Here is a 144,179-nt window from a genome sequence, read left to right as displayed (position 1 = left end):
GTACTTTCTGTGCTGACTGGTGTCCCCCCCGGTGCCCTACAAAACCCCCCTGGTCTGCCCTCCGAAGACGCGGGTACTTACCTGCTGGCAGACTGGAACCGGGGCACCCCCTTCTCCATTGAAGCCTATGCGTTTTGGGCACCACTTTGACCTCTGCACCTGACCGGCCCTGAGCTGCTGGTGTGGTAACTTTGTGGATTCTCTGAACCGCCAACGGTGGGCTACCTTGGACCCAAACTTGAACCCCGTAGGTGGTTTACTTACCTGCAAAAACTAACAAACACTTACCACCCCCAGGAACTGTTGAAAATTGCAATGTGTCTAGTTTTAAAATAGCTATATGTCATTTATGTGAAAACTGTATATGCTATTTTGCTAATTTAAAGTTCCTAAAGTTCCTACATGAAATACCTTTCATTTGAAGTATTACTTGTAAATCTTGAACCTGTGGTTCTTAAAATAAACTAAGAAAATATATTTTTCTATACAAAAACCTATTGGCCTGGAATTGTCTCTGAGTGTGTGTTCCTCATTTATTGCCTGTGTGTGTACAACAAATGCTTAACACTACTTCTCTGATAAGCCTACTGCTCGACCACACTACCACAAAATAGAGCATTAGAATTATCTCTTTTTGCCACTATCTTACCTCTAAGGGGAACCCTTGGACTTTGTGCATACTATTCCTTACTTTGAAATAGTGCATACAGAGCCAACTTCCTACACCCCCCCGGACGCATATGACCCCACCAGCCCTACATCAAGTGCATATGCGCATTGGTCTTCCCCCTCCTCAACATACCCTGACAGCAGTACAGGCGGTAGCGGTTCACAAAATCTGAATTTTGGAACTCCATCTAGTGAGGATCAGACCTCTGAAGCACCAGGGAGTTCACATTGGGGCATTGTTTTTTTACCCGTCCTGACCCTCCCATTCAGAAAGGGCTTATTGAGGTTAACAGGGATCCTGCCACATGGTTGCCCCTGGTTAATATGCACCAAACATCTAATAACTCACGCAAAGGCCCAAAGTATGGTGCAATGGCCCCCAACAGGGTTTTGGAAACATAGCTGAAAGAAATACAGCAGGCGGTCAGCAAACTAAAATCACGCCTGAACCTCAAGACCTCAAAACTGGGAAAGGTGGGGTGCGATACCGGATCCTCCAGGCACTCCCAGAGAGGGTTAATCCTGAGGCTGCCAAGGTGTAGAAGTGAGGTGGTCCAAGCTTGTGAAACTGCCTCTGTAGACAAAGACAATATACCTACATGACTAGGCCTCCGTGTCCCCCTAAAGATTTTGAGATCCGCCTTTTGTAATAAGGGTGTCCAGGGGTCTAAATATAAAAACAAAACCCTGGACATACTCACTAAGGCTCTATGGTTCTTACACGCACTCAAAAGCAAAAGGCCGTGGAAACCCTCCAACAAACCCTTAAAAGCCCCAAAATCCAATACCTTGACATATAAAACGATCCCTGCTAGGCCTCAAAACATAAAGTCATGAGGGAACATCACAAACATCGGGTGTTTTAGGACCTCAAGGAGTAGTGTTCAGAGGCTGGTAGCCCCCCAACACCCTAAAGGGTCCTTAGCCGTGGCTGTAGTAGGTAAATTGCAAGCACACAGCCCGTAAATACAACACCTGCAGTTCAAGTGGGATGTGGACAGTTGCCTAAAAACAGGTGGGTTTGTAAGAAACAGAAGTGGGGTAGTAGTGCTACACAATGAAGGTGTCTAATAAGGAAATTAAAGACAGCCACACTATGGCCCTCATTATGACCCTGGCGGTTGGCGGAGAAGTGGCGATATTACCACCAACAGGCTGGCGGTAAAATAAATGGAATTATGACCATGGCGGTTACCGCCATGGTCATCTGCCACTTCTCCATTCCAACCGCTGGGCTGGATACTTGGGTCTCCAGCCCGGTGGCCGTCACAAGACCGCCGGCGGTATCACAACCCGGCTGACCACCATGGATTTCATGGGGTTGGGAACCGCCATGCAATCCATGTCGGTAAGTACTATCAGTGCCAGGGAATTCCTTCCCTGGCACTGATGGGGGTCTCCCCCACCGCCGCCCCCACCCAGAGTCCTCCCCCAAACCCCCCACCCCCCTGCTACCCCCAAAATGTGGCAGGACCCCCCTCCCCACCCCCAACATTACTACACACACGTCCATACATGCATACACCACCAACACACATACCCGCACACATACCAACAAACATGCCAACAGACACACACACAGTCATACATGCACACCCACATACAGACATACACGCACACATCCATACAGACATACATACAGACACGCACACATTTCAGAACACACTACACCCCTGCATGCATACCCGCACTCACACACCCCCTCTCCATACTCACACGCACACCTCCATGCACGCACACAACACACAACATCTCCCCACGCCCCTCCCCTAACGGACGATCAACTTACCTGGTCCGTTGATCCTCCGGGAGGGGACGGGATCCATGGGGGCTGCTCTTCCGCCAGCACCCCGTCACCAGAACACCGCCACGCCGAATCACGGAACGTGATTCGGTGGGCGGTGTTCTGATGATGGGGCGGTGGAGGTGGAGCAACCTCCACTTCCCCGCCAACCGCCAGTATGGCTGCTGGTGGCTCTCCGTCCGAAAAAGGACGGAGAGCTACCAGCAATCATAATTCGCTGAGCGGAAAACCGCCTGCACTGGCGGTATTCAGCACAGCGGTCCCTCGGCGGTCTTTCAAAAAGACCGCTGAGGTTGTAATGACCACCTGTGTGTTACAAGGAGGCTTAAAACACACCAACACAGAGCCTTAGTCCGCCAGCCCCGAAAGACACTGAAGGGAGCCCACAAGACAGCAGTGATCCTCAAGGTGAGGATTCAGAGCCTGTGTTTTTAGAAAGTGTTAGAAGGTACAGTCATCCTATAGAACGGTTTAGTGCTACAGAACACTACGAGGACTACAGGTTTGTTAACCTAGACCGTATAAATTCCTCTGATCACGGTGTTTTAGCCATCCACCAGCTGTACAAACACTCATAGAAAGTTTGTTACATAATGTGGGTCCTAATGATTACTTCCAACTGGGGTCCCAGGGGCAGGGTATTGACAGTCTGTTGTTCACATGTAGAACACCCCAGGATGTGTTTGATGCTGTGGAATTTCTAGAGTATCTCTGTAACCTGTTGCAGAGTAAGGCACAGGGTACTGTAGCCGGGTGTCAGACACTGCGCCTACAGGTTCCTCCGACTGGCGCCGTTCGCGCGCGTCGGAGGAAGGCGTCTCCCGTTCCCATGGCGACATGGGGGCGGCACCAGATGCCCTGAGCTCGGATTTCCGGGTCCCGGTCAACATAAAGAGAAACGACGGACTCAGAGGGAGGGCGGAGGAGTCTTCAGATACAACGGACGCGAGAGGTGAATCAAAGGAGCCGGAGGACGCGGTTCCTGGATATCGAGGAGACGAAACTGGGAAGCCGGAGCTTCCCAGAGCGAGAACGGGACCCGAGGAGAGGTCCAGCCAGCAGGAGACGAGCGCTTTCCGCCACCAGGAGGGACGTGGCTAAACAAGGTACGGTCCTTGTTTCAAGGACAAACTAAACCCTTAAAAACAGCGAACAGGGGTGAGGAGAGTGGGGAGGGAGGGGGAAGTGGTAGAGAGGGGATCAGGGGAGAGGGGTTAGAAGGGAAAACCCCTGCTATTACTTAGAGGCACAACAAAGACTAAAACTCTAAACTGGTTTACCAGCAAGAATCTACAGGGGAGCACTAAGGGTGTCTGAGTGCAGCACAAGTGTTTTTTTTGCCCTCGCACACACACAAGCGGGTCTCTCTCTCTCTCTCTCTCTCTCTCTCTCTCTCTCTCTCTCTCTCTCTCTCTCTCTCTCTCTTCCCCCCCCCCCCCACTGTCTCTTCCAATCTTACTTTTGTGATGGAGATATCTCTGCGCCCGACTTACCTTCCTTTTCGTTCCTTGGTTTTCCGGTACACCTGGGAGTCCACACCAAGTCAGCACCGGTCAAGAGGGGAACCTACAAAGAACAACAAGAGGAACATTAAAGGAGAAAGCACACCAAAACAACAAACCCAAATTTTTGGCACAAATCCTTAAATAAATATCACCTGCACCTAAAATAAGTCTCAGAGTCCTTCGTACCACCCACCCACCCCGTAACAGGTACCTTTAGAGTTATAGTCCTCATTGTCCAGGGCCATGAGGGTGGTGTTTACAGACCATGAACGTGTATCTTGTTTGGTAAGGTTGCTGGGAAGAAACAATGATGGTTGCTCAATTTTAACACATGAGGAACCAACAAATGTCTTGTGCCAGCATAGTGGGGTTACTGATGGATCGCACGACGCCCGATGTTCATGTTATGTCAAGAGCAGCTGAAGCCCAAAGGGATCTTGAAAATACCACACGACAGAATGATCAGTTTCGGGGACCCAGGACTTTTTGAGAACTATTTTGGCATTACGGTAAAAGTTCTTTACCACAATGGTCCCTGGAAGTACTTCACAACCGGGGAGCGTACGGAAAACAAGACCATTTATGTTCTCCATCATGAAAATCACTTTTATGGTATTTTGAACCTGAAGGTATTTTTAGGAGCAAAGTACATATGCCCCCACTGTGACCATATCAACACCACACAGACAACTCATCACTGTGAAATGCACTGTAAAATGTGTCAGAGGGATGGTTGTATTGAGGCCGATGAGCAGAAGGTCCAGTGTTGCACGTGTAATCTGTTTTGTCGCTCGCAAAACTGCTTGAGCATACACAACAGACTTGTTTGCTGCTTCCCTAAATTAGACTGTAGGTCTTGTGGGCATTACGTCCTCTAGCAGCATAAATGTAAAGGCATGAAAAGTCCGAGGTGTGAGATGTATTTTCAGGCTGGGACAGAGCACAAGTGTTACATAGTTAAAGGGCGACCTCAGACCAAAACTGAAGACTACATTGTGTTTGATATAGAGTGAACACAGGAGACAGGTGCACACCAGCCTAATTATAATTGTGCTCATCATCTAACTTCTAATGACAACTGATAGTATGAAGGGCGCACGCACATGAATGACTTCCTCACCACTTTCATGAAACCTAAATTCAAATGGTATACTATGATGGCTTATAACTCTAAAGCGTACAACTCCTTCTTTATGTTGCAGACCATGATTGCTGAAAAGGTGACTGTAGAACTCATAACCTAGGGCTCCAAATTGATGCTGTTAACGGCGGTGCCTTTTCAAATAAGGTCCATCAATACCCTCCATTTTCTACCTATGAAATTGAGTAAATTACCCAAAGCCTTTGGTTTCCCAGGCTGCAAAGGTTACTTCCCCCACTTTTTCAACACATGGGCCAACCAGAATTATGAGGGTCCCATGCCTCCACCCTCCAGCTAGCTTGTCGAGTATATGATGCCTGCTGACAAAAAGCTTTCTACAAAGGTATGGTGAAAACAGTGAAAATACCTTTCATTTTCAAACCGAATTGAAAGCGTTCTGTCAGGTCGATGTAATGATCTTGTAAAAAGCCTGCAACCTTTTTAGCGATGTAGTGGTGGAAATCACTAAACAGGTGAAGGTTTTGAAGCCCAACATGCCCATCGATGACAAGACTGTAGAATACATAGACCCTTTCCAGAATATCACGCTGGCTTACATGTGTATGTCTATCTACAAACACATGTTTTTGAAACCATACATTATCTCCCTAGTACTGCCAGACCTGTATAATGGTAATCAGAAGTGTTATTCAAACCCTTCAATCCAATGGTTCATGTATATCTTGGACAAGGAAAACATAGGCATTCCACACACATTACAGGGTGGTGAATACCGCTTGGGGCCTTATTATCTTGACAATTATGCCATAATTAATGGTGTCCCAACTGCCTTTGAATACAACAGGTGTTTTTACCATGATTGTCCTTGTCACAAACCCCATGAGTTTAACAGGCTGTTGGGCACCAAGTTTGAGCACTTACACCGTTGTGTTCTGATGAAGGTGCAATATGTTATGAATGGATGAATGGTTAGATATGTTAACAACAAATGCTGAGCTCATGTCTTTCATTAGGAGTCGGCAGTTACCAGAGCCTATGGAGCCCAGCGACACCTTATTTGGGGGACGTACAAATGCTATACAGTTGTACAGGGCTGTGGGCGATGGTGAGAAAAGGCACTATTATGATTTCACAAGTCTGTATCTGTTTATGAACAAGTAAAAGTTACACCCTGTATATCACCCAACCATCATATACAGGGACTTTAAGCCCATTGGCAAATACTTTGGGCTCATTAAGTGCCAAATCTACCCACCCTGCTGTCTTTACTTCCTTGTACTACCGGACACAGCCATTGGTAAGCTAATGTTCCCACTGTGTCATTCATGCGCTGAAAGTAAAGAGACTAGCGTGTGTAGACACAGTGAAGAGCAAAGGATGCTGACCAGTACATGGTGTAGCATTGAGGTACAAAAGGCCCTAGAGAAAGGATACCGGCTAGGTACAAAAGTGGAAATATGGCACTTTGAAAGGACGACAACACTACACTTTTCTAACTATATCAACCTGTTTCTAAGAGACAAACAGGAGGCTTTGGGGTTTCCAGAGTGGTGTGTTGATGAGGCCTCTAAGCAAAAGTACATAGATGACTACTACACTCACAAGGATATAGGCTTGAGACCCAAATTCATTGAGGTCAACCCTGCCCACCAGCAGTTAGCCAAACTCTGCTTAAACTCCTCTTGGGGGAAATTCACAAAGCGTCCAAACTTTTCAAACATCACTGTAAAAACAGATCCTGACGAGTTTTTAGGTACCTTTTCGCCCCTTGTTATGAGGTGTCCAGTTGTGAGTTCATCAATGATGAAACGGCAGCTCTGTGTTGGAAGAACACTAAAGAGTACCTCACAACGTGTAACAATATCAATGTCTTCATAGCATATTTCACAACTGCTCACGCCCGTTTAAAGCGTTACAGAGTGCTAGATAAACTGCAGGACAGGTGTCTGTATCATGATACAGACTCTGTTATTTTTGTGAGTAAAGTAGGTTTCAAAGACCCGCCATTAGGTGATTATCTAGGTGATTTGACCAGAGAACTACAAAAGGGCGAATACATAGTGGATTTCACCTCATCTGGTCCTAAAACCTATTTGTAGAAAACCTCAAACAATACAGTGTGCATGAAAGTCAAAGGTATCATGTTAAGGTCCTCATTATGAACACATCGGTGAAAACCGCTGTGTTCATGCTGGTGGTCTACTCCATGACCACCAGCGCCGGAACCCTGCCGGCTGTATTATGAACATTCCTCTGGGCTGGCGAGCTGGGACATTGACGGCAGTGCCAATGCCTCTGTGCGGCGGGTGCAGCTGCACCCGTCGCGCAGATCACTGGGCAATGACCTGCGCGATGGGGCACTGCACAGGGGCCCCTGCACTGCCCATGCCAAGTGCATGGGCAGTGCAGGGGACCCCAGGGGTGCCCCGGTGCACCCCTTCCGCCAGCATTTCCCAGGCGGGGAAACCTGCCAGGGAAAGGCTGGAGGCTGAGGGATTATTATCCGAGGGGCAGCATTGCTGCCCTGTCGGATATTGATGCCGACTGCCGCCAGGCTGCCTGACGGAGGCACTCCATGAGTTCATTATGTGGCGGTGTGGGCCGCCATGCTGGCTGGTGGATTTTCCCGCCACTGCCACAATGGCGGCCCACACCGCCGAGTTCATAATGACCACCTAAATGTCAACAATACAGTCAAAATCAATTTTGACAGTCTTAAGGATCTGGTTAACGAATGTGCTATGTCCAACCCCGTAAAAATAATAAAACAATTGTTGTACATCAGCCTAACATAGTGCACTCCAAAAAGCGGTGAGGAATCACAACCCAACATTCACATAAAACTTTACGTGTAGTGTTTGATAAAAGGGTCCTGACTGAGGACTACAAAACCCTACCATGTGGTTATTAAAGGGCATTAGACTCTCGAATCCCAACGACTATGGACACCCGATTGCAACATCCGTTCTCCTGCATTCTAGCAGGCCCCTCAAATTGCGGTAAAAGTTATTTTTATAAAGAAGTTGTTAGAAAATGCTCCCAGTGTTCTATTCCAAAACCCCAACAATACTCTATGTCTTTATTCATGCTGGCAAGATCTTTATATGGAACTATCCCTAAGGTTCCCAAACATCAAACTTATAGAAGGCATACCTAGTATTCTCAACGACGATGCACTGTTACCTACACACCTCGTAAACATGGTGATTTTAGATGATCTTATGCGTGAGGGTGGGGATCATCCAGAGTTAGAAAAAGCTTTTACCCAATATTCACACCATTGTAACCTAAGCATTTGCTACATTGTGCAGAACTTATTTTACAAGGGTAAGAGCAGTCGGTCTATAAATCTGAACACCTCATTCCTTGTTTTATTTAAAAACCCCAGGGACAAACAACAAATATCTATCATCGCTAAGCAGATGTACCCTGGAAACACTAAGGGGGTCATTACAACCCTGGCGGTCAAAAACCGCCAGAGCTGTTCTGGAGGAAGCACCACCAACAGGCTGGCGGTGCTTCACAGGAAATTACGACCGAGGCAGAAGCGCCGCGATCACACCGCCGGGACCGGCGGTTTCCTGCCACAGTGGTCCCGGCAGATTTAATCCGCCAGGGCAGGGCTGCTTGAAGCGCTGCCCAGGGGATTAAGAGTCCCCCTACCGCCAGCCTTTTCATGGTGGTTTGAACCGCCATGAAAAGGCTGGCGGTAAGGGGAGTCGCGGGGCCCATGGGGGCCCAAGCATTGCCCATGCCATTGGCTTGGGCAGTGCAGGCACCCCCTGCCACGGCCCGTGCAGCTTTTCACTGTCTGAAAACTGCACCTGTCGCACAGCCGCAACACCGCCGGCTCCATTTGAAGACGGCTCCTGTGTTGCGGCTGTGATCCCTACTGGGCTGTCGGGGATCTCATAATGGCCGCGGCGGGAGTGCGGCCGCATTGGCAGCCACCCGGCAGTCCAACCTTGGCCCGCCCGCCAAGGTTGTAATGAGGGCCTAAGTTTTTCTTAGAAGCCTTTAATGACGCCACCGCCAAACCTCACTGGTACCTGCTGACTTAAAACCCAAGACTCTAGAAGACTACAGACTATGGCAGTCATTCTGACCGCGGCGGGCGGTTACCGCCGAATGACTGCTCCGCGGTCAGGAGTCCGCGGTGGCCATTCTGGCTTTCCCGCTGGGCCGGCCGGCGACCGCCAAAAGGCCGCCCGCCGGCCCAGCAGGAAAGCCCCTGCAAGGAGGATGCCGGCTCCAAATGGAGCCGGCGGAGTTGCAGGGGTGCGACGGGTGCAGTGGCACCCGTCGCGATTTTCACTGTCTGCCAAGCAGACAGTGAAAATCTGTATGGGGCCCTGTTAGGGGGCCCCTGCACTGCCCATGCCAGTGGCATGGGCAGTGCAGGGGCCCCCAGGGGCCCCACGACACCCGTTCCCACCATCCTGGTTCTGGCGGTGGAAACCGCCAGAAACAGGCTGGCGGGAAGGGGGTCGGAATCCCCATGGCGGCGCTGCAAGCAGCGGCGCCATGGAGGATTCCCTGGGCCAGGGGAAAACCGGCGGGAAACCGCCGGTTCCCCTTTTCTGACCGCGGCTTTACCGCTGCGGTCAGAATAGCCCTGGAAGCACCGCCAGCCTGTTGGCGGTGCTTCCGCGGTCGACAGCCAGGGTCGGAATGACCCCCTATGTGCTGATATTTTCCCACCAGATCTCCCTGTAGTTACACACCTAAAACCAGACCCGAGCCTATAAAAAGAATCGCTATAAAGACTTTTGTATCATTTACTTTCTAAACCTTATTATATAAGGTGTTGACCATGTCTGCATGTGTACGTCGTAATTTAGCTCTTCTTAAAATGCTAGTAATCACTAGCCCCCAACAAAGAAAGGCCATCATGTGGCAGCTTCGGACAACTTAGTGGCAGCCCTTTCAGAAATCGCCCTAAACACCCTAAAAGGCAACAGCCCTATATCTGAGAGCCAGTTCTGCATGCTGAAGAAGAGGCGTGACCTTACCAAAAAGCTTAGTAATAAAAGGCCACCCCTCATTACTAGGAAGAAACTTGTAAAACAGTTGGGCGGCTTTATAGGAGCGCGCCTGGGCATAACGCTACTTTTAATTTTAAATACAAACTTCCTAACCGGGAACTGATGGATTATGCCAAAAAGATGTACTTGGTACCGCACCAACAGCTGGAACAGTTGGGGCCGTCTACAGGCGACACCTGGGATGTACAAAAAAATGAAACACTGCGCCTAAATGACGAGATTAAAAACATTTTGAACCGCACTTATTTAAAACCTTACGACAAAGCAGATCTTTACTCCAACACTAAAAGCAATGGACTTCTGAAAAGAAAACATTGACTCTATATTCCCCAGACTCTGAACCGCCACCACCAGCCCATGCAGCACCTCATGATCAACAGCCTCCACAGCCGTCAGTCCCAACATCACTGCCCTCAGACGTCTTTGTTGAAGAACTTTTAAAACATATAAGTCAGAGGTACAGAGGTGCAGTGCAAATGTTAGTGAGTACAATGGCTGTATCTAAAGATCTAACCTCTTGGAATGAACGTGGTGAATCCCACTTCAAAGGGCAACCAGGGGTTGATTCTCATATGTACGACCTCATCAAAGGTTTCACACACCCCAAAGACCTACCACTCTAGAGAGTGCTTAGAGGTTGGGACCAGTTTCTACAGGCCACTGCAGAACTCAGCGTTCCTTCTACAATTGTTGGTAATGCCAAATTCCGGCAGCTGCTTGAAAGTTTGAAAGAACCTACTTACAGCCAGCCAAATACACCATCAGTGGTTGTTTTGAAACCCACCCCAATGGTGTCAATGACCTCATCTATCCTCCATCTATCCCCCCTCTTGGAACACACCAGCTTTACCTTCGGAGGCTAAAAAGACGTTGTCAAAAAGGAAAATGTGGTTAAATGTGTGCTACTTGTGATCCTATGTATTTTGTTATGTTTGTGTGTATAGTTTTACAACGGTTAATGTATTGAGTTCTTTCTTTCATCATTTCTTTTCTTTAGTATGTTTTTTTATGCTTACTGCTTGTACTAAAATTGTGGGAAATAAACACTTCTTAACCATTTCATTACTCATGTCATATTTTAACATTTAATAAAATGTAATGTAATATGTGTCTTGGCGGGAGAATGAAAATGTATAGTCTGATTTTGAACTTAATTTTTTTTACTGTAGACATTTAACGTTAGGTGTACAGATGCATTACAAGGCTTTAAGCATTTGACAAATGGTGTATTCTGTTTGAACAGAGCTTGACGTAGACCTGGCATTTTCTTTTACGTATTTAACAACAATACTATCATTTTTCACTAGATCGTTTGAATACAGATTTAGAACATTTCTAAACGTCATACCCTCAGACATTTTACTAATAAAAATATATTCAGTGCTCCCCACGTGACGGCTAGAGGATCCTGCACCTGCATCTTGCTATACTCAACCCTAACACACGCTTTCTTTAGATACCTGAATACCGGTTTTGTATAGATGATGTGCTCTGGGAAAGCTGCTGAGCTGTCAAAAGCTGTAACCTTGTCAATATCCCAAAACATTCCCACCCAGTGTGTCCCACCCATGTAATGCAGATCTGTGTTAAAGACTAGTGATCGTGGTCTTTCTACACCCCTTTCCGTGGGTAGCCGGTTGCTTGGCAACACATCTGGAAAGGTTTTCTTTGCATATTTATGTTGGCTTAACTCACATAACAGTACAGTGTCCATTGTACAATGTTTTAAAGATAGTCAAACATAATCTGTCGGGTGTGGTGGACCTGAATGACGCAGTTGAACACAACAAATACAACCATGTTCACATTGGTAGCCAGGGGTTGACTAAAATGTATTTCACTTTTCAGATTTCAATTATCCCCCGTCTTCCATTTCGGGCATCAAATCGAAAGTGAAAAGGGTGTAACTAGCCCCATATCCTTCTCTTGATACAATGACTCCCGAGTCCCCCAGATGTTTTCCTGTTATCGACACCAGTAAAATTAGATGTTCCAAAACGTGGCGTGTACTGCTTTGCAGGAATCACAGCACCCTCATGTACCAGAGCTGCGTAGTTGATGTCGTAGTGTTTGAAATTGAAAGGGTTTGAGGTATACAGCCCGCTAAAAGCAGTATTTTCCACAAATCCTATGATAATAAGTTTTGGTAGTTGGCCCAGAAATAAATGTTGCTGTTGGGTTAATCTGGTACCAGTTGGTATGCTGAATACCTTCAGAGACACTCTTTCCACTGCATACTTGGGGTTTGATAGCTGTAGGACCTCTGTGTGAGCCAGTCTGATGCGTGGTGAAACTCTCACTCTCTTTCCAAACAAACTGGCAGACAGTATAACAAGTTTATACTGTTCGGCATCCCCAGTGATGAGACAGAATGAGTCCTTGATGTGGGTTAGTTTGATCTTTAGATTAATACCATTGACAAGTAGTTTATCTTGGTAGAAAAGGTCTGAACGTATGCATCCTAGGAGGTCAAACTGTCTACTGCCGGCGACTAAGTTTTTTTTTTTTTACAAAACCCTGATTGTGACCATCCAGCGCTGTAGCTTCAAAATGGCCATAAGTATCTTTGTAGAAGAGTCCTGCTGAAAGCTGGGTGTCCAGGGCATCATGGCTATAATTCAGAATACTCTCAATGTATGCCCTATACGCTTACATGTTATCACTCTGCGTGATAAGTCAATCCCCGAGGGTGATGTCCACCTGATTAAACATGGTTGCTATGGGGTAAGCGATCGTCACCACTTTAGCTCTTTCTCTACGTTGGAACCATCCGCTTTTAAAATTTTATGGATGAGGTGCTGCAGCGTATTGTTGAGATCCAGATACATATCTGTGGACCCTGACACATAAAACTCTATCGGCGCCAAAAGCGTTAAAGCGGCTAGCGGCGATACCTCCATGAAAAAACTGTTTTCGATGCTAGTCTGCATGGGTTTTACAGAAAACAGGTCTAACTCCGATTTAGTGCATTCACCCAATACGCAGTGTACGAAGGCCATGTTTGCAGGGTGTTCAGCTTTTTAAAAAAATATTTACATTAGCGCCCCTTCTCTTTCTCTTCTTCGTGGCTCTCTTCCGACTTCTGGATCTCCGTTTGTGAGTGCTTTTTGAAGATTGGCGTCTTTTTTTTATAGGGTGCAGGCGGGCCCCTGCACTCTGAAGCACCGCGCTTCCTTTTAACACAAGATTTGTACACCAGCCCTGCTCCTTCTTGATGCTGTTTATTTATACTTTCAACAACCGCAGACATCACAGAACCCACCACGTCTTGCGCAATGTTTATAGCAGCCGCTTTAACCTGCGTTTTTGCAATTTTGTAGCCTCTTCTCAAGAATGCCATGGCTCTTCTAAACAAACTATGGAAGAAACCCCCCAAACCAGCTGCGTCCATAACAGTGGCCCCTTGAAAGTATGGCAGTGGGCTCCATATCCAGCCTGGTTTCTGTAATAATCCCTATACATAGAGGGGTCACCATATGCATTCATAATCACCATGATGACTGTTAACTAGTCGTTGCCACGTCATGGTCTTAAATGAAGCTTAGCAAAAACTTTCCCCTATTTAAAGGACACTGGCTAAGCCTGATCATCATAGATCATGACTGTAACGGTGTCAAAATGTTTTTTAGAAATGGACACGTAGTCTGGTTTGTTGTAGTGTATATTAACCATTGTGTTATTTTCACCGTTCACCTGGACTCATCGTAGCAATGGTGAATAACTATCCCCTATCCTCTGCGACTCTACAATGTCACTATACACGTAGAGTGTATAGAAACCTCCGTTAATATTGCGGCACGAGTGGTCCGGTTCTATTTGACTTCTGATATGCTGTACTGTCCCTAAAACCCTTCTTAATTTACCTGAATCGTTAATATGGTATTGTGATTTGGATTTTTAAGAAACGCATTCTGTCTAACGTTATCTACCACTAAAAGAATATTTGTATACCTTTCAATGTTGAGATTTGTTCATGGCGTCGAACACTGAGGCGACGGTTGGGTAATAGCCTTGAGAAAATCCTGCTTGTATGCCCAAAGATTCCTGCTCATGCTTTATATTAAATGTGGCCTGGAGCATTGAAAAAGTATTCCATGTTCTGGGGTATTGGATTTCTATTAGGGCTACCGCCCGATCCCCCTTCAGCTCTACGGGTTTAGCCAATTTCTCTGTATAATTAGAAATTTGATTGTCAGGGAACATGTCCTTTGAGGTGTTGTACGGCAGCGTAATATAAAACTGTGCTGTCCCCATCTCGGAATCTACAACACACCATCATACTCACACAACCTGCACAGAACTGGCCAGCACCCAACTGTTAAATCTCTCGGACCACCCTCGCCATTTGACAAAAACCTGTTGGTTAGCGCCGCTACCTTTCCTTTTCAGAATCTTTTCAACCCTATACACCCTGTGTGGATAATTAGGTAGCTTTTGTAACGCCTCCTTCTCAAAGACGCCCAACACCTTTTCCCCATCATCATCCTTTAGCCTGTAAATGTATACATCCTCTTTAAGCTCCACACTTTCCACTATAAGTATCTCATCACTAAAAGTCTGTTGGTAACCCTTGGTAAAAGGCCCTTTTAATTTTGAAACCCTAACATGGTTGCCTTCTTTTGAAAGAGGCTTCTTTACACCAGCGGCGATCTGGTTCCCGCACACAGTTCTCCACAATTTTAACAAATTATCTGTTGTTACATTTATGGGTGACATTTTGATGGTTCTGTGGTAAGTAGCGTTATAAACATCCGTAAAAGCCTGTAGAACATCAACATATCGGTAAGTGTTATAGGCCGTGAAATATCTCTACATCTTAGACTTTAAGGTTCTGTTAAAATGCTCAATAAGGGTCGCTTTTACCTCAGTGTTCATTACAAAATGTTTAACATTGTGCTGTTTTAGTAATTTCTGAAACGTTCTGTTAAAAACTCATTTCTAGCATCTGCTTGTCATTTTTGAGGCATTCGTCCTTTCCTGAAGATGGCTTTAAAGGCGGTGGTCACACTGTTTCCACTTTTATCCAATAAGGCTTCTGCGTATGCATACTTAGATAAGACATCTACGACCGCTAATATATGTCGAGCACTGTTTTTATTTTTTGCTAAATCTTGAAGACTGATTATGTCTGCCTGCCAGTGATACTCTAATTGAGCGTTAATGATTGTAGGTCTTCTCTTAAACTGCTTTTGGACGGGCTTATGGAGCGAATACGCCTTTTCCTCAGATAACCATGTCTTCACCTGGACTCTGTTTACTGGCTCCTTTTCAACTAGAGTCCTTCTAAACAGTGCTTCAGCACCCCCAAAGCTTCTGAAACCACTTGTATCGTAATAATAAATCTTCCTTAACCCACCTCCACCGGACATGTTATCAGCTGTTGCAATCCATGAAATGAAAGATAAATGTTTTGTGTGAAGCCATTTTATTAAAAATAAAGAATATTAGCACAACATAAACATGACATACTTTACAGTTTCTAGCTATTGGTTTTATGGGTGGCATTGCCATACAATATCTTGACTTTTCACTACGCATACGTAGTGTGACACATGCTACATACATTACTAGGACCCCCACCACTACTCAGTCTCACCAGTTTTGCTATTTTTATATATATATACACTCAATAGCTCTAGACACGACTTCCCTCTCACCCCTCCAATAACTTTGCACACTCAGGATACTGACAGCATTCATAAGCTCGTACAGCTCCTAGCCTGACAATAAAAAAACCTTATTTGTGACTTAATCATTGGTCAGAAGCTCCAAAGCTGTGCGCAATGCGGTATTCGGCAAAAGTGATAACTCCTGCATACATCCTTTGTACACGCTCCAGTACTTATCCATTGCAGGCATCCACACATTGATACACCATCTGGTTATACATTCAGGAAAGTCGCACAGCCCCATAGCTGAGAGCTCAGAAATGTTCAGCTACTGTAGAGTTACAGGGTGTAGCACATATACCATTCTGGCAATGCATATGTATCCAGGGTGTAACTCATAGATATCTTGCACCATGACATTCTGATTCTCGTCCTAAAAGTGAGTAAGTACGTAACTCTAAATAACACAGTTATGGCCTGCTACCCGCGACCTCTGTATTTTTTTAAAACAACTTTCTGGGGCTAAAGACCCAATTCTTCTATTTTTATAATAAATATCACACATTTGTCTTTCTATGACCCTTTCTATCTATCTTCTGTCGAAATAGGTACACATCCCTTGCATATGTTCGTGTTTTGAGCAGGGCTCGCCCGCGTATCGGATCTTATTGACCACTGCTGCCAAGACCTTAATCATATCAGCGTGGACATATTTCTTCTCTGCCGACAACCCGTACACCACCCTTAAAAACGTATATACCTTGTGCTGGCCTAACTTACTACATATGTGGCGAATTGTGGTTGCTGTGTACAACCCGTATAGACACTCGCGAGCTTCCGGTTGTGGGTCGTTTTTTAAGCCCATAACATAGGTTATAATAGTCACGTTTAACACATGTGCTCACAACAGTCACCGCAAAACCTTTAACAGACCATATGACTTCATAGGGTATGCTCGGAGTTTCCTTTTCAAAATCTGTGCTATTGTAGGTACAAACACATTTCTTATGTGGCTCTTTGTTCTGGCTTGTAATACTTTCAGACTGTTTGGAACAGCATAAGCAGTAAAAATGTACTTTGTTAACTTTTGGCGCCAACCCCTCTAGTACATTTCATTTTGCGGTTGTTTTCTATGGTTCAAACAGAAAGAAAAGGCAAACTATTAGTTAAAAGTATGATATCAGCGTATACACGATAAGTGCCTATAGAGGTTTTTTTTTACTAACCTCATAATTTTTGCTACACTCAGCGGCTGCTCTGAAATCTTGCGAGTCGCATAGGTTAATTGGTGCATAAACAGTGTCAGAGTTTACACTCCCCAGCTGTACGGCGACTGTCTCAGGATCAGGGTCCTCCTGAAACCCCATATCTTCATAGACAGGCGAATTTGGTGGTGCTATACCTTCTTCATCATCTTCAGTGTCAATAAAGTTGATTCCAACATTTAATTCGCCTTTCTAGGCTTCGCTACTGCTGCTGGCAGCCTTAATAAGGAATATTAGTTGTGGCTAATCCTTGAAGCTGAGCTTTTCAAGGCGATGGCGGAGTTCCTCTTGAAAGTTGGTAACATGGGATCCCCCATTTTTAGTGGCAGCCGGCTGTACATTCTTATCCATCGCCAAAGGTGTTAGGGTACGATAATATCTATTAATAGTATTCAGGGTACCTGAGGAGGCAGCTTTTTTAATGAGAAGGTTGCATCTCTTCATAATGCCCTGACAATCTACTTCAGATGTGGCTCACGGTTAGGCGTGCGGCTCTAGCAGACTTCTTATATGTATTCTACGTTTCAAAAGGGCGTACTCCTCTACAACACATAGTGGTCACATGCTCTCCTTGATGGCTCTGATACATTGAGGGGTTACACGTAAAGCTAACCATGTGTCATGACCTTTGCAACATTTGTCCAGCCCCCTTTTTTTGGATTAGCCAGTAGTGTGGAGGTTTGGCCTTTCATTTCCACTGCTCCTCCCTGTGAGGAGACACCCAACAGCCACATGATCCTTACTGTCTGACATGTCCAGAATTGTCCTCTTAGGCACAGAAACAGGGTGCACACCAACAGGGCTCCCATTTTACACAGCTCAAAGCCCTAGACACTGGAGCTAGGACCCTGGCACATGACTAACACATGATCGCATGATGTCACAACCCCCGTGACCCACCTACACCTACGTCAGTTCAGGAGCAGGCTCGCAGGGGCAGCGGAAGTCCCAGTAGCGTAAGTGACATCATTTCTGGGGGACGGGATAGCTCTCACTTTCCAGTTTAATGAGGAAAGGTATCCTGGTATTCTACTGATATGCATATCATTCTGGATAACTTTGGTGATATATCTTTGCAAAATGCCAATATTATTAGGATATAATCAATTTATCAGCCACAATATATGTAATTTGGGGTATAGGTAAAAAAAATGTCATTCTTTACCCGATGTTTCACTGCTTCACTCCTGAAAATACTGACACACAAAGTGGTGAATTTTGCACCTATCACAGCCCCTTGTACCTGCACATATTGTTCTTGGTGAAATATATAGATATTATTGAAAAGACAGAATTCCAACATTTCAAGTTGTTTTATTCAGTTATTGAGCAGATATGGTTGTGAAATTTTCTTTTTTGGTTGCCGAAATTAATCTTTATTTCTGATTGAGGTATATAGACTGATGACACCTATAGCTGTAAGATGGAAGTCATGTTGCAATTAAATGTCTTCACGTTTATTAAGTACCTATTCTGTGTTTCTTATACATTAGGGCATTTCTTTCTTAAAAGGCTGGAGATTAGAGTCGAAATACCTGCCTACTTTTGAACAAATTGAATCAATCCCTGATATAATAGGGCATCTTGGTATTGGAAAACTACCTTTGTTTATCTTTGAGAGTAATTAAAATGTGGCCATTTTATGGTGCTCCATGAATAGGAATTGTTTCTCGTCCAAGGCTGTAAGAGCCTTCTTGTGCCATATGTTAGGTTTAGTGGTTCTGATAGAATGCTGGTGGTTGCAGTTCAATCGACTGTGCAGTAACACATAGGGCCTCATTACGCATAGTCAGGACCACTGCTGCCGTGGCAGTCTGACTGACACATTAAGACCCTGGCGGTTAGACCTCTAGTGTACTGCCAACACCACTGGGATCCCGATGGCTTGGCTGTTGCTGAGATCACAATCAGCAGCACTACCCTGCTGATTACGACCTTGTTCTTCACCAGCCTTTTCATGATGTTTTACCACCATGAAAAGGTTGACATAGAATAGGTGGAGAGGGCCACGGGGGGCCCTGCACTGCCCATGCACTTGGTATGGGCAATGTAGGGGTCCCCCTTCCCAGCACCATTGTGGTGCACTCTGCGGCAGCAGCATTGACGCCCGTTTGATTATGAGCCAGAGACAATGCTGCCGCCTGTTTCCCGTTAAGCTGACAGGCAGAAACCGAGGTAAACACCTAATAGGTCCAGCGGGGTGGTCGCTACTATGGTGGCAGCAACTCTGTTAGGAGCTTGGCGGATGGGCTATCCTGTCCGCCAAACTCTTAATTAGGCCCATAGTGTCAGATAGTTGCCTCTGTGCTTCTCTGATGTAGTCATCAGCATGTAATATGACCACATGTCCCATCTTAGCTGTGTCGTTAATTCTAATATCAGGATTACTTGAAAGTCATTGAACCACTTTTCTTTGTTTCATGTTGCTACTAGATGGTAGGCAATTTCTCTTTTTGCTGTATTGTTCAAAAATATGTTCCAGGTTGTGTAAGGTTGCTACACGAAATAGTTCAGAGGTGTTAGCAGATAGGAGGATGGATGTAAAGTCAGATTTCGGCTTAAAGTATCTTTCCATTATTGGTATGATGTGCCAATGCTTAGGTCTTTTGTAGTAGATTCCATTTCCAAGGGTTCCATTTCTTCCATGTTGTACAGAGTTGAGATGGAGGAAAAGGGTTCAACACTGTATCCAGATGTCAATGTACTGATAGTCTACAGTCAAGGGTGAGAAGGAAATGTAGACGTGAGTACTAAGGGCCGAATTTGGAGTTCGGTGGATGGGTTACTCCAACACAAAAGTGACAGATCTTCCATCCGCCGTATTACAAGTACCAATGGCACTTGTAATGTAGTGGAGGGGAGAAGATTCACTAGTTTTAAATACCTGTGTTCCTGTTACCGTATGTCTGTTCAATCCATGCAACAGAAGATGGCTGTAGGAACATGTATCAGAGGGAATCAAACATGTGATGGCACTAGTGTCTGGAAAGGCCTTATACATGATCTAAGTTCCATTTCAGCATGCGGCAAAGACACACTATTATATAAAACACACTATTATATAAACTACTAACACCTGGATATTAGCTAGAGGGATGAGAAGATATTTTTTTTTAAAGAGGCTTCCTGGAACTGTATACTTTATTCCATGACTCACCGATCAGACAGGCTATCATGATGAATGCTAAGTTAGTGACACTCCATTGCCTCTCTTTCTCAGTACATTGGGATATTTCCAAGCACTGAAGATGCAATTAGGTGCCTGGCATTATTGCTGTGCTGTGACTTCCTAACACCATTAACCGATTCAGTGGCTAAGAGCAGCATAAACAGTATGCACTTTAAAAGAGTCGTTAATTAATTCTGGCCTACTTGAGAAGAAGTTGCGCATATAAAAATATATGCATTATTTTTTAATCTGTTAATTAGTTTTGTCAGGTTGTAATTAATATCAACTTAATGCTTTTTTGCCAGTACATTTTAGCATATTTGAGTTCACTTTGACTTGTTTTCTCCTTTTCCAGAGTTATCAGGATTACCAGTTTCCTTTTTCACTCTAATTGAAAATAAAGATTAACATTTTAATGACGTTCTCGACTGGGTTGGATCCCCAGTTTAGCTATCCATCATTGTAAGCATGGTCACATCCATTGGTCTAGGTTCATTTTTCCACCAGTGTGCTATTCAAGTGCTCCCTTCGGATATTCAATTGAGCTTGATCCGTTGCAGATTGTTGTACGGGCTATTGGGTCAGCCCTGCTACGTCGCACCCTGGAAAAATTCTGAGGCTTTTCAAACATAGCGAGTACTTAATCTTCATCCCACAGATTTGCTTAGATTTGCACATTTCCACTGTAATTTAATCATGTAAAACTATGCTCTCAGCTCTGGTTCATTTCACCATTTCCCCTTTTGAACTGCTATGTAGGGGCCTTCGGGAAACTCCAATGAATTGCTACGGCCCTTTCGACCATTAGCGAGGTGAGAGAAATCTATTGCTTGCCTTCTTACTTTTGGGACGGGTGAAAAGGGCCTGCAAGCACCCACCCCGTCTGTTGAAATTGGCCCTGTTCGGGTTCTTTGATTGTAAATTACAACAGCCTCCCATAAATGGATAATAATCGGAGAGCAAATCACAACCATGTGGATGAAGTCAGCATCTGCTTGCCCACATCTAGAACACTTTTTATTTTCCGTTCCTGCAATTTGTTTAGTAGGTATTGCGAAGAAAGTTGAAATTATGTGCATTTGAATCTAGTGTATCTAGAGATTTTGTGGGGCTATTCCAGTATATTTTACAATTATTTGGGCGATACTTACTAACATTTCATGCAACGCAGGGCAACAAGTTGCTGTGCTGCGTATTGTGAGAAAGGGAGACATCGGTGTATTATATACTAAGATATGGCACATTTCTGCTGCATACTAGTGCTGGAGCACTGTGTGCAGCCGAGCACCAAGGCAGGCACCCTAGCACCATGATGCAAGGATCTCTGTGTTACAGGCAGGACACCTTCCTGCACAAAAACAATCCTTAGAAGCTTATCCTTAGAGGATATTTCTCCATGTTGCACCTGCTCCTGGGAGACGTAGCTTCCCAGGTTTACTCACCTACCTAAATCTTGGATTGGGTCAAAAGCCATGGGTAGATTGCATGGGAAAGCCCAAGCTCTACCCATGGAACACCTCCCTGATGCAAAGTAATGCAAGGCAGCACTATGCGCTAATATATTTACTAATTCATGCAAAGTCATGCAAAGTTGCTTCTCGTGACTTAGTAAATACTAAAAAGAGTTTGGAGCTGAGGCTGTGCCATGAAAGTGATGCAACCCCAATGCAAAACCTTAGTAAATCTGGGCCTTGGTCTGTCAGTTCCCTTCTACATTGTCTATATTGTCTTCCCAAGCTATTCTTAGACTAGTCAAGCTGCCCATAGCTGCACATAGCCATTGACAATAAACCCTTGTGCAGCCAAGAAATCAGCATTCACTCTCAAGTGTACGGAGGACTTGTAACAAATTGGGTGTCTGATGCTCTGATGGGCCTGTTGCCCAAGTCTGTCATAAGTACAGCATCAAAGCTCCATGCTTTAAGAACTTAGGCTCTGGTAGCCCTTCTTCCTCAATCAGTGAAGCTCTGCTCTTAATTTCCCCCATCTCATAACAATCACCCACAATTAGTATCACCATTTCCTTCTAGTCTCTCAGTCTAGGGGCTATAAAGAGCTCTCGCTTGATGGTTGAGAGTGGTAAGGCTGGAGAATATAATGAAATTTGTGGTGTTTTCATGACTAATCTCCTTCAATCTTGTAGATCCATTCTGAGATGTTACGTCTCCTTAAGGAGTTCTTTGTGGGGCTAATCATCATTGCTACCAATGCACACTTATGCTCTGTCTCACCTATGGTCCTGATTTTCTGTTTCCCATCAAGCTACCTGTGCGTCCACTGCAACAGTACAGCCAGTGTAGCCCATGCTTCCTACCCTACTTGGGCATCTCTGTTTGCCACCATTCAAAATTAACCCCCTGGCTAACAAATTCAGGGTCTGATTTCTGGGTCTGTGATATTACAATTTTGACTCTTCGAGTCATTATTAGTAGTTTGCATGCATGCCAGAATTCCACATTTTCCCTCAATGACTTCAGGGCATTGCCCAGGTTCCCACAGACATATCCTTCTCACTATGGTAAACATCGACTCCCAAGTATTGGAACATGTGGGGCTTTCAGTATATACCCCAGTAAGTCACGATGGCCAAATGCACACCGGGACTACAGAGTTTGTGGCCCAACTTTCTTTAAAGCCTGACCTCCTCCTGAATTCTTTTAGGGTCCTTATAATCAGATCCATCTCCGAGTTAGAGTCCAATGAATGCAAACGCATGTCATCAGCATACAGTGAGATAACCTGCACCCCATCACTAAGGAGAATGCTTCTCTCACTCCCCTCCACCTGCATAATATCAGCAAAATGTTCCATGACAAGTGCAAAAGCATAGGTAAGAAAGGGCATGTCTGCCCAGTGCCTCCAAAAATTCTGTACATGCTAGAGATACATTGACCAGTCCAATCCTGCCCTGAAGAATCGGCATATAGAAGTATGATCCATTTGTTCCACCCCTCTCAACTATTCATATAATCATTTCATGTCTGATAGAGCGCATGTCTACTGTCAGGCTTCCCTGTGCAGTGTGTCAGAACGAGCATCTGCCAGTCTACAGTGAGTTCAACTAGTTGGGATGGAGCCAGGTTTTAAGACTTTTCCTGAATTTGACTTCATTCGGCTCTGTTCTCAACAGGTTTGGTAGTGTGTTCTACAGTTTGGGAGCCGAATAAGAAATGGATCTTCCACCCCTTTGGCCTTCTGAATGTGAGGGACTGATAGGAGGCTCCTGTTGGAGGATATTAATGTTCTACTCAGATTATATACTGTCAAATGGGCTCTAATCATGTGGGTGTTTTTCCCAGTTATTGCCCTGTGAGTTATACAAAGCACTTTATATTTGATTCTGTGTTCCACTGGAATCCAGTGTAGTGAAATCAGAGCCTTCTTGACTGAGGACCCTTTAGGTAACTTATAAATGGTCCTAGCCGGAGCCTTCTGCAGTTCCTGTAGCATTGTATAGACTGCTTTAGGGGAGTCCAGATATAGAGAATTGCCATAATCCAGGCAAGAAGAGCACAATGCCTGGACTACCACTCTTCTGCAAGAAAACAGTAACAGATGGAATATTGCTCAGCAGAAACAAACAAAATCTGGTGAGTTTATTTACTTGGACATCCATTGCCAAAGAACTATCTAGGCTCATTCACTGACCCTTTATAGGTGAGGTCAATATGGGTGGTGTTCCATGACAGTTGAGCTATCCTAGAAAGTTACTGGGGTAGGGTTGTTTTCTAAAACTAGCAGTTTGGCTTTGTCCCTATTCAAGAGAACAGCTTGCCATCCAATGGGCCACTTTTTCCAAGCATGGGCCCAACTTAGAGTGGGACCCTTCATCTGGGGCAAGAGAGACGATAAGCTGAGTGTCATCAGCATATGACACAATGGGCAGTCCAAATTCCTTAACAATTGAGGCTAGTGGTCGAACATAAATGTTAAAGATAATGGGGCTGAGTGTGGAACACTGCAGGACCCCACTCTTCAAAGGAACTATCTCAGAGTAGTAGTTCACCAACCTGAAATGATCTATCTGTTACAAATGACAGAAGCCAGTCAAGAGCCATGTCTCCTATGCCAATCTCCTTCAGCCTGAGCTCCAGGATCTGATGGTCAACCGTGTCAAAGGCTGCTCTCAGGTTGTGGAGAATAATGGCAGCTACTCCTCTCCTATCCAAGATTTCTTTAACCTCCTCTGTAGTCACCAGTAAAGCAGACTCTATGCTGTGCTTCGGTTTAAAACCACTTTGACAGTCATCTAGCAGCATATTGTCCTCTAAGTACTTAGAGAGATGATAGTTGATATGTTTGTCTAAGATTTTCCCCAATTTCAGCAGCAGAGAGATAGGTCTAATGTTCCCTGGGTAGGTTGGGTCAATTTTTATTTTTTTTAAATAAAGGTTTAACCACCACATCTTTCCATTTCTGCGGAACCATACCTGTGGAGATTGAGAAGTTCAATAATTCTCTTATTATAGGTAGAATTTAATGATTTCCTTGAAAAAGAATGTGAGGAGGAGCCATGTCTAGTGGGTCGCCTGATTTCACCTTCCCAACCAACTCAAGGAGTGCTTCTTGCATGACTAAAGGAAAGTTATCCAAACAGTCTGTCCCTCCCATCAGTGAGACGGCTTCAGGGCCAGTGCAGGAGACCACTATACTTTTTTATAGTTTACTATAGATGTTTGCCACATTATTTTGAAAATAGGTGGCTTTCATTACAATGACTCTCTGAGGGATTAGGGGATGAGTTTCCATTTTTAAAATCAGTAGGAGAATTTACTATCCAAAATAGCTCTTTAGTGGAATTGGCTGCTTTACCTAACAGATCTTCATAAAAGGACACTTGTGCCTTTTTTATCTCTTGATGATAGTGGTGAGTGGCATCTCAGTATTCAGATTCAGGTCATAGTTCCTTCTCCACTGTCTCCAATTCTTTACATTCCCATTTTAGGGAGACTATTCATTCAATCTTGTGGAATATTACAGCTCATAGGTAGACCCGATGGAACATGGCAAACCCTTGCTATAGATCTAGCAAGATCACATGGCTTGCATGAAACTAATCCCTTAGAGTTCCCTCCAGCTTCCTGAATAGTCTCCTAATGTTGAGAAATTTGTTGCGTTTTGGGATGAAGCCATTTTGGTCCCTATGGACCAAATTCAGGAGATAAGGGTATATAGGCAATCCGCCTGGACTTAGAACTTTATGTACCAAATTTAACATGAATAGTGACCTACATGGCACCACATCCAGCATATACCTGCAAGCCTTCGGGATGTGCACTATCAAGGCATCTCTATTGGCTGGCAGAGTACCCCACTCATGTGCAACTGCATAGATCTCCCATGAAGTGGCTTGTGAGCAGGGAAGCATAGGTCTCATAAAATTCAGCCAGTACGCCATCTGTTCCTGGTATTTTAACCCACAATAAATCTTTAAGGACTGCATTTATTTCCTCTTCTGTTATAGGCCTTCGCAATGACTCTCATGTTTCCTCCAGCAAACTGTTTGAGACCTGCCTCTCAAGATGAAACTCAATGTCACAGTGAGGTGCCTGCACTTGGCAGCTATTTAACTTTGTATAATGTTTTAAGAATGCATCTTTAATTTCTTCGTACACTGAAATCTCCAATACATTCTGAACCTGTATTATGGAGGGCTACTATGGGCAACCAGGCCAGTAATCTGACCACCCGGACCTCTACTCTTTAATTCTAGTCATATATTCCTTATAATTGGGCAGCATGATCTCTCTGGATGGTGGCCTATTTTCTTTCTCCTCCAGCAGTCGAGCCTCATTAATATGTTTAAAAATACTTCCCAGCTCCTGATTAGTACTAACCATTTTTGTTTACACCCCGGAGCTTTTCCCAAACCCACTTGCTGACTCATGAAGTGTCTTCTTACTGCAATATTAAAGGACAACTATTCAATTAGCAGACAGAAGGTGTTCCTTTTATGGCACTGACATTTTTTTCAATTGTGTCTGCCAGGAAGAACCTAAATGCGGTACCTTCTAAGAATATCAATGGCGTATTCTAATGGGAATGGTAGGTAACATGAAGCATTATCATAAAGGGGTTATGATTATATAATGTATGGGCAAGGTACTCAGGTCCATAGTTACTAAGGCCCTCATTACAACCCTGGCGGATGGTGTTAAAGCGGCGGTAAGACTGCCAACAGGCCGGCTGTAAAAAAAATTGAATCACCACCATGGTGGAAATTGCCAACACAGACAGCCACTTTAACACTCGAACCGCCACGGCGGTAAAAACAAACACTGTGGCGGTAACTGCCAACAGACAGGCGGAGGACAATGTACCGCCCACTGTATCACAAGGCACCAATCCGCCAGCTTTTCCGGGGCGGTACTAACGCAATCAAACCCACAGCAGAAACAGTCTTTGGAACGGAAACCACTCACCTCTCGACACCCAACGAGGAACCAGGACGCCATGGAGCCCGAACTGCAGGTGCTACCAATGTTGGCTTACCTCCTCTTCTACCAGGAACAGCAAAGACAGCGGCGACGACCACCGTGAGTACTGCACCTAGCACACAAGGGAGGGGGGGAGGAAAGAGAGAGTGACACACACACGCAACACCCCACCCCCACCCTCACCCACAACAACATACACACAAATACATGCATAAACATTACATTTACACCCCGTCACCACCTGGAAGAACACAAGATCAAAATGAAATGATTGTAACGAGTGTAATCATCGAAAATTCGGTTATGAAAACAGCTCTGTAACAGATCATTATATGCAAATATGTGCAACTACACAAGTCCGGATAGTGTTCCATTCATTGTCCGTGGACCAGTGGTCCTAAGATGCATGGTCGAAGCCCACACATGATACCTGACTCCAAACGGAGAAAACACCGCTGGTGCATCAGCTCGAAAATAAACAGGCACCTCAGGGGGAAGGGGCACCTCAGCAGGACGAAGGGACGACACCACTGTTCCACAACGGGGCTCCATGCCAACAGACAGGCGGAGGACAATGTACCGCCCACTGTATCACAAGGCACCAATCCGCCAGCTTTTCCGGGGCGGTACTAACGCAATCCAACGCACAGCAGAAACAGTCTTTGGAACGGAAACCACTCACCTCTCGACACCCAACGAGGAACCAGGACGCCATGGAGCCCGAACTGCAGGTGCTACCAATGTTGGCTTACCTCCTCTTCTACCAGGAGCAGCAAAGACAGTGGCGACGACCACTGTGAGTACTGCACCTAGCACACAAGGGAGGGGGGAGGAAAGAGAGAGTGACACACACATGCAACACCCCACCCCCACCCTCACCCACAACACTAAGGGAACAGGTAGCATGACACTCCATGGAGTCAGAGACACACTCCACCCTGCTACGACTTTGCCTGCCACCTGCTGGTACTAACAGTGCTGGTTGTGGTGCCTCATGTACGCTGTGCAGGGTCCAGGATGTCTCCTGCAGCCTCGGACGGCTGTCCACTGGGAATGTTGTCCATGTCAGCTGTGGTGGCACTGTCTGTGCACGTCGCGGGGCAGGTGGCAGTGGTGGAGATGCTGCCGGTGGTGCATGTGTCAGCACCTGTGGAGGGAGACAGCAGGATGTCTCCTGCAGCTTCGGACGGCTGCCCACTGGGGATGATGCTGGGGACTGTTGTTGAGGCAGCAGACGTGCAAGAGGCGGTGCATGGGGCGGTGCAGGTGGTGGTGTCCACTGCCATACAGGCTGCTGTTTGCCAGAAGGGGTGATACCAGTCCTTCAGCTAGAGGCTCATTGCCCTGTGCTGACTTTCCCTTAGCCTTGTGTCCCTTCCCCACCTTGGATGTCGCTGCTGGGCCCTTGGCACTGTCCCCTTTTGGCTTGGAGGAGGCCTTGCTGGGTGGTTGGTGTGGCATTTCCTTACGGCATGTGGGCCCCTTCTTCACCTTGGCAGGTGGCGGAATGGGCTGATCCTTGGCCTCGCTAGGTGGCACACTGGCAGCCTTGATGGGTGCTGCCCGCGATGTTACAGGACTTGCAGGGACCACAGTGCTGGAGGATTTGGTGGCTGAGGTGCTGGGCTGGGATCTGGACATCCAGGCCCTAGGGGAAAGATGGGGGGGAGGTGTAGGGAAGAGGTCAATGTTAGCCAGGAAAAGTTTTTTAGACACTCTGGGATGGGAAGATGGAGGGGGTTTGGGAGTGGAGGAAGAGGTAGTGGTTGTAGGAGGTGTACGTCTGCTAAATTTGGGTGAGGGTGCATGGTCTGGAGGCTCTTGTGAGGTGGATGGCTGTTGAGTGGGTGTGTGCCTGCGTTTGTGTAGTTTGGGAGGAGGGCTCACAGACACACTGGAAGAGTACACAGGGGATGTGTGCATGGTAGTGGGGGTAGTGATTGCACATGAGAGGTGTGTGGTGATGGGCGTGCTGGTGATGGAGGTAGTGGCTGAGGATGTAGTGCATGCAGGTGTGAATGGAGATGAGACTGGGAGGGAGGAGGAGGACCTGGAGGAGGGAGGCACAGTGGAGGCAGTGGATGTTGGTGTGTCTACATGGGAATGGTGCTTGTGTGAGTGCCTGTGGGATGTGTGGGGCTTATGTTTGCCATGTCCACTCTTGTGTGTTGATGAGTGTGCATGCTGGTCTCATGGTGTGCTTGGGATAGGCTGAGCTACAGGGGATTGGGTCTGGATAGTGGAAGTTGGAGGGGGGAGGCTGGACACAGGGACAATGGCTGCCATAAGTGGTGAGGCCAGAGCCTGAAATGCTGTCTGTTGGGCTGCCACGCCAGAATGAATGCCCTCCATGTATGCATTTGTTTGCTGCAAATGCCTCTCAACACCCTGGATGGAATTCAAAATGGTTGATTGCCCAACAGTGAGGGTTCTCAGGAGGTCAATAGCCTCCTCACTGAGGACAGCAGGACTGACTGGGGCAGGGCCTGAGGTGCTTGGGGCGACGGAGATGCCCACCCTCCTGGGTGAGCGGGCACGGGAAATATGCTGAGGGGCTGCCGGGAGGGCGGTGCTGGTAGGGGGGGGATGGAGGCAGTACCTGTTGATGCGGTGGGCACAGAGGTGCTCGCCACCGCAAGGGAGCTCCCATCAGAGGAGGAGTCGCTGTCGCTGGTGTCTCCTCCTGTCCCCGTCGTGGAGCTCCCCTCTCCCTCCGTCCCACAGGTGCCTTCAGACTCCATAAATTCACCCTCCAGGGCCATGTGGGTTGCAGCTCCCTCCTGCTCCGGTGCCAATGCTCCTCCACCAGATGATGCTAATGCACACAAGGACAGGGTGACAAAACAAAAAGGGGGGGAAAGACAGAAGAGACACATGGTCAATGCCTGCAACACCACTACCGTTGGCGGACACAACACACAGGGAGCAGCCCTATGCACTAGCTCAGGCACTAACAGTTCAGGGGAAAAGCACATGCCCATGGGGGACTCTGCCTAGGCCCATTTGATGCACAGCTGGAACCCACAGGAGCCTGACTAGGTGTAGAGGGCCACTACCACTTTTGGGGTTGGAGTGGCACTGAGCCTGCAAAACAATGGATCTACCTTGGTGCGTCTGCCCTGGCCTAGGGGAACCCACAGCCTACTTCCCCCACCCAGAAACCTCATAAAGCATGCAAAGTCAGCTGAATGAGACTGTACTCACCCCCTTGTGGTGCCCTCAAGCGCCCATCCAACTCTGGATATGCCACCGCCAGGATCCAGTAAATCAGGGAAGTCATGGTGCGACGGGCACCCCTTCCACGTTGGGAGGCCATCCCCAGCTGAGCCTCCGCCTTCTTCTTGGTCCAGCGGCGCAAGTCCTCCCATCTTTTGCGCCAGTGGGTGCTCTGTCTATGGTAGACCCCCAGGGTCCGCACTTCCTTGGCGAAGGCACGCCAAATCCCTTTCTTCTGGTGGGCGCTGACCTAGAGGAATAGTGAAGTAAGAATGGATGTTATTCCCCCGTCCGGTTCTTCTTACTCATTGGCCACAAACCTCCCACCCTGGCCAGAAAAACATACACTCACCATCCTCACATGCTGCCCTCTGCCTCCCGTCTCTTCCATCCACGACACTCCATACATTCATGTGCCATCCACCATGCACACAGTTTACTCACCTGTTTGTCTGGAGGACCGTAGAGTAGCGTGTACTGGGGGAGGACCCCATCTACCAGTTTCTCCAACTCCTCCACAGTGAAGGCAGGGGCCCTTTCCCCAGACACTGTAGCCATTGTCGCTTCCAGGTCACAGCAGCACTTGCAGTGTAGGTCCTCTCCTGTTGAAGGTCAGGTATCAAGTGAGTGAACAGATAGAAAATGGCGGTCACGTCCGCGGCGGTGCGTACTGTCATTACCGGCGTGCATGGTCATTGGCTCCTGGAACCCATAGGGGCCAATGATACCCAATGCTGAATTGCGCTGCGGTCTTCGACCGCCTAATGCGACGCTGCACAAAGCCAGCGCAGTTACCTCATTTCCCCTTGTCCCTCCTTACAGGTCAGGCAGCCTCCATTTCAGAGGGGCACATGGCAGGGCAACTAACTGCATCACAGCACTTTTGCCCAGGAATACGGACAGACAGCACCACAAACCGATTACATCACGATTGTGCTAAACAGCCTTGTGAAACCTATGTGGTGTATGACCCTCTGCTCACCTTTCTCCTCCATAGGGCAAGTCCGCTGGGGCAGGTGATGAGATGGCATCATCCTCCGGTATACAGACCACTGGTGGACCTGTCGACAATGGAAGACAGACACATCATTATCACCTACAGACTTGATTGTGCCACAATCCAGGAACTGTGTGCCCAGTTGGAGCCAGACCTGATGTCAGCTATCCGCCATCCCACAGGAATCCCCCCTCTAGTGCAGGTCCTGCCAGTACTCTATTTCCTGGCCAGTGGGTCCTTTCAAACAACAGTGGCCATGGCATCAGGGATGTCACAGCCAATGTTCTCTAAATTGTTGTCCAGTGTGTTGTCTGCCCTGCTCAAACACATGCGCATCTACATTGTTTTCCCTCAGTTGGAGGATTTGCCCACAGTGAAAGGTGACTTCTATGCCCTGGGACATATCCCCAACATCATTGGTGCCATTGATGGGACACATGTGGCATTTGTCCCCCCCCCGCAGGAATGAACAGGTGTTCAGAAACCGCAAAAGCTACCATTCTATGAATGTGCAGATTGTGTGTTTGGCAGACCAGTACATCTCCCAAGTGAATGCCAAGTATCCTGGCTCAGTGCATGACGCTTACATTTTGAGGAATAGCAGCAACCCTTATGTGATGGGGCATCTTCAGAGGCACCGTGTGTGGCTAATAGGTGAGCCCAAGGTCCCAACACAATTGACATGGGTGTCTGGGTATGGGAGAGTCTCTAAGGGTTGGAGGATGTCTAACAGTTGTGACTCTGGTTACCCCAACCTGTCATGGCTACTGACCCCAGTGCGGAATCCCAGGACAAGGGCAGAGGAACGCTACAATGAGGCACATGAGTGAACTAGGAGGATAATAGAGCGCACCTTCGGCCTCCTGAAGGCCAGATTCTGGTGCCTCCATCTGACAGGTGGCTCCCTATACTACTCACGAAGAAGGTGTGCCAGATAATCGTGGCATGCTGTATGTTGAACAACCTGGCTTTGCGACACCAGGTGCCTTTTCTGCAGGAGCATGGGCCTGATGTTGGTCTTGTGGCAGCTGTGGAGCCTGTGGACAGTGAAGAAAAGGAGGCAGAAGGAGAAGATATAGACAACCGAAACAACATCATCATGCAATACTTCTAGTGAGACACAGATAAGAGGATGGCACTGCTTCTCACATATCATACTACTGTAGGACATTGCATAAATCTGCCTTTTTACCTCTGTGTATGGACCCTGACATGTCACTTTGGCTTTCCATTTCACAGATCTGGTTCCCACTTTGTGCCTTCTGCTATGGTTACTGCTGGCCAACAACTGTGTAACATTGGTATGTGAACATGAACATTGACATTGCTATATTTCTGAGAGGTTGCAATTACACATTTGTGAAAGTACAGACTAACTCCAGATTGATTTGTGATTCAAGGGTGTTTATCATGGCGCAAATAAGTGGAGGGGGGTGTGAAATGGGCTGGGGTGATGATGGAGGAATGTCCATGGTAGAGTCCAGTCTCTTGGTCTCATAGGTGCATTGTCCAAGGGGGCATAGGAAGTGGAGTAATGGCAGTTCAAGGTTGTCAGGGTGACAAAGTGGGACAAAAGGGTGACAATCAGGAGAGTGTTATTTCCTGGCTGGGGTCTTGGCAGGGACCGTTTGCGGGGTGGTTCTCCTTCTGCAGGGGGTGGGGTGCTGGTGGCCTGTTGGTCCTGTGACGGGACCTCCTATCCACTAGCGCCGGCGGAAGAGGAGGGCTGTTCATCATTCAGGCTAGTGTCAGGGGCCCGTTTGTGTGCCACTGTGTCCCTCATGGTGTTGGCCAGGTCTGCCAGCACCCCTGCAATGGTGACCAGGGTGGTATTGATGGACTTCAAAGTCCTCTCTGATCCCCGGGTAGTGTTCCTCCTGCAGCAACTGGGTCTCCTGAAACTTGGCCAGTACCGTGCCCATGGTCTCCTGGGAATGATGGTATGCTCCATGATGTTGGAGAGTGCCTCCTGGAGAGTGGGTACCCTGGGCCTATCCTCCCCTGTCGCACAGCAGTCCTCCCAGTTTCCCTGTTATCCTGTGCCTCTATCCCCTGGACCGTGTGCCCACTGCCACTGACCCCAGATCCCTGATTGTCTTGGGTTAGTGGGTTTGCCTGGGGTCCCTGTAGTGGTGGACACACTGCTGATTGACGTGTCCTGGGGACAGAGGGATGGGCTGGCTGGGTGGGTGCTGTGCTTGTGTTTCCTGAGGGGGGATGGTCTGTGGTGGTTTGTGACAGTGGCAGGGGAACCAACTGTCCAGAGGTCCCTGATGGGCCGGGCTCGTCATCTTGATCCAGGCGTGCAGAGCTGCTGTCGTCACTGTGGGCCTCTTCTTTGGGGGGACTGGATATGTCTGGCACCTCTTGTCCAGTGACATTGAGTATGGGTCCTGTTGGGGTGTAAATGCATAGTTATTGTATCTGTGTGTGCCATCCTGTGCAATGGCTGAGTTACCCTCTACTTCTGTGCTTGCATTATTGTGTTTGCCCTTGTGTGATTAGTGATTTTGGGTCTGTGTGGGTATCTGTACTGGACATGCTTTGGTGATGGGTGTCTTTGCAGAGGTGTTGCACACAGGGCTTGGTATTGGGATGGGAGGGTTGTGATGGTGGGGCATATGTGAGGTGTTGGAGTGGTGGGGGTATGTGATGGCATGCAGGTGGGGTGGGGGGATATAGTAGTAAAGATATGACTTACCAGAGTCCAGTCCTCCTGCTACTCCAGCGAGGCCCTCAGGATGCAGAATTGCCAAGACTTGCTCCTCCCATGTTGTTAGTTGTGGGGGAGGAGGTGGGGGTCCACCGCCAGTCCTCTGTACTGCTACCTGGTGTCTGGATACCACTGAATGCACCTTCCCCTGTAGGTCGTTCCACCCCTTCCTGATGTCATCCCGTGTTCTGGGGTGCTGTCCCACTGCGTTGACCCTGTCGACGATTCTCCGCCATAGCTCCATCTTCCTAGCAATGGAGGTGTGCTGCACCTGTGATCCGAAAAGCTGTGGCTCTACCCAGATGATTTCCTCCACCATGACCCTGAGCTCCTCCTCAGAAAACCTGAGGTGTTTTTGAGGTGCCATGATGTGGTGTGGGTAATGTTTGAGGTGATGTTTTTTGCACTGTGTGATGTGTTGTGTTGGGATGTGTTGTTTGAGGTGCGTGGATGTTGTGTGAGTGAAGGTGTTGTGTGCTTGTGGATGCTGGTGTTGTGTTTGGTATTCTCTTTCTCTGCTTCTTCACAAAAATGTCATTGTAAGGGGTTGTGGGTAATGTGGGTGGGTGTTTTTTAGTGGTGTGTGTGTGTGGGTGTGGTGTGTATCAGCTGTGTGTATATTTCCAATTGTCCAATGTGGTTGTGTTTTGTAAGTGTGTGTGTATTTTGAGCGCTGCGGTGTGTACCGCCAATGGATTACCCCAGTTGAAAGACCCCCGTGTTGATTTGTGGGTCGTGATAGTGTTGGCATATTCTTGTTGGTGTGAAGGTGTGGGTTTTGATATCGCCAGTTTAGCACTGACTTTTGGTGTGGCAGACTTGTGTGGGTGTCTGTATTGTGGCGGATTACGAGATGTGGGTCGTAATACCTGTAGCGGATTTCCACCGCGGTCACGGTATGTTGGCGGCCTTCAGCACGGCGGTAAGCGGGATTTACCGCCAGGGTTGTAATGAGGGCCTAAGTCTTTGTATTGTCCTTGCACATGCAAGGTGATGCAAGGACAACCTGAAGCCTTATCAGAATTACGAAGTCACGGAAGGGCCAATTTGCACTCCTTGGCTGGAATTGTAAAGAAATGCAACACAATGCTTTGGCTAGTGCTACATTATTTTCTTACCATTTTCTTGCACATTGTACTTTTTCATGTACCAACATTTAACACAGTACACAAAAAATAAGCATTCTGAGCAAATTCCAAACACTGTGTAGGGTATTTTTAAGAGAGGACCAGGTCAAGTGGTACATAGGCAAATTTGCCCTAGTCAGATGTGCGAAGATTTAGGCCAAGCATAGAATTCCACTAGCAATAATGAGAGAAAACCTTTCATAAGTGTAAATGTGATAGCTAGCCTGCAACCTGCACCGTATACTACGATTAAAGATATGACTTGAGTACATGAACATAAGTGGCTGTAGAGACCAAGAGAATGAACCCTATTACTCATCGTGTACTATGCCTCACAAATACAGCTAATAGGTGAGTGGGGGCATTGGCTGTGGTATGTTAATGGGGATGATTCCACAGGCCAGCTCGCAGTTCCACCAGGAGAGTGTCACAGCTGGCGGAAATAGGGTATTTGTGCAGATCCCTTGTGTCCTACTCGTGCAAGGCAGAGCTCTCAGCCTGCAACCAGGTGACCATCAGGAGTGCCCAGGTGGAGAGCCCATGAGGATTAGGCAACTTCTATCTGCAGATGATCAAGTGTTTGGCGAGGAGAAGAGTTTGATATATGAACCATGCCACTGTTTGTTTTTCTTGGTCCGGAGCAGCATTCCTAAAAGGCACACCTCCCATGTGTGCAATGTGGAATGTCCAGTGCAACACACTAAATGGTTTGTGACTCCTAGCCAGTACTGGGAGAGTGATGGGCAGGTCCAAATCATATGAAGTCAATGTCAGGTGTGAGGAAGTGGGGGTAGACCGCCTCTGTTTGTTGAAACTAACAATGACACTGTGGCAGGGTATGCTAGGATGTTCTGCCACTCTTCATCTGTGTAAGTGCAGCCCAATTTGCTATCCCAGTGTTTCTGACTGTAGTAGGTGGAGTTGTGGAATACATGTGCAGCTATTTGGCTAACCATCGTGTCAGATGACAACTTGTCCGCATTACATGTAAGTATTGGACTGATAGATGCATGGCTTGTTCCTGCTGCATGGCACCCCAGTGTGTTCTCAACAACTGGATGAGGGCATAGTACAGCAAAAATTGGCCCGGTAAGAGGCCCGGTCCTTCAATTAGGTCCTCCATTGATAGAAGAGCTCTGTTACGGTACATGTCCCCCATACTATGGCGCTCGACGTTGTGCAAAGGACCTAGTTCCATCAGCGAAGTTGCTGCATTGCCCTGTGGTGTGCCAAGCAACAGCAGCGCCGGGGCATATGGAGTTACCAATCGGGTGAGGAAGAGGCATCTTTGAAAACATTTACATGCAACCTGCATTGGGGGGGAGTGGGGCAGTGGGACCTTGGAGAAGGGGTGAAATAAGTGTGGTATGCCCTCTAAGTCGTCGGGGCACAGGCAGTCACAGTGTCTCCCGGTTGACAACCAGTGAGTCACCCATGGCAGTTGGGAGGCCAGATAGTAGTGTCCAAAATATGTTACTTCTAAACCACCCTGGTTGGATGGGAGACAGAGCTTGGTGAGGGCCACTCTTCGATGTTTTGATGCCAGATAATGTCTCCTGTCAGACACTCCAGAGAGAAGAAGAAGGGTTGGGTAACATATATAGGTAGGTTTGCAAAGTAGTACTGCAGGCCTGGCAGCATTGCCATCTTCTTGAGGGCTATTTGGCCTGCCATTGAGAGTGGCAGGGTCTGCCAGAATGACATCTGAGAATGTAAGGAGGACATCACAAGGGTGAGAATTCCATCCAGGAGATCAGTCAGGGTATGGTATATCCTTATGCCCAGATAATAGAATGCGATGGGCTGCTATGCCAACCAGATACTATATAACCAAACGGCAAGGTCAGGCATTGTGGCAGCAAATGGGACGAGTCAAGATGTAACCCAATTAACTCTGAGGCCTGGGACTTTGACGAACCCAGAAAGTAAATGCCCTATTTCTGGCTGGAATTCATGGATGTCTTTGAGATATGGGAGCATGTTCTCTGCATAAAATGAAATGGAGTGTATGCCATCACTGAGTGGCATACCAAAATGCTGTGCCTGCACCAGGAGGATGTGGGCCAGTGGCTCGATCACTATAGAGAAAAGCAGCAATGATAGTGGGCATCCCTGACATGTATCTCTGAGAATCAGAATTGGGGCAGACAGTAGGCGTCCCGTTTTCACCCTGGCAGAGGAAAGAGTGTAGAGGAGTCTGATCGAGCAGGTAGAGCAGGTCCCCAGACCATAACAAGGAAGCTCCTCAAACAGATAAGTCCACTCCATAAAGTCAAAAGCCTTTTCCAGGTCGAGCCCTTGGTAGCTGGCATGTGGCTAAGCAATAGGGGTGCACTCCAGTATACAGAAGAATCTGCACAGGTTCAGAGAGGTATTTCTGGCTAGGGCACTTCCATTTTGGCCCAAATGGACCAGTTGTGGGACCAGGAAAGGCAGCTAATCTGCTATTATCTCAGCAAACATTTTATAGCCTGCATGTAGAAGTGCCGTTGATCAGCAGGATTCCAGCATCTCTGGGTGCCTACTGGATTTGGGTAGTGATATAAGTAATGCTTAGTGTAATGTGGTGAGAGACAGGCAGCTGGCAACTATGGGTGGGATAGTGTTTTTAGTCTCTGGGCCGGTAGTGTGGTGCAAGCCTTATAGAGTTTAGGCGGTAGCCTTCAGGGTCTGGGGTCTTGCCCATAGCAAATGCTTGAATGGCCTCCTTCTCTGCATAGAATGTAATTTCTCACTTTAGCTCCTCCCTCTGTTCAAGGATCACCCTAGGAAGGTCAACCTCATCCTCTGTAGCAGCAAACACCAAAGTGTATAATGAGTTATGGAGTCACATGAATGCAGTGTGTATGTCCCTTTCCATGTGTAAAAGGGCCCCTGAATCTTCACGGATGGTCAATATGGGCCACAGCAGCCCGTTTTGCCAGATTAGCCATGCAATCAGTGCTCCCGCTTTGTCAGCTTCAAAGTGTGTCTTTGCAGTGTGGACAGCATAATTGAGGCATCGCAGTCTCTAGTAACGCTGCATGTTCGCTCCTCACCTAGTTTAGGCGCTCCCTGCCCCAGCCAATGCTTGCCTCTTGCATTGAAGCAACTCCTGTTCCACCTGTGAGACCTCCCAGTCAGTCTGGTGGCACATGTTCAAGGTGTTGCTCAGACAGTGTCCTCTAATCGCCACCTTGAAAGTGCCCCATTCGATCAGGCAAAAAGTGTCAGTGTTTGTGTTTATATTGGAGTATTCTGAATAGCTACCACTGAGGAAAGCCCTGAATGGTGGGATCCTCCAAAGCTGTCTTTTGCATGCACCATGTTGGGATGAAGGAGGGCCATAATCCCAGTTTAGTTGGAGGTGTTGGGGATTATGGTCTGCCCTGCCAAGATAGTCTATGTGTGCAATGTGGGGATTAGATCCGGTGTGCTAACAAGGTGATCAATATGGACATGCAGGTCTTGAGCATGGGAGTAAAATGAATATACTCTTTTTAGGGCATTGTGTAGGTGCCAGATGTCAAATAGATTCCAGTGTCACAGCCTACTAGTTAAAGCATTAGCATGTGAGTTAGAGGTAGTGCAGGGGAGAGTTAGGAAAGATCAGTCTAATTCCACGTTAAGGACACTGTTAAAGTCACCTTCCAGTAGCCAGTGGAGTCTGCTCCAGCATGCCAGAACCCCTGTAAGGGGATCAAGGAATACCACCCACTCTGAGTTAGGGGCATAGATTGCTCCATGTAATAAATGGCGGCTCTCCAGGCAGCCCTCATCAAAGACATAACAACCTTCCGGGTTTATGACAATGTTGTCTACTGCAAAAGGGACACCTGCTTTTATCCCCACCACAGAATCCCATGAGCGTACGTAGAGTAGGTAGCAGAGTAAACTTGACCCGCCAACTTTTTTTGTAATTGCATAGACTCTACCTGTGTGAGGTTGGATTCCTGCAAGAATGCTATTTTGGTCATCCTGAGTCTCAAATAAGAGTAAAGTACATATCTACGGGAAGGGGTGTGCATCCCCTGAACATTCCATTCTAGTATATCAGTGTCAATCATCGTACTAGCCATTGAATGAATAGAGTTTGGCTCCTGCCTGGAGGTCTGGGCCCCGGCCACCCAGAGGTGAGTGGTCTAGGCAGGTCTAAGCTACAACATCAAACCATATACTTGGTTACAGTTACTAAGCTGCTAGTAGTGTAGCTGCTTATTCCAGGAGCTTGTAGCTTTATACTATCTAGGGGCTAAATAGCTAGACATCAAGAGCATACATTTCTGAGACCACTGTGGTAAGGTCTTACACCCATTTAATTTGATTTCACTTTTGGTGTTTAGACAGAGAATATGAATATCATCACAGTAGACCTTGATACGTCATTATGAAATCCCTCTAGTATTGACAATTAGAGAGACTTCTTATTGAAGGACTTTTTGATTGTGAAGGTTAGTGACAATACTATATTTTTCCTTTTTCTTCTTTTTTCTGGGTATTAATCACAGTTGCAAGCACACATAAATAATTCACACTATTGGTTAATTTTGTGGTATAACATTGGGATGAATGTTATTCACTTAGATACATGTAGAAATTCTGGATACATGGTCACTTGTGCACATAAATTGGTTGCTACCTATCACATTAATATAATGTGTTCATTTGTTTTCCCTGTCACTATTCAACTGCCCACAGGACACCGCATGGTTATTCACATCAATAAGGATATTGGTATCTTAATTGCAATGTATTAACAAGTGTGCTATTCATTATTACAGCCCTGAAGAAGTCAAAAGGGTAATATCCCTGATGAAACACGTGTTGGCGGGCTGAATTTGAGAGATATCAGGAGATTCTATTGGTGGAAACTCAATGAGACGCTTACCTTGGAAACTGATTTAGAGATTCATGGAATAGGATTCATTGGACTATATACCAAATTGTTTGTGGATACGGTGGTGCCAATTTGAACATATATATGGACTAATAAATAACTTCAACATAGGTGGAAATACTGTTGTAACAATACTCGCATTCCATATAAGTAAATTGACTCTTATTCTGGTGGGTTGTGTGCCTAGCGAATTTAGGAAATCCAGTTCATTTTCTGACTGAATAAATAACTTCTTTCTAATCGGCCCAATTGCAATCTGCTTTTTAAACATGTTTTTATTGCTGTTTTCATGTAAACAGTGTAACAATACAAAACGAGATACAACATTTGTGTGCGGCAGGGAAGACAGCAACAGACATGCGAGTCAAATACAAACAGAGAAGTGTATAATCTACGATTTACGATAGAGGGGGGATGCTGGTGCAGTAGCTCTCAGCGTTAACCCACTGGTGCAGCAAAGAGCTGAAGGCACACTAACAAACACAGAAACGAAGTAAGCACCAGCTGCTTCGTCAGCACACACATCAAGCTCAATTTTCTGTTGTACTACAATTAGTCTGGTGTGTTCAGAAAACATGTCTGAGAGGCAGGTTGCTCACCGAAAGTATTGCCCTTTTCATCAAGTCTTTGGTAAAACCTTTGTTTTTTTTTACCCATTGGTGTAATCCCGGAAGACCACCACTTTCATATTCTCTACTAGCAGGTTGCCGAGCTTCCGGGCCATGCGCATAATAAGGTATCGGTATTTGTAATGCAGCAGCCAGGTCACTAATGGTCAGGGCTAGGCTCTTGGGGGGAGGGGGAACTTGACAATGGTATCCAGTGCACTCGCTCAGTCAAGATGAAAGGCAAGAGGGTGAATGCTGGAATGATGCTGCTCAACCATGTCTCTAGGTAGGACACTGTGTGCAGATCTGCAGTATTTTCAGACAGGCCCGCTATTCAAACATTGCTTCTGCGTGAGAAGCCCTTGCCGTCCTCCACCCTCTCTTCCCGTATACAAACCCGGTCTTGCAACGTGTGCATTTAGGAAAGAGTTTCTTAGGTCTGCAGCTGAAGTGTCTCCAATAATTGCTCTGTGGTACAGGCTCTGTCTGCAAGCTTACGATGGTCATCCCCCAGCATAGTGAGGTCTGACATTATTGCGTCTATTTTAGTCTACAGTGACACCCGGGACCTCACTATAGGTGCTAAAACTGTGTCCAGTTTATCCGCCACTGAGGGTTTCCTGCCCTGTGGAAGTGATGCAGGTTGTACTAGGGGCATAACGCCGTGGGCTGAGCTCTAGTGCGTAGACGCCCCATGGTCTCTATCAAGTTATCAGCCGTTTTTTAGGCAGGGAGCAGGGTCAGTACTAGGAATGGGCCAGCTTGTCAGCGTCAGTTTGCAACGTTGTGACTCGCAGCATGGGAAGCCCAATAGTCCGAATAGGTCGTAAGCAAACAGCCAGCGTTTGCAAATGGTGCCCTATGGATCACAAGACATCCTTTTCTCGCTTTACTCTCCCTGATGGACAGCCATCTGCCCAATGTACAGGTATCTAGGCAGGTCGTAGGGCCCTGTCGGGTGCCAGAGGGCACCACACGAAATCCCTGTTTAGGGTGTAGCTGGGCATAGACATGCTTGCTCTCCTAGAGAACTGGTGTTCTTTCCCCACTCTTGCGACAGGTGTAAATAGCAGGGGTGATAGGCACCCGGCCTTGCCACATGCCAGTCCAGGCCAGCACTTCTATTTTGGCCACCAAGTCCAGCAGGGGCCCCAGGACATACCTACCCCTACAGCTGCCAGCTCCACATGCAAAGATCCTGTTGGCCTCTATTGACCCACTGCCTTCAATGCCTGGTATCGGGCCGGCTCTCCCTCACAGCCTGCCGCATTCCAACATGCTTAGGGGTCCCGCCCAGGGCCTGTGGGCCCCCGCCGCACTCATCATCTGCCTTTGCCCAATCCAGACTACTGGTGCACACCAAACGCTTGAGGTCTTGAGGCTCACTCAATTGGCCTGCATGGGGCCAGGCCACGCACTGCACTGTGGTCCTTCAAGGGGTCTCACCACCACAAGAGAGAGATGGGCCACTCCTGTTGGCAGAGCCCAGGGCCCTCACCATAGGCCTAAGCCACAATGTGCCGCAAGGAAGGCCATACCTCATGCGGCCATCCAGGCTCTCAGACTTCGGTCTCCCAGGCACCTCCATAGCACACACTGTCGCCTCATGGCGGGGAGAAAGTCTGATAGCAGTCAGGACAGAGAGAAGTATGTCAGATCTTTCATCAAGTTCTAATGTGACCGCATTCACGTCCTGCTCCGTGTGCCTCAGAAGCAGTGGCTGTTTTAACTGAAACAGCTTTTTCCTGTTCGGCATGTGATCTAGTTGGGCATTCAATTCATTTAACATTGGATTGCTTTTGGTGCCTCTTTTAGAGTGTTTGGTGGTGAGACCATGTAGCATCGTCTTTCTCCTCCATAGGCTGTTCCAACCAGTCCGATGCTCAGTAGGCTTATCAAACAATAGAAATTGTCCTACTAACATCACTTTCATTGCAGCGTAGAACAGCAATACATAGTTTAAAGCTGCATCATGGAAACCATTTTTAAATGCCACAAAAACGCTTTCTGCTGGACCACTGTAGTGTAGTCTGGAAATATTCACACTGAGTTATTCTCTATCTTATTTTGACCAGCACTCCTGATCCATTGTAATATGCTGTTCCTATCTCAGTAATGGAGCACGCGGTTGACCACTGGGGTCAGTGGGTGTTTGGGGGTACTCTGTGGAACTTTGACAGTCCCAACGTAGCTACTTTGGTAGTTAGCCACAGTTCTAGGAAAGACATCATATTGGATCCCTCTGGTTTTTCTGGCAGGCATATCATTCAGATGTTGTCGCACCTGCCCTGCCTTACAAGTCCTCTGTCCTATGTTTAAGAATTCCCACCCTTCTGCCTCTAAGGATGACCATGTCTATCACAACCTTATCAATCATGGTCTCAAGAGCTTCTCTAGAGGCAATAATATCTTCCAGGATTTTGTCAAGTTTATTTTGTGTGTTTAATGTGTGGGTCGCCATTGATTCATGTGTAGCTTATTGGTGTTCCTCTTCTGGCTCTTGGTTGTTTGGTCTCTGGCATGTGCAAGCATCATGTTCCTGGAGTGCCCCTTTTCTGTCCATTTGCACTTGCTTCTTTGATTGCATGTAACCAAATCAGGAAGGGAATTATCCCTCAACAGGAGGTTTGGGGGAAGGCAGTTTCTTCTCCATCTTCAGCAAGTGAGTGTGTAGAGCCAATGAGGACATATCAAATTCTGTGAGGGCAAGTACCATATCTGCTGTCTCTGGTGCTTGGCCTCCAGGAGGTGGACTTTCTGTTTTGCCTTACCAGTCCTGGATAAATGTCACTGAGCTCTGCTCCTCTGGAGCTACTCTCAGCGGAACTTCAGTCAACATTCCACCCTACTCACCGTGCCATGTAGTAGATTCTGAGTCTATTAGGATAACATGGGGGGATTCACAGGATTTCTCATGGTGCCTTAGGTCTGCACCATGCTAGGCCATCTTTCAGAGCTGTTCCCCTGACAGGCTGAAGGATCCACAAGTCCAGCTACAAACTGTCTTAGCCCAGCCCCCTTGGGCCTCATCTCTGCATGGCAGCTCTGTCTCACAGCTTTGTCTCTGCCAGAAGCCAAAACAGTCTGCTGCACTGTTCTGAATCAAAATCCCTCACTCTTACTCTATGAGGGCCCACTACTAGTCGCCACTTGGTGCTCCTAACATACATCCATATCAACCAGAGGATAACCAGTCATTCAGGTTCCAGACATTATCAGGGTCACAAGTTGTCTGCCACTCTCGAAATTCACCGGGCTTTGTCTGACCATCTGTTATCAAAGTGTCTGAGCTTCCCTGCAACAAATTTGATATAATCTCACTCAGTTTCTGCTCTAAAGGCACCCTAAAAGCAGTTTCTACTGTTAATGCTCTTCCCGTTCAGCCTGTGATCTAGTTTGGTGTTTAATTTTTTTCATGGTTGGATCACTTCTGGCACCTCCTTTAGGGTGGTTGATGCCGAGATCATGAGGCATTGTCATTCTCCACTCTATGCGGTTCCAGCCAGTTCAGTGCATCTGCAGGTTCTTCAGCAAATAGCGATTGTCTGTCTAAAACCACTTTCCCTCTAGAAGGGAATTGCTACATATATTTTAATTGTGATTCACGTAACCCACTTTTAACTTCTACTAACAAATCACTTTGTGCTGGATGGCTACAGTGTAATCAGGAAAAATTGGCACGGAGTTATTGTGACTCTGGGCTGTTAGGTCTCTGGTGTGTGCCAGAACTATGGGCCATATTTATACTTTTTGACGCACAACTGCGCCAACGCAGTTGTGCGTCAAAAATGTTAACGCCGGCTAACGCCATTCCAAAGCGCCATGCGGGCGCCTTATTTATGGAATGACGTTAGCCGGCGGAGCTGACTGGTGTGCGTAAAAAAAAATGACCCACACCAGGCAGCGCCGGCGTAGGGGAAAATGGAGCTTGGGCGTAAAAAAATGGGGCAAGTCGGTCTGAGGCAAAAAATCTGCCTCAACCCGATTTGCACAATTTATTTTGACTCCCACCCTCCATTGACATGACTCCTGTCTTAGCAAAGACAGGAGTCATGCCCCCTTGCCCAATGGCCATGCCCAGGGGACTTCTGTCCCCTGGGCATGGTCATTGGGCATAGTGGCATGTAGGGGGGCACAAATCAGGCCCCCCTATGCCACAAATTTTTTTTTTTACAAAAATTACTTACCTAAACTTACCTTAAGTTCCCTGGGATGGGTCCCTCTATCCTTGGGTGTCCTCCTGGGGTGGGCAAGGGTTGCAGGGGGTGTACCCGGGGGCATGGGAGGGCACCTCTGGGCTCCTTCCGAGCCCACAGGTCCCTTAACGCCTGCCCTGACCAGGCGCTAAAAAATTACGCAAAAGCAGCTGGACGTCATTTTTTTTGACCCGCCCACTCCCGTGCGCCATTTTTGCACAGGAGTTTAAATAAGGCGCACATGCCTTGGAGTCATTTTTTAGACGGGTACGCCTACCTTGCATATCATTAACGCAAGGTAGGTGTCCACGCTAAAAAATGACGCTAACTCCAAGATCTTTGGCGCTAGACGGGTCTAACGCCAAAGTATAAATATGGAGTTAGCTTTGCGTCGGATTTGCGTAAAAAAAAACGACGCAATTCCGGCGCAAACAGAGTATAAATATGCCCCTATGTTCCTTAAGCGCCCTATTACTGCCCATTTCTACTTTCATGGTTGGATCACTTCTGGCACCTCTTTTAGGTTGGCTGATGTCGAGATCTTGTAGCATTGTTATTCTCCACTCTATGCTTTTTCAGCCAGTTCAGTACATCTGCAGGTTCTTCAACAAAGAGAGACTATCTGTCTAACACCACTTCCCCTCTGGAAGGGTATAGCTACATATACTTTAATTGTGGGACATGAAAACCACTTTTAACTTCTACAAACGAAGCACTTTGAGCTAGACGGCTACCGTGTAATCAGGAAAAAGTTGACACTGAGTTATTGTGACTCTGGGCTCTTAGGTCTCTGATGTGTGCCAGAACTATGATCTTTAAGCACCCTATTACTGCCCATTTCTACTTTTGTCTTTAAATACTAGCACCTCAATCCGACAGGGCGGTATCCCTCTGCAGAGTATGAGTGGGCAGCTTGTTCTGTATCTTCAGCAAGTGAGTGCATAGAGTTGGTGAGAATACAGCAAAATCCAAGAGGTCATGTACCACATCCACAGCCACCAGTAAATCCTTTCTCCAAAACACACTCCAGTCAAGCTTCCACCATGCTTTTGGTGTCAATGGCTAGAATCTGGGTCTATGAGGATAATCTGGGGGGGGGGTTCTTCTCTAGCTTCCTCAGGTGCACCTGGTCTGCTTCCTGCTAAGACCTTTTTCAGAACTGTTCCTTGACAGGATATAGACTCCACAAGTCCAGATACAACCTGCTCACAGCCCCCACCTCTGCAAGGAAGCACTCTCTCGCAAGAGTAAGTGCCAGGGCCTAAGGCTTCGCTCAGAAGCCCACAGCAAGAACTATCAGAGGTTGATGTGCCGAATACCAAGGCTTTGTATTTGTGATTCCAACTCATGCCTCTTTAATCAACCCCCAGACGATCCCTGCTTCTTTTATCACTTATGGAGGTTCTTTTGCATTCATTCTTTCTCCCTGGTCATTGTTTTTGTATTTCTATTCCTCCTTCTTTCCCCCTTTTGTGTTTTTCTTGCTCTTGTCCTCTGGGAGAAAGTCTTATGATGAAATATAAGTGCTGGTCCACAGAAATGAATGATGTGGGCCCCACCTGCATTCAGTGGCTCAAATTAAGAATTGCTCTCACTTGCTATGCAGATAGCCTCTTCTGGGAGCCAAGATACTCCACTGTGCAGACCTAATAAGTGGCCCTTCTATCTCAAATGGAATGCAACAAATATGTCCACTTATCCCCGTCAGTCCGCTGCTCTTAGCTGGGGCCAGGGCACATGCCACACATCAAAAAGGCAGACCTCCATCTTCTCCCCGACAGAATCTCTTTCATCTACTCCCAGGGCCGGCCCTAGGATTTTTGGGGACCCGGGCAAAATAGGAACATGAGAGGCTCCTATATCCCAGAAAATGACATCACAAGAAGTGACATCAATTGACACTTAATCCTGTGGCATCGCTGAAGCAACTTTGCAAGAACCTACCTACATACTGTGGATAGCAGTAAAATGGCTAAAAACTAAAATAATAATCCTAATAAAACAAGTACAAATACAAGTGGAAATACATTACATTAATCAGACTAAGTGGAAAAGCTCGTCCTATGTCTCTCCACAACTAATATAAATATTGCTATGTTCACTGATTGTTACCAGATTAGTGCATGATCACAATTCCAGCACAGATTGTCCTTGAGCTATACAGCAGATCTTGAAGTGACACTCCAACCTCCCTTTATGCCAGTGAGATCGATGGATGAAACATTTTGGTTTTCATCAGGCAAGGGGTATCAGCACAAAGAGATACCTGCCAGATGATATGCGGTGAACAAATTGCAAATGCTGCAGTACAGAACAGAAAGCACAGATTGCCAGAGATAAGAGGAGGAGACAGCACCAATGTCTTACATAGGTGGGGTGGTTGATATATTGAAAGACAAAAGCACCAAATGCTGAGCCACAGCAACACACTGAGCACATAAACACATAAATTACTCTCAAACTTAATTTTAACAGATGCATAGAACTGAATTAACTTTAGGATAAAAAGAAGAAATGGCTGAAAATGTACAACAATTTGTCATTATCACAAAAAGACCAAAATCCATCCAGTAAGCTGGCAAGTACTAAATTGAAGCAACACGACAAGCAGGACTTAATATAGTAGACTCTATGCAGTTTACATCTACAAGTATAGGAAACCCAGCATGGTGAAATATGAGATTGGGGGAGGTGGTGTGTGACTTGCAAAAGAAAGCTACCAAAATCCAGAGATTTACAATTTTTAAAAAGGGAAGACACTGGCCAAAATGCAAGGTCCAAAGCTGCTCATCTAAGATTTAGTCCAATATGTAATAGCCAAATTGCACCTCGATTGTGCTTAAAAGATAACTGAATGCAGGACTCTTGCAAGACTCCTTCAATCATCCACAAGTCAATCTAACCATGTGCCAAGCTTCCTAACCAAACAGGATTTGGTCCATCCAACTTTGAATGCAAGTTCTGCCTCCTTGAACTTTCCGGAGACCTACTTGTATTGGCTCAATGATTGGCAGACCACTCCGTGAGCTTTGATGTTCCCTATGGAATGCCCCCCACTCATCTGCTGGCCCTCCTCTCCTTGTACGCTAACCCTCCTTTATCTCACCTCCCACACAAGGTCAATTATAACTCTGCTGCTGAAGAGCAGCAATTTCCCCAAGCCTTGCTACAACTCCCAGAGTTTTGGCATTCTTTGTTGTGGGAGCTGGCCCATTGTCATCCTGCACATTACAAAGATCTGGATGACTTTGTGAACACTATCAAACCTACTCTGTGCATACCAACCCTAATTCTGCAGCAGCCTTTTTAAGTTGAGCACCAATGGCCAAGCCAATCCAGGCCAGGGGGCAGTTTATTCTCAGCTGGCACCAACCATAGGCCAACAGTCAACTTTGGATTTTCTGGCTCCTTGCCTATCCGCACCTGGGCCTTTCCCCTGGGCCTCACAGCATTTAAGTCTTTCAGGATATCTTATATTCCTTATCACCTCACAAGACACTTTGGGCACACAGCGATATTCTAAAATGTTTGTTGAGGATTGTGAAACTATTAGTCACATAGAACATCTGTTGGTATTTCATTCCATTAGCACTTTCCCTAAATCTGTTCACTTAAAAAAACAGAAAGAGAATAGCTGGATAAGGTGCTTGTATCTCTCATCCAGCATCCTACCTTCTCTCTCTGGTTCTGACACTCTTACATTTATCTTTCTTCTCCATTCTCTATCCTTTACCTCTGCTTTCATCCAGCCGCACCACTTCTTTTGCTGGTCCTACCCCTCTTACATCCAAATCTTCCTTCCCTGCCCAACACTTGACATCTCAACTTTCCTCCAAGCTTTTTTATCTTTTCTGCTGGTGTTACCTTCCTAAACCACCTATCCATTTCATTTTCCTTTTTTACTTTATCTGCTCTTGATGGTTCTGCCCCTGTTGCGTACACCTCTCCCCTTCCTCCTTCCCTCTCTCTACTAATCTTCTCTTAGTGGTTCTGCTGCTTATTGACCTTTGCCTCCCCGATTGACTCTTCATCTCTCTCATCAACCCTTTAAATTTCTCTTGCCTGTTCTGCCCATCTAACTTCCACTTTCCTCCTTCTATCTCCCATCTAAACCTTCTAGTGAGTCTGCTCTCATTTATCTACCTCTCACATTTGATTCTCTGTCCTGCCCACTCTGCCTATGTTCTCTAGATGGCTCTGCCTCTCTTATATCCACATCTCTTATCTATTCACTACAATTACCTGCTCGTTCATCCAAGTCTCATAACTTCTTTCACTGGTTCTACCCCATTTACACCCACCGCACTCCTTCCATACACTTGAAGTGTCTTAACTTTTCTCGTTGGTTATTACACCCACCTCCCCATCCATAATCTGCCCTTCTCATCTCTCCCCAGACTCATACCTTCCCTTGAGCATTCTACCCCTCTTACGTTTATCTCTCCCCTCTTTCTAACCTTCTACCCTTCTCCTACTGGTGCAGTCCCTCTGATATCCAACTCCTCCTTCCGCTTATATTAGTTTGTAAAATAATGAGGGCCAGTGCCCAAAGCGCTGCTAGGAAACCTGTGGTCAGTGCTAGTACTTATCAGTGGGCCAAATATCAAGGCTGCATAGTCCTGAATCAACCTCAAACTTTTTTAAATCTTTGGAAAGACACTGCCAACCCTTGTATCTCAATCCTAGAGGTTCCTCCTTTCTTACCCTGTGACTATTTTTCTATCTTTCGTCTTTCCTGTTAGTGTGTTTTTCCCTCTCTTGGTCTTGGTAAATGCTTGACGCTAAGTGCTGGCAGCTCCCATCTGCAACCACTGCCTCAAAATAAGCACTGCTGTTACCTTCCACACTGGTTCTGGTCCTCTTAAAACCATCTATCTCTCTTGTCTGCTGTGCCCTTAATCCCTCATCTTTCTCCAACCTCTAACATTCTCTTGTTGGTTCTTCCCCTGTTACATTCATCTCTCCCCTGCCTCTCTCCCACAGCCTCTTGCCTGTTCTTGGTGGTCCTGTCTGCTTACATCAACTCACCTCTCACCATTCTCTCTCCCTATCACTTAAGTTCTCCATATGAATCTGCTTCTCCAATCCATTATGTACCTTTCAGCTTTTATCTTTCCCACCAGCCTCAACATTTTTCACTGGTTCTGTTCCCTTCTCTCCATGTCCTACTCTTCATGTTCCATCTCTCCTCTTGCTCCCTTTTCCCCTCTAACATATACCTCTCTCCTCCATGCTCTTCTCTTCATATTATATCTCTCTCCGCTGTAGCATCCTCTCGCTGGTCCTGACCCTATAACATCCACCTCTTCCCTACTTGTACTGATCTTTACCACTGTTCTCCCCCAGCCTCTTACCTCACTTCACCTGTTCTCCTTTATATCCATCTCTTCCCTTCTGCCCTCCCTAGTCCTCATAACTTTTTTGAGCAGATACTGCCCCTCTTACATTCCTCTTTTTGCATGCCATACCCTTCGTCTCATCTTTATCCAAGAGACTTAGCTACCATTTGGTGCAGCAGGCACAGTGGTACCTGGCCCTAAAGCACTGATAATTGCTGTATTTTAAATCCACAACAGAAGTCAAAGGGGCCATTTTCCTTGCTTGCACAAGTGCCTGTGGCATCCTTGCTACGCTAATGCTCTCTCTCAGCCTCTCCCCTGTTTCATCCACCTCTTTCACTTCCCTCACCTTCAGGGGCATAGCTTCATGGGAGGTGTTTGGGGTCCTACACCCCCCCTAATAAATCTATTTTGTGATAAATACTAATTGGGTACATGTGCTTTCAGTGGGATATGGTTCAATTTCTGACGGATTTCACTAGGAGCTTGTACACACAGAGACAAAAATGTACACACTGACTTTCTACCTCTCTTTGTTTGAGAGACTTCAAAAATGTTGGCTATTTCACAAAACATCGTGTTTTCTCTCACTTAGTACTTCTATCAATCTGCATTTCTCTCCCTTTCCCTACCCCTCAAGCCCCACTTGGGTGCCCTGCTTGTTGCATAATGTATGCCTGTATCCTTGTGATGGGATGATCTATAACTTGGCTCAAGCAGCTGAGGTGCTGAAAGCACAGACTAAGAGAGTTGGGGCACAGCACAAAGTAACAATGCATAATTATGACTATACTATGAAGTGGATGGTAGAATTAATGTCCATGTTTAAACCTCAAGCCAACACAATTGCAAACACACACAAGTGTGTCCATGATGAGAAGATGGAGAGGTCAGTAGAATACTACAAGGCCATGCGTAGAGAGTAGAAGCGACTGATTAAAAGCAAAACATATAATTTGTCGTCAAGGGTGAATTGGAACAGGATTGCTGAGGTCATTAAAAAGAAGGAAACAAAGAAGCTGAAGGTCTCACTTTGCTAGGGACCACCTTGCAGCCCCAAATAACTAACCTCAAATGGGAACACAACTGAGCCAATTGTGTAGGCCCTCCTCAGATTTTGGTAAACTATAGTGCACACCAGTATATGAGGCTGAGAACCTTAAACCCCTACCCCCAAAAAACAACTCTAAGGAGCTTGTGGAGGTAATACACGAATGAAAGATGAGTAAGGCCACAGGCTCTATTGAAATTTCAAAAGTTACATAAAAAGCCTCTCTGATTTGGGCAGATTTTCTCTGTCCTCATTGATAGTAACAATTGAGAAGCACTGGTACGAACAACTTGGAAGAGGGCCCTAATAACAAAACCTTTTTTTTTTTTTTTAATGAGGAACCAGTTGCCTACTGTTAAATCTCACTGTCCACATGTCCCCACAAATGTTTGCATGTTTGCTACTGAGAAAAGTTGAAGAGTGGGCTAATGAATATGGCCTAATCCCTCAATAACAGATAGGGTTTACGCCTGGCTAACTGACCTTGCATCACATCATTGCATTTAATTACACCATTCTCAAAAGAATTCACACAAAAACATTAAACATTTAGGTCAAATATACCAAGAAGTCATGCACTGCAGGGCAAGGCAGCAGGTAAAGCTACTGTGCAAAGTTAGGTGAAAGGGAGAGAGAACAACAGTGCCATGACTACTACGATGTGCTACTGCTCTGTAATCTCCCAGCTCTGGTTCACTTTAGGCAGCCATGCGCTAACGCAGACATCCTTGAGCCAGAGTGCAGACCTTTGTCTGTAGCACAGGTTTTATATTGGAAGTTTTCCCTTCCACTACAAACCCTATCCTTTGAGGATTTTCCTACTCTGCATTTATGTTGTACAAAGCCCCTCTTTACGCCTGTCTCGAGAAGGCATAGGATTTTTGGTGCAGATCCCAGTCTACAGTTCCTTGTAATTGCTTCAAATCCCATGGATAGTTGCATAGGAACACCCATGTACAACCCGGTGTACGCCACAAAGTTACTCATAGTAAGGCGTTGCACAACTTAGCGTTTTTTTGGGTTACTATCCAATGCAAATCATGATTTTTGCTGCATAGCAAATCCCAGCTGAACACTTTGTGCTGGATTTGCGTGAAAAAATTGTGTGAATCTAATGGAAAGCATCTGTAAATCTGGGCCTTATTGTGTGGCTTTTTGCTATGCTCTAGTTATGGTAGACCAGGAGCTCCTTTGGTCCGAGCTGCCTGAGAGGGGCCTCCTGATTAGTTACTAAAACCATTAGTGGTCCTGTGTACGGATACATGACCACATGTTAATGTTGACTATGATGGGGAGCAAATGACCTGTACTAAATGGTTGTTAGCAGGTGTGACTGCTTATTTCCCTTGCTGTTGCTATTCCCACCTCCCCACAATTGTTGCTTTGCTGGTCCCCCTCCCGTCTCCTGAACTGTTGCTAGTTGTCTTAGTTTCCCCCATCTCCCTCCCCCACCTGCATTGCTTCACCAATCCTGCTGTACTTTTCCCCCTATTGTTGCTTGCCCCAACCACACTTCCACTCTTCCTTTCATTGCATGGCTTATATCCCTGCCCTCTTCCTCCTATATTTGCTTGCCTGTCCACCTATTGGTTGTGCCAATGCTTGTTATTCTTTTTAATATTAAATGTGTTCCTAATGTTTCACATTTAATATGGTACCGTATACGTGGTTTGTGTTTGTGCTTTACTATTGTTTTGTTTAAATGACAAGAGCTTCTAATAAACTATAAACCATTATAAAAAATATATAACGATTATATTATAATAAGTTGATTTGTTCATTGAAATACCTATCCTCCCACCTCTTATTTTTCAATCCATATTGTTGGTCTCACAATTTAATGCTTTGTTATGAAAAAATAATATTTTAAATGTTTGTACAAAATGTTTAAATGTATTGTCTTTACTCTTGTTTAGTATGGGATGTTTGCTTTATGCTTTATGTTTAGTGAAATACTCTAGACGCTGTTTGTGCATTTTATTGTCTTATTTAAATGGACAAAAAAGCCTTATAAATAATTTGAACCAGGAAAAAAAATTAAAAGATATAACAAATAGGGTTGTCCATTGAAATTCCTAACATCCCTCTGCTTACTCTCAACTGGCTTTAGTTGGTCTCATAGCATGTCCACAATCTTCTAATCCATCGGTTTGAATTCACTGAAATTAAGTCTGGCTCATTCTTTCACTTCCAGGGACACAGTACTTGCTATGGATTAGCCAAGGGAAAAAACTACCTGCTCTGTTTACCTACCTGAGGGCCCTGATACTTGTAAACTCTGAACTTCTAGATCTCTAAACGCTATAACTATGCATAAATGTATGAACTCTCTCAGTTACATTAGTCTCATGTATGCAAGGACAATCAGAGGCAGAGTATAGTTCAATAAGGTTCTCTTGAAGTGACTGCATCTTAGCTAATAAAGCATGGATTGCAATAACCAGGATGATGAAGCAAAACAGGATTAAAATTGTGACAAGGAGAGCGAAACATAAAAATAACGCTATCATATTAGCACTAAGATCATTGAAAGTAGCTCCTACCTAGGCTATGTCAGAGCACAGCATGTTAAGCTCTAATTCTGCCCTTCATGATCCCCTGGGAAGACAACATCCCTCATACCTGAGCAAGAGGCCTGCAGTCTATTTAAGCAGCTGCAGGGAAGCACTCAGAAATCAGTATACAGTCATGGTCATCTGGCTGGAATCTCCCTCTAATGTACATGGGTCAAAGTAGTGTTCTTATAATAAAACAGCTGATGTTCCAAGAAAGGATCCCCACGTAACGGTGTGTAAGTTTCTTGAACATTAGAGACAAAGCGTACCACTTATGCCGGCAACCTATCTTACTGCGGCCTTGAGAAAAGCAAAGAGTTAAAGAAATGTCTTGTTTAAGAATGCAGTGCAGGCCTAGGCAAAGAACAGCTAGATAGAGAAAATAAAACAAGACTGCGAATGTGGATATTGTTATATATAGTCTGCTAAAATAAAATGTGCAAAGCTATAGCTAAAATGGCTAGACAACAGTGTACCTTGTGTGTTGATGCCAGTCTGTTGGGTTTAGGTGCTCTTCTTTCTCAAATGGTCAATCATAAAGAACCCACCATTGATTTGCTTCACGTTCTCTTAGTACACAGAAGCTAATTATAGCACAGTAGAGAGGGAAGCATTGGCCTGTGTATGGGCAGTAGACAAGTTTAAAACATTCCTATGGGGCACATGTTTTGACATCTTTACTGACCACAAACCTTTAATATACATGCTTAGTGGAAATTGTACAGGTAAAGCATCTGTTAGATTGGTGAGAATATTGTCAAAACTGAATATAATTTTTGTATCAAGCATCTTACGGGGGAAATCTTTAAAGAGCAGATTGTTTATCAAGAATGCCTTAAAAAAAGTAGACAGTAGCAGCAGTCTCTCTGATGATATAGAATGTGTAGTGGCACTTGTTGGTGATGGTTGTGAGGAACATCAAGTTGGTATAACTAGAAGAGAATGCTTTGGAAAAAGATGTTTTATTGAAAGAAGTTGTAAAGTTTGTGAGGGAAGGTTGGCCAGAAGATAGGAATTTGGATTTACAGCTGAAGCAATATGCTCAAGTGGCCAATTAATTTTCCGTAGTTGACAGATTTTTAACCAGACATGATTTGATGGTACCACCTGTAGAACTTAAAAGGTCACTTTTAAAGTTTTCCAATGAAGGCCGCCTAGGTATTTCTGCCACTCTACGCAACATTAGGCAATTCTATTGGTGGCCTGGATTAGATGCACAGGTCATGTCTAGTATCAAATAAACATTGGAAATCTGTTGAATACAGTCTGCATGCTGTACCCTTACCTGATGGTCCTTGGGAAAAGGTTTCTTTGGATTTTTCAGGACCTTTCGAATAGCATGAGATACTTGATTGTATTAGTTGATTATTTTTCAAAGTGGTATTATTATGATTTTGTTTCTTCAACTGATACTAAAACTGCTATTTCGTCTCTTACCAAGATTTTTTAAGTAGAGGGACCACCTAAAGAAATTGTTACAGATAATGGGTCTCATTTTAAATCTGTTCAAATGAAATCCTTTATTGACAGCTTTAATATTAAACACCTACAAGTAGCCTTGTATTCTCCTTCATCAAATGGTCAAGTTAAATGTGTTAACAGACTCTTAAAGGAAGGTGATCAGACCGCACTTTCTTCCAGATTCAATGTTTCTGAGTTTCTAAGAAAGAAAACTTGGAATTACTTAGTAACACCTCATAGTACTACGGGGTATCACCACTTAATTTGTTACGCAAACGCACCCCAAGGTGTAAATTATATCGTGATTGGATTAAAGAAGTTGTGACGCTAAAGGACACAAAGACTATGAGAGAAATTGTTGCACAGGAACAAAAGAAAATGGGGGATAATTTTAACCGAAAGCATAAAGTTAAGTGTGTGGATTTTGAGGTTGGAGATTGGGCTATAGTTAAGAAGCCTAATAGAACTAAGAAAGGAGAATCTAAATTTACCTTTCCATCTAGGATTGTTAAAGTGTCCAAGGGAGTTATTCAACTAGCAAATAAAGGGTGGTGGAGTAGAAGGTGCTTGTGAAAGTGTCTAATGAGGAAGCTCTAAAAATCGTAATGACTAAAGAAAGGGGAATTGAGGAAAATGGTAACCATAGTGACGGGTCATGTTGGTTTGATTTTGATGCTGAAACATTTAATTGCAGAGATGTAATGATGTAATGTTTTTGAATTAACATATTATTGTATTTAGTTTTGGCCTTTATTTACGTGTTGTGTTGGCTCGCGGTCTGTTTTTTTTTTCTTGTGCATGAGTATGTACACGAGCCATCTTTGTTACCGTTAATGTTTAACTGTAGGCCTGCGTTCCAGGCAGGGATTCCATCCACAAAGGACACTGTCGGCAGTGGATGGAATTGCTGACCTGGCCGTGGGCTCATTTATTCTGTGCTTGAATAAACATCATAAAACAGCCAGACCTTCCTCTGTGTGTGAGAGTGCTCTTTACAGTTGTTTGAGTCATTTTTCTTTTTTTTTTACAACTTAAGAGCACGTTAGTGCAGGTCTGTTGAGTGAGATTGCTGTAGTGGGCCAGAAAGTATACCTATTTATTCCCCGAGCTACCGTTTTCCTTTTTTGACTGTGGAAACAGCTTATTTCTCTTCCTTTGTCACCAAAGAGATTGAGTGATAACCTTGTTTGTCAAGTGACCTGAAACACACACTTTGATTCAGGATTTTTGTTAGGTCTTCATCTATGGATGTCATTGTTGTCATTGGTGATGTTGAATTGAAAGACATCAGTGATGGCACTGACTTCTGACTTCTTGATGTCATGGGTAAGGTCACAAACAGTGGATCACACGTTTTTTAGCTATTTAGGCCCTCACTATTGGAACTTTTCATTGGCTACCTTATAACCTTACATCACTTCAATTAAATATTATCAGCACTCCCTTGCTTCCTAATTAGTTTCACCTTATCCAAATACTTTACATATATACAGAGTAATAACAGATATCTATTTTTTTCCAGGAATAGACCCACTGTCTTAATATATGATAACTATGTGAAACTGGGTTATATACTTGGGTGGGTACTCCTGTAAACATAATAAACACAATCTGGTTGAATTTTAGCATGTGATCAGTATAGGGAAAGGTGCGGAAGACATTGTGACGCAAAGGGTTAATTAGCTTGAGCAGTGTAGATGAGCGTGATGCCTGCTGAAACCCCCGAACAACGTGGAAAAGTTCATGATGTTATTTTCAAGCTTGTTTGTGTAGGAAACTCCGTCTCAACCTTGAGAACGAGAGTGCAGGGAGAAGATGGAATGAAAACAAAGGCTGGGGAAGGGGAGAGCAGCCAAGAGACAAGTGCTGATAACATAGCTAGAAAATGCCAGAAAGAGATAGCTTCAAGTTATTTAAGCACTGAAGTGCGGGTGAGGGATTTGAAGCTCGCAGATGGGGTTGTGAAAGCAGTCATCTCCATACCCAGTGCTGCCTCCCTGTTTGCTGTGCAGAGACCGTGATCTTGAGAGGGGGAGAAGTCCAAGTGGGCGGTAGAGAGCTTCCCAGCATTTTGTGGACTAAGTTAAGTTCCACACAGGGATGAAAGGCCTTTGTTTCTGTGCTCTATTATTATGATTGATTATTATGCTTGCACTGTGTTTATAATCTTAAGTATCCAGCTCGTTTATATTTTGCTTTCTGAACATCGTAGTGTGAGCTTGCTGCAGTAATTGAAACATGCATTTTGGTATGCAGTTAATTAAAGCTAATCTGAAGTATTCAGCTCGTTTAGATTTTGCTTTCTGAACATCGTAGTGTGAGCCTGCTGCAGTAATTGAAACATGCATTTTGGTGTGCTGTAAATCAAAGCTCATCTGAAGTATTCAATTCATTTATATTTTGCTTCCTGAACATCGTAGTGTGATGCATTTTGGTATACAGTTAATCAAAGCTTATATCTGTCAATGAACTCTTTGCTTATATATATATATATATATATGCATAGATGCTCTTTGTAGTGTACTCATATATAAATAGACGCTTTTCATTGCTATTCTTATTCTACTATTGTTGACGTGCTCAATGCATACATTTACCTGAAATTCTATTAAAGCTAAATTGTATTCATAATTGGCGTGTGGTCCTTCATTGAGCGTCCTTATTGACTTATACCGAACAGGTGTTAACCAGTCACCTTGATAAGATATTTTGGTACCAGGAGTGGGGTATAAGTCAATAATGCCTCTTTGGGGACGTAAGAAAATTGGGGCAGAGAGCGGAAGGCAGCATGGGGCAGAAGCCAGATCCATTCCCGGTGGTTAGCAACTGACCCGTTCTCTGGTGTGCCAGGACTCCTGAACCGGTGGGCAGCACTGGTTTTATTGGAAGCATTAGATGAGAAAGTGACTCCTCTCTTAGTGGAACATGTGGTCGAGGGTGTGAAGCTACGAGGTGTGAAGCTGGAGCTGAAAGCAGCAGGGCAAGTGGGATGGCTTTTCCTGTCTGCGCTCCGTATGGTATACAGGAAGACAAAACTGCGGGATGAGGTTGCAGCCTTGCAGGAAAGGCAGTTACTCATGAAAGAGACCATAGAAAGTGCAGTGACTCGGGGTGATCAAATGGAGGCAAGGTGCACCACATTAGCAGTACGAGAAGCAAAACAGAAGAGTAGGCAGAAGCCTAAAATGCCCTCAACTGTGCAAGTGAGGGCACTGGTACGCAAACAGAAGAGTAGGCAGAATCCTAAAATGCCCTCAGCTTTGCAAGTGAGGGCACTAGTACACAAACAGAAGAGTAGGCAGAAGCCTAAAATGCCCTCAACTGTGCAAGTGAGGGCACTGGTACGCAAACAGAAGAGTAGGCAGAAGCCTAAAATGCCCTCAGCTGTACAAGTGAGGGCACTAGTACGCAAACAGAAGAGTAGGCAGAAGCCTAAAATACCCTCAACTGTGCAAGTGATGGCATTGGTACGCAAAGAAAATTGGGATCCATATACTTGGGATGGAACAGTCTCAGATAATGATGAATGGAATTGGGAGGATGAGGTGGAAGTACGTGTAACAGAACTAGGTGGAGTACAAGTGGAGAAGGAAGTGTAGGTGAAGCTGAAGGTGGAAGAGGAAGGGTAATGGAGGTTCACCCACTCATGCAAAACAAATTAAAGGGAGTGAATGGTGGGCAAATACAGAATTCTCGTTTGGTGAGAGATTATACGCAGAGTGAGTTGTTGGAGATAACCTGTATGTTTAGGCAGATGACTGCAGAGCCTTTGTTTAAATGGTTGGTGAGATTGTGGGACACTGGAGCAAAAGATGCATTACAGAATCCTTTTACGTTAGGTCTCATCAGAGAAGGAGGCCCGTTTGAGCTGGAAATGATAGTACAGGATGATGTAGATGATGTAGTGATGTGGAGCCTATGGCAGAGGCAGGGAAAAAAGAGGGTGCCACAAAGATTTTGGTCAAAGAGATTAACACCATCCATGAGCAATTACACCCCATTAGGAAAAGAACTAGCAGGGCCATTAGTGGAAACAGAACGCATAACTGATGATCGGCCAGTCACCTTAAGAACATAGGTCCCCTTACTAGGTTCGACAAGAGAAGGAGGGGTTGGCACTAAAGTAGGCAGGGCGCAGGAGTTTACCATTGTGAAGTGGAAATGGTATCTGCAGCAGAGGGCAAAACCGGGACCAGCAGGAGTGTGGAAGTTACAAGAAGATACGCTAGGGGCAGTGGACTTGCAGGCAATGGCCTCTGCGCCAGAGCCCTCTGAAATGGAACCCTCACTATTTAAGACAGCCCCGCCTTTTGAACGACTCACTGAAGAAGAACAGCAAAATGCATGGTTCACAGATGGAATCGCCCGGTACTATCAAGGAAAAAGACAATGGCAAACAGTCGCATTCCAGCTTTCACAGAAACGATGTTGCTGCGAGGAGGGGATAATGGATCAAGCCAGCTTGCAGAACTGCAGGGGGTAGCAGCAGTGATCAAACAAGCCCCCATCGGAGAAAAAACATTTGTGTACACTGACAGGTGGGCCACTTACCAAAGACTAGTAAGCTGGGCCCCGACTTGGTGCAAGGATGGATGGAAAATCAAAGGCACCCCCATTTCGGGAGGCGAGCAGCTATGGGAAGAGATGTGGGAGAAAGGGCAAAAATGTCAAATCTATGTGGGACATGTGGATGTCCATTGCCCATCGGATACCTCACTTGCATCTCTATTCAACAATACCGCAGATCAAATGGCCAAAACGCGAACGGTGGTCATCAAGGAGGAAGCTGAAGCTGCTTTAGCAAACAGGGCCCATGCAACATCCGGACATCTAGGAAAGAATGGCACTTATGCATGGGCACAGCAACAACAAATTCCAGTTACTAAAGACCAAGTGCAACAAGCAGTAAAGGAGTGCCCCACATGCAACCAGATTAGACAAATGCCCTGCAAAAGAAGCCTAGCGGCCATATCAGAAGAGGAACTGCAGCTGCTACGGTGTGGCAATTGGACTATATTGGGCCGCTACCAAAAGAAGGAGGAAAAAGCTACGTATTGACCATGGTGGACACCTACTCTGGCCTTATGTTGGGTATGCCCTGTAAGTCTGCAGATCAAAAGTCCACTTTGCGAGGGCTAAACTACCTGAAAAAACATTATGGGGCACCTGATGAGATCCAAACAGATAGGGGCACACACTTTTCAGGGAAAACAGTGCAGGGCTGGGCGCAGGAACAGGGAATTCTGTGGATTTTGCACCTTAGTCATTATCCACAAGCTGCAGGCATGATTGAGAGATATAACTGATTGTTGAAAGAACAGCTACAACAGTTATCAGCACATGACAGACTTGCACAATTGATTTGTGAACAAGCGTACACCCCACACATTGAAGAAAGATCTGCCCCCCGATAATACCCAGAGAGGTGAGGGAGGATTTGGAAGCACAGGAAGAAAAGTATGGGTGAACTATCCAGGGAAAAAGCCAAAGGCAGGAGAGATATTGAGTCAAGGGGTGGGGAGTACGTATATTGTACTTTTCAAGAACTTTAATGTACCTGTATTTGTGCCTGCAGTGAGACTTACCCCACGGTCATAAATAATGACATCTGCGTCGATGACATGGCTCCTGTTTGCGGTCAGACCGAATGTAGCAGAGAATATCGTTACGGACCTTCATGTCACTTGTGCATCTCAAGCCGCTAACGTAACTGATGACCAGAGAAATGTTTCACTTCGCAACGTGAAGGTACATGGAGGCAAGTGGATGGCTGCCAAAGCTGTGACCTGGAAGGTAACTGGACAGCAAATCCGACATCCCAACGGACTGAACGAGTTGCAGGGGACGCCAGCAACAGTACAGGGTTTGAATTATACGCTAAACATGATATGTAAATATTGTGATACCATTGTACCTTTTACACCAGCACAGGCATACCTGTGTAAACCTTATGATTGCTCTGACAAACAGATTACTTTACCAGGACATATGGCGGTTGTTACAATGAACAATGGAACCAAAGAAGTTTGATACTCCAAACCACCAGCCTTCATGTTTTATGTAACCGAAAGACGGATGGTCAGCAACTTAGGCAACGTTTCCATAGTTCGATATAGAATAGGATGTAAGCAAGATTTGTATGCAAGCATAATTAATCATATTGTGTTACAGATAAATATTGCCAAGGGGAATGTCTCAAAGTATGATCCATTATGTGCACCATGGACACCACAGTCATGGCCCTTGCCAAAGTTACGCATTAGAAGAGATCTAGGGTCCTTGATAGCTGGGGCCACCGGAATCGGGTTACGGGCCCTGAATTCTTTTGATGTTGAAGCCATTAGAAATAAGCTATCTTCTACAGGATATAGTACAGGAGAGGCCATAAAAGTAATTTCTCAATGGGGGCCCACACACTCACAAGAAGTTTGGAAAGTCCTGCGTGGGTTGTATCACGATTGGCAATGGCATAATAATTTCACTTATGAACAATTCCGAAAAAGCTTTCAAAACACACCAACAGTGACTAAGGGCATCCAGTGCATACTATGGCAAAGCATTGTTAATCAACAGTATACAGACTTTAAAGCAGAATGGGGACAGCTTCAGGGTGAATATTGGAGACAACAATTGCATTTGCCTGAGGAAATATGGGTAAAGCCCATACAGTCTCACTGTGAGGAAGAAATGTGTTATGCTCTTTTTGATATAGCAAGAAGTGATCTTAATCCTGACATATGGTGCCCCTTTATATTGCTCCGCGTAGTGATAGGTAAAGAATGGTGGATACCTCATACTGACAAAAAGTGGATTGATCAAACAAATCACACTGTAGATCCCACTAGATGTGCAGATTGGTCTAAGGGGCGGGTATGTACCCACACTGGACGGGTGCTAGATCCATGTCTCCACACAATACCAGGAGAATGTGAATGGTTACCTTATCCTATTAATGACACAGACTTACATCAGATAGGGACAGAAAGCATATGTTATGTCACTAATCATCCCTAACTTATTAACGGATTTATACAAACCACCGGAGAGCAAGTAATGTGTATGTGCAATATTACCAGCATTATTGACATAAGCACTTACATCTTGTACCGACCGACTAAGTTCACCATAACCACATTACAGACGCAAATGCGAGCGCAGTTAGAGTGGAACATCTTGCTTGTTGTTAAGCTACCCAGATTAGAGGCAATCAGACACTACGCACAAGTTACCTTTGCTAAATTTGATTTGGCAGCTAAATACACCAAGGATACAGCGATACAGATGACCATAAACGCTAAACAGCTTATGCACACTGCTTCTCGCATCCAGCAAATAACTGAGCATCATTGGTATGACATCTTCTTAGGCTGGGCACTAGGAGCTATGAAAACGCTAAATATAGTGTTACATCCGCTAATTTGGTTACTGATTGTGTATGTTACTCTAATGACTATACTATGTAGACTATATGTATGCACAAAACAGCTTTATACTAAGATGCAGGCGCTTAGAATAACACTGACAAATATTCGTAGCAACCTAGCTAGCGGAATGTCAAAGTAAATGATATCTGTTTCACATGCATCGCGCTCCTCTAAGGGGTGGAGTGATCAGTATAGGGAAAGGTGCGGAAGACATTGTGACGCGAAGGGTTAATTAGCTTGAGCAGTGTAGATGAGTGTGATGCCTGCTGAAACCCCCAAACAACGTGGAAAAGTTCATGATGTTATTTTCAAGCTTGTTTGTGTAGGAAACTCCGTCTCAACCTTCAGAACGAGAGTGCAGGGAGAAGATGGAATGAAAACAAAGGCTGGGGAAGGGCAGAGTAGCCAAGAGACAAGTGCTAATATCATAGCTAGAAAATGCCAGGAAGAGATAGAATCCAAGCTTTGAGTTATTTAAGCACTGAAGTGCAGGTGAGGGATTTGAAGCTCGCAGATGGGGTTGTGAAAGCTGCCATCTCCAGACCCAGTGCTGCCTCCCTGTTTGCTGTGCAGAGACCGTGATGCTTGAGAGGGGGAGAGGTCCAAGCGGGCGGTAGAGGGCTTCCCAGCATTTTGTGGACTAAGTTAAGTTCCACACAGGGTTGAAAGGCCTTTGTTTTTTCTGCTCTATTATTATGATTGATTATTATGCTTGCACTGTGTTTATAATCTGAAGTATTCAGCTCGTTTATATTTTGCTTTCTGAACATCGCAGTGTGAGCTTGCTGCAGTAATTGAAACATGCATTTTGGTATGCAGTTAATCAAAGCTAATCTGAAGTATTCAGCTTGTTTATATTTTTCTTTCTGAACATCGTAGTGTGAGCCTGCTGCAGTATTTGAAACATGCATTTTGGTGTGCTATAAATCAAAGCTTATCTGAAGTATTCAACTCATTTATATTTTGCTTCCTGAACATCGTAGTGTGATGCATTTTGGTATACAGTTAATCAAAGCTTATATCTGTCAATGAACTCTTTGCTTATATAAATATATGCATAGATGCTCTTTGTAGTGTACTCATATATAAATAGATGCTTTTCATTGCTATTCTTATTCTACTACTGTTGACGTGCTCAATGCATACATTTACCTGAAATTCTAGTAAAGCTAAATTGTATTCATAATTGGCGTGTGGTCCTTCATTGAGCGTCCTTATTGACTTATACCGAACAGGTGTCAACCAGTCACCTGGATAAGACAGCATGATTCAAAGAGAATTTTTGACACGGGCACCAGGCAACTCCCCTCAACTGTACGCTTTGATTTCTACACTGATACCCTTAATTCATATAATTCTCAGTGTTCATCCACAAGCACTTTAGGAAAAAGCTTAATGCAAAACAAATAATGTGCAGAAATGTGGGAGGGCGCCCCCTCTTTTTGAGAGAAGTGGGCATAGCAGCAGCTCCCAAAAACAAACACTGGCAACCAATTGGTCTCACTATTTTTAAAGAAGCAACGTAATTCATATCTTCATGACCTTTAAAAACTAAAATTAGCGCTTTCCCAATGTAGGCTGCAGTGTCTGGGGCCATTATGGAGATATCTCAAGTTATACACAAGTTCTTTCTCTAACAGGATGCAGCATCTTAAGCAACAGCTCGAAATTGCATAGTTATGACTTACCACCTCAGCGTAGTCATAATATATGTGCATTGGGGTGGAGGTAGGTTAAATATGGTAGGTGTGGTAGCTAGGTTTGATGGGGTTTGTATGGTAGGGGTAGAAAAGGTATAGTAGGCTAGGAATAATAAGTAGACATATATGGTTGGTTAGGTATGGTACCTAGGTATGGTAGTATGGTTTGCTAGGTAGAAATGCATCTATGTAGGTAAGGTAGGTCAATTTGGTAGATATCTTAGGTAGGTTTGATAGTTTAGGTTTGTTCGATTAGGTAAAGTACATAGGTTAGTAAGGATACATTAGATATGACAAGTAGGCATGGAATACCCAGTAGTTTACTTATGGTACACACGGTGACTTAAGCAATGTTGATTAAGTATGTGGTAAGTATTTTATATGTTATAGGTTAGGTATTGAAGTTAGGTAACACAGACAGGAAGTATGCTAGATTTTGTATGAATTTATGTATCAAAGGTATGGATAGTAAGTTTGACAGGTTGGTATGTTGAGTTATATAGGTAGATAAGGAAGGTTGTAATGGTAGGTACAATATGTTAAATTAGACCTGGCTTTTGTTTTGAGTTTAAATATCTCTCCTACTAAAGCCATTTCCAGATTACGGCTTGCCAAGCAAAGCATTCTTATTCAGAAAGACAAATATACTCCATTTAATAAATGTCATCCAACCACAACAGCGAGCCAAGGCAACCACACCTCCCCCTTGTCCCATATGTCTCTTTATGCCGTGCTCCCAACTAAGGCACCTGCTACTCCAAGGGTGCAACCAAACGTGCCCAATGCTCGTATATTACAGATGGAGGGGCATCCATGAAATTTCAAGAAAATATAGAATCATCCAAGTATGATGCTCCAATGCAGCTTTTATTTGCTTTAATATATTAAAGAAAAACAGCCAACGTATTTCGTCCACCATACGTGAACTTCATCAGGGCACTGCAATTCAATTCCTATTTCTGAAGCCATGATAAGCCACTCCGTTGACTCTGGTATGGCGTCTTACTAAGTGATTGCAGAGCTCAACAGAGCAGCTTATCATGGCTTCAGAAATAGGAATTGAATTGCAGTGCCCTGATGATACGCCATTTAATAAAGCACGCTTACTTACTAATAAGTGAGTGGTTTATTTTATTTGTTGCTTTAAAATGCCTATGCTTGTTGCTTACAATTCACAGAGTTAATATAAACAATTCAGTCAAATACATGTAAAGAAAGAATGGTCTATGAATTATCAATACATTTGCATGAGAGGGGCCTTTCCATACTATTACAACTACTACTACCACTACTACTACTACTACTACTACTACTACTACTACAGCTACTACTATAATGATGAGTGTTCAGTTGAAGCATTATCAAATAACATTAAAGACAGGGACACAACACAATACAATAGAATTCTTAAACAGATTTTTAAAAAATCAAAATCAGATATGAGGAATCAAAGATATATATTAATGTTTTAGGGCAAACAGCACCCCGAAAATTCAAAGGCCCTATTGGAATTCAGAGTTTGTGGTTGATATGGGGTTTGTTGTTTTTTCAGGCCGACCACTATTGATCAGTGTTCCGGTAAGCTAAGCAGGTCACAATGGTCAAAGTTTTTACCTTAGGACTTAAAAGATTCTTTTGGCTCTCAGAGTTTTTCAGCATTGCCAAGCAGGGCACAGATGCTGGCAAGAGTCCCTCAAACCTGGATATATCAACAAAGAGCTCCTATTCAAGCTTTCAGATTTGACACTAACAACTCTGATAGGGACAAAACAAGATTTCATAGCTGCAACGCTTTGCTGGTGAGGTAGAGTTTCTGCTTTCTCCCTATCCGAGGTTTTTGAATTCAGTTACTTTTTTGCTTTCAAAACTCTCCCACAAGGCAAGACTGCAAGTGTCTGCCTGGCAGGGCTCCACGACTCAGGATCATTTCCCCTCAATACCCTGCTAAAGCCTACTTCTTCATGGCACAGAGCTATGAGTGGTTTACACCTTGTTATTTTACCCACCAAAGGTGTGCCTTTCCTGTACTGGAATTACCCACTAGTTCTTTTGAGAGCAGGATCAGTCCATTGGTGCGAGAAGGAGTCAGGAGTTCTCTAGTCTTCTTTATACTATCAGGCATACAAAGCATTTTTTTATAATGTTTCTTCCGGGATCAGGGAATGTTCTGGGGAGGTGGCAGTCCTATCAAATGCATTTTTGAGAGTTCTTTCTCTCTCTTACTGCTGGAACTATTTTCACTCCAGCTGGGAGCACAGACACGAAGTCGAGAGTGGTTCTGGGTATGAATGGTTTGAGTTTCTGACACCCCCATTAGGTAACTTCACTTCAAGTGTAGGGCAGTGAAATCTACCCTTTGTGTTGCCCGCTGTTCGTCCCCCTCCTTCATGAGGTCAAGAGCAGTGCTTTATGGGAGATTTATGGTTAAATGATAAGCAAAGCTTGCAAAGATCAGGGGTTTTGGTGTTTTCGATAATAACCTTAATGCCTTTCCAATGGAAGTACCTTGATAGAAGGTGGAAGGATTTATATTATCATAAACTAGTACGTTGGTGCGGTAGGGGACCATACAATTCTGAGTTGGGTGTAATGGACAATCCTTCAATTTGTAGAGGAAGTACTACATTTGGAGGTGACTCTTTCAGAACTTTCCTCTACTTTGGGAATATTTTGGGAAAGTAAGGTTCACTGGTAGATTCTACCTCGGGTGAGCACTTCTTCCACAAACCTTAGAATTGTCGTTTACTGCCCAACTCCAAATAAAGCCCTATTTCTGTCAGCAAATAGTACGAGACTTCGGGCTTTAAATGGACATTAAATACACAATTTCTTAGGCCAAGCTCTGTCAATTTGCCTAATTTGGAATGAAACTGTAAACCATTTACATCTATCCATGACAATATATAGAGGAACGTTTGATAGAGAAGCACAACTTTTACAATCTCTGCCCAGCCTCTAGCCTTACATCCAAAATGTGAGTTCCCATCAAATATCGAAAAATCATTCCCAGGTAAACTTATCATTTTTCTCATGCTAAAATAATGATGCTGAGAAGATTCAAAGCTTGTGGCTTATCGAATTATAGTTATTTGACTTATGGAATGAGGAGTACAGGGGGATGTGACTGCAGTAGTGAAGTTGTCAGGGTCAAATGACATCAGAGAAGAACACACGGCCGAGGGCCCAAAGATAGCCGAGGTTCAGATGACGGAGCTGGAAATTTAACAATCAGGAGCTACCAATCTAAAACAACACATGAAGAAATCTGATCAAGCCAGGCCAAGCTACAGCTACCCGAGGCGAGGCAGCATGGCTGCCAAAAAAGCAGATAACAAAGTAATTAACATAGACCTTTGCATCGCTGCTAGATAAAAGGCAATTTTTACAGCTATTGATAATCTGCTATAATAGTACTTTTGGTGAGATTTTTAAAGTGCCAGTATTTGAACACCTGAGCTGAATGCCAACACGTCTAATGGTAGCTGAGGCTATCGGTCTTCCGAATAAGAACGCCCTCTCAGGACGGAATATGGGGCCAGATGTAGCAAAGGGTTTTTCCCATTCTGTGTCAATGGGAAAATGTGTTTGTACATATGGCCCATGGCTCTTTGCAAAATGCCAGCTGGCCTTCAGAATCACATCGGGTCTCGCCGGACTATTTAGTATATGTTCATGCTGTTTACAGACGCAGCAGCCCATATTTATAGATGATATGATGATCTATCATCATTCGGATTAACTAGCCACCCATGAGCAAATTTGCGAGTCAATGCAGTGCTTTAAATGGGCCGGTACTGTCCGGTACTGAGTACCGGCACTTTTTTATTTTGAGAGGGAGAGTACCGGCACATCTCAAGAAAAACGTAATACTTTTAATTGGAGAGTACCGGCACTTCTCAGAAACCAGCAGGTACTCTGATAGAGAGTACCTGCACTTCTATTTTTTCATTTAAAGCACTGCCCTTACCCCCTGGGATATTTATGAATAGAGGGTTTTGGCTCCTAAGGTCATCAGTTCTGTAGTATGAAGAATAAAATAAGTAGAACTGAAAAATAATTAGTGAATAAGTGGCTAAAATAAGTGATTGTAGTTACATCCTTTGCATAACTATTGCATGAAGCAGAAGCATAAGTACAGAATGCAGTTCTAAAGTTAAGATAAAAATATTTTTTTACAACCATTGTTAAACTAATTACGAGACTACTCTACCGAAATAAGTTCCATTATAATAAAATAAATTATAACAATGAAACACAACTTTATTCAGTATAAGGATGATTTATTTATTTGTGATGAGTGCAGGGGCTGATGCTCCGGGTGAACTGTTGTGAAAGTAGTACTCATTTTGTAACCCTTCATGGCTCCCTTTTGGGTTGCAGCTCTCTAGTCTCTGTTTCCTACTGATTGTTGATAGGTGAACCCCAGGGTAGGATTGGTGAGGCGGCCATGGCGTTGGGCATTGACCGATGGGCCAGAGCCTAAAGGTGACCTGTGTTTTAAGGCCTCTGTCAACAGGCCCACAGCATGTCCTTTCCCTCATTCCTCCCCTGCCAGGCCAACACCCTAAGGCCATGATGGGTGCGGGAGGTGTTAAATCTGAGGCGCATCCTCTCTGGTGGCCAGGTGCTGTTCTGGCTATTGGGCCATTCTCACCACTGCCCAGAAGCACTGTTTTTTCCCCTACCACTCACCCGCTGGGCCATTACATTCAGGGCATTGTGAGGGAGGAGGGTCAGGGTATGCAGGACCTCTCCGGGCAGGGAGGGAATGGAGTTAAGGTCAGAGCTGTGGGCTTTCAAACTGGAATCTATGTTCGACAAGTCCTGTCGTTGGCTCAAAATACAGTGATTTTGGGCAAATCACACTAAGCTTAAAATAAAACAAGAATTAAAAAAATTTGACTTTGTGTAATTTAATTAATCAGTCGCTCCGGTGCCCTTAGGCAGCATTCATGCCATATAAAACTACAAAAATGAACTGCTAATAAACCAAGTTTGAAGATTCTGTAAAGGCCAGAGCAAGATAACTAAAGAGGGCTCTTTATATAAATACATCCATATTTCGTTATGACATGGATTTAATGCCTTTGTTTAGTTTAACTGTTATAACTTGAAAGCATAAAAAGGAGAGTCTCCACCAGAATAGAGCTGGAAAAAGCAATACTTTTTCCTTAAAAAACCCTCACCCACCAGGGTTACACCTTGGTGGCATGCTTCATCATTGGGTTTCTTCCCGCTCCCCTATGGAACAGGGTGTGCTGCGACCTACAGATACATGGGATCACTTTGGAATATAAAGACTATTGCCCTCATTATGACTTTGGCGGTGAGTGCTAAAGTGGTGATAATAACTCCCATAGACAGCCAATTTACCACACCAACCACCGGCGCGTTAACACCACTGACCACGGCGGTAGCCGTCAACAGCCAGGCACCCACCATATTATGACCCTGCAATCTGGCAGGATTTCCAAGGCGGTACCAATGCCATCAAAAGCCTGGAGGAAACAGAACACAGAAGACCAAAGACTCACCATCGGAGACACAGGGAAAAACAACGCCGCCATGGAACCGGAACTGAAAGTCTTCCCCATGATCATCTACGTCATGCTCCACCTGGAACACCAACGTCGATGAAGACGACAATGGTGAGTACAGCCGCCTAGCACCCAAGGGAGGGAGGGAGGAAAATGAGAGTGACACACACATGCATGACACACACCCAACAGACACACACCATACACACATAACCAGTTGCAGATGAAAAACAATGGCACACAATACACAGCAGAATAATGCAAGGACCACCAGAATGCAGTAACGAGAATGTATTGATTGTAAACATCTACCAAAAGAACCAATTGTGTGAAAAACAGATATGTACAAATGTACACAAAGGGCCAATGCCCTGTCCAAAGTACCAAAGGCCCAAATGGCCACTGGGCACAGTCCAAGGCCCAATTCGAATCCTGACTTCATCCGGATAGAACTCTGCAGGGGCATCAGTTTGCAAGTGGGCCGGCACCTCAGGAAAATGGGGGCACGGGGGGCACCTCAGCCGAATACAGGAACAAGCCCACTGGTTCTGGAGGGGGCTCCATGCCCATAAGTCTGTGCTGGGGAGTGCAAGGCCACAGTCTCTGAGGTGGGTGACTTTTCACTGGTTCTGAAGGGGGCTCCATGCCCATATAGCTCTGTGCTGGGCAGTGCAAGGCCACAGTCTCTCAGGTGGGTGACTTTCCCACTGGTTCTGGAGGGGGCTCCATGCCCATTTACCTATGCTGGGGAGTGCAAAGCCACAGTCTCTCTCAGGTGGGTGACTTTCTGGTTCTGGAGGGGGGTCCATGCCATTATCTCTGTGCTGGGGAGTGCAAGGCACAGTCTCTGGAGTGGGTGACTTTCCCACTGGTTCTGGAGGGGGCTCCATGCCCACATCTCTCTGCTTGGGAGTGCAAGGTCACAGTCTTTCAGGTGGGTGACCTTCCCACTGGTTCTGGAGGGGACTCCACATCCATATAGCTCTGCTGGGGAGTGCAAGACCACAGTCTCTCAGGCGGGTGACTTTCCCACTGGTTCTGGAGGGGGCTCCATACCCATTTACCTATGCTGGGGAGTGCAAGGCCACAGTCTCTCAGGTGGGTGACTTTCCCACTGGTTCAGGAGGGGGCTCCATGGCCGTTTACCTATGCTGGGGGGTGCAAGGTCACAGTCTCTCAGGTGGGGAACATGCCCACTGGTTCTGGAGGGAGCCCCTTGTACAGCAGTCCCTGGAGGGTGGCCTACATGGCTTCCGCTGGTGATGATGACTGCACTGTGTCATCTCTAGGTGAGGGCTGTACTATGTCAGCAGGTAAAGGTGCCTCCTGGGCAGCCTCTGCTGGAGGTGAGGGCTGCACTGTCTCAGCAGGTGAAGGTGCCTCCTGGGCAGCCTCTGCAGAAGGAGTAGGCTGCACTTCCTCAGCTGGCGGTGGGGGCCCTGTGACCACTGGTGGTGGTGGTGTCACCCTGACAGCCTCCGCTGGAGTTGAGGGCTTCTTCCCCTTCATGTTAGGAGGCGTTGGATCCTTACCCTTCATGGCAGGGGTTCAGGGCTTCTTCCCCTTCATGGCAGGATGTGCAGGCTCCTTAGTCTTCCTGGCAGGAGTCAAGGGCTTCTTCCACCTCATGGCAGGAGGTGCAGGCCCCTTCCCCTTCATGGAGGAGGCATGGGATTCTTAACCCTCCTGGCTGGTGAAGTTGGATCCTTCCATGACTAGGTGGTGCCACCACTGTCCGCATGGACTGTTTGGCTGAGGTGCTGGGCAGGCTCATTGGGACCCTGCTCTTACAGGCAAGATGGGGGGGAGGATGGGAAGAGGTTGAGTTAGGCAAGGAAAAGCTTCTATGGGATGGTGAGGTGGGATGAGGGATGGGAGTGGAGGTTGAGGGAGTGGTTGTTGGAGATGTTTGTCAGCTGGACTTGGGTACAGGTGCATGGGCTGTGTGCTGATGTGAGGTGGATGGCTGTTGGGTGTGTGAGTGCTTGTGTTTGTGTCCTTTAGGAGGGGGGACAGACAGGGTGGGAGAGGACACAGGGGATGCGTGCACGGTTGTTGTGGAGTTGTCTGCTAGTGAAGTGTGTGCTGCTTGGTGTGGTGATGCTGGTGGTGGATGTTGATGCAGTGCTTGCAGGTGTGAGTGTGGACGTGACTGTAAGGGAGGTGGAGGAGGAGGCGGGTAGACAGTGAAGGCAGTGGATGTGGTTGTGTCTGCAACTGTCTGGTGTTTGCATGAGTGCTTGTGGGATGAAGTGTGGTGCCTGTGTTTGACTGTGCCACTCTTATGTATTGTCTTGTGTGCATGTTTGTCTGTATGTGTGCATGGGTTGGGGTTGAGGAGACTGGGACTGGGAAGTGGTAGTTGAAGGGGGATGGTAGGAGCAAGGACAATGGCTGCCATCAGAGAGGAGGCCAGAGCCTTCATTGATCTCTGTTGGGCCGCCAATCCACTGTGGATGCCCTCCAGGAATGCATTGCATTGCTGTATCTGGGATGCCAGCACCTGAATGGCATTCACAATGGTTGACTACCCTACAGAGATGGATCCCAGGAGGTCAATAGCCTCCTCACTGAGGGCAGCAGGGCTCACTGGGGCAGGGCCTGCGGTGCTTGGTGCGAAGGAGATATCAACCCTCCTGGGTGAGCGGGCACGTGCAACTCACTGAAGGGCTATTGGGAGGGCGGTGCTGGTACAGTGGTGGTGGCTATACCTGCAGCTGGGGTACTCAAAGAGGTGTCCACCACCACCAGGGAGCTTCCATCGTTGGAGGTATCTGAGTTTGTGTGGTCGCCTCCTGTCTCTGCCGTGGTGCTCCCCTCGCCCTCCGTCCCACTGGTTCCCTCGGTGTCTGTGGACTCTGCCTCAAAAGCCCTGTGGGATGCAGCTCCCTCTGTCGCCAGTGCCCCTTCTCCTCCACCAGATGATGCTAATGCACACACAGACAGGATGACAGAAGAAAAAAGGGGGAGAGAGAGAGAAATGGAACACTGCACCAACACCTCCGTTGGCATACACAGCACCGTCACACACAGGGAACAGGATTGAGCACTGTGCATTGCACTGCCAGTGATTTGGCTAGATGCCACGACAAGATGAGGGCCACACACCACCAGCTGCACCCCTCCTGGTACCCACAAAGCCCTGACTGACATGGAGTGCTAACAAGCTAGTTTATCTGCATTTGCCACCCACCCATTACCCTTGAGCTAGATCACGCTGCAATGTTTGGCCTGCCATTAAGGGGCACCCACTAACTCACACCCACCACTCGGATCCCATGCCACCTGCCAATTATTGTAGTAATGCCCACTGCACTCACCCCCTTGTGGCTGATGTGATGCCCTCAAGCGCCCATACGGCTCTAGGTAGGCCACCACCAGCATGCAGGCCATCGGGGGGGTCAGGTTTCGACAGGCACCCCTTCCTCGTTGGGAGACCATCCCCAGTTCTGTGCCCAGCATCTCAGGTCCTACCACCGTTTCCGACAGTGGGTGCTCCACCTGCCATAGACCCCCAGGGTTCACACGTCCTTGGCAATGGCACGCAATAATCCCTTCTTTTGAAGGGCGCTGACCTGCAGAGGTAATACAGACTGGAGGACACCATTACACATGCAATCCAGCCTGACACACATATGGCCCACCAATCCTGTTTCCGTCACCATTGGCACACACATCATCCGGCGCACACCATGTGCACCACCACATTACATCCCCCGATGACACAATGCTTGTACACACATCTCCATGCATTCTTCCCACATGCATAGTGCACAAGGTATACTCACCTGTTGGTCTGGAGGCCCAAACAGCAGTCCGTACTGGGGCAGGACCCCATCAACAATATTTCCAACTCCTCCGAAGTCAGGGGCCCTTTCCCTGGTCACACAGGGCATGGTAGGTTCCAGACACAGGTCACAGCAGCACACGCAGTGTAGTTGTTCTCCTGTTGAAGGCCAGGAAACAAATGAGGAATCAGACAGAAAATGGCGGTCACGTCCACGGCGGAGTACACCGTCATTGCCGGCGCTGATCTCCATTGGCCACTGTACTCCATAGAGACCCATATTATCCAATGAGAAATGCATAGTGGTCCAAGACCGCCTTCTGCCACGACGCCCAACGTCGGTGGAGTTACTTCACTTCCACCTGTCCCCACATACAGGCGATTGCCATTTCATGGTGGCGGACAACGGTCATATCAACCTTAACTGGTCACAGCCTAGATAAGCACATACCTCGCCATTCCCAATGTCCCATCACATAAATGCACTATGTACACTGAGGCTCCATTGTTCAAATTGTGACATTCTACTCGCTCTTGCGGATGAATAGCAGGAGGAGACAAACCCCCGTGTACAGACCCTTTGTGGACTTGGCTACAGTGGAGGACAGGCACATTATACTCACCTATAGACTGGACAGGGCCACAATCACAGAGCTGTGTGCCCAACTGGAGCCTGACCTGATATCAGCTATCCCGCATCCCACTGGGATCCTCGCTCTTGTGCAAGTGCTATCAGTGCTCCATTTCCTGGCAACTAGTTCTTTCCAAGTGACAGTGGGCTTGGCAGCAGGAATGTCACAGCCAATGTTCTCAATCGTGCTGGCAAGAGTTTTGTCTGCGCTGGTAAAACACATTTGCAGCTCCATAGCTTTCCCCCAGGTGTGAAGGCCAGATTCTATGCAAGGGGACATTTACCCAATATTGTTGGGGCCATTGGCGGGACACATATTACGTTAGTCCGCCCCACCAGAATGAACAGGTGTTCAGGAATCAGAAGAGTTTCCACTCACTGAATGTGCGAATGGTGTGCCTGACGGACCAGAACATCTCTCACGTCAGTGCTAAGTATCCTGGGTTGGTGCATGACGCCTTTGTCTGAGGAATAACAGCATCCCAAATGTGATGGCCCAACTACTGAGGCACAGGGTGTGCTTAATAGGTGAGCCATGGTCCCCACCCACTGTATGTTAGTGTATGCCTTCAGGTGTCATCCCCATAGCATTGTGTGAGGCTAAATGTTGTCCTTCAATACTTGCAGGTGACTCTGGCTACCCAAACCGTTTGTGGCTGCTGACCCCTGGATGAATGCCAGGACAGGGGCTAAGGAATATTATAATGAGGCACATGGGCGAACCAGAATGATCATCGAGAGGACCTTCTGGCTCCTGAAGGCCAGGTTCAGGTGCCTCCATCTGACAGGTGCATCCCTGTGCTAGTCACTGAGGAAGGTCTGCCAGATAGTAGTGACATATTGCACATTGCACAACCTGGCCCTCAGATGGCATGTACCTTTTCTGCAGGAGGAAGAGACTAGAGATGCCCCTGTGGCAGCAGTGGACCCTGAGGACAGTGAGGATGAGGAGGCAGAGGATAAGGACAACCGAACATCAGTTATCTGTCAAGACTTCCAATGACACACAGGTGAGACAGTGCAAATGACATTTCCTCTGACTATTGATATTTTCTGTGTGGCTGTAGCATGATTGTCGATGCGGGGCCACTCACCTGAAAAGCAGGATGTCTGCACGGGTGATGGTATGCCCCCGACCTCCTAGATCACCTCTCGGCACTTCCTGGTGGACACAGAAACCCCGACAGGTGTTGCAAAAGGAAAGGGGGAGTCGAAGAGAAAGAGGCAAAACATTGCCACGTCTTGCTGGTCCAGCCAGGCACCCTGTATCTTCGGGGGCAGGTCATTGTTGACAGAATGATAGTAGAGTTAGTGCACTCAACTTCCTTGAAACTGAATCTCTATTTCTGATATGGGCACGGGAGCGGTAGAAGAACATCGGGATGCTCCAGCACTTTTTTGGGATAATAAAAACTGAGTACCATAACAATAAGTACTGCGGCACTAGGGCTGTCTTCACAGAGATTCACTGTTGCACACTACAATTAGAACTGTGGTTGCACTTATCATTCACAAGTAAGAAAAACAAGGGCATTAATTATATCACGTATAACTTTCCTGCATGCATAGGGGTAAATTAAAAGGAACAAAAACAATCCAAGAAATACAAATGTCCACTCTGGGTTTAAACAGTTAGGGTGGAACAGTTTGGTTTGGTTTCACTGTGTGTCTGAAAAACCCTTTAAAAAGCAAATTCCTCAAACCTGAAACACAGACATGAATGACACAATTTAAATTCAAGAGTTATGCTATTAGAGAAAGAAAAGTCACGTAAATGCTCTTTTAAAATTGCACTGTCACTTTTTTTAGTACTTGAGCTCAAGCAGATTTCTGAAGCACATTTAGGCAATTAACTACAATAATAATGTAGAATGTTCAGAAAAGCATTTGTCTCTTCAAGATAAGCACTCTGCCAAAATACGAGGTCTGAAATACCCCAGCTGTTCTAGGAAAGCGCAGCGCTCAAAGAACAAACTCCCTGGAGAACACTAGTCACTTAGCTGCAGTCTTTTCCGGAGTGCTGGAGGAATGCCTGGTGTCAGCTGGTACAGTAACGAAGAAAAGAATTGCCTCAAAAGTCCTGATTATGAGGATGACAGCAGGGGCTGGACTGCCAAATCAGATGCTGAGATCAGGAAGCAAAACAAAGCCAAGCAGGGAGGCATGCTTCACTCTGCTATTTATAGACAATCAGGAAAGCAGTTGAGTTTCCACATGTGGACGAGTCACCACACCCAATTAGAAGCACATGTCTACACCTGCTCACATTAGCAAACAAGCATTGGTAAAACAAGCATTGATAAAAACCAATTGTGTAACACAGCACATTATGTTTACTTAGAAACATGAAGGTTTAACCAAGAACAGAGATATGATTTAACCCTAATCCCTGGGGATGCTGACAGATAATGCAGGAGGCACCTGGGGATTCCTGACAATGATGGCTTTAACTTCCATTGCGTCTCAACTTACTGTCACCTATGGTTTGTCATTTTACAGATGTTGGTGAGATAACAACTGTGTACTGATGTGATGAGTACAGACAGTTACAGAGCATTATTTCTTTGCTCTCACAGTGTTCAGATCATTTGCACTGGATGTGACTATGAAATTGAGGGAAAAGTGCAATGGAATTGGGGATGATGGAGGAAAGTCCAGGATATTACTCCAGTCTGTTTGTAGCACAAGTCCAATGCCCAAGGGGCCATAGGAAGGTGGGCAAAGGCAGTTCAAAGTGGACAAGGTGACAGGGTGGGACACAAGGGGAAAAATCAGGAGAATCTCATTTCATGGCGGTGGTCTTGGCAAGTGTCTCTGGCTTATGTCTGGGTCGCAGGGAACATTTGTGGGGTGGTTCACCTTCTGCAGGGGGAGGAATGCTGGTGGCCTGTGGGTCCTGTGGCAGGGCCTCCTGCCCACTAGCTGCAGCGGCAGCGGAAGTGGAGGGCTTGTCAATGGACTGGCTAGTGGTAGGGGCCCGCTGCTGTGCTGTTCCTTCCCTCATGATGTTGGCCATGTCTGCCAGCACCCCTGCTATGGAGATCAAGGTGGTGTTGCTGGCCTGGAAGTCGTCCCTGATCCCCTGATACTGTTCCTCCTGCAGCTGCCTGTTCTCCTGCACGTGGTCAAGGATCTGGCCTATCGTGTCCTGGGAATATTGGTAGGCTACCAGGATCTCGGTGAGAGATTCCAGGAGAGTCGGTTCCCTGGCCTGTCCTCCCCCTGGCGCACAGCGGTCCTCCCAGTGTCCCTGTTGCCCTGTGCCTCTGTCCCCTGAACGGTGTGCCCACTGCCACTGACCCCATGTCCCTGATTGTCTTAGGTATGAGGTGTGGACTGGGGTCGCTGGGTGGGTGCTGTGGTGTTGGATACTGATGGGGGAGGCTCTGTGGTGGACTGTGAGTGAGCTGGGTGACCGACTGTCCAGTGGTCTCAGCTGGGCCAAGTTTTTGGTCCAGATCCTGAAGTCCAGAGTTACTGTCATCACTGGGGGCATCTTCTGTTGGGGGACTGGATAGTCGTGGCACCTCCTTTCCGCTGAGATTGGGTGGGGCACCTGTTGGAATGGAAGTTATGTATTATGCTTCATGTTTGTGACATATTGTACATCCCTGGCTTCCCCTCTATCGTTGCTGTTGCCCTGCCACCTTTGTTTGTGTATGGTGATGTATTGTGTGATTGTTAGTTTCCCTATGCTGTGCATGCTTTAGTGATTGGTGTCCAAGCAGGTCTGGGAGGGCTGTCCATGCATTGGCATGGCATGCAGGAATTGGCATTGGGGTTAGTCATATGTGTAGGTGCAGTGTGGGGGATAGAGTGGAGTGATGGGAGTGAGGGGGAGGGGGTATGATGGCATGCAGGTATGTGGGGTGATAAGTAGTAAATCTTGACTCACCAGTGTCCAGTCCTCCAGCTACTCCAGCGAGTCCCTCAAGATGCAGTAATGCCAAGACTTGCTCCTCCCATGCTGTGAGCTGTGGGGGAGAAGGTGGGGGTCCACCGCCAGTCCTCTGTATGGTGAGCTGGTGCTTTGCTGCCACGGAACGTACCTTCCCCCGTAGGTCGTTCCACCTCTTCCTGATGTCGTCCCTTGTTCTTAGGTGCTGTCCCATGGCGTTCACCCTGTCCACGGTTCTCCGCCATAGATCCATCTTCCTGGCAATAGATATTTGCTGTACCTGTGCTCCAAACAGCTGTGGCTCTACCCTGACACTTTCCTCCACCATGACCCTTAACTCCTCATCAGTGAAACAGGGGTGCCTTTGTGGGGACATGGGTGATATGTGGTGTGTGTTGGTGAGAGTGCATTGAGTAATGTCGTGGGGTGTGTGCTATTCGTGTCAATCTCCTGACAGTAATTGTTGTTCATAAAGTGTTGTGGGTAATGTGGGTGTGTGTTTTATGGTGCTGAGGGTGGGTGTGGTGTGTGTATGAGTGTCAGGTGTATGATTTTGGTTTTGCCCAATGTAGTGTTGTTTTGTATGTGGGTGTCCATTCTGAGCGCGGCGGTATGTACTGCCAATTGTTCACCGCCATTGAATGTCTGCCGTGGTGATTTGTGGGTTATAATGTGGTGGGTGTTGTTTTGTTGGCGTAACAGTATGGGTGTTGGTACCGCCACTTTAGCAATGACCTTTGGTCTGGTGGATTTGTGTATGTGGCAGTATTTTGTCGGATTGGTGTGTGCGTGTCATGTTATGGGGAACGGATATTTGCCACTGCGGCAGTATGTTGGCGCCCATCACCGTGGCGGTAAGCAAGATTTACTGCCAATGTCATAATGAGGGACTATATCACTATGATGGTGGAGGAGATAGGAATGGGGGGATCTGAAAGTGGTTAAAAATACCTGCCTACTAGGGACTCTAATACTTTAATACCTACCTTATTGGCAGTATGATTAAAAGTGGGGTATAAGAAAGTAGGGTGTATAATGTAGATTCCTTTCAAGTCTACATGTTTCAAAGCCTAGGGCTTATCATCAGGACCAAGGATGGCTCCCTGGTTCCACTCTTTAAACAAAAGATATACCCAAGCATGCCCCTTGCATGTTAAGGATAGAATATACTGCACATATTTAATGTGTTGGCTTCACAGTATTACATTATGAACTATTGGCTCTGATACCATGGATGGGCCGGGAGGAGGGTGTGCTTAACGTCACACTTTTGTGAAAGCAACACTCAGGCTTTCAAACCTATTTGTCCCTCCCCAGGGTCAATATCCCTTGTAGATCCGCCCCCTCTGGGAACAGCAAGATGGACAGCCACTCCAGCTAAGGAACCCACGCTCAGCCAGCACGACTCTGGGACCCCCCCCCCACCCAAAGGCTTTACTGCCTGGACTCTCCCACACCCGATTCCCAGCCTGCCCTGATTTTTTAAGACAGCACTTCTAGTTTATACCAATGTTACTTGCTCTATAAGCTTTAAGATGCTTATTTTTAATCACACTTCTCTAAAAATTAGTCCATTGACTCTAAGCAAATAGTGTTTCATGAAAGGGGCACTTTTTTGGCACTGCCCGGACCTAACTATGATCCCAATCCAACCCTAGTGAACCTTCTTTATGGGGCAGAGTAGACTAAACGCATATACAAGGTGAGAAGAACAATGTGCTCCATTTATGTTGTGTTGCTAGGGTTGTGTGGTAGGCATGGAGTGCATGTTGTGAAGTGTGAGTTGATGGTGCTGGAGGATGTTGCATTTCAATGGTTTTGTGTCTGCAGTGCAATGTGGGTTGGCTGTCTGGTCTGCCAAGATGGTAGGCATGGTGGCAGCTCCACCAGTGATGGTGTAGGATCCACTTTCTGTACCACTTTTCCCTTCTCTCTTAGGGATTGTTACATCCATATTGGGAAAAAAGCCTATAGGGTCTTCTGGAGATTACCACTTTATTGGATGTACACGCAAAGGTTGGTCAAGTGGTGGGGTACAAGCACAGTCAGAGACTGAGCCCTTACTGTTGATGGAGAAAAAAAACATTAGTAAATGGCTGTGTGGGAGGGAATGGGGTTGTAGAGTCAGGGAGAATCAGAAAAGAAACACATTTTTCTTTTACATCCTTTCCATGCTTAACATAATTTTCAGTGTTATACTGGGAGGATCTAACCTCTGGATGACAGTGTCTGTTCAATTGCTGGTGGGGACATCTAGACTTGGGTTGTGGTCATTTCTGGGGCATTTGTCTGATCCTTTATGTAAACCTGTTTCACTGCTCCAATGTTGTGGATGCCCATGAGGCACCTGGTCTTTGGTTTTTCCAGGCTGCATGAGTGCTAATGAAGAGGGACAACATGCACAGGGCCTATCTACGTTGGTAATTGGAGCAGACGATCAACATTGGCCTTCAAAGATACAGGGGTTGTTAGGGATGTTGGACATTTGACTCGCATTTCCAGTGATGGAAGGGCACGTCTGGCGATATGCTTGTGCTATTGACCAGATACGGAAATGGCCTTGAAACCTAGGGATGTGATCATTTTATCATATTCATTGTAGGCATGCTCCTTGTGTTGTTGCAGAGAACAATAGCCCACAGTGCTCTCTGTCCCATCCAGAAACATTTGAAGATCCTGAACTGAATTTATGTAGATCAGTAATTTTGTAGGGGCTAAGGGTGTTATTAAGATTTGGTGGTCAGCTCCAGAATGACTACGCTTGCAGATTCAGAATGTTGGCAATCTAGCACCTGATGAAAAATGATCATCCTCCGGGGGAGTGTCCCTTTATTGTGATGGTGTTGTTACCTCAGAGTACCTGTGAATGGGTCTCAACAAGCATTATGCATAGTGCTAGGAGATTTGAGGTAGGTTCTCAGTACTGCAACCTGTTCCCTTGGAGTCACGAAGATCTCAGCTCCCCTCAGGGACCCTACCTGCACTACAGGGCGATTGTGACCCTTTTTGTCCTGGGCTGAGTAAGGTGGCTGAGAGAGCAATAGTGAGATGTTTGCGTTAAGATAAATACCATAGCAGAGGCACAAAAGCCTATCACAGGAGCATGTTTTCAGCACCACTTCTCCTTCCCTTCGTCCACAAGATTTAAGCAGGCGGAAAGAAACATGAAGAAGGCTGATGGCAGACATATTGGTTCCATTAGTGCTTGTGCATGTTCAGGTGCAAGCTTATTAGCATCAGGGTGTTTCGGATCTCTTAGCCTTAGGCCATTCTCTCATTATCCATATCATTCTTTAGAGTCTGTAGGGCCTGTTGCAATGAATTCTATAGTGCTCTCTTTTTCTCCTAAACAGCTTTACGCCTGGCACTTCCTTCCACTCATTACTTCCTACTATTCTGACCATCATTCTAAAACCGTTAACATCAATACAAGATTCTAAACACTCATCCGAAGCTCACCTGTCATCTGCCAATTTACCTAGATCCCTGCCAATGCAACAATGATGCCACAGCATGGACAAATACACTAATGGGCAGCTGCAGGAGTCAACTGCACTTCCAAAGGTTGGAGGTCTCAGACGACCATACCTGGCAAGTTAGTCCAGATGTTGGGTTGTCCTACTTTGAATTTACTACTACCAAAAGCGAGGGCATCAAACAGCAGGTATTTTCATATTTAATGCCAGTGACTGTCTGCTGTTAAAATTATGCGCCTAACTAAACAACTGCTATAGGATTTGAGTGTCTGCACAGGTTTGTAGGAGGCTGGACTGGCTTGTAGTGAGTACCAAGGGGTACTTACACCTTGCACCAGGCCCAGGTATCCCTTATTAGTGTAGAGGGGTGTCTAGCAGCTTAGGCTGATAGAAAAGGTAGCTTAGCAGAGCAGCTTAGGCTGAACTAGGAGACGAGTGAAGCTCCTACAGTACCACTAGTGTCATATGCACAATATCATAAGAAAACACAATACACAGATATACTAAAAATAAAGGTACTTTATTTTTATGACAATATGCCAAAAGTATCTCAGTGAGTACCCTCAGTATGAGGATAGCAAATATACACAAGATATATGTACACAATACCAAAATATGCAGTAATAGCAATAGAAAACAGTGCAAACAGTGTATAGTCACAATAGAATGCAATGGGGGCACATAGGGATAGGGGCAACACAAACCATGTACTCTAGAAGTGGAATGCGAACCACAAATGGACCCCAAACCTATGTGACCTTGTAGAGGGTCGCTGGGACTGTAAGAAAACAGTGAGGGTTAGAAAAATAGCCCACCCCAAGACCCTGAAAAGTGGGTGCAAAGTGCACCTAAGTTCCCCAAAGAGCACAGAAGTCGTGATAGGGGAATTCTGCAGGAAAGACCAACACCAGCAATGCAACAACAATGGATTTCCAGACGAGGGTATCTGTGGAACAAGGGGACCAAGTCCAAAAGTCACGATCAAGTCGGGAGTGGGCAGATGCCCAGGAAATGCCAGCTGTGGATGCAAAGAAGCTGCCACCGGATGGTAGAAGCTGAGGATTCTGCATGAACGACAAGGGCTAGAAACGTCCCCTTTGAAGGATGGATGTCCCACGTCGTGAAGAGTCGTGCAGAAGTGTTTTCCCCGCAGAAAGACCGCAAACAAGCCTTGCTAGCTGCAAGGGTTGTGGTTAGGGTTTTTGGATGCTGCTGTGGCCTAGGAGGGACCAGGATATCGCCAACTGCGTGAGGAGACAGAGGGGGCGCCCAGCAAGAGAAGGAGCCCACTCAGAAGCAAGCACCACCCGCAGAAGAAGGCAGAACAGGCACTACAAAGTGGAGTGAATCGGTGCTCACCCGAAGTTGCACAAGAGAGTCCCACGCCGCCGGAGGACAACTCAGGAGGTCGTGCAATGCAGGTTAGAGTGCCGGGTACCCAGGCTTGGCTGTGCACGAAGGAAATCCTCGGTGAGTGCACAGGAGCCGGAGTAGCTGCAAAACACGCGGTTCCCAGCAATGCAGTCTGGCGTGGACTTACCTCCACCAAACTTGGACTGAAGTGTCACTGGACTGTGGGAGTCACTTGGACAGAGTTGCTGAGTTCAAGGGACCTCGCTCGTCGTGCTGAGAGGAGACCCAGAGGACCGGTGATGCAGTTCTTTGGTGCCTGCGGTTGCAGGGGGAAGATTCCGTCGACCCATGGGAGATTTCTTCCGAGCTTCTAGTGCAGAGAGGAGGCAGACTACCCCCACAGCATGCACCACCAGGAAAACAGTCGAGAAGGCGGCTGAATCAGCGTTACAGTGTCGCAGTAGTCGTCGTTGCTACTTTGTTGCAGTTTTGCAGGCTTCCAGCGCGGTCAGCAGTCGATTCCTTGGCAGAAGGTGAAGAGAGAGATGCAGAGGAACTCTGATGAGCTCTTGCATTCGTTATCTAAAGAATTCCCCAAAGCAGAGACCCTAAATAGCCAGAAAAGGAGGTTTGGCTACTTAGGAGAGAGGATAGACTAGCAACACTTGAAGGAGCCTATCAGAAGGAGTCTCTGACGTCACCTGCTGGCCCTGGCCACTCAGAGCAGTCCAGTGTGCCAGCAGCACCTCTGTTTCCAAGATGGCAGAGGTCTGGAGCACACTGGAGGAGCTCTGGGCACCTCCCAGGGGAGGTGCAGGTCAGGGGAGTGGTCACTCCCCTTTCCTTTGTCCAGTTTCGCGAAAGAGCAGGGCTGGGGAATCCCTGAACCGGTGTAGACTGGCTTATGCAGAGATGGGCACCATCTGTGCCCATTAAAGCATTTCCAGAGGCTGGGGGAGGCTACTCCTCCCCAGCCCTGACACCTTATTCCAAAGGGAGAGGGTGTAACACCCTCTCTCTGAGGAAGTCCTTTGTTCTGCCTTCCTGGGCCAAGCCTGGCTGGACCCCAGGAGGGCAGAAACCTGTCTGAGGGGTTGGCAGCAGCTGCAGTGAAACCCCGGGAAAGGCAGTTTGGCAGTACCCGGGTCTGTGCTAGAGACCCGGGGAATCATGGGATTGTCTCCCCAATACCAGGATGGCATTGGTGGGGCAATTCCATGATCTTAGACATGTTACATGGCCATATTCGGAGTTACCATTGTGAAGCTACACATAGGTAGTGACCTATATGTAGTGCACGCGTGTAATGGTGTCCCCGCACTCACAAAGTCCGGGGAATTGGCCCTGAACAATGTGGGGGCACCTTGGCTAGTGCCAGGGTGCCCACACACTAAGTAACTTAGCACCCAACCTTTACCAGGTAAAGGTTAGACATATAGGTGACTTATAAGTTACTTAAGTGCAGTGTAAAATTGCTGTGAAATAACGTGGACGTTATTTCACTCAGGCTGCAGTGGCAGGCCTGTATAAGAATTGTCAGAGCTCCCTATGGTTGGCAAAAGAAATGCTGCAGCACATAGGGATCTCCTGGAACCCCAATACCCTGGGTACCTCAGTACCATATACTAGGGAATTATAAGGGTGTTCCAGTATGCCAATGTAAATTGGTGAAATTGGTCACTAGCCTGTTAGTGACAATTTGGAAAGAAATGAGAGAGCATAACCACTGAGGTTCTGATTACAGAGCCTCAGTGAGACAGTTAGTCATAACACAGGTAACACATACAGGGCACACTTATGAGCACTGGGGCCCTGGCTGGCAGGGTCCCAGTGACACATACAACTAAAACAACATATATACAGTGAAATATGGGGGTAACATGCCAGGCAAGATGGTACTTTCCTACAGGGTTCCACTGCACATACATTCTGCTTCTCTCCCATGCAATGATCCACAACTCCTTGCACCATTATGCGCACAGCACTGGTCCAACCTGCCTGGCATATTGAAAGAAAAAGAAGGTAGTTATAGTTAGGACCATGTTTCCATAGAAAAAGCGTTTTTGGAGTTGCCCATATCTTTGGCATTGTTTGACAAATCTTTATGAAAATTTCCCAAAAAGGAGTGCTGGTGATTCTGTCTTTTTTGTTGAACATTTTCGGGGTGATCCACCAAGTGGGGGCCATGAAAAAGGGGGGGTCAAAAAACTTGTGTTTTACAAGTTTGAACACTACTACAGCCCAAACAGCTGGACAAAATTAAATTTGGCAGAAAGGTAGCTTTTGGTATGCAGATTATGCTTTTAGATATTTGGTGTAAATCCGTTCAGTAGTTTACGAGAAATTAAGGAAAATCCAAATTTGTATATCTCTGGTTGTGAATAAATCGCAAATATTTGCGAATGTCCGTTCAAATAGAAGTGCTGTAATTGGCACATATATTACATCAGTCATGGCATCTTCTATGGCATCATTGAAATTATCAATCGCAGCAACATTTACAATAAAATTATTGATGAGGAAACTGTGCGTGGCAGGGGCATGAGTTATAGTTACCTTAGGGCACGAGTTATAGTTACTTGAAATAACTCTAACTGCTGAATTTCTATGGTTTTTGCACGTTTGACATGAGAGCCTGGCTATGACGTCCCTGTAACCTTTGTTTTTTTAACTGAATATATATATATATATATATATATATATATATATATATATATATTCAATGACTAAAAACAAAACGTGTTAGGTGACTATGTCAGTGCCAACATAATGATTTGAACTAAAAAAACACAGACATTCACCAGTAATAGTTAGCAGAGCTATACCTATTACTTGGACCTCCATCATGCACTGCTAATGACCTCAAAAATTACATCAATGGTGACATGTTCGGTGACATCACTGATGACATCTCAAATGATATAATTTATGATATCACTGATGATATCTCAATTGACATTGTTTATGGCATCACTGATGACATCATTCAATCAGTTTGTTAGTTTGTTTGATAGTTTGCATAATGGTGGGTAAGTTCCACATTACTTCTCTACCTGATTTAATATGGCCTGTGTCCACCTCAAAAGTGTAAGTCTTTACAAACCACACTTGCTCCTGATATATCATAGGTGTGTAAGGATATTGAACACGTTATAAATCTTTGTATTTAGGAGCAACTCTGTGTGCAGGTGGCAGTTGACAACTTGTGTCCAGTATGTTTGGCACACAATTTTTGATTGTGCAGAAAAAGTTTCCCACAAGGTAAATATTCAGTGTAGTAGATGTTAAGTATTGTAAGCAGCCTTAAGTATTTTGACTGAATTGCCTCAGCACGACAATTTCTACACAAGACAGAAGACTGCACACCAGGTACTAACCTATATACATGTGCTTGATTAACTTCAGAAGATGGGCTATCTGTAAAGTTTTTACCACAATACTGCAGGTAGAATGACCGTTATCACCTCCAGACCTTGGAATTTTGTAGTGAATAGTGTCTCTTAGGAGACGTTTTGCATTGAGTGAATACTGTCATTAGTAGATACTTTTTGATATTCTATGGTGTATGTCTGATAAGAGTTTCACTGTCTGCAAACAGTGTGTCAGAGTAAATTCTCTCCATAGAGTAAACACTGTTTACAGTAGCATATCCACTTCATTTCTCACTGTAGGTTTGGTGACTGTGAAGGTTTTGATACAGATAAATGATATCCATAGTAGGGCATGAGTTAGGTAACAGAAGTTGACTATCTGGAGGAACTTGTTTTTCTCTGAACAGTTGCATACAGACTGAACAACGTGCGTATTAGGAGTTACCCATCTACATCTTAACATGAACTCGGATACCTATGAAGTGTACTGTATAGGGACAATGTTGTATATAACACAAGATTGCTTCACCTAAGGGGGTTGCATGTGTGATGACATAATGATGCTTTATAGTATTCTGAGTTATTTGGTACTTACTTTCAAACATCTAATGCCACACTCCTTTATAGAGTAATGTGTACAAAAGTAGCTTGAATTATGTCATCATTGTTGTCATCAGTGATGTCATTTGAGATGACCAACGATTTAATAAATTATGTCATAGAAAATGTCATAGGTGATGTAAAATGTGAGGTCATAAGCACTGCATGGTGGGGTGCAAGTTATTGTTACCTCTGTGTTTTTTTTAGTTCAAAACATTATGGGGGTTATTCTAACTTTGGAGGAGTGTTAATCCGTCCCAAAAGTGACGGTAAAGTGACGGATATACCACCAGCCGTATTACGAGTTCCGTAGGATATAATGGACTTGTAATACGGCTGGTGGTAAATTCGTCACTTTTGGGACGGATTAACACCTCCTCCAAAGTTAGAATAACCCCCTATGTTGGCTCAGACACATTCACATAAGTATTATGTCACTTTAACCTTTATTTTGTAGTGAATTTCATTTTTTTTTTTTAAAAATCAGTACGTTTCTTCACACTTAAATATAACGTCATTTTAACCTTAGGTTTTTTTCAGTGAATTTCTAGTTTTTGTTTTTTTCAGTAAAGTAATATTTTATTGCCACATGCAAACCAAAGTTCCACCAAGCATAGCCTTTGGTCGAGCATGGCCGGTGGTCAGTTACATAGCATGGCTTGCTTTCAGACCCTGCGGCCACCCCCTCACAGTCAAGCAACCAATTCCCCACCAGAGGAGGGGGTCTCACAGCCCTCCTCCCAAGCCTCTTCTGGCCGTGGAGAAGTTGGTCCCTTTGTTTTTAAAAAGGGAGGGGGTGCGCACAGTTCCCCGCCTCAAACCTCAAATGATCCAGGGACCCCCATCTCCTGGTCACAAACTATAATATTAGGAAAGTAGGGTGTGTGCTCAACCTCTCCCAGCCCAAATGGGCCCAGGAATCTCAAGGCCTGGGCTACACTTTAATTATGGGGGAGGTGCATGGACCCCCTCTCTGATCCTTAAGCGGGTCCAGGGACACCATTCCTATCCGGAGAATCCATTCTCAGGGAAGGGGGCACATGGCCCTCTACCCAAGTCCATATGGACCCCGAGGACGCCAGCTCTGTGGTCATATTTTAGAAATGGCCCTTAATGCAGGGTTATCCCCAAACTTTTTGCCTCTTTTTGTTGGCTTTAGGACTCAGTGCACTTCCACACAGCTAATCAGTGCTGAGGTGCATGTACACTCTCTCCTAAAACTGGGTATGATTAGCTTACACCTGTTTGGCTTATTTAATTTACCTTTAAGTCTCTTGTAAAGTGGTATACCATATACCCAGGGCCTGTAAATTGAATACTACTAGTGGGACTGCAGTGCAGATTGTGCCAGCCACAGAAGTTGCCTTTCAAACTGGTCTCAGGCCTCCTACTGCAGCACATCCATGCATGCCCAGTTTACTGCCACATTGACTTGACAAGCCAAATCTACTTGCCAAGGCCTAAGTTCCCTTTTTACTACACCAAAGTCACCCCTAAGGTAGGGGCAAGATATCCCTATCGGCAGGGTGTGGTGTGTGTAAAAGGTAGGACATATGTGTTACATGTCCTAGTAGAGACAAACAGCCTATTTTGTTTTTTACTACTGTGAGTGCTGCTCCTCCCATAGGTTTGCATTAGGAAATCCCTTCTACGTGTCTAAATGGTAATTTCTACTCTGTGAGGACTAGTATGAGCATGTTTGGTATGTTTGGAATAATAGTGAAAAATCATGCTTACTGCTGTTGGTGGATTTTTCCTTACTATTTTTGAAATGCCACTTTTAAGTGGGCATTTCCCTGTGCTTATAACTATAGTGCTTTGCAGTCTGACTCCAATCCAAGTCTGGGGCAGAGTGATAGCTCCATTTGGTGCACACTTTCCATACAGCCATAACACAGGAAAGGCTGGATGTGACAGAAGAGGCACCTGCATACTGATGGTCATCGTGGGCTGGGGAGAGGGAGGATCGTTAACACCTTACACGAGAATAGGCTGTGTCTTGCCCTCACACAATGAACTGATTACCCCCTACTGATGTCTGGAGGCAGGACTGGGTTGAAGGGGTGTTGGGCTTCAAAACAAAGGCATTTTTGAGTATAAATAGAGAGACTCTTGCCCCATGATTTTAGAGCACTTTTGGAACTGGGAATGAACCTCTGTCAGAAGGACTGCTGCTCTGCCTAAAGGACTCATCTGGACTGCTCTTCTGTTGTTGCCCTGCTGCTGGTTGGCACAAAGGACTCACCTAGAGTGCTTTTCTGTTGCCTGCCCTGCTGCCAACTGCTCCCTGACTCTGTTCTGCAAGGACACTGTGGCGCTGCATGAGGGGATCGCCTTCAGTACTACTGGACTGGTGGTGCTGGTCTCCATGCCTAATGTTGCCTGCCTAGTGTTCCCCCTACTGAGTGTTCTCGAGTGTTCTAGAGGGTTTTGTGGCTCTCTAGTCTCTGGACATCCCATCGCTTTGCCCCCCAGAAACTAAAGGGTGCACCTTTATCTTTCAGTGCGTGGTGAGCTCTGTCTTATCGCACTCTGATTCAGGGTTGATCAGTGCGAGCTGTGGTGTCACCCAACCAGTTGCAGGGTGAGTGCTCAAGGATTGGGGTGCAGGTTGTGTGAGGAACATTTACTTCTCCTCCAGCGCCATGCACCCCGAGACAATGGGGGAGAGTGCCAACAAGAGGCTCTGAAACAGTCCCCCGGGCTGTGAAACAGTATCAGAGGAAGAGCGCGATGCCCCCTCATTGCATGGTGAAGGCTATCTTTTGTGGTGGAGGGTGCCACTTGGGCACAGCCTCCTCCCTCTAGAGACCTACCAATTGTGCTCCCTCACTGAAGCCCAGGATCCTGGCATTGGATCGGCGAGGTCTGCATATTCGCATGACCCCACCAGGAGCTGCCAGCGTGTTTTCTTGAAGGTGGCATATCATTGCCTTCCCCCTACCATCGGAGGATGCCAGGGGTCTGGTGCTGTGGGCCATGAGGAGCGGCATCCTTTCGCTTACAGCAATCTGCAGTGTGCTGGTGGGCAGCTGCTCTTGAAGGTTCTGGATGTAGGAGTGGGGTGTTCATGCCCAGATATTATCTGTATCGTTTTGCCTTACCCCGGAAGTGGTTATGATTCTTATAGTTTTGAGCTTGTACTCTCTGAAAGGATGTACTTTCTGAGAAGCCCATAAGGATGATGTGTTTTGATGCTGACCTGTTACATCTTCAGACACAAATGTGATGATTCAGGCTTTTATTACCTAACCTACTGCAGTTCACGCCCTGATGTTATGATGTATGCCAGTTTGATTCTTGCATTGTCAAGATAATGAGTACAGACTCAGGATTTGCATAGTATGCATAGTATTTATGATTCATGTTATGTTGATGTATGTTTATGCACAGTACACTGTAGATCAATATATATATTTATAACTCTTGTGTGGAGTCTCTTTTGTGGTGTATTTATTGTATCACTGGTGTGACTATGTTGCACAAAAGCTTCACACATGAAGTCTGAGGGTAAGCCTGGCTTCTCTGTGCCAAGCTACCGGGGGTGAGCACAGGTTATCTTTCGTGTGTAACCTACTCACCCTGACTAGAGTGGTAGGTTCTGCTTGGCTTAGGTGCATACCCTAGCCAACCAGAAACCCCATTTCCAACACCATATTTAAATATAGGTAAGGAGGGCATGCAGCCTTCCCTCGCTGAACTTTAAGAGGCTCCTGTGACCCAACCTATGTGGCCATATTTTAATTATAGGGAAGGAGGGTATGACCTACCCTCCCAGAGCCTTAAGAGGCTCAGGGACCCAATCCACTGGAGCCAGTTGCAATTAAATTGAGGATTGGGGACACAGGCCCTTCCGTCTGAGCCTCATTGGGCCACCAGGACCCCATCCCCAGGGCCAAATAAAATAAAAAATGGCTGGTGGGCCATGCAACCCTGCTCCCCGAGCCTCTTTATTATATATATATATATATGCCCGTGATCAAGGTCTCTCAGACCGAAACGCGTAGGGCAGGTGATTGTTGAGCTGTAAATGAAGTTAACGGAGCCTGAATAAATGAATTTTGTGAAATAAGAGATCCCGGAGTGCGGTCGTTCGTGAAGTATTTAATGAATGTTGTTGATATATATATATATATATATAAAACACAGTGCCAGTCGCCACTGGAAAACGTAGCGTCTTTACTCCCAACAATCCTCTAGGTGTAGTGGAGAAAGCAGGCAGCACTCCAAGTTATGCAGGAATCAATACAATTTTATTCCATTTTCAAATACCAGGTGCAAGTGCAAGCAAAAATGGCAACATGTTTTGGCCAGAGCCTTTAACTGCCCATAGTTTCACATAGTCTTTTAAAGTGAAATGATCCAATCTACCACCACCTTATAAAATCAACTAAAACGCTAACCTTTCAACCATTCATGTTTCAAAATAGGAGCCATTACTCTGACAATTCCATTTGTTAAAGTTGAAATTAGTTTTGTCATTATAATTCATCTATCAGAGGAATCCCCCTACATGAGGTAAACTTTGCATTTTTAATCTTAAAAAGTGGCATGTATCATTATTCAACACATTGATCATCAGTGCAAGCATCCATACTAATAAAGCATCATTTGGCAGACTGACTATCAATTCAATGCCCAATCCCTAAATACTTTAACAATTTTGTCACTTTCATCACTTCTTAAGAAGAGCATACATATAACTGTGAAAGGCATTGTAAAACATCTCCAGTTTTTGCCTGAAATCTGAGAGGGAAAGTACCTATTTTTTACACGTCGTTTGTATTAAACCAAAGTTACTGTAAAACGTTTATGCTCCTGTCTTAAAGAACATACCTTATAGTTCTGTTTAATTTAGAATTACCCGAAATGAACTTTTTTAGATGCCCAAACCACACATTTATTAATGAGTCACTATGAACCCTTCTGTAGCATAACAATTAGTGACATTATAATTAATACTACATGTCCTTGCTCTTTACCCTAGACACTGATCATCTTATTAAATAGTATAGTACCTAATTACTTTGAAAGGGTGCATGTTACCTCTGTTGGTCAGAGTTACTGTCAAGTGCCTGTGCTTCTATCTCAAGAATCTAAAAACACAATATAATTACCAGGATTCTATGCTCAATGTTATTTAGCATTACTTAATATTTCTACCTTTGAGACAACTACCGGAACCGTTTCATCAAAATTGTCAGAGCTCAACTCACAGTACAACGTTTGGGTGATATTTAAAAAAGACTAGTTTCACTATCATGTCTGTAATCTCCATCACAATTCTCTTTATTGTCTGATATGAAGTCCCCTAACAGGAGCAACATACTCACATTGTCAAGTCTGACCATGTCTAAAGCCCGAACCACTGGACGGAATTACACCAAATATAGCAGAAAGGTAGCTTTTGGTACGCAGATTACCCTTTTTTGTTATTTCATGTAAATCCTTTCCGTAGTTTAAGAGAAATTAGAAGAAAAACATATTTGTATATCTAGAGGAACCAAGGCTTCACAAATCCTCCTGATCTTGTACAGAGATCTGATTGGCTGCCAACACTTCAACCAGGAAGTGTTGGCAGCCATTTTGAGATTCATCTTCAGATGAGTCTAAACAAAAAAAAAAATGAAAAGGGGTCAGAGTACTGTTACTCTACCTCCCTAGCCTTGGTGCAGGGGTCCTCCAGGGACCCAGCCAAGGCTTAAAAGTCTTTTTTTAAATCACGTCAAAAATCATGGTGGATCTGTAAATTTTGCCATGATTTAAAAAAAAAAGAAACAAGAGGGCTCTCACATACTTACTTTTTTACCAAAAGGTGGGCAAGGTCCTGGGGGCATAGCATAAAATAGGAGGGGGGCACACAGGGTCCTCCTCCCAGGGTTTCTGAAAGCCCCAGGGACTGCCACCTCCCAGAGGCAAATATGTATACATAAATGCACTAGGGGCTGTGAGCCCCCCACAGCCCTGGAGACAGCCACCTCCCCAGGGCACTTCAATATAGTTAAGGGGCCCTGGGACCGACACCTCTCCAGGGTGAATCCCAGTGAAATAATGCTGAGGGGCCAACATGACCCCCCCCCAGCCTTGGGGACCGCAACCTCCCTAAGGCAAAATATTTACTTTTAATGGAGGGCCCGTGTGGCCTCCCCTGCAGCCCCGGGGACTGCCATCTACCCGGGGCTAAACATGAAATTACATCAATTGAAAATGGGGGGATTTATTTATATAGGGCTGGCGCTCACGACAAATCCACCATAAATCATTAGTAAGCAAAGTTTCATTATCACGGTGCGCCTGGAAGGAGGATCCTCCCAACTCCTCCACACTTCTCAAGGAGAGAAACAAACAATGTTCAAAATATCCAAGGCACCGGTGTAAATAAATATGTGAATGTCTGTGTCTTGTGATAGATCAAATCTTCTTCTTGTCATAAAAATGTCCCGAAAATCCAGTAGCCAACAGTGAACAGCTTTAATCCAATCTTCTTCTTATTTATTTTGGAGATGTACCAAACAGCAATAGCCAACAGTCAACAGCCATCACGTGTTTCGTTGTGCAAGAGATTAGTCGCAGTGACTTCCTCAGGGCTGTATTTTATACAATTACCCATATTTACAAGTTTAAATGCAAAACCGATCCGTAATTTGACATGTTAATTATAATTTCAACCCATCACCAACATCAAAAAGTATTTAACAATATGTCATATGGGTGAACTCAAACCTTAACGTGTTGAATGTCTCACAGTTTAAAAGGTGGCTAGTCCACAGAAAAAACATATCTTTTGATTGTGTTTATTTTATACATGTAATGTGACTTCAATATTAATGAACTCTGACTGGAGAAGAAAAGCATTCCGCCACCACACATTCGTGAAATAAGTAAATTAATTTATCAGAAAAAATCGGTTGGAAGCATGGCTACTATAGACCCAAAAGTATCACCAAAATAACCAGAGAAAATGTGTCTCCGTTAGGCCCAAGCCCAAAGTCTCAAGGTGCATACCTTTAAAATCATCTCCATAAGCATAGTAATCCAAACAAATTGTACGCACAGAGTCCAATCTCGGCATAAGATCCAATTGCGATTATCTACAGAGGTTTAGAATACACTGGTTTAACCAACAAGACCAATATTGGGGCACAACTCACATAGGTCTAAAGTAACAAATTCAAAATAGCACCTACCATGAAGTAGAAACGAACAATAACAAACAAATAAATCAGTACGGGAGTTTTCCTTTCATTCCCCCACAGCGTTTATGCGAGGGCTGATTAGTCCGAACCAGTGCGGAGACCCGCATTATAATGTGAGACCCAAAAAGAGAAAAAGGACTAGCGGTCCCTCTGTTGGAGCGCCATGTTGGAGATGTTAATCGTAAATGTTACGTTAACAAATAACAACATACCAATACATTGATATCCAAAAAATAATCACAAATATCTTTAGATAAGTAACTCCATAGTGCCATAAATCTGTTGGTTAATGATATATAATATGCCAGCTGAAGTAATGAAGCATGCAACCACTAACGATCCCTGAAACCGGAGCACCATAATAATTACATTTGTGAGGAAAATTATGTTAAAGCCAAATCTAAAGTAACGTGCCAAAGCATATTATTTAGTAAACTCTACTAACGATTAGCCTTCTGTTGGAGGCTCCATAGTACTGTAGATCCATTAACTGGCGGCATGTGATCTATCAATTGAAATAGCGAAATACATAGTCCGTCGCCATCTTGGTGTGATTATAAATGGTATACTGTTTTGTCAGAGTATATCCCACCATGCTCATGAACCATCATCATCATTGTTGAACATAAGACACCATCACTGGTATAACGTGCGTGTAAAATAGAAATATCTATAATAAGCATCGGTAAACTGTTGTAAGATTCCACAGATATTTGGATTCACCGGTCCTGGAATAATCTTTCACAAATTTGTACAAGCAACCCAATATCATAAGAATCCTGAAAATCTAAAGCGATAAGATGGAGCACCTAAAAAAGTATGTATAACTGGTTGATTTGGTTAGGATTACCATAAAGCACTATATTAGAAATGCTAGCATATCTCCACAAGTACAAAGTGTCAAATAGTACGTAGATAACAGGTATTCATGCTGAAAAAACATGATTATTCCCCCAAGAAATATTCATTTCATGATCTGTGTTCAAACCTTCTTCCACTGCTCTTAGTTTCAAAATCCACATACATTCCCGCTTCCTAAGGAATAATTCTCTATTTCCACCACAAGCATCCTTATGTACTTGTTCAAACCCAAAGAATTCAAAACTCTTCACCAGTCCTTGTTCGGGACATTGTCTCATGTGTACTACGATAGGGTAGCGAACATCATCCTGTCTCAGGGCCCTGTAGTGTTCACTTATTCTAATCTTCAACGATCTGATTGTACTACCCACATAGATAAGTCCACATTTGCAAGTGATTATATAGATCACAAAATTGCTGTTTCAAGTAATATTAGAGAGAATGTGAAATTCCTCATCAATGGAATTACTGAAAGTGGAGATACCAGACCTTGCCCATTTACACATACCGCAATGTCCACATTTGTAAAAACCTTTGTTGCGAGTGGTGAGCCAATTGTCATTGGATTTTCTTCAGGGGTAGCTAGGACATAGGATGCTCTTTAGGTTTCTGCCTCTCCGATATGTAAATAAGGGAATTTCAGAAATAGAACCCTTCAGATTCACATCTGCTAGTAACACATGCCAATGTTTTTTCATACATCTGCGTAACAGGGCAGAAGTCTGCGTGTAGTTCACAATGCAACGGATTTCCTCACTGCTATGTTTAGGTTTGTGGCTCAAGGTATTTTTTCTAGGTATTTTCATAATCCCGTTACGGGCTCATTTCAAAATATGTGGCTGATAGCCACTTTGTCTATACCATTTTTCCATATCGTCAATACATTGTAAGAAATCAGTTACTACAATTGAGTCTAGCACGCATCATTTCTCCATACAGAATGGATTCTATCTGGTGTCGTGGATGTGCACTGGTAGCGCGTAGAATGGAGTTGCATGCTGTGCTTTTCCTATACAGCCGACTTTCAATTTTCCCATTGTTGATAAAAAGTTCCACATCCAAAAAAGGGATATTGGAGGTGCTGTATTGCCATGCAAATTGAATATTTAATCTGTTAGAGTTCAAATATTCACTAAAACTATTCAATTCCAGTGTGTTACCCGTCCAAATCATTAGACAATCATCAATATACCTGCCCCAATGGAGTATATTGGTATTCCAGGGTTTTCCCTCCACACTCCAAATTATTTTTTGTTCAAAATAGCTTTTTCAGTTTTAAATAGAAGAAAAATGTTACACAATATCATCTCAGTCATGTTCAACAACATTAGAATATGTTCATACAGACTAGTTGATCTGTTATTCAAAAAATATTTTAGCACCAAGATTCCCAGGTCGTGTTCAATACTAGTGTAAAGTGAGGTCACATCCAAGGTGACCAAAATCATCCCTGGTTCCCAGATAATATCGGCCAAAATACTCAAGATGTGCTTCGTGTCTTTAATAAATGATGGAAGATTGAGAACAAATGGTTGCAGGAAAATATCCACCAACTCCGAAAGCCTAACTGTAGGGCCTCCTGTGCTGAGACTATAGGTCTGCCTTCATCTAATAGGTGCTTTTCAAAACATTGTCTTAAAAAACTATTAATGTTATTTGTCACTGTTGGTATTGGATCCGATATGATCCTTTCATAGCACACTTGATCTGCCAGCTGAGAGTAAATCTCCTTTTCATAGTCATGAGTATTAATAATCATGGTGTTGCCACCCTTATCAGCCTCCTTAATAGTAATATCATCAAAGGATTTTAAGGCTGACTATTCTTCGTTATTAAGATTCCTGTGATGGAAACTGTGGCATTTTTTATTTTTCCATTCTAGACTGTCTAGGTCTTTCCAAACTAATTTATAAAAAGTGTCTATACTATTACCACTTGATAAATTAGGTGTCCATCTGGATTTGGTTTTGAGACCACTATCCAAACATGAAATTATTATGGGGGGGACCACATTGTCACACCCACAGCCTCGTGGACCACCACCTTCCTAAGTCAATTCAATCAAATTAAGGTGGACACGTATCCCCCTCCACAGCCCTGGGGACCGCCACCTACCTGTGGTTAAAATAAAATAATGAGGGGGGGCTGTGCCTGCCCTTGGAACCATCACCTCCCCAGGGCTAAAAGAAACATTGGAAGGGCCGCACGACCCCCTTCGTGGAGCCATAGATGGCCTTGTGGACCGCCACCCCCCCAGGGACGGCTCCTGCTACCTTCAAGGTGCCCACCATCAGGAGGTAGCTGTTTGCTTTTGCTTGGGGGGAGCTGGCAACTCCCACCAAACAAAGGCAAGCATAGCTCCACTTTCTGTCACTGGGGAAAAGCAAACAGCTCCCCCTTGCAGAAAGTGGAGTTTTCATTAGGGGTAGGCAATTAATTCTGCTCTACCGGTGGAAATCACAGGGTTTTACCCACTCCATACGGAGTGCGGAGTTCCTAAGCAACGAATGTTTCCTCTCTCGCAGCTCACCAAAGTTAGGTTGGCGAGTGAGCGGGAAAATCACATACTAGATAACCTCCTGGTGGGATTTTACAATGAGGGGCAATCGCGGCAGGTCGCTACCACTAGCAATGAGTAACCTTCTGCTTGCATTGAAGAAGCAGACGCTCAAGTAGAAAATCTACTTGAGTAGCAGAAGCAGCGCTCTCTTGCACTGTGCAATTTACCATTCGTGCTGATTTTACAGCATGAGACAAACTCCTGGCGCTAAAAATCAGCACGAGCAGCGCGACTTACCGCACTCTGCCACTCACAGAACTCCCCAGAGTGCAGCAGAGTTTTTTCAGCATGTCACGGAGGTCCACATAGCACAACACTGCAAACTCCTTCCATGTCTAGTTTTCATCTGTTTTCTTGCACGCAAATGTGCACTCGGAGAAACAGATACAAAGGTTGCTCCTGCAAGGAGGGACCTGCATTTCAGGCATCTCCTTGCTTGTGGGAGCAACGGCAGCTCCCGCAGGATGTGGGGAGTTGGCTAGAACCACAGAGGCCTTGAGGCTCCCCCACGGTCCTGTTACTTTCTTTTTCTCTCTCTCTTCCATCCCATTACGCCATGCTCAGTTTTTTGTCAAAAAGTTTACTGCAAATATTACATTGATATTATCAATGATGTTATCAAAGAAATCATGAATGCCGTAATTTGTGGGTAAGTAGCAGTGCATGATGAGAGCGCGAGTTGTCGTTACCTTAGGGCACGAGTTATAGTTACTTGAGATAACTTTAACTGTAACAGGTGAATTTCTATGGTCTTGTATGTTTAAATTGTGAACCATAAAGTCCCTGTAACCTTTGGTTTTTTTTCAGTGAATTTCTACATTTTTTAATTCTATTTCCTAACTATAACGACCCGGTAACCTTTGTTTTTTTCAGTGAATTTCAAGTTTTTTTTAACGTAAAGTAATTTTCATTACTATATGTTAATCCAACCACTGCTGTGCACGGCCTTTGACCGTGCGTGGCGGTGGCTGACTGCATAGCCAGGCCCTGCACCAACCTCTATAACAACACAACCCCATGCTGAGCACGGCCTTCAGCTGTGACCAGTGGGGGCTGGCCGCAGGGCCTGGCCGTCAGCTGTGTGCTGAGGGTGTTGGCCATAGGGCTTGGCCTATGGCCAATCCCTGCATCCAATGCCAATACCAACCAAACCCCACATGGCCCCACCTCCCCAGGTCGAGCTTGGTCCCAGAGACCACTTCCACCTAAACATTTATTTTTGTTTTTAGGAGGGGGGACATGCGGCCTCCCTCTCCAGGCTGATCTTGGCCATGAGGACCCCATCCCCCGGCACCCAGCCTCAATATTAAATTGTTTTGGGAGAGGTGGACTCCTTGGCCCTCCTTCCCCTGGGCGATCTCATCCCTGGTTTCCCAAAAGTGAGCACTCTTATTGGCTGCCAGCACCACTCACATCCATACCGGCACTCAGACACACACACACGGACACACACAGTCACACAGCCACACACATAATATATGTTATAAATGGTATCCCTCATTAGTAGTACAGAAAGTATACTATTTTAACTTTTGTAGAACCTTGGTATATATGCTTAACAGTCATAAACTTTTAGAAAACACCCACAGTCGCTAGATGATGTCATCAGTGATATCATTTGACATCTCATCAGTGATGTCACTGACCATGTCACAAGTAATGTAATATGTAAGTTATAGTTAGCTCAGGCAACTATGACTGCTGGATTTCACTGGTTTTGTACAAGTGAAATGTGAGTCTAATTATAACATCCCAGTGACCTTTGTTTTTTTGAGTGAATTTCTAAGTTTACATATTTTTTTAATTTCCTAACAATAATGTCCCTTGCGCATTTCTAAGGTTTTTATTAAATAAATGTATTTCCTAACTGTAACCACTAGCCTTTGACAGTGAGTGTGTGAGTGAGTGCACAAGTGCCTCAGTAGTTCTGTGAATGGGTGTGAGAATGTTTGAGTACGTCTGTGAGTGGGTGTGTGAATGTCTGAGTGGGTCTGTGAGTGGATGCATAAGTGTCTAAGGGGTCTGTTAGTGAGTGCTTGGGTCTCTTAGTTGGTCTGTGAATGGGTGGGTGAGTCTATGAGTGGGTCTGTGAGTGGGTGCATGAGTCTCTGAGTGGGTCTTTGAGTGAGTTCTTGAGTCTCTGAGTGGGCCTGTGAGTGGGTGCGTGCGACTCTGAGTGGGTCTGTGAGTGAGTGTGTGATTATCTAAGTAGGCCTATGAATGGGTGCATGAGTGTCTGAGTAGTTCTCTGAGTGGGTACATGAGTTTCTGAGTGTGTCTGTGAGTGAGTGTATGAGTTTCTGAGTGTGTTTGTGAGTGAGTGCATGAGTGTATGAGTGGGTCTCTGAGTGGGTGTGTAAGCCTGAGTGGGTCTCTGAGTGGGTGCATGAGTATCTGAGTAAGTGTCTGAGTGAGTCTGTGAGTGAGTGTGTGAGAGTCTGTGTGGGTGTGTCAGTCGCTGAGTGAGTGAATCGGCCACAAAGGAACCTCATCTGCCATCTTATCCAACAAGAGTCCATTGTTTTGCACAAAATATCTATCCAAGTAGAGTTCTTTCTGCCTCCATGGGTAAATGCCCAGTACATATTCTACACCAAAGCTGTGTATGAGAGCACAAGAAAATGTCACCAGTGACCTTGTGTGCATTTTGGCAATATGATTGCTCCTGGTGCATTGTTATCCAGAAATATGTGATACCATGAATCCTCCTACAAAGAAGACAACAGGAGTACAAAGAGGCAAATCTCCACCAAACAAGGGTCCTTCATCTTCAAAATTCAAAGTATTTGCTTCTTTGTTTGGTGGAGATGTCCTCATAATACTCAGCATCAAGAACTCCTCACCAAAATCTTCAGTTAATGCGCGGGAGGATCCAGCTTGTTAAGTTCTCCATCATCCTGGCAAAAGGCAGGAAGACCTGTGGATGCTACTAAGGTGGGCAGGGTGGGGCCAAATGGGCAAAGCTTCCAGGTGAATTTCACATTTGCATGTTCACAGCAATTTAAAGAGAGAACCATGGACTTTCCCCTCACCAAGAAAGGACTACAAAGAAGCCACTCATCACAGTCACATACAGATTGCCCTCCAGTAGAACAACAATGCCATCAACTGCTATCCTCCTTTTTCCTCCTTCTCACTGCTTTGTCCTTGCACTCACCCCAGTTTTGACGGTGCCTGCTGCCCTCCTTTCCCTCGCTCTCACTGCTTTGTCCTTGCGCTGAGCCTGCTTTTGTCTGTGCCTGCTGCCTGCCTCTCCCTCTTTCTCCTTGCTTTCTCCATGTGCTTAGCCTGGTTTTTTGCATGCCTGCTGGCCTCCTTTCCCACTCTCTCACTACTTTCTCCTTGCAGTGATCCTGGTTTTGTATGTGCCTGCTGCCTGCCGCTCCCTCCCTCTAATTACTTTCTCCTTGCCTTGTGTCTGGTTTTGTCTGTCTGCTTCCAGCCTCTACCTCCTTCTCACTGCTTCTTCCTTGTGCACAGCCTGGTTTTATGCGTGCCTGCTTCTTCCTCCTTCTCACTGCTTCTCCTTGCTCTCAGCCCTGTTTTGTGCATGCCTGCTGTCCTTCTTCTCACTGCTTTCTCCTTGCACTCATCCCGGTTTTGTCAGTGCCTGCTTCACGCCTTTCCCTCTATCTCACTGTTTTCTCCTTGTGCTCAGCTCAGTTTTGTCCATCCCTGCTGCCTGCCTCTCCCTCCTTCTCACTGGTTTTTCACTCTGCTCAGCCTGCTTCTGTGCGTGCCTGCTGTCTCTCCTTTCTCTCTGCTCTCTGCTTGCTCTCAGCCCCATTTTGTGCATGCCTGCTGTCCTCCTTTCCCTCTCACTGCTTTGTGCTTGCGCAAGCAGGAGGCTGGTCTGGTTTGTAGTGGGTACCTTGCGGAATTTACACCGTACACAAGGTCCATTTATCCCTTGTTAGTGAATGTAGTAGTGTTCTAGCAGCTTAGGCTGATAGAGATAGCTATAGCAGAGCAGCTTAGGCTGAACTAGGAGACATGCAAAGCTCATGCAATACCACTTATAGTTACACAGTACTTATACAAAAGTAAAGACAATACTCAGTGTTACCAAAAATAAAGGTATTTATTTGGGTGACACAGTACCAAAAAAATCTTACAGACAATACTTCTTCTATAGATTTTACACAATATATACACTAGACACCAAAATTAGACAAGTAAATAGTCATAGAACAATGCAAACAGTAGGAAATCCTATAGAATGCAATGGGAGAAAATAGGTCTAGGGGCAACACAACCCATATACTAAGAAAGTGGAATATGAATCACAACTTCCCCCCTAGACAAGTGTAGTGTGTGCAGAATCGCTGGAAGAGTAAGAATACAGTAAAGGTTAGTAAATTACCCCACCCCAGAGCCCTGAAAAGCAAACGTAGAGTACAACAAGTTTCCTTAGGACACACTACACCGTGTTTTGGGGATTTGCAGCAGCCAACAAACTCTGCAAAGAACAACTGCTCGATTATTGGACCTGAAGACCTGAAAAGGAAGGGGACCAAGTCCAGAAGTCGAAAGAAGTTCCAGGAAGGACAGGAGCCCCTGCCAACCCAGAAGAGGGTGCAAAAGAAGAGTCCCTGGTTAGTAGAAGACTACAGAAATGCACCCTAGCAAGATGCCACTGGGTTCCTGCATGATGCAAAAGATGTCCCATGGCGTGAAGATTGTTGCAGATGAGATTTTGTGTTGGAATTTGTCAACAAGCCTTGGCTATGACAAAAGTGCATTTTTCATCAAAATGGCGCTGGATGGATCCAGGAGGGACCTGGGGGCCTCAACTCTGTGTGAGGAGGAAGAGGGGGCTCTCAGCACTTTAGAGAGCCCTCAGAATGCCTGCCAGCATCCCCAGGAGAAGCAGGACCTGGGTTCAAAGGAAATGCAAAATGTGGTTGATGCAACACAGCAAAAGAAGGTCCCACGCCACCGGAGAACAACTCAGCGAGTTGAGCATTGTAGGATGAAGTGCTGGGGACCTGGGCCAGGCTGTGCATGAAGGAATTTTGCAAAGAGTGCACAGAGGTCTCAACAGGTGAAGAAGACACAGTACACAGGGCTCGGGGAAGACAAGGTCTTTCCTCCTCCAAATTGCGTCAGCAGAACCTCAGGACAGTCTTTGTCGATGATGTCCACCCTCTGTGTCCTTAGGAGCACGCTCATTGTTATGAGAGGAGTCCTAGGGTACCGGTCGTCATCTTGGAAGGTGCTTTCTTGGAGCAGGGGAGTGCCTCCGTGACTCCATAGGAGATTTCTTCAGTTCTTCTGGTGCAGGATGAAAACAAGGAGTCCCCAGAGCGTGCACACCATGGAAACTGTTGCAGTTGCTGACTTGGAGCTACGATTGCTGAAGAAAAGTGTCTCTTCTAGACACTTTGTTGCAGGTATAGCGTTTCTTGGAGCAGACTGCAGTTGATCCAAGGTCAGAAGAGTCTGAAGTTGTTGCAGAGGATTCCTGGAGGAAACTTGCAAGCATATTCTGAAGAGAACCCACAGGAGAGACCCTAAATAGGTCTGAGAGGGGGGTTGGCTACCTTATCAGGTATGGACCTATCAGGAGGGGTCTCTGACATGCCTCTCCCTCCTTCTCACTGTTTTCTGCTTGCACTCAGCGTGGTTTTCTCTGTGCCTGCTGGCTGCCCAGCCCCCACTTGACAGATCACCCTGAAACTTTCAAGACAGTGGCAGAACTGACCAAATATACGTTTTGAAAATTTTGTGAAGATTCGTCGCCAAAGTTATTGGCAAAACAAAAAAAACTGTTCCTATGGAAACTATGTCCTAACTATAACTACCTACTGGTGACTGCCAGAAGTATATAGTATATATATATATATTTTGTAAACAAGGAAATGATTGCCGCGCACTCTGTTCAGCCACAAGATGCTTTAAAGATTTATTCGGTGCAGGAAAAACAACACGTTTCAACTTTACAGTCTTCTTCTTGGTTACACAGTCCTTCCTCTATTACCTCTATTTATAGTGCTCTATTCCCAAAACCATTGCAATGCCTTTTGGTCTAAATAGTTCTTTGTATGAAATATAAAGTTTACAATGTGCATGCAAAATTAATTAAGAACATTCTCAAAATCAAATTAATAAAATTCTGAGTGCATTGAAAATTATAACTAAAATACCTAATTAAAACATATTAGAGGAGGACATTATAAATCATAAGTGATAAATTAACAACAATCAGCCTTTTCATTTGAATAGATAATAATAGTAATTAATTGTCAAAATTCGCCACATTTGTATTGACAAAATAATTTTATCCTACATTATATGCAAGAACAAATTAATTAATTAATTATCCATTTTAATGTATCTCAATTTCAACTTACAAATTTAATAATACTGTAAATAAGATTCCGAGTATATCTATTCAGCCATTAGAGATGAACATAAAGCTCCTCATCATTATTGAGTCCCAAAGGGCTCATTGTCCTCATTAGAATAACGTATCTAGATTCAAGTTGTCTCAGTTTTTTTACTGCCAACAGGCAGGCGGTACAAAATCTGCAATTACGACAGTGGCGGAAACCGCCAACAAAGACAGCCACTTTAACACTCGGACCGCCACGGCGGTACAAACAAACAGAGCAGCGGTCACCGCCAACAGACAGGCGGGAGACAATGTACCGCCCACACTATTTTGACAGGCCAATCCGCCACCTTTTCCTGTGGCGGATTCACCGTGGATAAAAACACGGCGGAAACAGGAATCCCGAAGGGAAAACGCTCACCTCTACACACCCCATGAGGAACGAGGACGCCATGGACCCTGAACTCCAAATTCTACCTGCAATAGTCTTCCTGCTCCTCTACCAGGAGCACGAACGCCGGCGGCGAAGACCACGGTGAGTACTGCACCTACGACACAGGGGAGGGGGAGGCAAAAAACAGGGACACACACACACGCAACACCCCCACCCCCACCCTCACCCACTACAACACACACACTAATGCATATCAATACATCACAGTTACACCCCCCAAACCCCATGGAAGAATGCAAAGATAATAGAAAATGAGTGTAACCATTGTTATGTATTAAAAGCAAGTAGGCAGAAATATATATATACACCATGTACATAATTTATACCAAGCAAAGTAGTCCAGGTAGTGCTCTAAGAAAGTCCGTGGAACACTGGGACCACACGGTATGGGCGAGGCCCACACAAGATCCCCGACCATGACGGAGAGAAAACACTGCAGGGGCATCATAGAGCAACTAAACAGGCACCTCGGGGAGGGAAAGGGGGGTACCTCAGCCGCTTGAGTGCACGACGCCAAATCCACAAGGGGGCCACATGCCCACTGTTCCATCCTGGGGAGTGCAAAGCCACAGCCTCTCAAGTCTCTACAGTGGGTGGTTTGCCCACTGTTCAATCCTGGGGAGTGCTCTCAAGTCTCTACAGTGGGTGGGTTGCCCACTGCCATATCCTGGGGAGTGCAAAGCCACAGTCTCACAAGTCTCTACAGTGGGTGGTTTGCCCACTGTTCAATCCTGGGGAGTGCAAAGCCACAGTCTCTCAAGTCTCTACAGTGGGTGGGTTGCCCACTGCCATATCCTGGGGAGTGCAAAGTCACAGTCTCACAAGTGGGAGTCTCCACTGGTTCTGGAGGGGGCATGGTGCCCAGAGTGCTTCATCCTGCCAAGGATTGGGGTAGTGGATGCTTTTCTCCACTGGTTCTGGAGGGGGCATGGTGCCCAGAGTGCTTCATCCTGCTAAGGACAGAGGTGGTGGATGAGAGTCTCCACTGGTTCTGGAGGGGGCATGGTGCCCAGAGTGCTTCATCCTGCTAAGGACAGAGGTAGTGGATGACAGTCTCCACTGGTTCTGGAGGGGGCATGGTGCCCAGAGTGCTTCATCCTGCCAAGGATTGGGGTAGTGGATGCTTTTCTCCACTGGTTCTGGAGGGGCATGGTGCCCAGGGTGCTTCATCCTGCTAAGGACAGAGGTAGTGGATGACAGTCTCCACTGGTTCTGGAGGGGGCATGGTGCCCAGAGTGCTTCATCCTGCTAAGGACAGTGGTAGTGGATGACAGTCTCCACTGGTTCTGGAGGGGGCATGGTGCCCAGAGTGCTTCATCCTGCTAAGGACAGAGGTAGTGGATGACAGTCTCCACTGGTTCTGGAGGGGGCATGATGCCCAGAGTGCTTCATCCTGCCCAGGATTTGGGTAGTGGATGCTTTTCTCCACTGGTTCTTGAGGGGGCATGGTGCCCAGGGTGCTTCATCCTGCTAAGGACAGAGATAGTGGATGACAGTCTCCACTGGTTCTGGAGGGGGCATTGTGCCCAGAGTGCTTCATTCTGCTAAGGACAGAGGTAGTGGATGACAGTCTCCACTGGTTCTGGAGGGGGCATGGTGCCCAGAGTGCTTCCTCCTGCTAAGGACAGAGGTAGTGGATGACAGTCTCCACTGGTTCTGGAGGGGGCTTAGTGCCCAGAGTGCATCATTCATCCCGTGACGGACTCAGTTGCGTCAGTGCCCTTGCCGCTCATGGGCCAGCAGTGCTTGAGATGGCGGTGCCCTGTTCAGCGGTGCTTGAGATGGCGGTGCCCTGTTCAGCGGTGCTTAAGACGGCGGTGCCCTGTTCAGCGGTGCTAGAGATGGCAGTGCCCTGTGCAGCGGTGCTTGAGACAGCGGTGCCCTGTTCAGCGGTGCTTGAGTTGGCGGTGTCCTGTTCAGCGGTGCTTGAGATGGCGTGCCCTTTGCAGCGGTGCTTGAGATGGCGGTGCCCTGTGTAGCGGTCCTTAAGATGGCGGTGCCCTGTTCAGCGGTGCTTGAGTTGGCGGTGCCATGTCCAGCGGTGCTTGAGATGGCGGTGCCCTGTGCAGCGGTGCTTGAGATGGCGGTGCCCTGTGCAGCGGTGCTTGAGATGGCGGTGCCCTGTTCAGCTGTGCTTAAGTTGGCGGTGCCCTGTTCAGCTGTGCTTGAGATGGCGGTCTCCATTGCAGGGTCTCAGCTGCTGGCGGTCCTTCATGGCCCAGCGGGGCTTTTGCTGGCGGTCCTTCATGGCCCAGTGGGGCTTTTTCTGGCGGTCCTTCATGGCCCAGCGGGGCTAGTGCTGGTGGTCCTTCATGGCTCAGCGGGGCTAGTGCTGGTGGAGGCCTCCTGGGCAGGTGGGCTGGTGCTGGCGGTGGCCTCCTGGGCAGGTGGGTTGGTGCTGGCGGTGGCTTCCTGGGCAGCTGGGCTGGTGCTGGCGGGCCCCTCCTGGGCAGGTGGGCTAGTGCTGGCGGGCCCCTCCTGGGCAGGTGGGCTACTGCTGGCGGTCCTGTCCTGGGCAGCTGGGCTTGTGCTGGAGGTGGGCTCCTGGGCATCGGGGATGATGGCGGTCTTCTCCGCCGTGCTGCTCTTCCCAGACTTGCCGGGTTTCTTGTGGCCCTTCCCCACCTTGGAAGGTGTCACAGCTGACTCCACACTCCCACTGGGACCCCTGGGAGCGGCTTTGGTGGCTGGAGTCTTCCCCCTCTCCCGCCGGGTACTGGCCAATTTCTGATGCTTCACAGGTGGGGGACTGTCTGTGCTGTGGCTCCATGCCACACTGGCTGCCCTGGTGGCCGGTGCACTCCAAATTCCGGTGACTACAGGCACCACTGGTCCCGGAGATGTTGTGGCTGAAGTGCTAGTTCGGGACCTAGGAGACGGACGGGGTGGGGTAGGTGTGGGAAAGAGGTCAAGGGTGGACAGGAAAAGTTTTTGGGACACACTGGGACGGGTAGCTGGAGGGGGTTTGGGAGTGGAGGAAGAGGTGGTGGTTGTAGGAGGTGTACGTTTGGTGACTTTGGATGAAGGTGCATGCGCAGGAGGCTGTCGTGAGGTGGATGGCTGTTGGGTGGGTGTGTGTCTGCGTTTGTTTATCTTGGGACGGGGCGTCACAGACACACTGGGAGAAGACACAGGGGACGTGTGAATGGTAGTGGGGTGGTGACTGCACGTGAGCGGGGTGTGGTAGTGGGTGTGCTGGAGAGGGACGTAGTGGCTGTAGAGGTAGTGCATGCAGGTGTGAGTGTAGATGAGACTTGGAGGGAGGAGGGAGATGCGGGGGCACAAATGTTGCCGACACCACAAGGGAGCTCCCATCAGCGGACGAGTCTGTGTCGCTGCTGTCAGCTCCTGTCCCTGCCGTGAAGCTCCCCTCGCCCTCCGTCCCACTGATGAACTCTGAGTCCGTAGTCTCGCCCTCCAGGGCCATGTGGGATGCAGCTCCCTTGTGCTCCGGTGCCACTGCTCCTCCGTCTGATGATGCTAATGCACACAAGAACAGGGAGACCACAAAAAGGGGGGGACGACAGAAGAAAGACATGTTGAGTGCATGCATCACCGCTACCGTTGGCGGACACGACAGACACAGAAGCCCCCTGCACTATACCACGCTCTTGGGCTCCACTGTTCAATTCCTGGGAAATGGACTACAAGGCTATGGACGACATCTGCACACATAGATGACACAGGGGCATGACTAGGTGTACTTGGCACTCTACAGAGGTGCGGTGGGGTGCCACATGGCCTGCCTTACGGAGGGGCCTTGCCTACGGAACTCGCCCTGGCCTAGGGAAACCCACAGCCCACCTCCCCCACCCAGACACCTCCACTGCGCGCAAAGTCAGCAGAATGAGAGTGCATTCACCCCATGGTGGCTGCTGTGATGCCCTCAAGCGCCCATCCAACTCTGCGTAGGCCACTGCCAGGATCCTAAACATCAGGGGGGTCATGGTGCAACGGGCACCCCTCCCACGTTGGGAGGCCATCCCCAGCTGAGCCTCCGCCGTCTTCTTGCTCCAGCGGCGAATGTCCTCCCACGCCAAATATCTTTTTTCTGGTGGGCGCTGACCTACATGAAATATACAGGGAGAAAAGATAAGTTATTACCAACTGCACCATCAAACTGATTGGCCCCCATCCCTACCCTTGCCATGTGGCACATGCATTCACCGTCTTTCATGCACGCAGCACTCTCCCCCCTTCCTTCTTACATCCAGCCCTCTCACACAGGCATAGCCCATACAAAATGCTCCCTGTGTACTTACCTGTTTGTCTGGAGGACCGTAGAGTAACATGTACTGGGGGAGGACCCCATCCACAAGCTTCTCCAACTCCTCCGATGTGAAGGCAGGGGCCCTTTCCCCAGACACTCGAGCCAATGTCTCTTCCAGACCGAGGTCACAGCAGCACTTGCAGTGTAGGTCCTCTCCTGTCGAAGATCAGGTATCGAGTGATTGAACAGATAGAAAATGGCGGTCACGTCCTCGGCGGTGCGTACCGTCACCGCCGGCGTACATCGTCATTGGCTTCTGGGACCCATAGGATCCAATGTTAACCAATGCAGCATTGCGCTGCGGTCTTCGACCGCCTACGGCGACGGTGTACAACGCCAGCGCAGTTACCTCACATCCCATTGTCCCACTTTACAGGTTAGGCAGCCGCCATTTTAGGGGCCCACTTGGCTTAATTTTCAACTGTGTCACACATACCTAGGCCTAGACTCAACACACATACAGGCCATCTTTTGTGTATGAATGGTGTTCTGTGTAAACTGTGGGTACGTACCTCTGAGTTGTTTGACTCTGTGTTCGCTGTTGTCCTTCATAGGCACCGTCCGCTGGGACATGTGAGGAGATGGCGGCATCCTCCGGTGTACCGACCGTTGGTGGACCTGTCAACAATGGAGGAGTGACATGTGATTATCACATACAGGCTTGACCGTGCCACAATCCAGGAACTGGGTACCCAGTTGGAGCCAGACCTGATGTCAGCAATCCGCCATCCCACAGGAATCCCCCCTCAAGTGCAGGTGCTGTCAGTGCTCCATTTCCTTGCAAGTGGGTCTTTTCAAACAACTGTGGCCATAGCATCAGGGATGTCCCAGCCTATGTTTTCCAACGTATTGTCCAGAGTGTTGTCTGCCCTTCTGAAACACATGCAGAGCTACATCGTTTTTCTTCAGGTGGAGAATTTGCCTACAGTGAAAGGTGATTTCTATGCCCTGGGACACATCCCCAACATCATAGGTGCCATTGATGGGACCCATGTGGCTTTGGTCCCCCCCCCACAGGAGTGAACAGGTGTACAGAAACCGGAAGAGTTATCATTCGATGAATGTACAGATGGTATGTTTGGCAGACCAGTACATCCAGCGGAATAGCAGCATCCCTTATGTGATGGGGCAACTCCAGAGGCACCGTTTGTGGCTATTAGGTGAGCACCTGTAAGCAAGTCAGTGGGAATGGTTGTCTGGGTCTGGGGATATCCCTCCAGGTTAGTGCATGTCTAACAGTTGTCCCTCACCATTTGCAGGTGACTCTGGTTACCCCATCCTGTCATGGCTACTGACCCCAGTGAGGAATCCCAGGACAAGGGCAGAGGAACGCTACAATGAGGCCCATGGGCGAACTAGGAGGGTGATCGAGCGGACCTTCGGCCTCTTGAAGGCCAGGTTCCGGTGCCTCCATATGACAGGTGGATCCCTATTCTACTCACCAAAGAAGGTGTGCCAGATCATCGTGGCCTGCTGTATGCTTCACAACTTGGCTATGCGACGACAGGTGCCTTTTCTGCAGGAGGATGGCCCAAATGGCGGTGTTGTGGCAGCTGTGGAGCCTGTGTACAGTGAAGACGAGGAAGCAGAGGAAGAAGACATGAATAACAGGGACTCAGTGATCCAGCAATATTTCCAGTGAGACACAGGTAAGAGTACAGACCTGCCTACTACATGCACTTTAACACTACTACCTCTCTACTGTCTGTCGTTTTCACCCAGTGTATGGTCACTGAGTTGTCACTTTCCCTTACGATTTCACAGATGTGGGTCCCACTGTGTGACATCTGCTTAGATTCCTCATGGACTAGAGCTGTGTGACATAGGTATGTTGACATTACAATTGAAAGAGCATTTTGTCCCTGTAATTGCTAATACACTATTTCGAAATCACAGACAGACTCCCGATTGTTTTGTGCTTTAAGTGTGTTTATTTAAGTACTCAATATTGGAGGGGTAGTGAAATGGTGAGGGGTGATGGCGGAGGAATGTTCATGGCAGAGTCCAGCCTATTAGTCTCACAGGTGCATTGCCCATATGGGCATAGGAAGTGGAGCTGGGGCAGTTTAAGTATGGACAGGGTGACAAAGTGGGACAGTAGGATGACAATCAGGGTGGTCTCATTTCTTGGCGGGGGTCTTGGCATAATGCTCTGTCTTGTTCCTGGATCTCAGGAACCGTTTGTGGGGTGGTTCTCCCTCTGCAGGGGGCGGGGTGCTGGTGTGGTGGTCCTGTGGCGGTGCCTCCTGTCCACTAGCGCCGGCAGAGGTGGTGGGCAGTTCATCATCCATGCCAGTGTCAGGGGCCCCTTGTAGTGCCACAGTGTCCCTCCTGGTGTTGAGTACTTCCTTCAGCACCCCTACGATGGTGCCAAGGGTGGAGCTGATGGTTCTGAGTTCCTCCCTGAAGCCCATATACTGTTCCTCCTGCAGGCGCTGGGTCTCCTGAAACTTGGCCAGTACCGTTGCCATCGTCTCCTGGGAGTGGTGGTAGGCATGATGGAGGAGAGGGCCTCGTGGAGAGTGGGTTCCCTTGGCCTGTCCGCCCCCTGTCGCACAGCAGCCCTCCCAGTTCCCCTGTGTTCCTGGGCCTCCGTGCCCTGGACCATGTGCCCACTGCCATTGCCCCCAGGTCCCTGTTGTTGTTGGGGTGGTGGGTTATCCTGGGTTCCCTGTAGTGGTGGACACACAGCTGATTGACGTGTCCTGGGGACGGAGGTATGGGCCCGCTGGGTGGGTGCTGTGCTGGTCTTTCCAGAGGGGGGAAGGTCTGTGGTGGCCTGTGACTGGGTGAGAGGAACCGACTGTCCCGAGGTCCCCGACGGGCCGGGCTGGTCATCTAGATCCAGTTGGACAGAGCTGCTGTCATCACTGTGGGCCTCTTCTGTTGGTGGTGTGGACATGTGTGGACCATCCTGTCCGGTGACGTTGGGTAGGGGTCCTGCAGGGGTATAAAAGGATGGTTATTACATCTGTGTGTGTCATGGTGTGCAATGGGTGGGTGACCATGTAACCCAGTGCTTGTATTCCTGTGTGGGACCTTGTGTGATGATGGTTTAGGGGGTTGTATGGGTATGTGCAGTGGGCATGCTTTAGTGATGGGTGTCCATGCTTTGTTGTTGCATGCAGGGCTTGGTGTTGGGATGGGTGATTAGTGATGTTGGGACATATGTGAGGAGTTGGGGTGCTGGGGGTGAGGGTGAGGGTGAGGGTGGGGGTATGTGCTGGCATGCAAGTAGGGTGGGGGATGTAATAATTAAGATTTGTCTTACCAAAGTCCATTCCTCCACCTACTCCTGCGAGGCCCTCAGGGTGCAGAATCTCTAATGTTGTTAGTTGTGGGGGAGGAGGTGGGGGTCCGCCGCCAGTCCGCTAAACCGCCTGGTGGTGTCTTGAGACCACGGAACGCACCTTCCCCGTAGGTCGTTCCACATCTTCCTGATGTCCTCCCGATTTCTTGGGTGCTGTCCCACTGCGTTGACCCTGTCCACTATTCTTCGCCATAGCTCCATCTTCCTTGCTATCGAGGTGTGCTGCACCTGTGATATAGCTATGGCTCTACCCGGACCTTTTCCTCCACCATGACCCTGAGCTCCTCCTCCGAGAACCTGGGGTGTCTTTGCCGTGCCATGGGGTGGTGTAGGTGGTGTGTGGGGTTGAGTGTGTGGTGATAAGTGTGCTGATATGTAGTGGTGTGTTGTGTGAGGTGCGTGGAAGTTCTGTGGGTGATGTGGGTGTTGTGTGCCTGTGGATACTGTTCTTGCTGGTGCTGTCTCTCTCTGGCAATCTTTCGGAATTTTTTGTTGTAGGGGTTTGTGGGTGATGTGGGTGTGTGTTTTATATTGTAATGGGTGTGTGGGAGTGGTGTGTGTATGTGTATCAAGTGTGTGTATTTCGAATTGACCAATGTGGCTGTGTTTTGTAAGAGTGTGTGTATTTTGACAACAGCGGTGTGTACCGCCAATGTAATACCGTGGTTGAAAGACCGCCGCGTGGGTTCGTGTGTCGTGATAGTGTGGGCGTTTTTCTGTTGGCGTGACGGTGGAGGTTTTGTTTTCGCCAGTTTATCACTGAGCTTTGGTGTGGCGGACTTTTGTGGGTGTCTGAATTTTGGCGGATTCCGAAATGTGGGTCATAATAGCTGTGGCGGAATTCCACGGCCGCGGCGGTGTGTTGGCGGTCTTCTGCACGGCGGTAAGCGGCTTTTACCGCCAATGTTGTAATGAGGGCCATTGTTTTAAACAAACAAAACCACTGAAAATCTGAACATCAATCAATCAATCAAATACATTTCTTAAGTGCTGGGGGTGGGGGTGGGGTGTGGGGTATTCCGGTTACTGCTCGAAATCACTTGTGCCCTTGTGAATATAATTTGTGCCCTCGCAATGCACTACTTATGACCTCACATATATTACATCACTCATGACATCTTCTATAACTCCATTGATAACAAGATTATACATCTGAATTTATATTATTGATGACAACACTATGCATGGCAGGGGTGGGAGTTGTAGTTACTTTAGAGCACAATCTATAGTTACTTGAGATAACTATAACAGGTGAGTGTCAGTGGTTTTGTTTATTAAAAACAGTGGGCATCATTTACGAGGCCTGTGGTGCAGGGCGGTGCAGCAAGTGCCTTGCTGTGTTGCCCTGTGCCATCAGGAAAGGGCAGAAATGTGCCATTTCTACAAGATACAGCACATTTCTGACCTCTCCCCCTGCGCTGGTGCACAAATTGCTGCCTAGCACCAATGCAGGCACCCTTCCACCATGGTGCAAGGATGCCTGCCTTGCGGGATGATTTTTTTTGTGCAGGAAGGGACACCTTCCTGCGCAAAAACAATTACAAGAGGTGTTTTCCACTTTCTATGGGTACTGTGTGCTTATATATATATATATATATATATATACTCAGACGCACATAAATATATATATATATAAGATCAAGGTGCATAAATGTATATTTAAAAGTGTGAATGTATACTTATTTATATTTTCTTTCCTGCACAACATATTTGTTCTCGACAATATTATTACAATATTGTTTGCGCATAGCCTTGATATCGATATTATGACGTACCAATAGCAGGGTGGCCACTCCCGGAAACGTTCTGGTATAGCTAGTGCGATAATGGGCGCCATCAAATATGGAGGACATTTGCTTTTTGGAAGTGTTTGGGAGGCACTGACCTCAGAGATGAACTCACGGAGGATGCCACAAAGAGCGTAGTAGTTGGTCGCAGTTGGCCTTTAGAATTATCGTCAGCCACAACATAAAAGGAAATCTGATAGTGCCTGAACAAGCTACAGTCACTTGAGGTGAAGCGTTTACTGAAAATGACTGCAGAGAGCGAGATATCAGGATAATTAATACTGGCCTTTGCATCACTGAAAGGTAAAATCATTGTTCACCTCTAGTAATGAGCTGTTTCAGTAGTGCCGGAGTTTTAGCAGTTTAACTCTAAACACAGGTGTTTGACCATGTAAATTGTCAGCGTAATCGTCATAGGGCAGACAGATCTGGAGAAAGAGTGTTAGCATGCAACATGTTTTGTGAATGTGTTAAACCAGTAAATAATGGACAGAACACTTGCTAACCCCCTGAGGCGGTAACATTTATATGGATTATAATATCTGTTCTGCGGTAGGGAGGGGTTTGCATCAGTCTAGGTGTCAGGGCAAAGCGCTACAAATGTGAAAATAAGTTGTGTATGCAGTTTGCGCTGCTTGGATATATATTAACTAAATTAAGTAATATAGATCTTGTGCATCACTACAAGATAAAGTCGATTTTTCAGAGATAGTAATGATGTGTTTCAGTAGAGTTGGAGTAAGGACTGTCTAGGACCATAGTCAAGTGGTCATTAACATCAGTGAATTTGTTAATTAAGTAATTTCACAGAGGGGTGCGAGTCGACCTTCAATCACTCCACATTTCTAGTAAGAACAGGATTGAAGAAAGGTGTGTCTGGGGGTTAATGTACCTTGTACAATTCTGTGTACCTTATGGGTAGTTGTTTCCAATTCCACCAGATCCAATTCGAGTATTTTATCGTCAAGATGCTATGTGTTAGTGAGACACAAAGGAGCTGTCTTGAGAGAACCTAAGTAGTCGGGAACACTATGGGTTTGTAAACAAAGTTCCAGAAAAATTCTGGGGATGTGACAATTAAGCCACAGACTTTTTCTCTGCCTAAGATCTCTGTGGAGTTGAGGGAAGGATATTTGTAACCAGGATGAAAGAAGGTCATGGGAAGCAGTGGTGCTTGGGGACCCTGAGGCACCTGTTCGAGGCTTTGGAGTCAGTGCTGAAAGGATCCCTCACCTGGTGTGGAACACCACATACTGGGACTCCAATTTCCACAAGCACACAGCCACTGTACTACAAAGCGAGAGACCCACCCCAAACTATTCAAGTGTACCTGGACAAGACCACAGGTGCATGTGAGGATGCGATGCCAAGCACAGGCAAAATGCAGGCCTTTCTGACATCCTTTCGGCAAGAAGAGATCCTGAACACCCATTGATTTACCAAATATGTTCAATGTGTGTGGCCTGGGACTTATTGGTAGCATTGAAATGGCGTGGGGTTTCTGGAAAAAAGAGAAGGGAGTGAATGTGAGCCGGAATGAAGGTGGCAAGCAGAATCCCAAGTTGGGAAGGGCAAAGACCACAAGCTAAGAGCTAAACTCTCCTCTAATGTTGCCTGAGATACCAATGTTTTCACCTAACTACTTTTTTTATCCTTGGATCATTCTTAGTTTGAAGTTGGTACCTTTCGATTCAGCATCCAGTAAGAGGGTTCTTGGAGTTTGCATACCCCGTAATCATGGGCTCGTGGATGATTTGAACCCAAGTAACTCTTGCTTTCTCTCATTCCTTTACTAATCACTATTTCCATGAGAACCGCTTGAGTGAAATACATGACATGCATCAATATTGTTATGGCTACAGTGGTTTAAGGAGGATTGCTTTTAAGCTGCATCGGTATTTAGGTGAAGAACTTTTGACTGGTCACTCGTGCTGTTTCTGAAAGGGTCCACATTCTCGAATTTTTATTACAAGGCTTGCAAGCAAGATGACGTCAACTCCTACTTAGAAGAAAGGTAATCTGTAATAAAATTAACATTTGTTTTTTGTAGATTACCTAGGCGTGTCTCAAGACCATTGCTATGGCATACTATACTGTCTGCCTTTCTGAAGTCTAAGAAGTCAACAGTAATATCAAATATGTTGTCAACACTATGGGAAGAGCTTCAACATGAAGGACATGACCAAAGTTATCAAACTCTGGGTAATATTAAATTGGTTACTTTAAATAAATATAGCTATTTATGACGGTGTCTGCATAGCCCCATGGGCAACAACGCTCTTCTCAATAACTTTAAAGTGAGAGATATTAAAAAATATGGAAACAGAAGAATGGCAGATCTAGATTTCTATGTACCTTCTAAAAGAGTGTGCTTTTCATGCTTTTCAAAATAACACGTACTAATTACCTGGCACACTTTAACTAATGGAAATTAATTAATGGAGAAAAAAAACGGAGAACCCACACTGAAGGACACCAAATCATGGAAAAACAATTATGAGGAAAGACAGTTTTAATGAAATACAAATACATTGAAAATTAAGGAAACATTTTAAAGGAAAGATCATTCTAAGGACTAGTTCAGAATAATTGCATTAAACTTGGACAGGGTTTAGGGGTAGTGAGGAGTTTTGTGGATCAAGGATCGGTTGAGTTTATAAGCGCAAAGAGGTTTCGTGTTCAGGGATGGGTGAAGTTTCAGATGGTGAGAGATTTTTAGGCTTAAGGGATGGGTGGAGTTTAGATGTAGAAAGATAATTTAGGGTTCAGGAATAGTTGGCATTTATGGGTGGTGAGGGTTTTTTATGGGTCAGGGGTGGGTGGAGTTCAGGAGTAAAAAGGAGTTTTTAGAGTTCAGGAAGAGGTGTCATTTAAGGGTAGTTAGGGGTTTGATGTTTTAGAGATGGATGCTGTTTAGAAGTAGGAAAGGATTGTAGGGTACAGGGATGGGTGGAGTTAAGGTGTGGTGAGGGTTTTTTAGAGTTTAGGGATAGGTGGAGAAAAGGTTTTTTTGGGTCAGGCATGAACAGAGTTTAGAAGACAGGAATGGGTATCGTTTAGGTGTTGTGAGGGATCTTTAGGAGCAGGGACTGATGGTGTATAAGGGTTGTGTCAGGATCAGAGATATGGTGTTTATGGGTTTTGAGGGTCAGTGAATTAAAAGCAAATTAATAGTTTGACAATGTAAAAGATCTCAATTAAAAATAATGCCCCTTGAAGAAAAATAGTGAAATAAATGTGTTTGACGAAATGATTCTGAAATTAAAACTGCAGCCATTTTATTAACATCTTCAAAAATAAGCATGCAAAGGCCAATTTTGAATGTGTTTCTATGAAATGGTTAGTACCATTCATCCTGCAAATTTCAAATAAACAGTTTAGGTAAATGATTGTTCAGTAATGTTGTTCCATGAAATAACTTTTTTATCAAATCATATCTTTTTAGAGAGATACTTCTTAACACATACTTTTTATTGCTGACAAGGAGGAATATTTTGCTCTTACACTTATATTCTAAAACTGGGGATATAACTGAAAAGGTGAAGAACAGACACTTTCTAGAATATCACAGCTGGAGGGGAAATGGGGGAGAGGTCAAATAAAAATATACATATTGCTGAAAATTCTAAATTCTAGAGATAGATGTACTGAAAATGTTTTCCCATGTGATAACCAATGTGGCCAATGCAAAGGACTGGGAGGTAATTTAAACTGAAGTGGTTCTGCTGTTAATAGTGTGGTGGAGTCTGTCCCTCCTCTTTAAGGGGACACTTAGTCATTTTGTCTTTCAGAAAGAGGTAGAACATAACATTCCAACCAACCATACACTTAGGCATAGTTATTAGCTTTATCTGTGGCATTTTTTTTCAAAAACAAGGTAGATGCATGCAATCAGGAAACTAGTCTGGAGGGTATCTGAGTAAACTTTTGTACATTGTCCTTTTCTTCCTATTTGTATTCATTGACATTACTCTATATTACATAAAATGTGAGAATGCAACATGACACAGGCACTAGCATCAAGATATAGCACATTAGGGTACACTTAAGAGGTGGTCAATCACAGCTACCCGCTCAAGCCCCGTGCACCCTTACGGGAGCCACAGGTTTCCACCGCAGTGCCAGGATCACAATTTAGTTCCAGACTTCCCCAGCTCAACCTCATCACTAAGGAAAGGAGCCAAACATATTTGGCACCAGAGTTCAGCATCAACCTCTCGATGTGGGAAATCTTGTGGTTCAGTATGTGCCAGCCCACAGTACTCTCTCCACTTACACCAGACCTGATCGAATTTCATAGGTCAAAGCCAGGAGGCAAATATGACTTCCTCTGCCCCCATGCATGTATCCATCCCAACAAGTAACTGGCACCAAGTTGGTATACTGGGCAATGTCCCTCTTTGCCACTATGAGCCCCAGTGAGCAAAATATCAGTCTTTGCTCAGGAGATCAATTTCTCAGTATTTCTGGATCTTTGGGCATTCCCATAGCATGTGATAGAACAAGCCCATGGCATCCCAACATCAGAGACAGTTGGGTGAGGGGATATTACGGAGGTTAGCCCTTTCCAAGTAGACCCTGTGAAGAATCTTGAATTGAATCAGATGGAAGGGCACCCTTATGGCCACCTCCCGGGACTGCATCAAAGTGGCATTCCAGTCCACATCCTCTACCTCCCCCACATCCCACTCCCATCACTGTTGCAGGTTCCCTAGTTCATCCAGGATCTTATTTATATTGGCTTTATAGAGTATGGATACCACTCCCTTGCCCAGTGGCTCCCGCAACAGGAGTTTCTCCAGGGGAACTGACTCAGGCAGGTCCTCCTAGACTATCCCTTCAGTGTGGAGGGTGTGCTTGAGTGTTGTATATTTATATAGTTGTGCATCTGAGAGCTCATATTCTACTTGTAAGCTCTCAAATTACCTAAGAACTCCCATTTCTATGACATCCCATAGTTTAGATTCCCAATCAAGACCTATCTGGTAAAACCCTGTAGCCTAGGTACTTCATTTAGCACAGACCCCACCAGAAATGAAGTTTAATTCATGACCCTTCCTTTCCATTCCAGAGGGGAATGCACCCCAGCGGCGGCCCCTGCAAATCAAAAGGGGAGGAGTGGGGGAGGGCGAGGGGAGAAGGATGGGGGAAAAAAAAGTACCTTATCATCGTCTCCATCTCCATTCCTCTTCCTTCCATGTGGTGTCCCAGCATTCACTGGGACACCAGCAAAGGCTCCCCAGTAATCCTGGTGCTGTCAGGATTGGTCTGAGCACTGTCACTGCAGCTCAGTCACTGCCACTCAGACACAAGCCTGGGGTCTGTGCAGTTTCTCCAGTCTGACTGTGTATACAGCCGGGTTGGAGAAACCTAAGTGCGTATGTGTGTTTGTCCGGCCTCAGGCAGCCAGCCAAACACACATGTGCACTTAGTGCACTCTACCCTCCTCTTCCCTCCGGTGGCCCAGCCCCACCCCTCCCCTGTACTGCTAGCTGAGCCAACAGTTGAAAAATAAAACTACAGTATAACTATTGTTTCATTTTTTATTTCCTGGCTCTTGGCCAGGGGCGCGATGTTCCTTCACCATAAAGAAGGAGCCGCCCCTAGCGCACCCACTCCCTACCTGCCCGTGCCCAGTGCTGCCTGGGCAGCGGCAGGCAAAGCATCTCTGTCTTTCTCATCATAAAACTAATGCTCCCAAGCAGGCTCAACCATCTGTCCAGATGGGCCACTGGGCCTCCATTCAGGGTGTAGTCCAGTCATTAGTAGTATGTATCTGGGAGGCCCAGTAGTATGCCCGCAGGTTCAGTAAGGTGATCCCTCCTTAGTATACAGATCATTAAATGGTTTTCAGGGCTATGTAGGGGACTGCTCCATCCCACTAGAGTAGCCCCACCTCTTTTTACAGTCTAAGGAAGTAGGACTCAGGGATGAAGTAGGGTGTGTTCTGTCTGTGTGAGCAGAACTCGCGGAGTTTCACTCTGTGGAATTCCGTGGAGTTAAATGAAAACTCTGCGAGATTTCGCAGAGTTCAATGAATTAGCAGAAATCAGCATGTCACACTTCTCCCACTGATTTTTAGCACTGTGAGTTTTTACTGTGCTGAAAAATTAGCAAGAATGGCAACATGCTACACACCATAGGGTGCTTTTTCTAGAGTTGTTTTTTGCTGCAGTTCGAGTAGATTCTGTACTCGAGCAGAAGCTTTCTCACTGCAAATGGTTGTGACAGCCTGTATTGGGAAATTCTTGATGGGTTCCCTCCTAGCAATTAAAAATCACGCTAGAGGGCGGCAAGTTTTGTTCATGCTCACCAACTTACCATTGTTGAGCCGTACGTGAGAATAAACTAGTGACGGTTGGTGGAATTTGGCCAGAACTCTGTGTTACAAGCTTAATGCAGAGTGGCCAAAATTCTGCCAGCAAAGCTGAATTTATTGCCCACCCCTAGTGTTCTGCATGGCATATAAACATTTTAGAGGAGTGTTAATTTTAAAAATGGGTGCTCTACCAAGGAGTGTTAGTGCCAACTTAAGTCATCTGGCAATATCACCTTGCGTTTCCACCAGTGGCTGATCCAAGTTGCCCTTCCTGAGCTGCTCCTGATTCATCTTAACAAAAAATCCTAAATATTTGTAGCCAATGTGCACTACCAACAATGGAGCCTTGACAATTCCCTCCCTGTCCCATGTTCTACTCAATATAGCACTAACTTATGCTACTTTATTCTGTATCCTGAGTAGTCTTTAAAGGTTCCAAAGATCTCCAAGAAGGGGCTCAGCATCCTTCAGGGATCTGATATATAGAGAAGGATGTCATCAGAGTATAGGGAGATAATTTCCTTCTCCTATTCTGCCATGGCTTTGCCACTGCCGGTGTCTTTTACAACCTGATCCAGAGCTAAGGGCTCAATCCACATGGCAAAGAGGAGGGGAGAAAGCGAGCAACCCTGTCTGGTCCCTCGCTCCAGTGGGAAGGTCTCAGATATTCTCCATTCACTCAGACCACTGCTGTAGATTCAATGGATGGTAGGGCCACCCAGCTGCAACAGTGGGATCTACATCCAAAACGTTCAAAGTCAAGGCCAAATATGGCCAGTTCTGGTTGCAATGAATGAGGGATATGATGGCTTTAATGAGACTATGAGTCAATATGACTACTTGTAATTTAGTCTGTACATTAAGAAGCATGAGTAGGTAGTTAAACCCACAGTTTGGTTCTTGGCTTTCCTTCTCTGTATAGAACAGTGATTGATACATGCCAAAGGTCTGGCAGCAGCACTCCCTGTCTAGGGGCTAACTCAAACACTTGCAATAAGTGTGGGCCCAACAGTCCAGACATTCTCATAAACAGCTCTGTTGGCAGCCCATTAGGTCTTGGTGTTTTGCTAACTCTGCAGTGCTGTGAGTTTGTCCGCAAGCATTAGGTTTCCATTTAGCATCTTAGCATCCTTCTCTGACAGGGTCAGGAGGCACAGTGCTCCCAAGAATTGCTCTGATTCCTGTTTATATGCCTGTGGTTGTGCCTTATAGAATGTACGGTATTATTGGGGGAACGCCAAGGCTATGTCCTTGCAGTTAGTTAGTGTCTCCCCTGTCAGTGTAACAAGTTCCCCACTCATCATGACTCTTCTTCCCTGCGGTAAAGCCAGGCAAGGAGGCACCCAGCTTTATACCCCACGTCATACAGTTTTCTTTTAGTTGTCAGATAAGTGCTGTGAGCCACGTCTTTAGCCATATTGTCGTATTCTTCCCTAGCAACATTTAGCTGCCAGAGTGTGCTTGCCTAGGGCAGTGTAACAACTCTCCTCTCCAGCTCTAGGGCGCATCTCTTGAGGGTTACCAACCTGTATGCTGCAGTAAATTTTTTGTGTGCTGGCAGTGTTTGTACTTTGTCCCTTAGGACTGCCTCATATGCCTCCCACACAATAATGGGCGATCCCACTGAGTCCTTATTTTCTTCAAAGTACATTTTCAAGTCCAGACGTAACTGTTTGACAGTGTCTGTGTCCCAGAGTTACCACACATTAAGAATCCACTACCCTGTCCCCCGTCGCCCTTTTCTGTCTAAAGTGACAAGCAATCGAGAGTGGTCAGCAATGCCCCTCACAAGATATTCTGCCTCTCGTACAGTCAGGTGTTTCCCTCAGGTGTAACTAGTTAGTCCAGAATGGAGAATGTTTCACTGGCCCTGGAGAGAAACAAATATGCTCTAGCCATTGGTTGTTGTAGACGCCACAAATCTATCAGTCTCAGTGTCTTGGCAAACTCAGACAGAGGCACCAGCCTCCAACTACTAAGGAGTGGCTTTTGGTTGTCCCATGTCAGCCACCATCCCCACTCTTCCTCATCTTTGGGATCGGTGGGTCCAGAGTCCCAGACCAGTAGACACTGTCTCAGCCCAGCAAATTTGCAGTCATCGGGTTACTTCGGGCCTCTGTCAGAGGAGTAATTCTGCATTGTTGTCAATGAGTTCAGTTTATCTGCAAGTGTTCTGGGCTGCTTTGCTACTTAGTCACTTGCGCATTTCAGTAGTTCACTATCTCCACCACAAGCTGTGCCCTTTCTTTTTCCACTTGGTGCAATGTGGGTTTCATAGGCATCCTGCCCTCCTTTGCCTCCATGATTCTATTACTTACCTGTCATTTGCCTCTGTTCTCGGAGTCCTGTTTTGTTCCAGCCACTTCCAGACCTCTTCCAGTGTCTCAGAGAAGAAGGAGGCATTTTCCTTTAAGGCATGGTGTTTTGCAGGGTCGAGGAGTGCGTGACAGAGGCCCAGCTGGTGATGCTTTGCCTTAAACTGGAGGAAAGAATTTCTCTTCATATGGACTAGGATTGTGAAGTCCGGGAACAGGTTTACCTTGTGGCCCCCTATTGCCGATGGACCATGCACTCAAACAACATGGAGAATTTGGTCCCTGTCCCTATAATTCAGTAACCTAATGCCATATGCCAAGGAGGGACCCCCGGTGCCGGGGGGAATGCCCGGGGACCTCTTTCTTTAAGAGCACAAAACAACCTTTGATCTGAAACTGTAAGTCTGGGAATACCTCCTATGGCTATACTTTCAAAAAAGGAGCCATATTTGAAAACATTATTTACAAAATGTATTGCATGAACCACACTGATATATGAATGCAAGTACATAGAAACATATAAACTCTGCGTATTACTATTACTAAATATGAGACTGCATACCTTGATGGGTCACTTACATACACTCTTTTATCCACCATGTGACACAATCATTCACCATACACACTTCACATATCACAACATCATAAAAAACACAACTAATCAAAATCTTACTTTTAACATTGGTCTAACATATTTATCTCCAATCTATCTATGAATAATATGATAACATAGGTGCATTCATAAAACCCTACTATTCCGCGTCGTGGTGTTGGAAAACTGGATTTGGAAAAAGATCCAAGGATACCATCTTGACCTTATGGACGTTTGGAAAAAATGCTATGGATGTGTGATGAATCAATTTATTGGGGTGGAATTAATGCTGTAAATATACAACAAGCAGACTAGTTCGCTGCAGTCTCCCCATCTGCAAGTTTTCTATGGTCCATTATGAGGTCACTCCATCGAGCTTGGCTTTAAGAGTTCATTTTATTTGCAAGATTGCCCCCAGAATTTTGCTGAACTGCTCCATCTGTCCCTGTATGGCGGCCTCTAATGACCTGAGAGTGAGCTTTAAAGGGGCATCTCCCAGGTGTGCCAAACGGTGTGTCTCTTTGGGTGGCATGACTTTGCCGGTCCTTGGTTTTCCCACTGTCACTCTGCCATTCTGCTGCTGCCGATGTGTGTACAGCCCGTCATGTATCTGGCACCTCCACTTTTACTGCTGTTTTGTTCATGTTATTGTGACTTCTACTGTGGGGGGCACTATCTGCAGGGTAATCACACTGATTGTGCCTCCAACGCTCCTCTCCATGGACTGGTTCTCCTATAGGGTCCAGCGTCCAGGCCAATCTAGACTGTGTATGCCCCCAGGAGTGCCCAAACAATGCACAATCTCACTGTGTCCCCATGGCCTTAACTGCATGCAATGGCGTGGTTAAATTCCTCCAGCTTCACTTTGAATATTGTCTATCCAGGGCCCCCTTCATGCCCCATGCCTTTTCCAGTGCACCTCAGGGCCAGGCTTCATTGCATGTTACTGCTAGGCCACCCTGCACTGTCTGGCAGGTCGTCATGGCCCTGCGAGGTGGGGGATAACTCTGCTTATACCATTTGTTCTCACTTCACCTGTGATTTCCAACGGAGGTTAGCCTGAATGTACCAACTGGCCACAGTGCCTGTTTTCAGTTTTCCTCTCACTGCTCAAGGATGCCGACAACAACAGTCCATTCGCCTTGGGTGAGGCTTTCTCCCAATGGTCAGGTTTTCCCCAAGGGCGGGAAGAGAATGTGTCTATCTTTCCACGCTCATCAGGCTCACTGCATAACCAGGGGCGGCTTTCATTTTCTGCTCCTCAGGCTGCCATGCTTGGCTGCTACTGTTGCTTCTGGTTGCCTGCTTCGCCTGACATTAGGAGAGCTGCTGGACACACCAGGTCCCTCAGGCTGCCGGCAAACCCCCAGGGCTCCTGGTGGGCCAGGTAGGGGACCTCAGTTGGTCAGGATTTTAGGGCACTTGGGACCATACCGCAAGAGCTCAGACAAATATATCTGGCTTCATTGTGGTCTTAGCCCACCTTTTTTACATTTTCATGCAAATTAAACTTAGAAAAATTCGATTTGATGAATCACCAGGTGATATTAAAATTGCACTTTGTGCTACACAGGAGAACAGGGTTTATAAATGTGGCCACAGAGCCTCTTTGGGGTTCAGCCAGGGAAAAAGATCACAGTTAGTGGGAGGATGGGCTGAAGGCAAGACACTGATAAAGACTTACATCTTGCATCAGCCATTTTATATCTTCGCTTTCCAAGAGACAAGGGGCATGGATTTGATTTTCACTGAGGGTTTCTGTATCTATAAAGCAAAGGCAAATAAAAGACCACAAATTGAGTCAGGGGCAGGGATTTCTAATAGCATGGTTGAGCATATTAACAGTAAACAGAATGTGGTTGATGGTGATTATATTATGTGTGTAACCAGAAGTAAAATATATAGGCCCTATTACAACCCTGGCAGTAAATCCCACTTTCCGCCGTGCTGAAGACCACCAACATACAGTTGCAGCAGCGGACTCGCGCTACAGGTATTACGACCCACATTTTGGAATCTGCCACAAAACAGACACCCATACAAGTCCACCACACCAAAGGTCAGTGATAAACTGGCGATACCAAAACCTACACCTTCACGCCAACAAGAATACGCCCACACTATCATGACCCACGAATCAACGCAGCGGTCTTACAACCGCGGTATTCCATTGGCGGTACACACCGCAGCGCTAAAAATACACACACATTTACAAAACACAACCACATTGGACAATTTAAAATACACACACCTGATACACATACACACACCACACCCACACACCCACAACACTATAAAACACACTCCCACATTACCCCAACCCCTTACAACAACATTTTTTGAAAAAGCAGAGAGAGAGAGAATAGCAAACACAACACCAGCATCCACAGGCACACAACACCATCACTCATACAACATCCACGCACCTCAAAAAACACACACCAATATAGCACTTCACACAGCACAATAAACAGCACCTCACACATCACCCTCACAACATCATGGCACCTCAAAGACACCCCAGGTTTTCAGAGGAGGAGCTCAGGTACATGGTGGAGGAAATCATCTGGGTAGAGCCACAGCTTTTCGGATCACAGGTGCAGCACACCTCCATTGCTAGGAAGATAGAGCTATGGCGGAGAGTCGTGGACAGGGTCAACGCAGTGGGACTGCATCCAAGAACACGGTATGACATCAGGAAGAGGTGGAACGAACTACGGGGGAAGGTGCGTTCAGTGGTATCCAGACACCAGATTGCTGTACAGAGGACTGGCGAGGGACCCACACCTCCTCCCCCACAACTAACAACATGGGAGGAGCAAGTCTTGGCAATTCTGCATCCTGAGGGCCTCGCATGAGTAGCAGGAGGATTGGACCCTGGTAAGTCATATCTTTACTACTATATCCCCGCCACCCCACCTCCATGCCATCACATACACCAACCCTTACCCTCACTCCCATCATCTCACATATGTCCCACTATCACAACCCACACATCCCAATACCAAGGCCCTGCATGCAACACCTATGCATGGACCACCATCACCAAAGCATGTCCTGTACAGATACCTACACAGACCCCAAACCAACTATCACAAAAGGGCAAATACAATGATGCAAGCACAGGAGTAGAGGGTACCGCACTCAATGCACAAGATGGAACACACAGATACTAAAGCTATGCATTTACACCCCAACAGGACCCATACCCAACGTCACCGGACTAGAGGTGCCAGACATATCCAGTCCCCCCACAGAAGAGGCCCACAGTGATGACAGCAGCTCTGCATGCCTGGATCAAGATGACCAGCCCGGCCCATCAGGGACCTCCGGACAGTCGGTTCCCCTGCCATTGTCACAAGCCACCACAGAACCTCCCCCCTAAGGAAACACTACCACAGCACCCACCCATTGGGCCCATCCCTCTGTTCCGAAGACACGTCAATCAACAGTGTGTCCACCACTACAGGGAACCCAGGCAAACCCACCAACCCAATAAAATCAGGGACCTGGGGTCAGTGGCAGTGGGCACACGGTTCAGGGGACAGAGGCACAGGATAACAGGAAAACTGGGAGGACTGCTGTGCGACAGGGGGAGGTCAGGCCCAGGGAACCCACTCTCCACTAGGCACTCTCCAACATCATGGGAGAATACCACCATTCCCAGGAGACCATGGGATGGGCATGGTACAGGCCAAGTTTCAGGAGACTCAGCGGCTGCAGAAGGAACACTACCTTGGGATCAGGGAGGACTTGAAGTCCATCAACAACACCATGGTCACCATTTCAGGGGTGCTGGCAGACCTTTTCAATACCATGAGGGACACAGTGTCACACAAACGGACCACTGACACTAGCCTGGACAATGAACAGCCCTCCACCTCCACCGGCGCTAATGGACAGGAGGCACCGCCACAGGACCAACAGGCCACCAGCACCCCACCCCCTGCAGAAGGAGAACCAGCCCGCAAACGGTCCCTGAAATCCAGGAACAAGACAGAGAACATTGCCAAGACCCCTGCCAGGAAATAAGACCTTCCTGAATGTCACCCTTATGTCCCACTTTGTCACCCTGTCCACCTTAAACTGCCATTGCTCCCCTTCCTATGCCCCATTGGACAATGCACCTGTGAGACCAAGAGACTGGACTCTTAACATGGACATTCCTCCGCCATCACCCCAGCCCATTGCACACCCCCCTCCACTTATCTTATTGGCACAGAAATAAACACCTGTGAATCACCAAACAATCTGGAGGCAGTCTGTGCTTTCGCAAATGTGTAATTGCAACATCTCTGAAATATAGCAATGTCAATGTACTTGTAGCACATACCAATGTTACACAGCTGTGGGCCATCAGTAAACATAGCAGAGGGCACAACGTGGGACCCAGATCTGTGAAATGGAAAGCCAAAGTGACAAGTCAGTGTCCATACACAGAGGTAAAAAGGCAGATTTATGCTAGGTCCTACAATAGTATGAGATGTGTGAAGCAGTTCCATCCTCTTACCTGTGTCTCACTGAAAGTATTGCATGATGATGTTGTTTCAGTTGTTTACATCTTCTTCTTCTGCCTCCTCTTCTTCACTGTCCACATGCTCCACAGCTGCCACAAAACCACCATTAGGCCCATCCTCCTGCAGAAAAGGCATCTGGAGTTGCAATGCCAGGTTGTGCAACAAACAGCAGGCCACGATGATCTGGCACACCTTCTTCGGTGAGTGGTATAGGGAGACACCTGTCAGATGGAGGCACCGGAACCTGGCCTTCAGGAGGCTGAAGGTGCGCTCTATTATCCTCCTAGTTCGCCCATGTGCCTCATTGTAGCGTTCCTCTGCCCTTGTCCTGGGATTCCTCACTGGGGTCAGTAGCCATGACAGGGTGGGGTAACCAGAGTCACCTGCAAATATTGAGGGACAACTGTTAGACATCTTCCAAATATTAGAGAATCTCCCATACCCAGACAGCAAATGAAACTGTGTGGGGACTTTAGGCTCACCTATTAGCCACACACGGTGCCTATGGAGTTGCCCCATCACATAAGAGATTCTGCTATTCCTCAAAATATAAGCATCATGCACTGAGCCAGGATACTTGGAATCCACATAGGAGATGTACTGGTGTGCCAAACACACCATCTGCACATTCATAGAATTGTAGCTTTTTGCAGTTTCTGTATACCTGTTCATTCCTGTGGGGGGGGACAAATGCCACATGTGTACCATCAATGGCACCAATGATGTTGGGGATATGTCCCAGGGCATAAAAGTCACCTTTCACTGTGGGCAGATCCTCCACCTGAGGGAAAATGATGTAGCTGCGCATGCGTTTTAGCAGGGCAGATAACACTCTGGACAACACGTTAGAGATCATTGGCTGTGACATTCCTGATGCCACGGCCACTGTTGTTTGAAAGGACCCACTTGCCAGGAAATGGAGTACTGGCAGGACCTGCACTAGAGGGGGGGATTCCTGTGGGATGGCGGATAGCTGACATCAGGTCTGGCTCCAACTGGGCACACAGTTCATGGATTGCTGCACGATCAAGTCTGTAAGTGATAATGATGTGTCTGTCTTCCATTGTCGAGAGGTGCACCAGGGGTCTGTACACCGTAGGATGACGCCATCTCATCACCTGCCCCAGTGGACGTGCCCTATGGAGGAAAACGGTGAGTAGAGGGTCATACACCACATAGGTTTCACAAGGCTGTTTAGCACAATCGTTAAATTTTCTCTATGTGCCTTTGTCTGTCCTTATTCCTGGCCTAAATAGATGTGACGCAGTTAGTTGGCCTGCCATGTGGCCCCCTGAAATGGCGGCTGCTTGACCTGTAAGGTGGGACAAGGGGAAATGAGTTGAGTGTGCTGGCGTATTGTACACCATAGCAGTAGGCGGTCAAAGACCACGGCGCAATTCAGCATTGGTTATCATTGGGCCCTATGGGTTCCAGGAGCCAATGACGATGTACGTCGGCAGTGACGGTATGCACCGCCGCGGACGTGACCGCCATTTTCTATCAGTTCCCTCACTTGATATCTGACCTTCAACAGGAGAGGACATATACTGCAAGTGCTGCTGTAACCTGCGTCTGGAAGCAAAAATGGCTACAGTGTCTGGGGAAAGGGCCCCTGCCTTCACTGCGGAGGAGTTGGAGAAACTGGTGGATGGGGTCCTCCCCCAGTACACGCAACTGTACGGTCCTCCAGACAAACAGGTGAGAAAACTGTGTGCATGGTGGATGCACATGATTGTAAGGAGTGTCGTGGATGGAAGAGACGGGGGAGGACAGGCCAGCATGTGAGGATGGTGTGTGTATGTATTTCTGGGCCAGGGTGGGAGGTTTGTGGCCAATATGTGAGAAAAAATGTAGGGGGGAGTAACATCCATTCTTACTTCACTTTTCCTCTAGGTCAGCGCCTACCAGAAGAAGGGTATTTGGCATGCCATCACCAAGGAACTGAGGACCCTGGGGGTCTACCATAGACGGAGCACCCACTACCAGAAAAGGTGGGAGGACCTGTGCCGCTGGACCAAGAAGACGGCGGAGGCCCAGCTTGAGATGGCCTCCCAACGCGGAAGGGGTTCCCGTCGCACCATGGCCCCCCTGATGTACCGGATCCTGGCAGTGGCATATCCTGAGTTGGATGGGCGCTTGAGGGCATCACAGCAGCCACAAGGAGGTGAGTACACTCTTATTCAGCTGACTCTGTGCACTTGACGAGGTGTCTGGGTGGGGGAGGTGGGCTGTGGGTTCACCTAGGCCAGGGCAGACGTGCAAAGGTAGATTCATTGATTTCCATCCTCATTCCCAGTCCAACCCCAAAGGTAGTATTTGCCCTCTACACCTAGTCATGCTCCTACGGCTTCCAGCTGTGCATAAAATGGTTCTCGACAGAGTCCCCTATGGGCATGTGCTTTTTCCCAGCCCTGTCAGTGCATGGCTGCTCCCTGTATGTTGTGTCACCCAACGGTAGTGGTGTTGCAGGTATTAACCATCTGTCTCTTCTGTCTTCCGCCCCCTTTTTGTTTTGTCACCATGTCCTTGTGTGCATTAGCATCATCTGGCGGAGGAGCAGTGGCACCGGAGCAGGAGGGAGCTGCAACCCACATGGCCCAGGAGGGTGAATGTACGGAGTATGAAGGCACAAGTGAGACGGAGGGCGAGGGGGAGCTCCACGACGGTCACAGGAGCAGACATTAGCGACAGCGACTCCTCCTCTGATGGGAGCTCCCTTGCGGTGGCGGGCACAGAGGTGCCCAACGCATCAACAGGTACAGCCGCCACCCCCCTACCAGCACCGCCCTCCCAGCATCCCCTCATCAAGTTTCACGTGCCTGCTCACCCAGGAGGGTGGGCATCTCCTTCGCCCCAGGCTTCCTCTCCCCAGACCCAATCCCCTGTACCTCAGCCTATCCTAAGCACACCATCAGACCAGCATGCACACTCATTAACACACAAGAGTGGACATGGCAAACATAAGCACCACACATCCCACAGGCACTCACACAAGCACCATCCCCATGCAGACACACCAACATCCACTGCCTCCACTGTGTCCCCCTCCTCCAAGTCCTCCTCCTCCCTCCCTGTCTCATTTCCACTCACACTTGCATGCTCTACATCTTCATCCACTACCTCCATCACCACACACCGCTCACGTACAATCACCACCCCCACTACACTTCACACATCCCCTGTTTCCTCTCCCAGTGTGTCTGTGAGCCCTCCTCCCAAAGTATACAAACGCAGGCACACGCCCATCGAACAGCTATCCACCTCACAACAGCCTCTGGACTATGCACCTTCACCCAAATTCAGCAGATGTACACCTCCTACAACCACTACCTCTTCCTCCACTCCCAAACCCCCTCCATCAATCCATCCCAGTGTGTCTAAGAAACTCTTCCTCGCCAACTTTGACTTCTTCCCTACACCCCCCCATCCTTCCCCTAGGGCCAAGCTGTCCAGATCCCAGCCCAGCACCTCAGCCACCAAATCATCCAGCACAGTGATCTCAGCAAATCCAGTCACATTGCGGGCGGTACCCATCAGGGCTGCCAGTGTGCCACCTAGCGAGGCCAAGGAGCAAGCCATTTCGCCACCTGCCAAGGTGAAGAAGGTGCCCACATGCCGGAGAAGCCACACCTACCACCAAGCAAGGGCTCCTCCAAGCCAAAAGGGGACAGTAGCAATGCACCAGCCGCGACATCAAAGGTGGGGAAGGGACATAAGCCGAAGAGCAAGTCAGGACAGGGCACGGCGGCTCTGGCTGAGGGACCAGAGTCACCCCTTCGGTCAACCAGAACATCAACCTGTATGGCTGTGGACACGGCCACCGCCACATGCACGGCCACCTGCACGTCTGCTGCCTCAGCAGCAGTCCCCAGCATCATCCCCAGTGGGCAGCCGTCCTAGGCTGCCGAAGACGTCCTGCTGTGTCCCTCAACAGGTGCAGACACATACACCACACCAGCATCTCTGCCACAGACACCGCCGCAACCACCGCCACCAGCCCCGCGACGTGCGCAGACAGTGCCACCACAGCTGACATGGCAATCATCCCCACTGGCCAGCCGTCCGAGGCTGCAGGAGACGTCCTGGACCCTGCCCAGCGTACATGAGGCATGACTCCCAGCTCTGTTTGTACCTGCATGTGGCAGGCAAAGTCACAGCAGGGTGGAGTGTGTCTTTGACTTCATGGAGTATCATGCTACCTGTTCCCAGGCAATCTCGTGCTACACACACCCAGGTGATGGAATGGGACCTGCCACACAGCATGTGAAGCACTCTGGGCACAAAGCCTCCTCCAGAACCAGTGGAGATTTACATCCACTACCCCAGTCCTTGGCAGGATGAAGCACTCTGGGTACAAAGCCCCCTCCAGAACCAGTGGAGAAAGGCATCCACTACCCCAGTCCTTGGCAGGATGAAGCACTCTGGGCACAAAGCCCCCTCCAGAACCAGTGGAGACTGACATCTACTTGAGATACTGTGGCTTTGCACTCCCCAGGATAAAGCAGTGGGAAAACCACCCATTCGAGAGACTTGAGAGATTTGGGCTTTGCACTCCCCAAGATAAAGCAGTGGCCAAACCACCCACTGGACAGACTTGAGAGACTGTGGCTTTGCACTCCCCAGGACCAATCAGTAGGCATGGATCCCCCTCGTGGAGCAGTGGCGTCATCCGTTCATCTGGCTGCGGTGTTTATTTTCCATCTGATGCCCCTGCAGTGTTCTCTCCGTTTCAAGTCAGGTATCTTGTGTGGGCTTTGCCCATGAATTTTGGGACACTAATCCACCGACAATGATTTCATTCATATCCGGACTTGTGTAGTTGGTGTGCATATTTGTATATACTGATATTTGAATTTGGCCTATCTGATATTTCAATGATTACACTTGTTACAATCATTTCATTTTGTCCTTGCGTTCTTCCAGGGGGTGACGGGGTGTATATGTAATGTTGCTGCATGTATTTGTGTGTATTGTGTTGTGGATGAGGGTGGGGGTGTTGCGTGTTGCGTGTGTGTGTGTCACTCTCTTTCCCTCCCCCCTCCCCTGTGTGCTAGGTGCAGTACTCACCATAGTCGTCGCCGGCATCTTTGCTGCTCCTTATACAAGAGGAGGTAGACCAGCATGGGCAGGACCTGTAACTCGGGCTCCATGGCATCCTGGTTGTTCGTAAAGTGTTGAAAGGTGAATGGTTTCCGTTCCAAAGACTGTTTCCGCCGTGCTTTAGATGGCATTGGTACTGCCCCGGAAAAGGTGGCAGATAGGCGGGTTGTAATACAGTGGGAGGAACTTGTCTTCTGCTTGTCTGTTGGTGGTTACCGCCGCGGTGTTTGTTTCTACCACCATGATGGTAAGAGTGTTAAAGTGGCTGTCTATGTTGGCAGATTCCACCATGGTCGTGATTCTATTTTTTTTGCTGCCAGCCTGTTGGCGGTATTACCGCTGCTTTAACACCGACCGCCAGGGTTGTAATGAAGGCCATAATATGCAGTTAATTTATGTAATTGTAAAAGGTCAGACTTACCCAGGCAGTCAGCCTCACTTACCACAAAAATCTCCCAAGCCCTAAGGCTTCAATTTCAGTAGTAATCCTTTTGATTATAAAATGGGAGGGAGGCATGTTTATCACCGATTTTGTGTCACCCTTGTGCCATGCAAGGGAGGGCAAGGATGAATCAAACCAAAGTCAGATTTATCAAGCAATGCAAGGCCATCTTGCATGGCCTAAGTGGCTTGATAAATCTAGAGTAACACAAGACAGTGCAAATCACTGTGTTGCATTACTCTGCCGCAGGGAGGCATTCCATGAGTAGAACATGGATGTTCCCATCCATCCATCCATGGATTTCAGCACATTCCCACATTTGCCACACTGGTAAACCTGGGAATGTTCAAAATGCTATGCTTTTCCATGAGAGGTGCAACGGGGAGAAATATCTCTATTTCTCCTCATTGTTTCCTCTTTCAAAGTGTCATTTTGCAGCACATCTAGAAAGAGGAAATGCCTCTTGGGATCGTTTTTGGCCAGGAAGGAAACCCCTTCCTGCACAAAAACAATCCTGCCTGCATCACAGGTACCCTTGCGCCATGGGAGGGTACTAAGTGTGTGTATTAGGAACACTGTCCTTATAAAGTGTAAAAAGTGGTGTGTCAGTGAATTAGTACTGCATAATTTTATGTATGTGTGCATCACTTGTGCACTCTTCCATTTTTTTTTATTTTTTATTGTTTATTAAAGAATATAGGGTGGTACAGAGTATATAGAAATATACCTTCAAAGCATTTCTTTACAACAGATAATTTCACAATAGATATATGGACATATGCAATCAAATATTCTGAATAATAGGTTGAAGGATTATGAGTAAATATTTAGGGAAGGGATTGAAAGAGAAAATAGAGAACTAAGAAAAAGATTGGTCATAGGGAGGGTGGGGGAGAGGAATATCATATGATCTAAAAGGGGGAAAGGGAGGTTGGGAGAGATAAATAAATGAAGGAGCGGGAAGCCTTGGAGCCAGAATGTCAAGGCTGGTGCGTGAGTAGTCCGATTATTCCCTGTCTGATACGGATTGTCGCGTAGGATTAAATAGTATGGTATATGTGCCTATATGAGGTAGAGGTTCCAGTACTTGAGGAAGGACAGTGCCCGGGAAGGGGCGATCAGGGGGATATCCGTGGAAGTATGTAGATTAGAATGTTTTTTTTGGGGGGGGGAGTGGGTCTTTCTTATGTGGATTAGATGGTCAGGCACTGGTCAGATAGGGAGAGGAGGAGGAATAAATGTTTAATCGGCCCGAGGTCTAGGACATTTACCAAGGCGGATGACCTAGGGGGTGGGGGAAAAAGAACAGAAAGGAAGGGAGTGGGAGATAAAAGGGGGGAGGGGGGAACAGGGGAAGGGGGGGGGAGAGTGGAAGGTTCTGAGATGACGATTGCCGCCCGCCGACCGTCCACCAGCTGCCTCATGCTCTTGTCAGGAAGGGGCTCCAGACTTCTGTGAATAGCGCCGCTTGATCCTGCAGGTTGTAAGTTACTCGTTCGTGGGTGGCAGTTTGGAACATGGCTGTCATCCATTCTGTTGGTGTGGGGGCAATACTGGACCTCCAGTGACGGAGTATGCAAATTTTGGCTGTGGCAATTGCTGTATGGAGTAACCGTTTATGGGCTTGTGATAGCGAGGGGTACGGGTGCATATCGTGTAAAAGAATGAGTGATGGCTGGGTCGGGTTTGGTATCTGTATAGAGTCCATCAGAGTGTGTGCGCACTGCTTCCCATAAGGGTTGTATCGTCGGGCAATGACATAGGATGTGGAGTAAGTCACAATGGGGGTCTGCACATTGCCAGCATTTCGCATGTGGCATCAAGCCTGCCCTAAAGAGTTTTATGGGGGTCCAGCACGATTCTTGGAGAACTTTGAATAGACAAAATTTCAGGCGGGCTTCGCGGACTCCCCTGTCAAGGGCTTCTATTATGTCCGACCATTCTTCTTCAGTATAGGTGATCTCAAGTCGGTCCTGCCAGTTTAGGCGCAGTCTTTCGAGAAGAGGCTGCGAGTAAAGATGGTTTGTTAGCTCTGCGTATAGAGCAGCCATAACCCCTCTGTGTCGGCTCCACTATTGGAGATAGGTGACATTGGGTGAAGTTTCAAGCGTCCACGGGGGGTTCCTAGGGCTCTGCGCATGCAATGCTTAAGCTCCATGTATCGCTACTCTTGGTTATTGTGTATACCGAACTCTTCGTGAAGGGAGGCAAAGGTTCAAAAGCTATCACCTTCTATGATTTTAGATATGTTATGGATACCAGCGTCGTTCCTTTGGGGCCATCTGAGGAGGTTTCCCCCTATTTTTATGCTTTTATTCCATGCTATGGGGGCCTGGGCGTGCAGGAAAGGGTGTGTGCCAAGTAAGCGGTGGACTCTGTGCCATGCTGTGTTTGTGGCCATAAGGGTGGGGTTAGGTAAGTGGGGGTGATCAGTGTATATCCCTCCTATCTCCGTATGCTGACCTCTTAGGAGTTTCTCCGTAGTTACCCATTGCGGGGGGTCTGGCGTATCTGGGAGTGTGTACACTAGCTGTGATAATTGTAAGGCTAATGAGTATTGTTCTACTGAGGGTAGGCCTAAGCCTCCATAGGGTCGTCGTGCCAATATTATTGCAGGTTTCAGCCTTGGGCGTATGGAGCCCCAGACGAAGGTCCTTATTGATGCGTCGATCATGCGGAGCGAGGAGAGAGGTATCTGTAGAGGGAACATGCCTAATATGTATGTGAAGCACGGGAGGGTGACCATCCTAACCGCCTGCGTCCAGCCCCACATGAATAGGCCCAGTAGTAACCACTTGGCGAAGTCCTGTTTCATTCGGGATATAAGAGGATCTAGGTTGTCCCTGACCATGTGTTCCAGGCCTCGATTGATAAATGTTCCTAAATATTTAAAGCAAGTCGGGGTCCATTTAAATGGGAGGCCATCGATTGCAGCTCTTGTCGTTACGCGGGATAGTGGTAGCGCTTTGCTCTTATCCTGGTTTACCCGATATCCGGATAAGGGTGCGAAGCCCTCTATAATAGGGAGTAGTGATGGCAGGGAGTTTTCGAGGTCAGACAAAGTTAATAGAATGTCATCTGCGTAGAGATAGATTTTGGATGAGCCCCCTTTAGAGAGATACCTTTTATCTGTTGGGAGTTCCGTATAGTGACAGGGGGCAACCCTGGCGAGTGCCTCTTCCAATGGGGAATGGGTCTGATAGAAAGCCCCCGCAATTAATTTGTGCCGTGGGATGGTCATACAGTAATCGGACTTTTGAAATAAATTGTTCTCCGAGGGCGAAGTGCTTCATGGTAGTAAACAGGTAGGGCCATTCGATACGGTCAAATGCTTTCTCCGCATCTAGATATAGAGCTAGGGCTTCTTTTGGTAGTTGTAGTGATTCCAGTAGGGTATGACAGAGGGTACAGATGTGATTTCTGGAGGTGCAACCTGGTACAAACCCCACCTGGGTATTATGAATCAAGGACGGTATCACCTTTCGTAAACGTGCTGCTAAGACGCTGGCTAGGAGTTTAACATCTCCGTTCAGGAGGGAGATGGGACGATAACTGCCACAGAGTAGGGGATCCCTCCCTGGCTTAGGTAAAACGACAATCGTGGCCCTGTTGGACAGAGCACCCAAGGAGCCTTCCTGACATGCTTCCGTAAGTGCCTCATGCACTGCTGTGATTCCTTCTTCCCCGGCACATCTATAAAATTCCACAGGGAATCCGTCCTCTCCCGGAGATTTATGATAGGGGAGGTTTGCGATAACTTGCGTTATTTCTTCCCTGCTTATATCGCCTTCTGGGAGGGCTCGGCCTGCCTCCAACAGACAAGGTAGGTTGGCAGCGTAAAGGAATGCCTCCGTCTGTACATGATCGGTCGCTATTTCAGGGGTATAGAGATGGCGGTAGTACGTGTCAAATTCGTTCACAATTTCTTGCGGGCTGGTCAATACCGCTCCTGAGAAGGACGTTATGGCCGGGATAGCAGAGGCAGCCTCTCTCTGTCGAAGCTGTGCCGCTAGGAGGCGTCCTGCCTTCTCTCCTTGTTCATTTTGGCGACCGCGTAATCTTTGCAACGCGTATTCCGCCTGAGATGTATAGAGTTCATTGTGTGCCATTCCGGCCTGTTCTAGGGAGCAGCGCAGCATGGGAGACGGCTGGGCAGTGTATTGTTTAGTGAGATTCTGGATTGTGGCTTCTAAGATGTTTTGGCGGGCTACTCTGTCTCTGTTGGCTAATGCTGCCCATAGGACCCTTTTGGAAGTCACAGTACCCATATTTTCGGCCATATGTGTGGATATATGGGTCTTAAGTTGCTCCTTCCCTTGGGGGGAGCGGTATCTATGTATAGCGAAGCACCAAGGTTTTCGACTGGGGGAGGTTAAACCTACTTGGATCAGGAGTAGTATCGGGGAATGGTCTGAAAGACCACTATCTAGGATACTGGTGTCTAGCATTTGGGGGATTATAGTATGCGATACAAAGAAATAATCCAGGCGTGACTGGGTACCATGGACAGATGCTAGAAAAGTCTATTCCTTATCTTTTGGGTGTGTTATTCTCCAGCAGTCAACTAAGCCTGCATCCGTGGTTAGGCCCGTTAGTAGTGCCCTGTCATGATTATTGCCTACATCAATGGGGCCTGTCCTGTCCAACATGGCATCTCGGGCGAGGTTCCAGTCTCCCTGATTTTGTAGCTGGTGGTTCCGATTTCGGTCAGGAGACGATTTAGTTGTAGAAAGAAGGGGCGCTTTGTGCCGGTTGGTGCGTAAACGGAGCCCACGCATAGGAAGGTGTTTCCTAGTTTTAATTTCGCAAATATATATCTTCCCCTCCGCATCATTCTATGTTTTAATGATTGTAATTGGGAGGGACTTGTGCGTTAGTATCGCTACTCCGCATTTCCGAGGCGTGCCATTCCCGGTCTGTTGGGCAGCAGCTAAAAGCAACCTTTCCTACCCAGTCCCGTCGCCTCCCCGGGATTGCTGCGGTCCGGAGCTCACTATTTATGTGGCCATCTTACTTCGTGGCCCGGCCACGCCCCCCTGCACTCTTACATTTTCTATTAAGTGTTAATTGTGAGTGTCCACAGAGGTATGTCATAGGAGTGGTAAGGGAAGTCTTACTCAAATTTGCTGCACAGCAGTTGAGTTATATGTTTCTGGATATTCATCAGCGTGTATGAGTGCATTTCCTACTATAGTTGTAACTAGAATGACCAAACATAACTACTGCAGAAAGTCTGAGAAGGAGAACCATAGATCAAGGGATTGAAGAAGAAAGTAAGAGATTGCACAGAAATATATATTTACATTTAAATAGTTTTACTTATAAAAGTATTATAAACCATATAACCCATCTACCTTCACCAATACCCATTCATAAACAGCTTTTAAAAGTACATAAATATAACTACTGAGGTTACTAAAATCTTGTTAAACACCTAAGCACATCACAATGAGAAAATTTCAATTAACATGTAACATGTTACAAAACATAGCATTTTAGAATTTTAATAATAATAAACAGCAAAAACAAGGAGAGATGGCGAAAATGACGAGTCATTTTTAAGGCAAAAACATTACAGTATAAGTTGTTAAAACTAAACAAGTGAAATCTCACACATAAAATAAATGTCTAAATAATTAAAATAACAATATCACGTTATTTGCACCACAATATCAATATAAATCACATTCATGGGGTTACAAATTGTCCTTCTCTAGTTGTAAGTGTTGTATAGATGTGTTTTACAAAATAGGTTCAGATAAAAAAGGTTGTCAAGGGCAGCCATGTTAAATCTTTTTATTGCTAATCTAAATGAAGCACAAATAACTATGCCTAAATTAGTCTATAATGATAGCAAATTCAGCTCCACCAAGCGTTATGTAACAGTACACTTGAATCATTGATAACTGATTACATACCAACAGCGACAAATAAATCAATATGTTTTACTTTAAAATCAAAGGCTAGTCAAACCTCAGGCATACCATAAGGTTTAGGTTATTCCTTCCATTCCTTTGTTATAAATCTTTAGTAAGTTGAAAGACCGAATTGCGGTATCACTTCCCTCATCAACAGTGTGACAGGTGTAAGGCTGTCCGCTCTCCTTGTGGGAAATGCTTCCACCTATTTAGAAAACAAACAGATAATTACCTAGGGTATTTCAATCCAATGTGCATAGAGTCTTGTAAATGGGCTTTCTGATTTACCAATATGATTTAATTAATGCAGTAACTGTCCTTTTGCTATCATTGTTTGAATGACATGTCAAACAGTGACTGCAAACAGTTAGAAACCCTGTATTTTCCCAATTCTTATGGAAAATCCTGACCAAAATATCACTACCTGCATGTGTTTGATTGTGCAGACACTGGTTGTAGCATCACACCAGGAAGTACATACTTGTGTTCTGCATTAACAAACAAATCCTGATAATTCATTTTGTAGCCTGCTCTCTCTCATTTTCTTTTCTCATTTTCTGGAGCATCCGCTTGCAAATCCCTTAACTCCCTGAAAAATGTTTGTGTTGAATCTATTAAGAAACAGTTCCACTTTTTCACACTTTTTACTGAATTGGTTTCCAATTTCATGGTTTCCTCTTCTTGTACAACTGACTCTTCTGGTAATGAAGAATATTTGCCACCATCTGATCCACATCTGCATTGTCAAGAGTACTGATGTCTTTGGCAGTCTTATTGGCTGTACACTTCAAGACAGCAATCTTTCTTGGCTTCTGTATGGCTTTTAATAAATCCAATATATACACACTATTTTTGTGAGAGCTACTGAAGATGTCATGCATCCTGTTTGTGACCATAGTTGCCCAAAATCATGAACAACACCAAAGCCATACTGGGTGTCTGCGTGAATCATCACAGTTCAATTCCCCAAAGACAGCCAGCCTTACATTAAATTGTAATCGGCAGTCACATGACACAAAGGCCCATATTTATACTTTTTGACGCACAACTGCGCCAACGCAGTTGTGTGTCAAAAATTTTACCGCCGGCTAACGCCATTCCAAAGTGCCATGCGGGCGCCTTATTTATTGAATGACGTTAGCCGGCGCTGCGGACTGGTGTGCGTCAAAAAAAATGACTCACACCAGGCAGCGCCGGCGTAGGGGAAAATGGAGGTTGGGCGTCAAAAAATGGGGCAAGTCAGGTCTGAGGCAAAGTTCAGCCCTCAACCCGATTTGCGCCATTTTGTTTGACGCCCAACCCCCATTGAAATGACTCCTGTCTTAGCAAAGACAGGAGTCATGCCCCCTTGCCCAATGGCCATGCCCAGGGGACTTATGTCCCCTGGGCATGGTCATTGGGCATAGTGGCATGTAGGGGGGCCCAAATCAGGCCCCCCTATGCCACAAAAAAAATACGAAAAGAAATACTTACCAGAACTTACCTTTCCTTCCCTGGGATGGGTCCCTCCATCCTTGGGTGTCCTCCTGGGGTGGGCAAGGGTTCAGGGGGTGTCCCTGGGGGCAGGGGAGGGCACCTCTGGGCTCCTTCTGAGCCCACAGGTCCCTTAACGCCTGCCCTGACCCAGGCGTTAAAAACGGCGCCCATCAGGCTGGGCGCCGTTTTTTAAGGCCTGCCCCCTCCTGTGCGTCAAAATGACGTCACAGTATAAATATAGGGCACAGGCCTTAAAGTCATTTTTTGGAAGGGAACGCCTACCTTGCATATCATTAACGCAAGGCTGGTTCCCCCTTCCAAAAAATGACGCACATCGTGGAACTTTGACGCCCGCGGGGTCGGACGTCAAAATATAAATATGGGGCAGGGTTTGCGCCGATTGTGCGTCAAAAATTTTGACGCACATTCGGCGCAAAGACAGTATAAATATGCCCCAAACTGTCTTGGTTTTTATCAACCTCACTAAAGGCTTTGCAATCAAGGAAAAGTTTGGAATTTACTGATGACAGTGTCCAACAGTTCTAAAAACCACCAAAGCTCCCTCTCAGTGGTTGATAGACTCAACTTCTTAATTGCAGTGACATGTTCTTTTGAGGTTTTCCTCACACCTTTTTCAATATTGTGTCCAAGAAAGATAACATCCTTTTTACAATACTGGATTTTAGCTTGGAAAATCTAATGCCTATTATCAGCTAGGTGATGCAAAAGGGCAATTGCATCATGCTTGTGTCACATGTACCATTTGTTTTGACTGGCTTTGCTCTTTTAAACAATCAACTATACTTGCCAGAAAAATCCCACACCTCATCCTTGACTGTATGTCTTAAATCCAGAGGTAGGTCTTATTTGGTAACATGGGGAACAACACATCTCTTGATTCTCAGGAGCTCATTTTTAACATAAAGGGGGTCATTCTGACCCTGGCGGTCAACGACCGCGGAAGCACCGCCAACAGGCTGGCGGTGCTTCCTGGGCCATTCTGACCACGGCGGTAAAGCCGAGGTCAGAAAAGGGGAACCAGCAGTTTCCCGCCGGTTTACCCCTGGCCCAGGGAATCCTCCATGGCGGCGCTGCTTGCAGCGCCGCCATGGGGATTCCGACCCCCTTCCCGCCATCCTGGTCCTGGCGGTTTTTACCGCCAGAACCAGGATGGCGGGAACGGGTGTGATGGGGCCCCTGGGGGCCCCTGCACTGCCCATGCCACTGGCATGGGCAGTGCAGGGGCCCCCTAACAGGGCCCCACAAAGATTTTCAGTGTCTGCTTTGCAGACACTGAAAATCGCGACGGGTGCCACTGCACCCGTCGCACCCCAGCAACTCCGCCGGCTCCATTCGGAGCCGGCTTCATCGTTGCTGGGTCTTTCCCGCTGGGCCAGCGGGCGGCCTTTTGGCGGTCGCCCGCCGGCCCAGCGGGAAAGCCAGAATGACCGCGGTGCGGTCATTCGGCGGTTCCCGCCAGGCGGGCCGCTGCCGCCCGCCGCGGTTGGAATGACCGCCAAAGTCCTCTTCTTGTATCTCTATTGCAACATCATCTGTATACAATATATCACACAATCCGTTTTACAGAACAAATCCTCGCCAATATATCACTCAGAATCAATGGATTCTCCAGGTACACTGCACTTTAGGGCATCCTGTTCTTCGTGTTCTGCTGCATCACAGGACCAGTTTGCATCAACATTTAAAATCATTTCTTACTCTGCACACTCTGTTCTGTATTTTTCACATTTAGAATCATCACATTGCTTCTCTGCATCTGTGAAACTTGTTCTGTATTCACCTCGTTCCTATTAGGAGTCTGAGAACACTCCCTTTTCCAGTCTCCAAACTTCCCATGGAAGTGACAAGGTGTATTCTTTTTCATCCATAGTCTTCTTCATCATTTCAAGGCTTGCATTCATTCCATCACCTTTTCCAGTACTTTGCTTTTGTACCTTATTCATCCCATTCATTCCAAATTGTAAAAACAATCATATTTTTACCCATTTGATATTGGGACCCTTTCTGAAACTGCTTCATCTGAGCAATCATCAGCTTCTCTTCAAGCTCCTTCTTCTTTTTCTCAAAATAGCCACTACAATTTTTTTGCTAAAGTCAAGATCTCACCTATGCCCATTGTCTGCCAGCACAGCTCATTCTGTTGAATGTGATTACTAATTTCTGGCTATTATCCATTCACGAAAGCAGATATGAAGCCATCATTTCCACCTCTTTCGGTATTTTAAACTCCATTGTTTTTCTTATATATATGCAATAGCCTCTCATAAAAAGAATGACTGCGTCTTTTAGCTCTTGTGAAGTTCTCAAAACTTAAGCCAATTTACATCTTTCTCAGGGTCTCATTTTTTCAAATACTCAATGTCTGCTTTATACTTTGCTTATATCTCTTCAGCTGGTGAATTGTTAGGGCCAATTCCCCGCAGTTCTTCTGTTGGCCATTGAACCGCTACCTTACACTCTAACCACAAATCTCAAGGAACCACAATCTCAAAGAATGAATTCAAATCCGTCCACAACATCTGAGAAATGTGTGTCATCTTATGTACTTCATCATACCACTTTGCTGAGCCCTCATGAACCTTTAGGAAATTATGTGTAAAGGCGTACAAATCAGCGTGTATCCATGGCCCCTGTACATGATTCCCTCCATAAACCTCTCTCAGAAGAAATTACAAAACTGTCCTTGCTCCAACTTCCAAATCACTTGCAACACTTGTCACTTGGGCCATTTTTTTCTCTTTTTATTTGCTGTTCATTTCTTCCATCCTTATAGGTATTTTTTCAAATCACTCCAATAACATTTTCCCAATTTAAATGTTTAATATGAGCTCTTAAGCTTATTAACCCAATTTCCTTAATTTCATCATGGGTTAAGTCGATTTTAGAGTTTCACTTCACATTTCTCATTTTACTGATGTCGACCTCTAATTGATCAGCTAGCTCCTTCTAAGACCTGGCCCTCTCTACAGGGGCACACCCAAACGTTTTGCCTTTTCCAGCCAATTTTTTGCTGAATTCATTTTGTTGGTCTTTAAACTGCTATCCAGTGCTAAAGTGCTTGTACTCTCTCCTTTAAACATGGTAACATTGGCTTATTCCCAGGTTTCATATTTAATTTACTTCCCTAGTTAGGTGGTCCTACATGTGCCCAGGGACTGTAAATTGAATGCTTCTAATGGGCCTGTAGCACTGGCTGTGCCTCCCACTTATGTAGCCCTTCGTACATGTCTAAGGTCTGCCACGGCAGACTGTGTGTGTAGTTTAAACTCCCATTTTGGCCAGGCAAGAGAAACCTTTTGCCATGCTCAAATCCTCCTTTTTACAGCATATAAGTCACCCTTGGGTTGGCCTACGGGGCAGGAACAGTGCATTTTAAAAAGTTGGACATTTTCTTTTTAGAGGTAGAGAAAAGCTCTTAAATGTATTTTTACTACTGTATGGCCTACCACTCCCATAGAAGAACTTTGAAGTTACCTAATTAAATTTCTTTTGATGCAATTTTCAAATAGGAACAGGTAACTAGTTCAGGTTTTCGTGTCTTTGAAATTGCAATGAAAATCTTCTTCATTATGGTAAAGTCAGAATTTAAATTTAAATTTTGAAAATACCACTTATAGAAAGTTGGCAGTTTCTTGTCTTATCACTTTAGTGACTGCAGTCTGTCTCTAGGTCACAACACTGGGTGTAGCTGACAGTTTGGCTTTGCGTATTCCTCCTAGATAGCCATATACAATAGAGGACTTAGGTGTACCTGAATGGGCCACCATTGGCAGGATGGGAGGGTGGATCTGGGCACAGCCTTACCTACACTTGAATAGGCTATGTCATATCTCGACACAAAAGGCTACATACCTCCTGTAGTTAGTATGGAGCCAGGGCACGGGAAGTACAATACCTATTCACTTTAAAGGGAAACCTCTATGAGATTCTCCTACTTTACAGAGGGAACATGGTATAATTATTGGATCTCAAACAACAACTCTTCAGTACACAATTGGACCTGCGGAAACTCTGCAAAGCAGAAGCACTGTGCTGCTGAAAGGACTGCTCTGATGGACTACTACCATGCTGGACTGCGGCCTTGCCTGATTGCTCCTCTGCTGCTCTCCTGCCAGAATCAAAAGGGATTTTTGAATCTGCACTTGAACCCTGGATTCCCAGAGTGAATCCATTGGGAAGTGTGCTG

The sequence above is a fragment of the Pleurodeles waltl genome, chromosome 3_1 (genome assembly GCF_031143425.1).
Source record: "Pleurodeles waltl isolate 20211129_DDA chromosome 3_1, aPleWal1.hap1.20221129, whole genome shotgun sequence".
NCBI lineage: Eukaryota > Metazoa > Chordata > Amphibia > Caudata > Salamandridae > Pleurodeles > Pleurodeles waltl.
Note: the sequence above shows the minus strand (reverse complement) of the source record.